The sequence below is a fragment of the Serinus canaria genome, chromosome Z, assembly GCF_022539315.1.
Source record: "Serinus canaria isolate serCan28SL12 chromosome Z, serCan2020, whole genome shotgun sequence".
NCBI classification, from domain to species: Eukaryota; Metazoa; Chordata; class Aves; order Passeriformes; family Fringillidae; genus Serinus; species Serinus canaria.
Genome location: NC_066343.1, coordinates 48,891,385 through 49,035,563, shown reverse-complemented (window position 1 = coordinate 49,035,563; position 144,179 = coordinate 48,891,385). Strand labels below are relative to the sequence as shown.

The 144,179-nt window shown below is 37.4% G+C and overlaps 1 protein-coding gene across 4 annotated transcripts; it reads right to left on the bottom strand.

Annotated features, from left to right (window-relative positions):
* Positions 1 to 34,586: 34,586 nt before the first annotated feature.
* On the bottom strand, positions 34,587 to 137,519 carry RFX3 (regulatory factor X3). 4 transcript variants are annotated; one of them, XM_050986481.1, is made up of 18 exons: positions 137,121 to 137,519; positions 88,380 to 88,567; positions 86,969 to 87,093; positions 78,733 to 78,830; positions 69,995 to 70,253; positions 58,456 to 58,530; positions 54,199 to 54,380; positions 53,521 to 53,640; positions 50,929 to 51,050; positions 49,594 to 49,706; positions 48,701 to 48,816; positions 47,955 to 48,109; positions 43,491 to 43,588; positions 43,073 to 43,222; positions 41,412 to 41,620; positions 40,269 to 40,422; positions 38,137 to 38,179; positions 34,587 to 37,200 (listed from the first exon to the last, which is right to left on the bottom strand). In XM_050986481.1, the coding sequence occupies exons 3-18, from the start codon at positions 87,083 to 87,085 to the stop codon at positions 36,962 to 36,964; spliced, it is 2,250 nt and encodes a 749-aa protein (XP_050842438.1). In that variant the 5' UTR covers positions 87,086 to 87,093; positions 88,380 to 88,567; positions 137,121 to 137,519; the 3' UTR covers positions 34,587 to 36,961. The 4 variants fall into 4 exon arrangements, with proteins under 4 accessions (XP_050842438.1, XP_030092858.2, XP_018773957.2 ...); XM_030236998.2 differs by lacking the exon at positions 88,380 to 88,567; XM_018918412.3 differs by lacking the exons at positions 88,380 to 88,567; positions 137,121 to 137,519 and adding an exon at positions 136,814 to 137,110.
* Between the last annotated feature and the right edge of the window lie 6,660 nt (positions 137,520 to 144,179).

Below are 144,179 nucleotides of genomic sequence, written 5' to 3'. Positions count from 1 at the left end.
TTGCCCTTCTCTGGACATGCTCCAGCACCTCAATGTCCTTCCTAAATTGAGGGGCCCAGAACTGGACACAGGATTTGAGGTGTGGCCTCACCAGTGCTGAGTACAGGAGGACAATCCCTGCCCTGCTCCTGCTGGCCACACTGTTGCTGGTACAGGCCAGAATGCCATTTGCCTTCTTGGCCACCTGGGCACTGCTGGCTCATGTTCAGCTGCTGTCAGTCAGTATCCCCAGGTTCCTTTCTGCCTGACCACTGTCCAGCCACTCTGTCCCCAGCTGGAGCTCTGCCTGAGGTTGTTGTGGCCAAAGTGCAAGACCTGGCACTTGGTCTTTTTGAACCTCATACTGCTGGATTGAGCCCATCAATCCAGACTGTCCAGGTCGTCCATCAGAGCCCCACTATACTCCAGGAGATCAACACTCCCCTCCAACTTGGTGTCATCTGAAAATTTGCCTGTGGTGGACCCTAACAACTCAGCAGCTATGATATTGCAGCCTTCCTTATTAGAGGAGATGTGACAGCTTGTAATGTTATCAAGGAGGGAACATCTTTAAACAAAAACGGGGTAGGTCTAGATGAGACATTAGGAAGAAATTCTTTACTGTGAGGTTGGTCAGACACTGGAACAGGTTGCCCAGAGAAGCTGTGGATGTCCCATCCCTGGAAATATTCAAGGCCAGGACAGATGAGCCTTTGAGCAATCTGACCTAGTGGAAGTGGGGGTGAACTAGATAGGTCCCTTCCAACCCAAGCCCTTTTATGATTCTATGAACGTGATTAAAACTTTTAACATTTCGCACTTCCTCCTATTCAAATAGTAATAATTATTAAAATGTTTTTAAAAAAATCTTTGTACACTTCTAGCAAAAGGGAATGACATTAGGGAAGCAGAATAGGTATTTGTTGTAATCTCACAATTTAAGCAAATTAATCTTTCCTATTTTTACTAATCGTGTTTCCAGGATGGAAATCTTGGCAAAAAGATAGAGCAGGATGTGGGCATTGGGGTTTAGGAGATGCAGGGAAAGGAGCAGGTAGGGAGTCAGGTGCTGCAGAATGATTTCAGCCAATGACAGCTCTTTGGGGACACAAATCAAAGTGCAAGCACTGAAAACCAGGCTACCATTCCCAGAGGGAATCGTACCCATACCCAGAGGGAATGGGTCTCTGTGGGGAAGCTGGACAAGCTGCCTCCAGAGAGTTCTGGAATGGTATTAACTCAGCAGGGAGCTGAGGGAGTAGTAGAGAGGACAGAAACACCAAGGATGACTGAAGCAATTGGCACTGGGAGGCCACTTGCCTGGGACAGAAGGGGGAACCCTCCTGCACCCCTTCAGGGACAGGGTGACCACATCTATTGAAGGGACAGGATTGGCAGGAGTGCTGGGATCCCATGGCCCTGAGGGTCCCACCAAACCCTATTCCCCCAAAAGTGGGGGTTGTGACAGCTTTGGGGCTCCTGAAAAGGTCAGGAACCTCCTCTCTGGTCCCAAAGAGGGGTATCCCAGAGAGAGGGATGATGTATCACAGACCTGAAGGACCTGATGAGCCCAGCCATCACCCTCAAAAGATGTGTCATTACCCTGGTTGTCCCATGGAGAGAGGGTGTCACTGCACCATGGTCTGAGGTAATGGGAGTGTTGTCATTGTCCCCGAAGTTCCACCAAACCTGGCATCCACAGGAAGACGGTTCTCATGGAGCGGGATGTCCAGGGCCATGCTGCTGCCATTCCACCACAGAAGGGCAGCAGTCAGTGGGCGAACACTTGTCCCTGCCCCAGCCACCATCTCCTGCACGTGTCTCCAGGTCTGCAGGGAAGTAATCACCCCAGCCCTCTCCAGGCCAACTGGTCTCCATTCTCCCAAGCCTGCACATCTTTCCAGCCCAGTCTGGCATCTACCTTACAGCCCTAGATCAGGGAGCACCCACCCCATGCAGCCAGCATTGGGCTGTAGTGCTGCACTGTGTTGTAGTACAGGTCAGGGTCCAGGCTTTTTCTCTCTCCAGAAGGAGTTATACTGACTGTGTAAAAAACCAATCATAATAAGATGAAACCAAGATGCATTCCCACGCTGAGGAAACACTTCCCACCCTCCACACTTCAGGGCTAGGATAAAGCCCCTCTCGTCCCCTGAGGTTCAGCCATAGTGGGAAGCAGAACACTTCTCCCCAAAACCTCTGAAGTCCTTGAGGTGGCTGTAAAAATCCCACCTTCTGAGCTTGCCCTCACAGGTGAAGCTCTTGAAGTAGAACTTGCACAGCCCCTCTTTGAAGTCCATGTAGTCCGTGGGCCCATAGTCTTGGGGTCTGCAGCGTCTAGGCAGGGGTGGCCCTGTCAGCATCTGCCGCACAGCCCTCAGCACCGAACCATTCGGGGCACCTGTTGCATTCTACTATGGAGAACTGCGAGGAGTTCTTTCCGTAATGGATTTTCGGGAATGAAATTAAGCCAAACGAGGCAAACATTGTATCTGTAAACGTTTAGTGGAACGAAAACGAAAACGCTGCCCAAATGAAAGACGAAAGAGAAGAGACAGAAAAGGAGGAAGGAAAACGGAGAAGGAACGGCGGGGCCGAGAGACGGAGAAGTCAGAGAGCAAAAGAGAGCGCTACTCCCAGCGAGTCAGGGAAGTGGTGTCTGTGCACGGGCCTGCCGGTGCACGGGCTGAGTCTGAACGAGCCCCCGCGGCTCTCGCAGAGGCGCAGCTCCGGCGGCACCGGCTGCATCAGGGCGGCAGCATTGCACGCACAGGCCTCAGGCAGCGACGCAGAGACGGAGCGGGCAGGACTCCGAGGCAGGAAGGCAGGGCAGACGAGCAAGAGCCGGCCAGAGCAAGAGCCCGCCAAGGGCAGGAACTAAAAGGCAGGCTTGGGGCCAGAGCAAAAAGCGTAAGACTCAAAAAGCCCCGACCTAAAAGCAAGTTTCGAAAAGAAAGCCAAGCCTCAAAAACAAAAGCACAGGCTCAAAAAAGCTCTAAGCTAAAACCACAAAGAGCAAGTTTCGAAAAGCCCCGGGCGCTTGTCACGCAGTTCCTTTTAATGCCCCTGGCCCCGCTAAAGCCTGCCTGCTGATAGGAGACTGTTGGCCCATTCCAACCTTTCGCCAGCCGATAGAACCAACCCGTCGGGGGAGTTCAGTGCCTCCTCTGCTTATCTCATGAGGTGTTGCCAGGCTGAGTCCTCCCAGAGACAAGGCTCTTCCTACTCGCCTCCTGCACGTGTACACGTGCAACTCCTCCCCCATCTGCCTCTGACATCCACTGCTGAAGCTAAACTAGCTCCTCACAGTACTCTTGATGTCTTATTCTGTCTTCTGTCTTTTGATTACAAAACAACGGCTCTCAATATGTGTATTTCCGTCTGTTCATTCAGAGCTTTTGTGACCTTTGTTCTGGGTTAGGACTCCACTAGTGTTACTGTGCAACTAACAGCTTCAGCAGTCAACATAGTAAATTTACACTATAGTTTGCACTGTAGGATTTAATTTTTAGTTGATTTAAAAATATTAAACTTTTTGTTCTGGAAAGTTCTTTGTTATGTGTTCTCGGTATGTGTACACAGACTGGGGATTCCAAATCCTCTCTATTCTTGTCAGAAATATCTTTAAACCCTACAGGTAGGATGTCCTTTCCCACTCAAATTCTGCTCCACCATGGTATGGCAATGGCCTACTACCCTCCAAATAGTATCCAGTTCTGGCAAAGGTGACCATGAGCTATTTTCCTTACTGTGATTTCTTTAGGCTAAGCAGTCAGATGGATTTTTCTTCCAGTGTTTTTCTTGGATGCAAACTTTCAGTGCAAAAATTTCAACATGCCTTCAAATTCTCAGAAGCTGACTTTGCAATTTGTAATTATACTGTTTAATGTAGGGGCTGGACATAATCAAATGTTTACAGTAAAACAGACAGAATATCCAAGAGAGCTTACATTATGGCTTGCTTCATATGTCACCCTTAAACTTTACTTGCTACACTGTTTTATCCCCTTACAGGGCCATTAAGAAATGTGGTTAAAAATGGTTTTCTGTTCCGACTCTGTCAGATGTAAATGAATATTTATCCATTATTTTTCTAATCATAATGCTGATGAATAAATGTAATAACAGATTTATAAATAAAGACAATAGTTAACTAAATTACAGTAAGACATCAGAGGTGCAATTACAGTAAATTCACATAACTGAAGCAAAAGCATAAACACAAGTAAGATGTAAGCAGTCCAGTGGCTAATACTAATGAATTAAAATAAAAAAAAAAAAGCCAACTATTTCAACAGAATTATTTGAAATATTGATCAAGATGCTAAACAGCATTGATTTACAGCTAATGAACATTTGGAATTCCAGTTTGGAATTCCAATTTGGCATTCCAAATGTGTTCTTCAGAAAAAAAAACCTGCTGGTATGGTTTTTACATTTCAGAAAAAAAGAAGTGCAGTTATGCTTCGTTTATAGTGGGATAGTCAAATCTTGGGGAAAGTCTATACTCCTTTTGTTATCAGGAACACTATAACATAGTTATATTCCTTCCACCAGCTGGATTCCATGGCAGTTTTATAAATGTCATGCACACATGGCAGTGAAAACACTAAGCAGTCCAACAATTTAAAGAGTTGTATTTAATAAATGATTTATAAATGGTTTACAGATTGAAGGTGAGAATTAACCTTTTTGCGCCTTGTAGCACTTTGGCCACTGATCTTAAGTAGAGCCAAAATGTCACTGAGACCATTCAAAAACACTGTTCTCTGCTGTAAGTCTGTCCATGATGAGTGGACCTGCAGCAGACAGGTCAGCAACAGACTGTTCAATTAGGGTACATACCAGCTTCTTCTCTGGCACTTAAAGATGTTTCTTCATGTTGCTCTTATCCCTGCTGGCAATTTGTCTAAACTAAGAAGCCTTGCCTGTTACAGATGTCCAGGCATGAGTTTTGCTTCTGCTCCTTCATAGTGTGGTGTGCAGGTATGTCCCTGCTTCTTCCTTTGCAAGCCTGATAAACTCCTCCTGACCTCCCTTGTCTTTCTGTCTTGTTGCTTATCCAACTTATGTCTCTCTTTTCCAGGGGGAACACATGACCACACATCAGCTCGGCCACTGGAAATGTCCTGCACAAAGATTACCAAAGAGTCAAGTCCTTTATCTACAAGCATTTACTGCCTACCTTTTGATTCTTGCTCCTAGGAGGTAGAAAACCTGGAACAGGATATATTGTATGCTAGCTAGTTTGGAGGTTGTATATGTCTTAATTCAAATACAGAATACACATTAAATGATGTTTCCAGGGCAACACTGTGACTGCTCCATCACAAAAAAAAAAAAAAAAAAAAAAAAAAAATAAAAAGAAGAAAAAAAAAATTACCTGGATGTTCTATGTTTTTAGATATTTGGATTTTCTAAACTTGGCAAGTTTGGCAACAGTTTTCTGGCCACACCAAATGTTTTTTTAAATATTTCACTAGTTTTTTCATTTTTAAACTAGCTTTCCAGCTTTTTGTAAAGAAATCAATGGAACTGCAACAGTTAATGGCACAAAAGAACACTCCCTTTCTTTTAAAATATAGACTAATGTCTCACAGTTTTTCTTCCTTCCCTCTGCATTTTGGCAGAAGTCTTTTCAGATGGTACAGTGTGCTTTTACAGGACTTCAGTGTACTGGAATGAGGCTGTTAGGGATGGAGAAAACATTCTATTCGTTCTCCTATCCATCCATGCCCATCCATCCATCCATCCATCCATCCATCCATCCATCCATCCATCCATCCATCCATCCATCCATCCCTTAGGTCATTCACCTATTAGCCTACTTTTAGATCTCCAGTTACAAGTCTGAGCACACTGTTACTCAGAAGTGGCTGACCTTTAAGAAGCTGAAAGAAAAGTAATTTAAATCAGCCAACAAAACTTGAATTTAGCACTGAATGAACCACTGTGCTTCTGCTTCTCAGTATCTTCATAGATCAGTGGCAAATAAAACTTGTTGGCCACAGAGATGCCATGCTGGTGGCTTAGCAGCAGTATAAAGGCATCACCACAATATGCAGTGAGCAGTACTATGTGGGATCTCACTAGGCAGAACAAGAGACAAGGACATTGCATCATCCCTCAGCTGGTCCCCCAGGGGGTCACAGGTCAAAATGAACTCAGATCACTCTGCTGTGTTACAGGGACTTGGATGAATGGAAGACAGCAATGTCACAGCATCAAGAGTGACATCAGCTTCAGAAGAGGCACACCATGCTTGGCAGGCAGTGAGACAGAGCAGAACTTTTGCTGGATGGCTGCAGTCCTAGACACAGTGTAGGGCTAGACCAGTGTCTCTTTATATTTACTTCCAGTTCAGATAAAAATTTCTTCTTGTGTGTGTCTGATCTGCCTCAATTTTTATAAGATGCTTTCCTTCCCAGGCTTTTGGGGTTTCTGGAGTCTGGCCATTGTTTTTTTCCCTTTTCTAGCACTGGCTGCACTCCCCTCTTGTGGCTTTTGTCCTGTCATGATACTTCTGCCCCCTGAGCAGAGAGAACTTCCTAGCTGTTGGATGTTCCCTGTGGCTGTAAGTGGTCCCCTGCACAGTGAGTTTCCAAGATTCTTTAATGATACTACACTTAAAATCTTCTAGTAGACTGGTGGTTTTTATTTTTAAACACACTTCAACTGTACTTGGCAGTTGCTGTTCCCACTTGCAGCACGAAGTAAGATGATATGTATTTGGTGAGATGACAGTATGCAGCATTTGTCTTTTTGCATTTTCCTTTAGACATCTCTCTTCTGTGTGCTTTTAAAAAGATTGAGAAACCTTCCCATTCCTTCCCTTTCTCTCTGCCTTAGAAAATATATTTGCATTAAGTACAATTAAGGTCTGACTGACTCCCCCAAAAGAGGAAAGTGTCTTCAGTAATGTAAAATGCTTCATATTTAGTAATGTTTAAATGCTTCACATGTCAGAGGCACAATAACTGTGAATTATGATAATTTCATTAATTTGTCTTCTTCATAAAGGGGTTTACCGTGGCCGCTTCAGGCAAAATGTAGAAAGAAAGTGTTGGTCAGAATTTACAGAATTCACAGAATGACTAGGTTGGAAGACACCTTTAAGATCATCAAGTCCAACCCATGCCCTAACACCTCAACTAAATCATGGCACCGAGTGCCACATCCAATCTTTTCTTAAACACATCCAGGGATGATGACTCCACCACCTCCCTGGGCAGACCATTCCAGTACTTTATCACTCTCTGTTAAAAAAAGGTCTTCCTAATATCCAACCTATATTTCCCTTGGTGCAGCTTGAGACTGTGTCCTCTGGTTCTGTCAATTGCTGCCTGGAGAAAGTGACCAACCCCACCTGACTACAGCCACCTTTCAGGGAGTTGTAGAGAGGGATAAGGTTATCTCTGAGTCTCCTTTTCTCCAAGCTAAACACCCCCAGCTCCCTCAGTCGTTCCTCACAGGGTTTGTGTTCCAAGCCCCACACCAGCCTTGTTGCCGTTCTCTGGAAAATTTTTTAATTTACGTCCACTATGAGGACATCAGAGGAAAAAACCCCAAAACAAGTCAGTAACTTGTAATTGATGAACTGTGTTTTGCAACAATTAGACTTCTAAATCTTTATTTAAAGGAGCTCATATGTGTGGGTTTGGGCTCTGATTCAGGGGAGCTGAGCTCAGAAAGCAGCATTATGACCATCTAATCAGAACCCCAGAATCACAAAGGCAATAGAACCTTCCTCTCATAGTATCTGCCCTGAACACAGTAAGTTTTACACAAATTGCTCCAGCTTTTCTTTCCATGCATACATGGAAAGAACAGTTGCACAGCAAATGTGAGATCTGGAGGACCCATGGTATCCTTAGGTAGTACCACGACTCAGTGACTTGACCACGACTCAGAAACTTGTGGAAGGACACCTAAGGCTGTGAATTAGCTGCCTGTTTGGGTACTGTACTTAAACCTCTGAAAAAGCCTTGCAAGTCTGAAGCTCTGAGTCTTACTTCACTTAAGTTTCATTTGCCCCTCACTATTATGAAACGGTCTTGAGAGAGAAGACAACACAGACTGAAGATTTGGGTAGGAGCTGTCCACTCACATGGTGCAGAGAGCAATGAGGCAATGCTGACCGTGTGAATCAGACACAGCCTCTTTGCACAAGCTTTACAAAACTCCAGGCTTTCAGAGCTCATTCGGACCCCAAAATTAGGAAGATCTTCTGGATTATCTCATCTGTTTCCTCTTGTTGTGCTAATGGAGGGCACAGAGGTCTCTGCTGGGCTGCACAATCACTATCCTATCCTCAGCCATCCCAGTAATGACCCAGGTAATTGTGTTACTGTTTGCCATGCCCTGGGCTGGAGAACTTTGGATGAAAGGTGAAAAAGGTCTTTCAGATATCTAAGGTAGGCCTCATGTTAGCACATCTTAGTGGTATCAGAAAAGCAATATGGCCAAGAGCTATGTAATGTGAATTATGTGAAATAAGATCAAAAGCTAATTTCAAACAAAATAAACTAAAAAGAGAGACAAAGCCAGATGAAATATTATTTGCAGGAAAAGGCAAGGTTTTGAAATTCATGAGGTATCCATGGATATATTTTCAGTTCATGTGAATGAATGTTACTTAGCAATTCATATTTTAGAAAACTTGTATGTGTTGAATTATAGCTCTCAGCATATTGCATCAAGCAACATTTTACTGAGATAATAACCGACTTTTCTATGAACTTTTTTCCTGAATTTGAGAACATGGAAAATTACTCAATTTGTGTGTGTTCCTAAAGTAGAACTCAAAGTCTTCCTTTCTCCTTTCCATTCTTCTCTGTGTTGTACATGGTTTCCCACAGCTGAAAATACAAGATGCAAAAAGCAGAACTGCTGCAGTATTTTCTTTTGATTTGCCTCTTCATTTTCAAAGCACACTGAACTTGTGTTTTAGGCAACTTGTTTTTTTTTTTTTTAATTACAAAGATTTTAAACATACAAAAGTATGCATGTTTCACCTTTTGTCTAAGGACAATTTTGTGTGTATATTAGTTTTAGGTTCTTGCTGGCAGTCTACAGGCACACTGAAACACTGCAAACCAAGTCATTCATTGTAGATAATACAAGCAGGACCTGTGAGTTACACAGTGAGAGGTATACAGATATTCAGATACATATATTGATATTTGTGTATTTATATATAGGCGGCACAGTTGTAGCAAATTGTAATTACATTCCCTTTGTTTACTGGCAGCAGATCTTTCTCCCTGAAGAACAACGCTTTTCTTACACCGCGCGTACAGAGCAGCCACCAGCAAGGGCAGGTGACTCGCTCCCCCCAGGGCAGGGCGAATTTTCTAAGTCCATGCCACCCCAGGCCGACCGCGGCCACCCATGACCCGCCCGTCTCACCGTTCCTTCCGACCTCGCCGAGGGACGTGGGCGACAGCAGCAAGTCCTCTTCCTGTAATGTACTGCAAGTCGTCGGGCAGGCGGCTGGTCACCTCCAGCCCAGCGTCCAGCTTCTCCTTGTTGGCCTTGGTCAGTCTCTTGATCTTTACCAGGAGATCGGGGCGGCCGTAGCGGAAATGCGGGCTCCAGAAGTGGTGCAGGGGCCCATCGGCGTAGCTGGTATCGCCCCCCGCCGTGGCCGGCCTCGGCCTGGACCCGACAGTGCTGCTGGCCGGACTCACCGTCAGCTTGTGGAAGCCGTATAAGTTGAGCTGGCGGACGATGCTGCCGAAGTTCTTGGTTTTGAAGAGCTCCTCCTCGCCGGCGGCGCTGGGCCCCACGCCCAGGAGCTCCTGCTCGAAGAGCCCCTGGTCGATGAACAGGCCTTCGCCGCGGGCGTCCCAGCGCACCGAGTGGACGCACGGGCTGTTGACCAGCAGCCACAGCTTCATGGGGAAGGTGCAGGGCCGGGGGATGACAGGGCGGGAGCGGGGCCAGAAGGCGACGGAGGAGGGGCGGAAACCAGCCGGCAGCGGCGGCTTCGCCATCGCGCCGGGCGGCAACTGTCACGACACGCGATAGCGCGCGCCCAACGCCCCGAGGCCGACAACGGCCGTCGCGCGAGGGCGGCGCCGCCCCCGTCGGGCGCCGGCACGCGCCCGCTGCCCGACGCGCGCTCGGGCCGGCGTCAGCCCGGCCCCGCGGGGACCCTGAGCCTCGCGACCCTCGGCCTCGCCTCGCTGCCCCCAGCAGCCCCGGGCCCTCCGAACCCTCCGGTCCCCTCAGTGCCCCCAGCCCAGACCCCACTGCCCTCAGCGTCACAGAAAGGTCGGGAAGAATACAACTCCCTAGCACTGTAATTTCAGTATTAGAAAGCAGGCCTTGTTTTATTTCAGCGCTGGGTGCACGGGGGCGAGGGGGGAATTACTCCTCCTAACACACGCCAGCGCAGTTCGAGAATTCTCATCCCCCTTATTAACATATACAAAGCTGTGTACCTTATAGTTTGGGCATGCATACACAATTTGGGGAACAATCTCAAGAGGGTCTCTGGTGGTTATTTGGGGAATGGCCCCCACCTTACTTTGTTCTTTCCGGGCCACAAGTTTACCTGAGGACATGACTTATGAATTGGCTCACAATCTGCTGTCTTGGTTGAGCAACTTCTTTCCTTGGTAAGAAAACTTTTTTTACAGTTTATGAAACTTTAAACAATGGGTCTCCGTTTCTCATCAAAACTAGATACTACAAACAATATGCTTTTTGAGTATTTACATCATCAGTTTCTTCATGTCCACTCAGTGTCCCCAGCCCACACTCTAATGTCCTCAGTCCTCTGCCCCTGCCATCCCTCAGCCCTCCAGCCTCTGCCATCCCCCTCAGCCACCCCAGACCCCTCATCCCCATCACCTCCCCTCAGCTGCCCCCAGACCCCCCAGCCTCCTGTCCCTTCAATGGCTTCCCAGTTCCTTCAGACCTGATATCCCTGAGGAGGACAGTGCTGGTGCCACCAGCCGCTCCCATTGTTCCTGTGAGTGACCCAGCTGAGGGGGTAACACAGGGTCGATGGGGGGCCAGGTGGGAAGGGGTGCAGGGGACATGGAAAACAACCCTGGTGCTGGTGAGAGGTCATCCCTGCCTGGCCATGGGCATGACAGACTGGCTGTGCTCACTCTGGGGAGGCGATTGGGCACTGCCTGGATCAGCGGCAGCACAGACCATCAACCACTCCTCAGACCCAAAAGTCACCTCTGCCATTGGCATCAAAGCATTGCCTCTATCTCGGGAACCCATAATGGGCAGTGTGGGTCAGTGACTGCAGATCTTCCGTAGCAGCAGTAAAAAAATAATGAGGAATGTTTCAAGGCAGAACAAAGAGAACAGGAGTGATGTAGTCACCCTAAAATGGGGTAAGAGACTTCCGCAAAAGCCTCAGAGACACTTTATGCTCTTGACTCAGAATGTGAATGGGAAGTAGTGAAACATAAACCCAGAAGCTGGTTGCAATGTCCTGGGCACAGTTACGTTAATAAAATGCAACACAACTGCTAGAATGTGATATGGATGACTAATTGCCCCTATTACCATGTGGTATGTACTTGCTAGACACTGTATATTTATCAAAAACTACTCATGACCCACAATTATGAAATGCTGAAGAAAGGCTCATAGACCCACATTTTAATGTAATTCTGCTGATAATCAGAATCTGGTTTTGATAATCAGAATCTGGTTTTATGCCTTGATCCTTTAGAAGGTCCTTAAATAGTTTTCTTTTGTAATTGTTTTTAGGGGGTTTTTGCATGCATGCATGCATGCAGACTAATGCATGCTTCTTCTATAATATGGGGTATGAAGGAGACTAATTTTTAGTCAGCAGTACATCAGGGAGAGACAGCTCAGCCATTATTTGTCAAAAGAGAAACAGTCTTTTGTAATATGGGGCAATCTCTGGCTGAAATTCAATAGAACCAGATTATCTAGCCAAGAAGCTATTGAAGAGTAAAGGGATTAATCCTTTGGAGCAGTATTGTATAGACTTGGGGATCACTGTCACTGCAAATTACTTTTCAAGCAAAAGAGGCCTATGTGCAAAATAGCAAGAGGGATGGAGATAGCACTCCCTCTGTCACTTGCAAATATTGTGGTTTTCTGCTCCATTTAACCTTAGCTATGGATACTTGTGCTGGCTGTGTGACTAAAGCTTATAGAAAAATACTTACCAAGCAGTCTGCCTGGGCCAGCACTTTTGCTCTTGCCCTGAAAAAATGAATTGTTCCTTGGATTCACAACAGGAAAATCAGACAAACCTAAAAAACATTACTGACTGCTGACTTCAGTCGAGGTTGCAGCCAGAGAGAGAGGGTGGAGGCTGAATAAACTCACAGACCAATGCTGGACCAACTCTGTGTGATGATTTTGCCTGTACATGTGGAGCAAGAAGTACAGTGGCTCTGCAGCTGGCAGGAGTGAAGTGGAGCAGCAGCCAAGACTAGCTCTGGCAATTAAATTTTACTAGAAATAGTTGCTCTTAGGTTACAAGCAGGTGGCCTGGCACTGGGCCAGCAGAACTGCAGCTTTGTTGTCCTCCCCTTAAGCCACATCACATAGCTGCTTGCAATTCACTGTCCAGCCAGTCATCTCTGTGAAGCTGATCAGAGAGAGGGGTTCCACCTGTTTTGTAAGAAATAGGCCCAATAAATTGTCAGAGGTCACAAAACACTATTTCATCACACTGGAGTTCTCATACATGAGGGGCTTTTTATCTTCAGCAGCAACTCAAAATAAGTGAACCAAGCAAACTCAGTCTGCTCAGGCACAAGCTCATATTTTCAAAGGCACTGAAGGATCCAATGCAATAGTCTGGAAGCAATGTCTGAGACTTTTTCTAATGGCAAACCAAAAATCCATGATTTGCAAACTGTCTCAAACAAATTGCTGTTTACTCAGGCAAAGGCTTGAAAACTGATTGCACATTCCTGTGGTATAGCTATATTCAGATTTAGTTGTAGGGGTCATTTATCACCTCAGCTAAAGCTGCAGAACCAGAACAGATGCCTGGAATTCTAAAGTCAGATTAACTTTACTTATACCGTATTTCACAGCCTGTCAACAGTTCTTTCTTCCCATGTGCCCTGCTACCCTTTCCTTGTCATTTCACAAGCAAAATCAGTCACTGGTCTAGTGGCAGAAGGGTCTCAAAACCAACCTTCTTATTATAATGAGTAGTAAGTCATAGCTCAGTGATATCCCTCAGTTTCTTCTGTGAGACAGGGGTGGTGGCATTTTCTTATTTATTAAGACAGCTGAGAATAGGAAGAGGTGGAAATACTCAGATGTTATGAGACTGCACAAGAATATTTTCTTGCTGCCATACCAGACAGAGTCTACATTTCAGGAGTCTGCAAAACTGAAAATCCCTTTCTTCCATAAAGAATTTCAACTCTGAAAATCTCTGTGGTTAGCCACATTTGCTCTAGATGAGATAAAACCTCATAATACGGTATTAACAAAATTTAAGAGGTCATATTAATGCCTGGAGGAATCTAGAGGTTCTGGATAAGGCTTTGATCTATCTAACTTTCATCAAGGATTGCAAGATGTGGTTACTCAAAAGCCTTGCAACGAGGTCATCCTTGGCACAGTTAGCCCAAGCCATGCTCAGAGCACATGTGAGAGTGGCATGCCCATCCTGCTGCTCTGCCTGTGCTGCTTCCACATCTCTTATGACCCCTGCTCAGCCTTATCCAAATTTCCCCAGACCACTGCTTTCTGGAGAGAAAGGGGCATCTGTACTGGAAATGTTGGTATAAAATTGATTATGACAATAGGGAAAGCAAGAGCGGAGTCCCTTATCTCTCCTATACCTTTGTCATTCTCTCTTTGTCCCACGTCACATCAGTGCCTGGAATAAGGACATCACAGAACAGTAACGAAGCCAAGGTGTTGCCAGAGGTGTTGTGCAGTGTGATGCTCCCAAAACACCTCTGCTGGACTTGCAGGCCTCTGCCAGGTAATGCAAGCTCTGGACGTCTAAGGACAAGTGACAGGGATCCCCAAAAGCAAAGGCACCCCCAAAACTTTCTGGTGGTCCTGAATTAAGAACTTAGATGAATACAGAACAGGTATTTGTGAGTCTAGACTGCTGTTTGCTGTGAAAATTAAACCCTCATGAAATGTCAGCACTGATCATTTTTGCATCCTTTAGAGACTTTCTTGTTTTAAGCAATTAAACACCAGTACTTTCAAACTGTTCTTACTATGCTTCTTTATGAGTATCCTCAATACTTCTAAATGCATGAGCTACTGAGATAGCACATTCACTATTGTTTCAGCACTGATATAGTTCTGCTGAATGTCCATGAATGAGAGGGCAAGAGCCCAGGCAAGTCCTGCCTTTGATGCAGATTTCTGAGTGGCTGTTTGAGGCGGCCTGTGCCAGACTGCTCTCACTCGCAATTTCTTAATAATGGTTGCTTAGGTCTATTACAAGATTAATTATTTATTGAATTAACAAAATTAACAGACATAAGAGTTTAAACAGACTACTTACTACCCAGGAATAAAACAAAAAGAACTACTAGTAGATAAAATAGTGCATGATAAAGGTACCTATATTTACAGCTAGCAAAGAAATAGTATAGATTAGGATTCAATGTAATTTACTACTGAATTGGTAATGGAGTACACTAGAATTCTTTCACTCAGTTCCCAGGAAAGTATTCGGCAAATTTGCGTCCAAACTCTGCTTGAGAAGTCCTACACACTTCCAGGGTGTGTGCAGGAGGTTTCTGCCTCCATGAAAGTTTGTATAGCTTTTATAGTTTGTAAAGTAGTGTCTCTCAGTCAGGAATTTCCAGCCTATCTCCCCACATCTGTTCTTACACTCAGGTGTTTATTGGGAGTTTTACCCCTGGAGCCACAGAGAGAAGTAACTCCCTAGCAAGTGATGACTTACAAGTCAGAGAGCTGGCCTGGGTCATCTTATTACGTCATGTCCAGAGCTATTGCACCAGCTGATTGACAGAGCATACCCCCTTCTGTGGTAGGGGGATGTCCTGCCACAGTGCCATCTCCTTGATTCCTTATAAATTCCCACTCAAATTGCACATCAGTGCATGCTCTATTCCTCATCAGTACTGCTTTTCTCCAAAACCTGTAGGTGTCCACATTTTTTCACAGGCATTTAAAAAAAATCACTAAATAACCAGACTGAAGTTTCATACTAAAGTGGTATCATCAGGCCCACTTTGAGAGCAAAGCAAGCGAACCCTGTATATATTCCCTGGTAGTTCACAAGGCAAATGTCCGTGATAAGGGGTAGTCATTAACCTGAAACACAGTTTTGGAAGAACTAGAAATAGCACAAACTACTCAAGCATCTGATGTTTGAATAGAAAAGAAGCAAGCAGAATTCCATCTAGCTGCTTTGGTGATCAGTATCTGTTTTTAAAAGCCTATTTTTTTCAAGCCCCAATAGATAAGAGACCAGTTAATGAGTTGATTCCTGGTACTTGTTCTATTGGGAGCATCTGATTCATTGTACAACTAGCAATGCTTCATTGAGCACCAGAAAATACATTTCTGAAGGTGAAGGAGGGCAGCATCTACTGTCAAAGATGTAATTTCAAGTACCACCTGTTCCAGCTACATGCCCTAGAAATGCTTCCTTGGGGTGATGCAAGAGGGCTTTTATCTTTCACTAATCATTCTAGTGTGATTTAGAGCAGGATTTTTCCCTTTCTTCTATTTTGAATAACTTGTTTGCCAAGCGGTAGTATACTTACTTGCCCTTGCTTCTTTCTTGGTAAAATTGGAAATGTAGCCCTTTCAGTGAATTTTTAATATTGAGAGACACCCAAAGTCCAATGTTACCTAAAACTGCTCTGACAACAACCAGAAGTTATACACCTCAGCCACTTTATTGTATCCAGTTATAACACCTGCAAAACCTCATACTGCTATTTGAAAATTGATTTTACTCTGTTCCTGTCTACTTGACATTTAATGATTCAGTGCACCTCCTTCTTTACACAAAAATATCTTGGAGGGCATGGGCCTGGTGTAAAGTTACTAGATTTGCAGAGAGAAGGCCACACTCCTTTTCTAATTACAGAGATATTTATTTTTACTTTATTTTTGCTAATTCCATGTCCACACCCTTCTGATAATATCATTATATTTCAACTATAATTTTATGTGAATAAGACTTAAAGATAATGAGCTACCATAAAAGAGTGAAGAAAGAGTTCTGATCCTTTAGATTTCAACCATAACAACAACAACAAGAAGACTGAAATTAACAAATCATCATAACCTCAGCACAGATGGCTTGCTTTCCAGATACCTATATTAAAGAGCTGCAATTTGCTTTTGACACAAAATAACGTAATTCTACAAACATGAGGAAGTGTAATGCCACCCATGCACCTTCCAGGTAATATGGCAACTGAAGTCCTTGGCAATAAATCACAGCAGAAAAATTATTACATTTTTATAGAATGAGGATTTGTGCCTGATTCAAGTTTTGTACCTCATTCAAAATTATAAAGCTCAGAGGAGCAACTACCAAGGAAGATGTGAAGGATCTTAAAGAAATACAAGTAATAATATAAATATGTGATAAGATACAGCAGACCTTCCCTGGGGCTTGCACTAATTTTACTAACTCTTACAAAATTCATGGCCTTCCATAAATGAAGACACCAACAATCTAAAAAAGATATCTTTCTTGCATGTGTAATGCACAAATTTTACTCCCTATCTTGACTTGACCTAACATATATAAGGACCAAACCACAAATTTATTACAGATTTCATAACCATTTTTCAACTGTAAATAGATAAACTAATCTGCCACCTTCCCAGTTTTTAGCTCTGTCATTTACAGCTAACAAGACTACTGCAGATACTGTTACATGGAAGGTAAGGCGAAAGAAAAAAAATCAGGATTTTAAAAAAACCTGTTTGCTCACTTTTCAAAACAAAAATAAGGACTACTTTTCTAGACCATCCTATCCATGTCCTTTAAATAAAAAAAACAGTTTGCAAAAGCAGCTTACCTAGGCATTGGTGAGTTTACTCTGTATTAACTAGAGAAAAAAATTGCATTATCTCTTAAGCTGCTGTTGAATTTTGTCAAAATATCTGCTGAATCAGAAAAATACTACTTTCTTCCCTCCATCCTCACTCACTGCAAAGTACAACTAACAGCTAATAACCCTTTCCTAATACCTTTCAAAGCTATCCGGGATTTTGTTTCCTAGTAACCTCAGTAATGAGTGAAAAGCTAGTGTAATAGGCTTTTGTCCAGAACTTGCCCTTTAATGCAGAAATACATGGGTTCTGCAGCTGTTGGCTGTTAGTTCTTCTTTTCAGCTTCAACAGATCTAAATTTTGTTTCATATTAATATTGCCATGACTGAGCACAATGTTATCTACTTCTGCTAGGTACAGCAAAGCTGGATATGTTTTTCTCTTTAGAAGCTTAAATCCTGTCTGTGTTTATATCCTTGATACTTGTAAGGGAAAAAAAAAAGTAATAAATTAACAGAAGAAACCAAAACCACTACAAGATTCCAAGGATTCTGTGCTATTCAAGAAAGCTTATGTTGTCAGATAAAGTGGAAAAAAATACTTCAGACAACTGCAGCTAATGGTCTTTCAGAGCAATTAAGCAAAAGTATAACTGAATTAGAGCTGTGCCATATGCCAGAGTCTGAACCTTTCAAAAACTTCACTGGTCTCAGTTTAAGATCACTGAGATCTGTTTACATGCCAATTTACACAGGATAGGGAATCCGAGAGGCCTGGCAGCTCTGGAAAAGCCACCACTGTATTTGCATCTTAGGACTCTCTTCTATCTGCTCTTAAGCTTCCTTAGATCCAGGTGGGTTGCAGCTCTGAATTTTCTCTTGGCCTTCTGGGAACACTCCCTGGACAAGAATTTTCTACTTTTTCTGAGAAGTTCTCACTATTTTTACCAGAACTTCTGCGATTCTGTTATGATCATTCCATAAACCAGCTATAAATTACATTTTAGTATTGCACCCCAAAGCAATGCACTGTGTCAGACAGCAGGATTTCTTCTGTTCAGCACCCATTAAAATATTTTGACTGAAGGTCTGAGTCCTCTCAGCAGCAGCTGCCTTCCTTTCAGGAGTTGTTTTGCAGATTACATTTTCATTTCCAAATCAGCTGTGATGAACTGTTCCAGATAGTAATTCAGGCCAAGTGATCATCTGTCTTATTGACAGTGCCTCTCCTCCACAAGAGGCCTCAAGAGGCACAAGAGTCTGCAGCTCTCCTTGCATTCACAGCTCACCAGAATCCAGTTTTCTTGATGGATGCTCCTCCCAAACCACTGCAGCTCCAGCTCAGAGCAGGTCCCTCTGCACCACATTCAGAAATATACTCACCTGCTGCCTGAGGCACCTGTACTTGAGAAGGTCAAGTGTTTCTTCTTTCTTCAGGTGTATGAATACTGCATTGTGGAGATTCTTGCTGTCTACTGTCCCACACCTGAAACAGATCCATTGTCTGATAAAGCATAATGACACCTTTTCCCATGTTTTGATATCTTGTATTTTTCAGTCTTTGCAGGAGCCAGTTATTCCTCTTAAGGAGAAATTCTATTGCTTCAGAGTTCCTTTCTGGGTGACAGAGTGGTTGTACTTACACCCCTTGACCTTAGACCCTGTATTGCCCCAGCATGCATCTACATGAAGGGTGAGTGTCTAAGGCCTGAGCTGGGGGAATTTTTACAAACAACGGCAAGCAAGGAGCAAAAGTCCAGCAGCCAATCACCCAGACTACAACTCAGTCACTTGTTAGACTTTAAAATCACTCTAAGTACCTGTAATAAACTGTATAGTGTGTATTGTGCTATGCAATGTAGTCTACATTCCTAGTTAGCTCTATACTTAATTACAATTATTAAATTACAGACAATAACAGAAAAGAATCAGACAAATCCAGTAGTGATATACGACGTATAGAAACTACAGATAAACTGAGTGCTGCAACAGCATCCAGTCCTGATGGATCTGAACTTGGATTAATTTTTGACCAGACAGTTTGACCAGGAGTATTTTATCACTTGAAAATACACATAAAAAGTGCATGCTTTATTCTCTACAAAAATATTTTCAAAAAAATATTTTACTTATTGGTAAAGAAAGAAGATAGTTTTGAAAACTAGAATTTTTTCATTTTGTTGTTTGTTTTTGCTACTTAAATGACAAAATCATTTGGGTTGGAAAAGAGTTCTAAGATCATAGAGTCCAACTCCTAATTTTTTTTCCAGACTCATCCAATACCTAGTTTGGGGACATATATTTAGGTAGGAAGTTTGAAAGTAAAGTAATTTTCATAATTTAAATTTGAAGCAGGAAGGCGAAAAAAAGTCAAGATTCCAAATTATGTCAATTCCTTTTATTGTTTAAATGACATATATCTAATGTGCGTAGTGTGTTTTTTCTAGTATTAGTATCTGCTTATTAGAATGATCTTACTAATGTTTGTATTTTCTCACCCCCTTCTACATCAGCAGTATTAATAACAGGCTGTACCATCTAGCTATTTGCAGACTTTTTCTCTTACCTAACACACAAAGTATTCAAGCATCAAGTTGTTGAATTACCAGATACTATTAAAAAGTTTTGTATTACCCATAGGGTCTGATAGGGCATAACTTGAACATCTTCTTACGAAAGGAAAAGGAAAAAAGAAGGTAGCCTCCACCTCAAAACGGGTTTGCAATATTCCTCTCTTTTACCAACAATGACATACCAAAGCACTCTCCCCCAAAATTTACAAATGGGTTTTATTAAACTAAAGCCCAGTGTTGCTGGACACAAGAAACTCAATATACCCACACTATAGCATCAAAGTTTTCAGTTGTGTCCTATGTGAGCCCTTACATTAATATTAAAAAAACAAAAAAAAAATCCCCAAAGCAAGAAATTGTTAACTCTGAGTTTCTCTCGGCTTCCAGCAGGTCTTTCACATGCAAGACTGTGTATAAAAGGAAACACCAAGAGAGCAGTAACTACAGATCAGTCCTGTAAGTAATACAATGCAAGACAGAAGCCTGTATCAGCAGTGATTAGTGGTCAGTTTATGTCTCTCGTGCCTTCTTAAATGACACATTAGATGACTGAAAACCCAAGTCCATATGCCAGTACTAATACAGATTCATTTACATTGCTGACCAAAAACAAAGCACAACTGTAAAACATCTATTCCACCAATGCTTTCAGAAGTTACTGAGATCCATTTCGAAAAACCAAAGCCACGACAAGCACTCCATGTCTAGAACAGCTCCGGATTGGTCTCATTCGTCCACCTCACTTACTGCTTTCTGTACATACACCAATTTCAGGTGGATTTTTTTTTCACCATCTTACCCCCACCTAGATTCAAGCAGTTGATTTTATTTTAAAGTTTCACCTGTGCTATTACCCTGCAAAGATATTAATTTGAAAGATTGCTTTCAAGAAAGCCACTTAAGATGTCCATGCAGACATCACTTCTGCACCTTAAGCCAGCCTACCTACAAATAGCAGAGCCAGGGAGAATTACTTCAGGGCTAAGCAGTACGCATCCGGTGGACCAATTCGGACTTTCCCAGCAGCACAGTGCATCCCAAGACACTGCTGTGCTCTGCTGCTCTCTCAGTACAGAAGTCCAACTAGCAGCAGCAGAAAAACAAACAGTTATGTTCATACAACTACAGACTGGCTTTCAATACTTCCTTCCCTTTCCAGCTGGTTATTTTCTCTCTCCCATTTGGCTTCATAGCAAGAAAAGACCCTGCCCTTCAGGTAAGGGGGAAAACTTTTTCTGACCATCCCTGCTTTAAGTTACAAACTCAAGAAGATGTAGAAGAAACGACCCTGACACACCAGTCTGTACCTTTCCCTGACGGAGCAGCTTACTACGGGCGAGAAGCGCTGCCCGGCTGCTGGGCCCGCCCGGAGCCGGGAGAGCTGTGTCGGGGCAGCGCTCCCAGCGGCGGCCGGCCCGACCCTTCGCCCGAGTGCCAGCTGGGTCTTCGCCAGCAGCACCAACGTCCGCACCCGAGGAAAGCCGCTCTCACAGACACGTGCTCCAAGGGCTAAAGTGACCCCGGCCCGGCCAGGGCCGCCGCTGCCGAGCCCGGCGTCCTCCGGCTCAGGGGCCGAGCCCCAAGCCACCGCACACCGCCAGAGACTCGGCCCCGGCGCCCCCGGCGCCCCCGGCCCCGCTTCGAGGCCATCGCCGGCACTTGGGGAAGGCGAGGGAAGACGGCAGGAGCCTCTCGCACCACACCGGGGCTGCGGGCAGTGCTGACAGCCCGTGAGCCACAGCACCTCTTCCCGCCGAGCCTGCAGCAAGAACTGCCCAGGGCGCTTAGGGACCAGCTGCTTCCCGGCCGAGCGGGATGCAGAGCCCGCCCTGGGTGGTGACGCGCAACAGGAGCAGTCGGGGGGCTTCGGTACCTACCGGAGTGTCACAGTCAAGTCCGCACACCCCTCTCTCCAGCTACAGGACGTTCTGGCCGGGGCTGGCGAACTGCAGTCCCGTCGGCAGCTCCTCCCTAGCGCAGAGCATCCTCACGCTTCAACGCTGCGGGTGCGGAGACAGCACTGCCGTGATCCCGCGACCCCCGCTCGTCCCCCCGCTTGTGTCGCTGCGGCCAGGGGAGGCAGCGGGGCACGTGAGGCGAGGAGGTGGTGACACCGTGACACCCTTCCTCCCTCCGTCCGTGTCTCCCCGCTGAATGACCACGGCCCTTGGGGGCAGCCCTGTGTTCAGACCGCAACCTGAGGTTCGTGGCAGCGATACAAGGGAGAAGATTCGCGAGCCCCTAGGGAGTTCAGCTTCCCCCTCCCTGGCGTTTTCACCTTCGCTTTATTTTCGAGGAGCATAAGGGTGCAATTGTGATGTCCAGCAGCGGGTGTCGCTGTTTTGCTATAAGGTTTTTCCTGGACTGTGGCGTTTTTGTTGGAGTTAGGTCGTTCCAGCCCCGCCCCGTCGTGGTAAAAGGGAAAAAAAACCAACAAACCCTTGTTAATTAATTCAGTATGTACACCTCTGTGCCAAAGATACACTATGAAGGTTAATTAATCAATATTTGAGAAGTGCTCTTGGGTTTGAGTACCGTGTAGATTCTGAGTTGGCCTCAAATCACTGTTTCCAGACATTTTGTAGCATGTATGTCAGTAATCTGTGGACCCAAATGGTTACTTGGGCTATCCTGTATGGAAAGGAAGCAGATGTGCCCACCCTAAATGGATTCAAACGATTGTGTGGTTGTACAAATTGACAATCACCCGCTACATATAGAATGGTTTATCAGAGAATTGTTGCTCTGAGCTTCTTTAGCCCCAAAATGTACAGATGTGGCGCACGTTGCTGCACCTCTGTTTGCTCTAATGACTGAGAGGGTTCATCTATAACAATAACCTCTTGACTGTTCTGTGAGGAAATTTGATGTTACCACTGTATGAAGGAGGAACAAGGCTGTCTGCATGTGCCATCAGGTGCATAGCACGCTGCACACAGTCAGTGCTTCAGCACTCAGCAGGATTACTTACACCCAAAGCCAATTCCACAGCTCTTAATTAACATCTAGTCCAAATAACAGAGATTTCTGGGCTGTCAAATTCATTCTTGAAGTGAAAGGTTGAATAAATACAGGTAAGGCAGCACTGCATTTGTTTAGCACAGAAGAAGATATCTACAGGTTGCTGAAATACAGGGCAAATGCCAGCTAAGAGTTGTAGAAATCTAGTGGTTAAGCAGGAAAGTGACATGCAGATAGATTTTACTCCTCCTAGATGTGAAAACCTGATGACACACCAGTAATAAAATGGAGCAACAGGCAGGATGTTGCTCACAATGCTCTGAAAAAGATGATGGCAAGGCTAGTTTGGAGGGGTAAGTTTTTTCACATGTACAAGGAGACAGAAGAGTATCTTTTTTTTACCAGGATCTTTACTGGATGACTACCTCACCTCAGTAGAAGTGTGACACTGAGCACCTAGTCCTTGGCAGCTTCTCATGAGCATAAAAGAAAAACAGTGTCCCACAGAAGAAGCCGACTTCAGGCAGTTGCTGCTGCTGCTGCTTTTACTGCCTCAGCTTCAACTTGCAGCCTTGGTTTCAGCTTCAGGCCCCACCACTAAACCACTAAATAGCTATATGCCTGTGGCTTCAGTGCACTAGTTTTTAGCTGCAAGTGTGAGTATAAGGTAGCAAGCTTGCTTCCTGAGGAAGGAAGAGAGGAACGGGGACATGGAGGGAAGAGTTCTGAGATAATTTCTGTGTTATAGCCCTTTATCAAACATACAAATATGTGTGCAAATATGTTTTCTGAAGGTATAAATTAGTTTTAATTATCAAACGAAATAAGAAGACAATGTCTTTGAAAAAACCCACCTGGGTTCCTGAAAGTTTAAACAATGGGTAGTATGAGGACAGGAAATTTTGATCCTTCCTTTTAGCCTTTAATGCACATGTTGAATTGTTAGGTGAATCAGCAAAAAAAAAAAACCTCTCAAAAAAGACCAAAACCCAAGTGATGATCAATTTGTATTCTGCCTTTGTAATTTCCAATGATTTTCCTGTCCATCAGTCTCTTTAAACTATGGTGTCATTCACAAATGTGAGGAAATAACTACAAGGGTTACTGCTCAAACAAGTCACTACCATATCACTCATGTGGTGAATTCCATCAAAATTTGACTGTCAACACTCTGGAAGATGTTGCTCCTGAGACTGCTACCTTGTTGTGAATACTTTCTTGTGTGTGCACTATTTTGGTTTCAAAGCTGATCTGTGGAAGTAATAGGAAAACAGTTTTTAATTCAGTTTTGTCTTTCATTGGCCATCAACAAAGTCAGCAGTATCTGTAGTATCGAGTTAATGCTACCAATGAGCTCCTCACTAATTCTATAAACACTAGATTTTCAGTATCTCTTGCTAAATCAAATATTTTATACCTAAAACAAATTTAAGTCTAGAGGTCCAACAATATGTTCTATTAAACATTATTGTTGAGCTGCTGCTTTGACATTGAAGGCTAAAACAGATCAACCAACTTTTTTTTCACAGGCATACCTGTGCCTGCAGCTCTCTTCACAGAAAGCAGCAGGCACAACATTCCCAGGATATTTCCTGGGGAAGGCAGTGAGAAAGCTCAGAGAAAGAAAACAATTCTTATCTCTATTTGCTGCTCCTGTTTTTTGGCACATGTAGAATGTGTTATGGAGATTGTTTACTGAAGAGAGTTTTCTTAATTGGACACTGGTGATGGTTGTTTGGATTGATTGACCAGTCAGGTCACAGCTGTGTCATGACTGTCTGTAAGGGGTGATGGGTTTTTCTTTAGTTTAGTACAGAGTAATAGAGCATAGTTTTAGGATAGTATAATATAATACAGTATAGCTTAATAAAGCAACTGTTCAGCCTTCTGAATAATGGATTTCTTGTTCTGTGGTTTGTCTGCTACTATACATACTGTGTGCTGTAACACAGAATTGGGCTTGAATGTCACAGTCATTCCCAGCTGGGCTGTTGTCTCTGCAGAGCCCCATTGCTTTGAAAGTCAAGAGCAACAGCAGGTACAGTCCTGCTTAATGGGTTTAAAGGTATCAGATCTGGTGGTGTTAAATGAGACCAGTTTTTTCCCCATCAAGTATCACAACAGGATTTGTCTAAAATTGATTACGTATTTGACTACTTTTTTATTTTTAACAAAAAGTCCACCCACACTTTAAGGAAAGTTAAATCAATTAAATTCTCTTTAATAGGAAAAAGACAAAAAAGCTTGATTGGGGTGCACTATTCAACATATATATTGTTAGCTATGCTGGCCGCAGTTTGTCAGTAGAAACATCCAAAACCAAGTTTTTTGTGTCTACTTGGTGTAGTAGAAAATGGATTTGGATTTGCCATAATAAGTGGGTGGAGGTAAAGTGTACAGGTAGAAGAATTATGCTTCCCAAAGACACAAAAAATAGTCCACCAAGAAGGTAAAGTGGTCACTTATGTGGTGATGATTAGGGCTGTCCCATTTTCTTGCAATTTTAATTATTGCAACTCTTGATTTTGGCTGTTTGACTTTCTTGAGTGAAATCTGAAGGAAGAGGGGAAGTCTAAATTTTTTTTGGGCATTGGAAACCATTGAAGACCAGGGAAATAAATTGATGAAGTGATTTCTACTGTTCTGAGTAACAGTTACCTTGTCACTCACATGAAGCAGTAAATTCAATGCCTGCATTGCAACAACACAATCTCTGATCCTCACTTCAACGTGTTGCTATTGCAGCTTTTTCAGCTCTTTCCGACTCACTTTGCCAGGACAACACTTATTGTGGGGAAAGGTGACATCCAGCTGCAGAGCGTTGAGACAGCAGTTTTTTAATATCTCTTCCATCTATAGCTCTGAAAATGTGTCTGTTTGACTAACAAGTAAGTTACTAGGTAAGTACTGACCGACTACATCTGAATTCTGATCATAAAAGCAGCAGCAGATCTTGTGTACTGTGTGCCCATGGCAAATGCTTATACACAGAGTTACTCTTTACTAGAACAGTTCTGCTTATAAAACATTTAGAATAAAATGTCAGCAGTAGCATATTTCAGACAATAAGGGGTTGTTTTGGTTTGTGAACAGTCTGACGTGTTAGGTTAGTTAATGTACTGGAGAAGTACATGACAATGGGATTTAGCAAAATTTTGAATGAGACCAGCAGAGCCAAGTCAGAATCAAAGCTCTCTCTAGCATACTGTTAACAGTGCCAAAAATAGATCAAGGTTTCTTCTTCTTACTTGCCTTGGTCAGATGCATTTGTGGAAAAATAACTGGCTTATATTTCATGTGGTTTTTGGCACAGACCTTGATACAGAATGAATCAGCTGATGTATACTGGATTGCTGCAGGCTCTATGTGATTTTACATAATTAAAGTGAATGCTTTAGGTAAGTCAAATTAATCACACATAAAATAACTCCATGTAGAATGTATCTTACTTATTTGACAAAAAACATTGCACAGAAAATTACCTTATAGGAGTAATAGAAATAATTTATTGTCTTTCTTACACTTCCTTTTTCTTACATTACCCAGTATTTTCAAGTTTCTCCTACATTTTACCTGTACTTCACGCTTAGAGGTCTGGATCTGTGGACCTGTGTTACTGTGGATAGAATTTCCATAATAAAATCAGTTCAGTTAATATGAACAGCAACAGAGGCTGAATTTTGCAGGGCCTTCCTGGTAGCACTGTCAGTAGAAAAGAGCTTAGCAATGTAGGCTGTTTTAAGAGTTGGTGTGTGATCCCTCTAGGGACAATGTCCCTCTACACATTGTTTTCCCATGTATGTGTCAGAGAAAAGCCTATTTAGTCTCAGCGAGGCACATGCTAGAAAATGAAGCCTTGACTCAATTAGCAAACCAATTAGGAGTATTCTGTAAACATAGAATAGCACTCTTAGGGAGTGATTTGACTGTATTGAAATTGATGATTATGATAAAGATGACAAGGTTGAGTGCCTGTGGTAAAACAGGGGAAGATCAGCAGGGCATATGTCATGGTGGGAGTCTGTTACAGACCAGGATGAATGGGCAGATGAGGTGTTCTTCAAGTGGCTGCCAGAAGTCTCATGTTGCCCTTTTATGTGTGCATGACTTCAGCTTGTCAAATGTCTGCTAGAAACAGAACACAGCAGAGACAAAGCAGATCAGGGAGTTTTTGGACTGTGTGGAAGGAACCGCTTGAGACAGCTGGTGAAAGAGCCTACCAGAGGACATGCCCTGCTAGACCTGTTTTTTTGGTTTATGTGCTCATTTTGGCAGGGATAGAGTTAACTTTCTTCATAATGGCTGCTGTGGGGCTGTGTTTTGGATTTGTGCTGAACACAGAGTTGATAACACAGAGATGTTTTTGTTATTGCTGAGCAGGGCTTGCACAGAGCCAAGGCCTTTTCTGGTTTTGGTACAGCCACACTGGGGAGGGGACTGGGGGTGCTCAGGAGGTCAGGAGGAGATGCATTCAGGACAGGTGACCCAAACTGACCAAAGGGGTATTCCAGACCATGTGGGATCATGCTTAGAATGGAAATGGTCCTGCTTGGATTGTGTGCATAGCTTTTGCTTTCCCTGTTAAACTGTCTTTATCTCAGCCCACAAGTTTCCTGGCATTTTTATTTCTGATTCTCTCCCTGATCCCTCTGGTGCAGGAGTGAACAAGTGGCTGCCTGAGGCTTGGCAGGTGGCTGGGCTTAAACCATGACAACGAGCAAAGAAGGACTAGTGGGTGATGTGGCGGTTGGTGGCTTGGGTGTCTTGGGCAGAGAGACCATGAAAAATTAAGAGTTTTCAGTGCTGGGTGGAGTAAGGAGGGGCACCAGCAGAACTTCCACCTTGGACTTCCACTAGCAGACTTTGGCCTGTTTAGGACATTGATTGACAGAGTCTCTTTGGAGTCAGTCCTGAAGGACAAAGGAGTCCCGGAAGGCTGGATGTGCTTTAGAAAGGAATTATTAAATATTCAGGATCAGGCTGTCCCCTTGTCTAGAAAGACAAGTCATCAGGAAAAAAAGACTGGTTAAAGAGAACTTGGGGGAAAAAAAAGAGAATCTATCATCTCTGGAAGGAGGGTGAAATGACTTGGGAGGACTGTAAGGATGTTGCAAGACCACATAGGGAGAAGATCAGAGGAGTCAAAGTCCTACTAGAACTTGATTTGGCCTCAGCAGTTAAAGACAGCAGAAAAGGCTTGTATAAATACGGTGATAGCAAAAGGAGGGTCACAGAGTGTTTTCATCATTTGTGGAATGCAGAGGGCAGTACAGTGAGTGACAGGGCGTGAGGAAAAGGCAGAGGTATTTAATGCCTTCTTTGCCTTGGTTTTAATATAATTCCCACTTGACCTTGGGATACTCAGCTTGAGAAATTACCAGAGCTGGAAACTGGTGATGGGCAGATGAGTGGAGCCCCCATAATGCAGGAGGAAATGGTTAGTGACCTGCTATGCCAATTAGACACCCACAAGTCTACGGGCGTCGGTGAGATCCCTTCAGAGTAATGAGGGAACTGGTAAACCACTTGCCAAACCACTCTCAATCATCTACTGACAGTCCTGGTTACTGTAGAAGTTCCAGCAGAATGGAAATCAGCAAATGTAGTGCTCATCTACAAGAACAGTTGGAAGGATGATCCTGGGAACTACAGGGCTGTAGTTACCTCAGTTCTGGGCAAGGCTATGGAAGAGATGCATGAAGCCCATTGCATGGCAGATGCAGGGCAACCAGGCAATCAAGCCCAGCAAACATGGATTTACAAAAGGCAGGTCCTGCTTGACCAACCTGATCTCCTATGACAAAGCAACCTGCTTAGTGGACAAGAGGAAGGCTGTGGGTGTTGTCTATCTGAACTTGAGTAAATGCCTTTGACCCCATCTCCCACAGGATCCTCCTAGAAGAACCACTTGTGGCCTGAAGGAGTGGACTCTTTGATGGGTAAAAAACCAGGATGGCCCAGAAAGCATTGGTGAATGGAACTAAATCAAGTTGGTGGCCAGTCATCAATGGTGCTCCCCAGGGCACTTTTTGTCATATTTTACATCTTTAACAATTATCTGGGTGCTGCAACTGAGTGTCCCCTCAGTCAGTTTGCAGATGACACTGCACTAGGTGAGAGTGCTGATCTGCTGGAGGGCAGGAGGGCTCTGCAGAGGGATCTGGACAGGCTGGATCATGGACCAAGGCCAGTGCTGTGAGGTCCAACAAGGCCCAGGGCTGGGTCCTGCCCTTGGGTCACAGCAGCCCCAGGCAGTGCCACAGGCTGGGGCAGAGTGGCTGCAAAGCTGCCCAAGGAAAAGGAGCTGGGGGTGCTGGTGACAGCAGCTGAACATGAGCCAGCAGTGCCCAGGTGGCCAAGAAGGCCAATGGCATCCTGGCCTGTGCCAGCAACAGTGTGGCCAGCAGGAGCAGGGCAGGGATTGTCCCCCTGTACTCAGCACTGGTGAGATGACACCTCAAATCCTGTGCTCAGTTTCAGGCTCCTCACTTTAAAAATGATGCTGAATTCCTGGAACGTGTCCAGAGAATGACAATTAGAACATGTCACAGAAGAACACTTGTGAGAGCTGGGTTTATTTAGTCTTGAGGAGGCTCAGGGTGGACCTCATTGCTCTCTGCAACTGCCTGAAGGGAGGCTGCAGTGAGATAAGGGTTGATCTCTTCTGCTGTGCTTGCACTGAGAAGACAAGAGGAAATGACCTCTAGCTGGAGGAGAGATTCAGGTAGAAATTTTTTTCACTGTTAGTATGGTCAGAGATTGGAACAGTTTGCCCACAGAGGTGGTAGAGCGACTATCCCTGGAGGTGTTCAAGAGACATCTGGGTCTGGTGATGTGGTTTGGTGGTTTATGGGTGACAAGGGTAGTGCTTGGACGGGTGGTTTATGGGTGACAAGTGGACGGTTGGACTGGGTGATCTTGAAGGTCTTTTCCAGCCTTGACAATTTCCCGACTCTTTAGTTGCAGCTGGTCACTGGTGTAGTTGTGGTCTTGTAGGGTACAATGCAATGCAGGCACCAATACTGTACTATACCAAGCTTTTGGTCTTCATTTGAAATTAAAGAATAGGCAATGAGTGGACCATAATTTATGGCCGAACATCCTGAGAAAAGTAAGTAAGTTTTAGGGTGCAACTCTTCTAGCTTTACCACAGTTCTGTGTGAAATACCTGTTTTAATCTTGGTGTGCGATAGTTATTTGATATGTTCTAGCATCTATTACTTGGTGGTCCTCCCCATTAAAATAAAATTCAGCATTTCTTTATATGAAATATAATATGAAATATATATGGTGCCTGCAACACATACTTGAGGCCCATAGAATATATGAACCGGTAAGATTAGGCTTTCAACTGTTTTGTGTAATTGTCAAAACATCTAGCACATTACAATACTGCAGAATTTTTACAGCAAAAATTGCTAAAGTAGGTTCTGCTGGTACCAAACTGACACCACTAATTCCTGGACACTGGCGTCTGCATGCCTTTCACTGTTAGCTGTTAACTACGTAAATCTGTAATGGGAAATTTCTGTTAACACTGAAATGAGTACATTACAGTCTCTGTTTTCTGGGAATATGACAGTAGCTCAGTTGAACCGACTTCCTAGGTGATCCTGCCTTGGCAGGGTGCACTGGATTAGATGATCTTCAGAGGTTCCTTCGAACCCTAGCAGTTCTGTGATTCTGTGATTCATAATACTTGGGGTTTTTGCCATCTGAGACACACTTGTTACTTAGTTCTGTGGTTGTTAAATTAAAAAAAAAAAGGTCTTATTTCAAAGGTGTAAGTACAGTAATTTTTCTCTCAAAATCAATAGTACAGCAGTCCAAAACAGCTATACAAGAACTGAAGCCATTCAGATATGTTTGTAACAAGAAAACAAATTTATTGATTTTAAAAGACAAGACACAATTTTGTTTTGAAAAACACAAGAAAGCTAGCCTGAGTTCAAGTCTGAAATATTCAGAAAAATCCTACTGTCTTTAGTATGTTCCAGTCATTTTTTTATACAACACACTAAAAGTTAATATATATTTTTATAATTATAAAAGGTCCCCAGTTATTGTACAGTACACAATACAAATTGCCAACAAACTATTATTTAGCTCCTGCCAGTTTTGAAAGGACATTATATACTAAAAGATTGAGCATTTGTCACAAAAATCACATCAGGAAATACGTATTTACAAAATCAAATACATTATACAAAAAAAACCATCACGTTATTCTGTAAAGATGTCTTCTTTAAATAATTAAAAGTATATTCAACTGTAGCCCAAAAACTGGAAAAGAACATTACATTATCTCACACATACAATCTACAAAAAGTTGCTTACCTCATTTACATAATATATTCAGTCAACTGGAAAATAAGAATTTGAATATGTCCTAGTGTTATGATGTTTCTGTGCTGTGGGACTGGATAATGTAATCTGCCACTTACTAAGTGAAATTTAAATGATGGCACTTAAAAAAAATACAGTATAAAATAAATGCAACAAGGGAAGTTTCCTAGAAGGTAAGAAAGCCCTGAGTGATGATAAAATTACTGATTGGTAGCTCTAGAATTAACCTAATTAAAGTTTACCACCTCAGGCACAATTTTCCAGGTTTTTGAAAGGCACTCGAAGTTTCTTTAACAGCCTCATTGGTTATTAACTGTAAATCCAAATTTTCAGTGGGTATGAGTGGAAATGGGCAACTTGCTTTGGTACAAAAGTGGTATTTTCCCAACATATTTTAAGTTGCTTAACTGGGTTACTTTAAGATGGGTATTTAATGTTTAAATACAAGGCAGTCACTTTAATATTATATGGAAGGAAACTTTACTTGGGGAACCCATTAAATATTCTTTGTGTAAAAAGCTTTTGCTGGTATCAGTGAGTCAAAAAGAATTGAACTGAGTTCCTGTTAAAACCCAATCCATTCAAGGTTGCTCCTCTGAAGTCTAAATTTCTCCTAAAAAGACATTTATTATTTCAGAGTAAAATTAATCTAGAACTGAAAATTCCTGTAAGATGTTTGCACCATAACCAAGAAAGTGCTTAAGAACGTACAAAGAACATCTTCCTGAATTAGTGTTAAGTGAGGCTCATTTGATGCCCATAGGCTTTTTCTGGACCTTGTTTTCTACAGTGAATTTCAGCCTTAATGAGCAATCTCCAAGAACAATTCTTACCAAGTATTTAGCTACTCAGGGCTTCCAATCCCAAAATGCCAATTTATTTTTTTCAGCAGGAAAAGGAGAAGAAAATCAGAATAAAACAAGAGTTAAAATGATAGTTTTCAAACTAAGGCATATTTTACTTCAAACAAACACTAGGCAGTCACTTTGTAAGTGGCTTTTACTATTTCTTAGTTAAACTGGTAAATTAAACTCAGGTCTACTGGCACATAAAATCACTAGCAGCAATGATCAAGGCATGCAAACTCAGAAGCATTTACAGTAAATTATGAATAAAAAAAGTTGTTAAATTAAAACCCTTTGAGTATTGCATTTATGTTTATTAATTATGCATTAATTTGCATTAACTGACTAAAACTGTTTACAACTTACTTGCACTATACTACTGACGTAATTCCCTTAAATAACTTCAAATGATACCCTTTTTCTTTGCCCTCAGCTAGACTTAAATAAGTACAGCTGCTTTAGTGTTTGCTGTTTGATATTGCAAGGAACCAGTAGAAAATGTACTGTATTCTCACTTAGTAAGGTGGCATCAGTATCTCTAAGTTAAAAGAACCTTTACTTGCTGCTACACTTGTTCCCTTGTTCCTGTAAGCAGTAATTTTAAGAACAAAGGGGCTTTTAAAATTATTTGCTCGTGCAATTTCTAGGTTGCTTTTAAAATTCTGACATTCAATAAGGGCCATCCAAACTGTACCCTTGTATGTGAAATTTAATAAAATACCTTCATCTTCTAGCTAGTCATTATTGCAGTGACTGAGTTTTAAAAGGAATATTAACATAATTGTGCACTTTTTGTTCCTGTTTCTCACAAATGCTGCCAAAAATTTGAATGCAAACACATCAAATATTTTGCAAAATTTATTATTACTAAACCTTCTTTTAATCCTAAAGATTTCTCTTTTACAGTACCGGAGTATTCCAATACTAATCTATCTCAGGAGATTTTAAAAATAGCTGAATATATTTTCTAAACCTTTATCTTCTAAAGGAATCTTAAAGTAGACAACTTCCTATCTGTAGAATCATGTTTGATTTTCTTTGTATATATATATATGCAGTTATGAAAACCAGGGAGCTGAAGTACTGTTTTATATTACACAGTACATATAAATGGCAATGAATATTCTGCCTACATCTACTGAGGCCCCTATTAATAAAAAACATCCCCATATTGTATGCAAGTATTTACTTTAGACATAAGTAAAAAAAGATTTACAACACTATAAGCTATTTCAAAGTATATGCTCAGTGAACTAGTTAAATTATCTAAAAATCTTTGTTCCCATTATGTTACTTACAATGCTCAAAGGGTTAATGCAAGGCATTATATCAACTTAATTTCCTAGTACTAGAACTAAGCACTGTGTGTTTATGCTTCTATTCCAGTTTTTATTGTCAGTATTAAATCACCAAACAAATTAGCAGAGATACTAGAATTCCATGTATCAATTTGCTTTAAACTGTATACAAAGAGTACGTCCTGTTAGTGTGACAAGGGCCCAATTTTCAGAAATTGATCTTGCTCTCTCAGATTTGTATTTTAAACTCTGAAATTATTGTTGTATACTTATATTACTAATAAATCTGGGGTTTTTGTCAGCACATTTATGGCTCTCAGGGGTTGCTTTTGTTTTGTAGAAACATTCTGAATTAAATTGGATTGCAGTGCATCTCTAACATGGATTTTTTCTAAACAGTGCAGATGTCAATTGGTGAGAATGATAAAGATATCAGATTATTTCTCCTAGGGAAACCAAGATAAAACAAAAAGTGTTTCCAATATGTTAAAATACCTTGCTGTAAATTAAATTTATACATAGACCTATGCATTCCTGAATGACAGACCTTCATTTTCCTATTTTTTTAAACTAAAGGCAGTAATGCCTTTAAAATCATCATTTTATAGGCAAATAATTTAACATCTATTTTCCAAATTTTTATGGAACTTTTAAAAAATGAAGGTGCTTTGAGCATACTACAGTACAAGCAAAAAAAAAAAAAAAAACTGGAAAAAAAAGTTTTAAAACTGATTTACCACAAGAAGAATGAAATGTAACAAAACACTTTAACATATAAAAAACTTTTGAAAATTGGGCCCTGTGCTTTGAAAAGGTAGTTCAACAAGACCTCTTCCCCCACACTGTTTACTGTGCTATTTTGTGCTAATGGGGGAAATGCCTCTAAAATAATTATTCTGGATTCCATTTCAAGATTAGATAAAACACATAAATCATGACAAGTCTCATAATGTCTACCCTGTGGACACACGCTACACCTCTCCATAGCACTGACAACAGACTTCAGAGCTGGTGTGGCAATGCAGCCGCACGCTACACATTACAGAATACACACTGAGGTATTCGTATCTCTCTACTTCAACAAGTACTAAAACCCAGCTATTAAACAGCAAGAGTGTGCAAAATGTTTTATCTAAGTGTTTGATTGAAATTTCAGTAAGAACAAAACAAAAGACCCCCAAATCTGTAAGTTTACAACACGGTAAGATAGTTGCTCTAAAAAACCTGGTAAAATCTTTACAATTTAAGAGTATGAATACAGACTCCAGTCAATTTTCTGAACCTGTGAAAGTTCCAATTTGTTTTGATAATTCATTGTTTTGGAACCTATGAAATACATTCCATTTTTTGTATTCAGATTTTTGTTCAGTTTTGTTTTTCACTTTATGACATTTAACAACTGAGTGGAGTGGAAAGCTAAACAATGAAAGATACTCAAGTCCCACCATATTTAGCAATCTAGATTTACCTTTTACAATTGTACTCTTTTCTCAGCAACAACAAATTCAACATTAAACCAAGAAAGAATAAGAAAATACAAACAAACACAAAAATTAAAACAACTACTACAGTATTAAAAAAAAGCTGAAAATGAAAAAAAAGTTGAATTATTTCACTTTATTTTACTTGTAAACATCTTATAATGCACAATGAAGGGGAGTAAATATTTATCACAGCTTAGTTTTAGCATTTTTGGTGAAGGGTACAGATGTGCTGATTTCTAAGGAAAAATCAGGACACACTGAGCGATATATGTGACAACAAAATCTATAATGAGATTCAGTGCATTTATGAGTTTAGAAATAATGAATATAAATGTCACTTTTACTTTTTACTGAGGCAAAAGCCATCTACTGACATTTGTAGGAATTATGCCTACACAGAATGAGCTGGATGGGTTCACAATTCTGCAAAGGAATTAAATTTTTTTTTTGTGCACCAATAATGTTAGGACATTTTAGTTTATGTGCAGCTGTATTTGGAGCATATGTAAACTCTAGCAACAAACTTGTTTGCTATAAATACACTTCCATTTTACATGCTCTTCTCCCATTTGGTATATATGATTTTAAAGTCATTTCCAGACACATTAGATAACCAGAATAAAAGAATCCTATTTTTTTTACACAGTCTTTCCTGTAAAGTTGATCTTTTTGTGTTCTCATTAATTTTGGATTTTTTTTTCTTATTTAATTCCACTACTTCAGTGTAGTAAACTCATGTGTCTGCATAATGAAATGTTTGTGAAGAAAAACTTTGAGTTCTTTAATGTCAATTAATATGGTCTCTATAAACTGATATTATTTAACCATTAAAATGTAATATCTGGCTGAAACACCACAAAATATAGAAATTGAAAACATGCACTGCATTATGTACCTGCTCATTTATTTCTTTTTAGTTTTTAAAATTAAAAGTAGGCAAGGGTTTAGAAAATATATAATCATGCTTGGGACTATGGTCAATCTATTTTGACATTTGAAGTTGGTATTAAAGCTAGTTTTGCTTTCTAAATTCCCAAGCAAATTTTATTTCTATTAAAGTGAAATCCAGCTAGAAACGAGAAAAAATAGGTCTATTGTCATTCTAAGAGGGATATTAAAATTATTTAATAATAAAAAAATCCTTTTATTCTTTTGAAGGCTGTGTAACCTGTCCTTACTTCTTAGGGAATTTGAAAATGACAGGCACACCTTGTTGAATTAATTTAAGAGTTAAGAATAACAAAAAGTACTAAGTCTTAGCTTCAGTTCTGTTTAAGGCACCATGTAATAGCCGAGGTACAATGATCCCTGATGTACATTCTTAAATGGCAATGGTCCATCTAGCCACCTATTCAAATTCTACACAATTGGGAATAGGTACAAGTGAGGTGTGCCAGTTACACTGCCTTGTCTTATTTTTGTAAAAATTTAAATCCACTTTAACAACAAGGAAATGTTTTTGAAAGAAAAATGATGCAGGTTGCTACATTCCTTGCATTCTATAAATCATCTTTTCTAAGAGCAGCAGATTGAACCACTAGTAGGAAAAGACCTGGAATAGAAGAAAGTCATCCAAATGGAATGTTTTCCTGTATGTCCAGTTCAGCATAAGTAGCACATACACTTAAAATTAACAATAATCAAGTCACTTCTTTTTTAGCTTCAGTTTCTAACAACTACAGTGCCACTGAACAATCAAAAGCAATCTGTTCAGTGGCCTCACATATAGAATCAGTAGTCTCAAAACAGAGGAACTGGTATGCAAATAATATCTGAAACTGTTGATTTTAAAAGAAGCTTGCATTGTTTACATCATGTTCAGATAATTAGGTACATTATGCCATACAGATTACCACATTCTGATACAATTCTGTCTTTTAAACAGCTTCTTCCTCACAGGAAGAAATGAGGAGATCTTCTCAACCCTCCAGCATTATTACAAAAAAATCCCCCTGAATACTCACAATTTTATCAAAATAGTGTCTTCTCGTAGTACGATGAAAAGCACCTTTTATAACAAATTTGATACATCTGCTGTCAAATAAGTATGCCTCCAGTGTAAATCAAAGAAAACAGTTCTTTTGATATTTCACAGAAGTGCATCTAATTAAAAACCTATCTATATGAAATCAGCATAATAACTAATAATTAACATTAAAATATTTTTAAAACTATGAAAAAAATTAAATTATTATAAGAGGACAAAACATTAAACTTTGAAAAAATCTTCCTTGCATTTGATACAAAGAAACCGCTTCATATTGAGTGGCCAAAGTAAAATGATTTCATTTACAAAAATTTGTTTCTAAACAGACCTGGCAAAATACGTACACCCATTCCATTTAACAACTCCAACAAAATAATGATCAGAACAGTTACATTTGACAACAGTCAACCTTCAGACTTTTTCTCCTTTTTTTTTTTTCTTTTTCATATTAAACCTAAACAGCTAATGCAATGGGGTGTGTGTCAGAGGCCAGGGGAAGTTTCACATTAGACTGCAGTATATGTATTTCCAGTAGCACTGCATTGTCTGATAGTCTGAGTAGTTGCAACAATGTGCTCATTATGAATTGGGTTCAGGAGGTTCTGCTGTACTCCACTCTCAAGCACTGGCTGCATGCAGCCCACCTGGAATGCCTGGTTTAGCTCAGTTTTCTCCCTCTTAGCTTGTGGCTCTCCACTTTCATCCAGCTCTTCATCTATTTCACTTTCAACTTCGCTGCCCTCATCTGCACAAACAAACCAGCAGGTAACTACCACAAAGCAAGAAGTTTCTAATAAAAGGCTCTTTATTTTGTAAGTAATAGTTGCAATACAGGGGAGCAATCTGATAAAGCATAAACTGAAAATTAAAATTTTAATGGAAAAAAAGTCAACTGTTATCTCAAATAGATAAATAGATTCAGGTTTCATCACTTGAGCTACACACTTTTGATGTGGAAAAAAAGCCTGCAATCTCAAAAGGTGTAACAAACATTGCTAACTTCAAAATGTCTCATTTCCTAAACATGAGGAACAAGAGTTGTTACTTTTAGGGACAGATAGGGAAATTGAGGTGAGGAGAGTTGTGGTCTTGACCCCAAATTGACCCCAAATTTTGACAAACATTCTTATATTCACTCGTTGAGTTCTGAGGTCAAACCACCCTAAATCACTCAAGTAGTCAATATAAGAATGCATGTCAAAATAGGGCAGGAAGAGAATTTAAGGAACTAATTGCTCCCTGACAACTTGCATACAATTCTGCTTCTTTACTTAGCAAAACATTCACTACAGTTAAATATCCATAAGCATAATCTTGTCTTTCTTTCCACAGCTGTTACTCTACTGCATCCTATTAGATATAACAAAATTTGCATAAAAATTGGAGTACTTCTCTGTGACAAAAATAACATCTTCAAAATATTCTTACTGTAAAACAAACCCTGCGATATTCCAGTCATTATTACATGTAGCATATTACATAGCTATAGACATAGCTATTGTATTATATCAGTGTATCCATTCAGCATATACATATACTTTATAGGATACTCTATAGGATACTTTATAGGATGATAGCTCTAAATTCTGTTTGACTGTTTTTTAAAACATAAGGATTTATTTTGCTCAGAGACACATTAGCTCTAAACAGAATTATACCCTGGAGATACTAAAATACTTACCTTTATCCATATTTCCAGGGGACACAGCATTTAAATCACCAAACTGCAAAATAAACAATTAAAAAATGGACACAGTCTTAAGCAAATGTGGACTTAGAATATCTATGATGTAGGAAATCTGTGCTCCACTGGTTTGATGCATTCATTCAAATGCATGATCTTAGCTGCAGCCATATACATAGCAAAACATTTTCTCATTCCATTTTAGTCTTGTGCTTATTAAGACAATTATCACTAAGTAAACCCTCAAAAATTAGAATGGAGAACTACAACTTTTTTAAAGATTGCCTTTTCAGGGCCTTTGTTGTTTGGAGTGAGCTATTTCTGTGTCTTATAAAGCCATAAATTATAATGGATATTCATTCTGAACTGCCAATATTATAACAAAAAACTCTTTAAAATTTCCCAGGCACTATTTTAATTGTGCTTGAGCAAAAATGAAGTATGTCACAGTGCTGTTAATCTACCTGGAAGGCAGATGAAAGGCACTGCTGAGAAAGCGTTTATAACCTGTTAACTGATTTACATCAAAATCCAGAGCTTTTAAAAGAAGCTGCATTTAAGTTAGAAACCTTCTTCCCTTTCCTTCCTCTGTTTCTCTTTTGTGAAATTTGGAAGAGTAAAATGTCACCAGTGGAGATCAAATGAAAAGCACATTGTTTAGATAGATACATTTATAGCCATGAATGATGATACCAGACTTTTCCAGAAAAATTTTGCCAATACCTGTGTCCAAGGGTGGAAGAAGAGGAAGGGAGAAGTATGAGAATACTTTTCTCAGCTGCAACCAGTTTATACTGTATTGCAGTGCTTGTTGGACTGTAATCTTCCTCATTTTATTTCAGCCATTGAATACACAGAAACATAAGAAGACATGCATTTCATGTATTACGTCTATTCTGCCCCTCACCTCCAAAAATTTTGCAATACTTACTCCCTCACAGTATTTCCATATTCAGCCTTGTAAACTTTTTAGAGACGCTATGCTACATTTATGACTTTATCATATAAAGTCTGCTGAGACAACAAGAATGTAGTAACTGCATATTTGTGTAGTACTTTCTGCAAATATAAGGCAAGAGATGTAAGAGCATCTATACTGGCGGTGGGTCTTTCTACTAAGCAGAAAAATTATTTTTCTAAAACATGTCATGACACATGATATAAAATAATTTGACAAAGCAATCTGAGACACTTTCCAACTTCTCCTGAAAATATATTATCTCTTTATAATATTTAATAAGCCTATCAATATATCTTGTGGGGAGAATGACAACTCAACTAGCAAAATTACCTGCAATTTATAGGTAACACAGAACATGATAGAGTGACTCGCAAGTGTAAAAATGTAACAAATCTGTCCTATTAACAACTTAGCATATTTTCAAATATATCCATTTTCCAGCACCTTTGAAGCATTGTTCTTTGGGGACAGTTCATGCTTTCCTAACTGTCTCACTCAAAATAAAAGGTCAGATAAACTACTGAAAAGAAGAGGGATAAGAGAAACTTTGCCTTGCAAATGCCAAAGCTGAGTTTAAAAAAATAGTTGTGTTTTGAGACTCTAGATCTTCTTTTATAAGCCAATAGTCTTTGAAACAACTGTATGAAAATCAAACGTGTTGCAAACCTCTATGTATGCCTGCACTGGTATGTTGTGAACAGGTCTGTACAAGCCAAAATTCTGCATGTAAACCAGCCTTCTTATGTCAAAAAGGGTATACATTTTGTGTGGGAATTATGTATAAATGTATGTAAACAGATCCATAGAAGTAACATTTTCCTATTACTATGCTGTTTCTTATTTTCACATAAAATAGTCAGGTCTCAAAAGTGGAAAATGGTTGCAGGTTGATCAACATTTTTCAAACTATGCATATGAATCTGTGTGCAGATTCATTAAAGAGTAAGTTCATTTAGAAATAACTGATTTTAACAATTCAATGTTATTTTAATCCTCTTACAATGAACCAGTGAAACAAGTTTGAAACCACTGTATATATTTGCAACTCGGTCTATTGTAATACTGCAGAACATCTGACCATTCTACATACACGCTTAAAAATGTGCAAAAACACTTTCTCTGATTCATCACTAAATCTATCAATCTAGTCTCTTACATATTATCTTACCTCTCCCATAACTGCAATAGGTGTCTCTCCTGTTGCCTGAGCAACACGATGTTCTACTAAGTAAAACATGTATTCATCGTAAAGCAAGCGGATCAGATGAAAAGAGCCAAAGCTAGCAGCACTGCGCAAGGTTAAATCCCGAATCACCATTGAGCTATTTGAAAATAAAAAATATATATATGTTTATGTATTGTATGTCACAGCCATTTTAACATTTATCCATCTAGACAGACATTTCACCTCAAAACCAATATTCTCAAAAGTAACATCCTCAAATGTCTGATTTAAAGGGATGACCAGGAAAGGGCAATCATTTGCTTTTCTCCTTTTTCAGAATGTACTGTTGAACACCACATAGGAAATAACCACACTGGTTTGGTTTTGGTTGACCTATTCATACCTACCACTGCATTGACCTATGCATAACTACCACTAATTGAACAAGTGTAAAACTTAACTTGGAAGAAACTTTGTTGAAAACATAAACAACTGAAATGGCAAGAAAACTATCTGTTTTTAAAGAAACTATTGCTTAAATAGTGTCTGTTGTGTCAATCTTTCCACAACAACACTTTTAATTGACAGAATTTAAAACGTTTTGAAACTTAAAATTCAAAAACAATAGAATTATTTTATGTTCATATTATGTCTTCGTATCTTCAGCAAGCAGTCGCTACAGTCAAGTTCAAAGAACAAGGTTTACTCTGATAACTGTTTCAATAAGCAGCTAACATGAAATGCTTGTCTTAATGTTCTTTTCATATATTAAAAACAGCTTTTGCCTTTCTTATCTAATAAACATTGATGCACAATGTTTTAGTAAGTAGTAATAACAACAGTGACTTATTAACTGCATAGTTTTTTAACCAAAACAATTCATAATATGTTTGTAATTCTGGACAAAATTACACATGCATTCATTTTCAGATGGCCTTTAAAACAATAAACTAGGGCCATTTAGATCCCTGTTCATTTGCTGATAGCCCTGAGTTCAAGGTTAATAACAGAAGTCCTCTGAAAAAACTACTTGTTTTTCATGTGTACCAAGCCCCTGTTTGATATTAGATTTGTCAACTTCATTACAATGCACAATTCTGCAATTAATAGAATAGTTAGAATATTTTAAAATCTATTAAATACTACCTGTAGAAAGACCATTTTAACAGAAATTGCCGTGCTGCTTTAGGAAAGCTGGGTCTTCCTTCATACGGTTTCAATGCTTGCATCATTACATTATCAAGCCAGGCAGCCCACTGCTCCAGAGTGCTCTGCTGTTGAAGAGTCATCTTGAAATCTGTTTCGAGTCTCTGAACCATGTTGTCATCACACTGGCACACCCAGGAAGCCTGCTCCTGTTATAGCACATGGCAGCTCTTGAATTGACAATGCATAAGCCAAAGCACACAATGTAATTGTATCTCAAAAGTTAAGCTGATCAATGGATGAAAGGATGGGACCCACTTACTAGACAGACTAAGAAGTGCTTTTTATTTTACATCTGTTGTAGTTTTGTTGAAAGCAAACAGGTGGGAAGAGCATAGCATGAAAGAACCAACATCAAATAAAGAAATTAGAACAAACAATGTAAACAAAAAAGTTTCCTGTTTCCCACATTCATTTGTGAAAAAAGGCTTCTACTTTTGTAATTTTTCTATTGAAATACTTATATCTTGTAATTTTTTTCTGGGGTTTCAGGCAGGACAGATAGGAAGAAGAGTCAAATGTAGGGGACTAAAGTAATAAAAGAAGTAGTGAGAAATCAAGCGCAACATTCCTTTTGGTCTGAAGAAGTTAAGCTTAAAGACAAATCCAGTTACATCATCTTAAGAAAGAAACTTTGTATCAAACAAGGATTGTTTGCTGACTCTGTGCAGTAATAGATTACACATCACTTAAAGACAACATAAACTGCATATACGTGGAGAAACACACTATAGAGCAATCAACAATTTAGTCAGTGTTACCAAGTTTAAATAAAGTTAACCGTTAAATTCAGAAAATAATAAAAAAAAAAAAGCTCACTAACTGCAGGCCATTTCCATTTAAACTTTAGTTGTCATGTGCCAAGTTAACATCTCATTCACAGACTCTGTATCCATGTCAACATATTACTGTGCTTAATATATTGTATCTTTGGTCAAGAACTCTTGACTAGATTTCTGTTAAATGTGTTAACAAGTACATTAAAACACTCTTTTACAACTAAGAGAAACAGAGATCTACCAGGAATCTGAAACCTTTCACTTCTCTGGCTAAAAGGACAAAGTATTTTTCTTCAGACAAGCAAAAACATGTAGAGAAATTAAGCTTAGTAAAAACATGAATTTATGATCTATAGGTTCTAACCATACTAATCTAATCCATTATTCAGGAGATCTTGTAATTGAGGCAGAGGTACATAGAAAAAAAATACTAATGTATGGGGTTTTAATAGTAATATATGGAGACAGTCTCTACTGAAAATGGTATGCATTTAATGACTTTAAGAGACATTCAGAAGATATGCTACTGAGTTCTAACCCTAAAATATCATTTTTGCTATTAGTAAGACACAATTCATGGTACCCATTCTAAGAAGGTATTTGCTCTACATTTGCATAGAAGTTGGAAGAATATGTGCATTTCAAGAGAGTAAATAGAAACAGGTAATGGTTCTGAGCTCTTACTTTCCTAAAGCATAAGCTGTCACATTTGGACTGAGTCAAGTCACAATGTATATGAATGAGTGATGCCTCACAATGATGTTCAAAATCATAGAAGAAATAAAACTTTAAAAACCCATGCTATTCAAAACTGAATTTTACCTGAACATTGGCAAAATCAACACGGTTGAGATCATTGAGCATCTGGTTGATTTGAGAAGTATTTTGAAGCACAGCACGAGCTGCTTGAGCCAGGTGATTAAGAGATGTGTATCTTCGCAGAGTCTGGGCAAAGGCACTTACAGCGGCAACCTATGAAAAAATTTATTATTTTTAAATATTTGCTCCACAGATTAATTCTACAGATTGAGTCTTGACTTTTATTTTAATAGTGTATATTAATGAGCCCTCATATTTGAATTATACCATGTAGCAGATCAAATAATATTATTTCCTCTGCATTATTTGATGCTTGATGCTAAACATGAAATTAAGCATTAATGTTAAAATACATCTGCTTTTAGATGCTATTACCCACTTGGTTTGCCACTACAAGAATAGCATTTCAAGTTTCATCTACCTTGGTTTGTATCATCCTCTGTGGAATATTGTTCATGGCATTTGAAAGCCAACCTTCAAGGCTTTTTGCAAAATTGCGAATGGCTTGGGTCAAGGCACCTGCGCATTGGAGAATAAAAACAGAATGAAAGGAAAGCAGCGCACCTGTCTTGAAATGTTTTGCATTCTCAGAACTCTTATACCCAACTTTCAGGTCCGCTGCATTTACTTACTAGACAAATCTAGTCTAGGTTCAAAATGCCTCACTGAGATAAAGATTACACAATAATGTCTTAATAATATAATGTAATAATTATTTTTACTTTTGGTTTAATAAGCAGTTCTGACTTCTTCACCAGACAAACTTCCAAAGAAGTTAGTAACTTAGCAGTATTGCTTGGGGCACTCCTATACAAGAACAGCACTAATTGCAGCAGTTGTGGTGGAATTTTCCATCACAAATTTTCAGCTTTCCATTTTACCTAGACACCTCATTCAAAAAGCAAAAGTCTGGAGAAACATCCACTTATAGGAATACTGCAGTTTCCTCATATAAGTCCAAATTAATCTTAAACTATGTCATAGTGCTGCTTAATTCAGTTTTAAAGAATAAATTCTGTTCACATGCAGTCCTTAACGATATCATCAATAAACAAAATATAGGAGTGTGTTTCACTGGCAGAAAGTGAAATTATTCAAATGACTGTGAAATCTGTGTGCATTTTATTTCTTTTCTATAGCATCCACAGAAATGCTGAATGGCTGACAGATTTAGAGAGACAGTGAAGAAGCCCCTATAGTACTTCGTATTACTCAAACCAGTAATTTTAATTTTTCAAAAGAGGAGGGCAGGAAGTATTGTCCCAGCAACAGTATCTGGAAAAAGTAAAATAGTATCTCCTGAGTGACAGAAATGCAGCTTTCCCCTGCCTAAACCTTACACATTGACATACCAGCACTACACTCAAACTGCTGCAAAAAGCAGGCAAAAGAAAAAGAAAAAAACTGAAGGCTTCTGAAGACTACTAGAGAATGAATGCAACTACAAAAGTGAAGAGGAAAAAACTTAAGGAAGTAATACCTTTTTTTAATAATACCTTTTTAAAATAAAGCTTCCTAACAGAAATGTAAATTTACTAGAAGAGAAACTGTATTTTTTGTGTTATCTTTTTCACGTCTTCAAACTTGCAGTCATAAGCAGTAAAATCCATATTGGTATTTCTTATAACTCATGACACCTTTGGGTGCTTAGCTGACCACAATTTGATCTTATAAAGTATCTGTTAGGTGAGCCCTCTTATGGTGTCGGGGGTTTTTCTCCTTTAAGGTTTACAAGTGAAGAACAGGCTTTTTCTTCAACCCTGTCAATCCCCTAGCTCACTTGTGTTGTTTTATGAATTGTTTCTGTGCACTTACTAATTGACAATGTATTCACTCACAGTTTCTTACCTACCAGACAGGATGGAAGTAATAATGTAAATACTGTATGAATAGCACTTAGACATTTATGAAAAATATCACCACTTTTTCACTTTGAGGGTATTCTCATGACTCCTTTTTATTTACTTATATATATGTTACAAAATTATTTGCATCACTGTAATGCTGATCACCTTTAAAAATAAATATGGAAAAGCAGCTCAGGCCTGAAGAAAGGCCTTTAACTAGAAAGAAAAAGGATCAAATAAAAGGAATTCTAAGTTCTGAAGAAATAAAGTAGCTAAAGTAGCTAATCAGGCATCACAATTGTATTGAACCATTATGAATTTCTAATGACCTTTGGAGATATATTAAATACAGAATTATTCTCATATCCCTAATTATACAGGTAGCCATTACCAAAACCATAAGTACCTACATCCTTGAACTTTTAAGTTCATCTGAACCCTTCCTAAGAATCTTTGTATGATAAGCAGGGTGCAAAGTAAATGGCCTAAATCATTAAGTGTTGCTAGTCACACACTAAAGGATGTGTAAATGGCAGTTACAGAAAGTTTGATTTGCATAAGCACCTAAAAAGCTTGACTTCTGAACTAAAACCCCTCTGACTTGTACAAAACTGAGCTTTACAGTCTTTCCAGTACTTCAATTTTTTGGAATTGTGTAATATGGCGTGGAAGTTTATTTTGCATAAATTCTCCACCTATCATGGAAACTAACTCACAAGCAAATTGTTACTGTCCATTCTGCCATATGTGAAGATGCAAGATGTCCACTCTAAAACATAATGGGACACTAGATAATTATGGTCTTTATTCCTTACTCTAATGGACAGCATTTCACTTTCTTGGGAAACTGAATTTGTTGTTTTATACCCAGAAATTCTTCACTCATTCTGTGGGTGTGAAATATTTCAGCTGATATATTTAATACAGAGGTTAGAAATAAAACCATTTTTTCCTCAACAGTCTTTTTTTTTCCTTGTCCAGTAATATGTATCAACAATAGGACTTGTCTAAAAGAAAAAAACACTAAAGATCTAAACAAAAAAAAAAAAAACCAAAACTTGAAAACATTATGCTTTCTTAAAGCCCCTTTCAAATTAATATTTTTCCCTATTTTGAGCAGCAGCTGCTGCTATCTTGCCATTTATTAAAAAAAAAATCATAAACATGTCTTTAATGAAGCATTGATAGTCCCAGCACCTCTACAGAGTCCAAACTTTCCTACAAACTGCTATTTTCCCACAGAGGATGATAAATTTGTCTGCTTTATCCAGCTGCATTTTTGTTATATTCAACTTTAACCCATTATTTTAGTCTCTTGTAATGACTGGAGATGCTTTTATTCAAAAATAAGAGTTTAAAAAAATCATAAGATTTTAATAATTTAACAGTGAAGAAGAAACTTGAATGGCCCACCAAGTAAAGGAAAGGTGCTATAAGAAGCCATTTAGTTAGATAGTCCTAAAGTGAGTGCAATTCTGAGCAGAAAACCACTGGACTGGTCACAAAGAGTCTCTTGGGAAAAGTCCTGGGATTAGATGATGTGTTTGAATCCAACAGTTTGATGACCATCCCCAAAACAGGAATGTCAAACACAGTAGGTAGCAATTATTCAAATATGACTGGTAATTCTAGAAAGTAAGAAATAGCATGAAAAGAGCACAATGCATCTAGTTATTGATATTAATTGATTTTGCCCATTTTCTTGAAATGCTGTACTGGCAATGCCCAATGCATCTTACAAAGCAAGGCAGGAAGACAGCATGCTGTCATTTAAACATCTCTCTAGAGACTGCCAGGCTTTACAGGAAAAGCAACTGAAAAGGAAAGGATCAAGTTTAATGAAAACCTGTCTGCACCACCTTTTAATTCAAAAATTAACTTGCTTTTGAAAGTGAGAGTTCAACCTCTTAAATGTTAAATTAAATTTTTGGAAGTTTTTATTATTAACTAATTGTTTGTAATACACTATATTACTCTAAAATCCTACCTAATGGTATTGTCATTAGGGAAGTAAAACCTTAAATATAAACCAATGCAAAATAATTTACACAAGTAATAGCTGTCAATAATTGCACATATTTGCAAAACCATTTTTCCTTTATTCTGCTATAAAGATGCACAAATGATGTCAATTGCTACCAAGAACTTACTTGTTCCTTAAACAAAAGGTAAAATGTGCATTGTAAATGGCAAACCTTTGTATTTTATACATTTCCAGTTTCAATTTTTTTTGTATTATACATATTTTGCTAAAACTTGATTTTATTCCACTGGCAAGCAAGAAGTCAATAAAACTTTTTTGCAAGGCACTGCCACGAAACACTTGTACTGATTGCTTATTACTGCTGGACTTACTATAGCAGAGGAGGTGTTCACAGTGTGACAATACAAAAATACTTACAGCTCTAATTTAAAAAAAAAAAAAAAAATCAATCCAACCTTTTAAAGTAAATACCGGGTTTTTTTCATTGGAAGAAGATAATACATAAGAATTATGAGGGTTTTAATGGCTAACATGATTTCAGTATAACATTTAGGACAGTATTTGTGAGACAATAAATACTTCATGAAGGATTTCAACTTTCTTCACATAAATTTGTTTTCTACCATAGACAGCCATAAAAATACATTGCTAGAGCAATGACAGATTCTAGTAAAATTAAATTTGAAAAGAAAGCTTTACTCCTGGTAATGGTGATTTGACTGGACAATCACTCAATATTTCATGCAGGATGTATGACAGGAAAACAGCAGATTAGAATAATAAATTGGAGTAGGAATTTTTCATTGCCTTAACAGTTATTAGAATTGATGGAATCACAAAGACCACAGTTCTCTTCCAGACTAATCAAAGATTAATATGTGACATAGTCATTTCCCAGTACAACTCCTTGCACAACAAAACTAAGGATAAATTATACAGTATTTTGTAACTTTCTAACTTTTTTCTTAAGCTGCCCTGTGAGGCACAAGTACACTTCCATCATATACATGCTTGCAGAAAAATCTTTACAAAATGTCTCAGATGTTGAACTTACTAGGAATAGGTCTAAGGACGTCAGGAATGAGAATCTCCACCAAAGCCTGGTACATCACATGGTCACAGTTACACATCCATTTCAGAATAGACTCATTCTTGCACAGAGTAATCAGCTTTGTTTTAGGAAGTCGACTTTCTATTTCACTCAGATTGCTGGTGTTAAAAAAAATGTAGCAAATTAATAAATGATAATGCATTTATGGCACCTAGGGGCTTGGCTTAGCAGCTAACATGGCAGTGCTAGGTTAACAGTTGAAATTGACTTTTCTGACCTAAAGTTTCTATGATTCCATGATTTACAGCGGGTAAAAACCTGGGTGATAAAATGTCCTTTTTTATACAGACGTCATAGATGTCTCAGCTGCACTCATATAACTTATTTACATGTTGTCTCACATGGAAATGTATTTAAAAATGGATTTAAAAATGTCTCCATACTTCTCCTACAGCTCATAAATAGTGCAGACATATGAGTGATCTTTTTGGCTTAGAAGAAGTGGATTGACTATTGGGAAGAGACAACTTCACTCTAGTTGTCCATGCAAAATGGACATGGATGACACAACTGTTTCAAAACTGACCTTTGGCATACACCCAGGCTATACAAAACTGCCAGACAGCAAAAATTTAATTTGGAAAATAACCATAGGACAAAAAATTACTAAGTTAAAACTAATAGGACTTTTAAAATTCCACACTTACATTATCATGAGACACATTAAACAAAGAGAAACATTTCCTGACCTTGGTTCATTAACAGGAGTGCCATCAGGTGGAGCAGAAGGAGAATAGCGCCAGAAAGTTTGCCATAATTTTTCTATCAGGCTGAATTGAAGATTAACAACCACATCCAGTATTGCCTGAAGAAATGAAACATTAGATATTGTCTTTTACCCAGAATCCCTCCACTCCCAACTCCAACTAGATCTACAGCTCTTTTCCTTCATCACAGAGTGTAATCAAGGCAAACTGTATATTTGTCAAGATATAAATGGTATCTGTTTTATTATCTTTGATACCCATAAATTATCCAGCACTATAAACTGTTGTGCACAGAGATTTGCATAAGGCTTGCATGGAAGCCTCTGGAAACTAGTATGGCCTATTAAACATATTAGAGGAGTTTAGGCACAGAAAATATTTACTGCTACTGCAAACAGAAAAGTAAACCTGACATGTCACTCCTTTTCATAATGCCTTAAAAGTTGGAAGCACCTTCAAAAATAATTTAGAAAAACATATTTTTCAGTATCAAATGTGGTTTAAATGTCTTAATGTTTCTTTGATATAAGAAAAATGTTACTGCTTTTGATGTAAAAGAAAATAAAATTATAACCTAACCTGACTTACATTTGCTATTGACTAAACCAAATATCTCCATACACAATCAAAAGTCTAACATTCTGAAAAACATACATGGAACAACATCTCATTTGCAGTATTTATGACATATTACTCTTTCCCCTGTAAAGGTGATCATCCACCCTTTTTGCTCTCCTTTTCATTGAGATAAGTAAAATATTGTGGGGAAAGTCACATGCCACTATAATGGCTTCAATATATTTGGCACTATTCTCCTGTACCGGCCTTAAGTGAAAGTCATGAACTTTTGAAAATAAATGGTTTATAGAAAATACCTCACAGTGCTCTCGATAAAGACTCTGTAGTGATTTGATGTCCTCAAAGGTAGTACCATCTGGCAGAGAAGATATTTCAACTTCTCCAAACTCTGGCAGTACTCGAGATGCATCTGTTGTCATGACAACATAATGAAAGAGGTGCCAGTTACAGTATAGTTAAAAAAAAATTTAAGGATTATACAAAGAAATAAATTCCAAAAGTTCATAATAGTCAAAGGGGAAATTATTTAATACCTGTTGTATGCCAAAATACTAAATACAATAATATTTTTTAGTAAAAAATAAACACAAAATTATACTAGAATAGATTAAAATGCTATTGTTTACATAGTATACCTATATGGAGAACCTAACACATGCTTTTTCAGACTATTACAAAGGAAATCTGTCGAGTCAGTGCAGGAGAGACTAATCCTTGAATAATTATTTTGTTGCTCAACTGAAGAGCTTCCATGCAGCCAGGTGTGATGAGGCTTAATAAACTCAATATACATTTTTACTTGACATTTACTAGAATTTTAAGAGCCAATGTGTGCTTTTACTATTTGCCACAAATGTTTCTGAGAGACAAGCTGGTAAGATATAAATACTGAACTGAAAGGTACCTGGAAAAGAAGATTAAAAACATTTTAGTGTTACCCTTATGCTCCAAATGGTTTTAGTAATAGCAAAATCAAGCCAAAGGATTTTGGCAATCCAAGCCAAATAAGCCTACACTAATAGCACACTCTATCAGCACAGCCAAGGATTCTTTTTACATAAACAATTAACTAAATTATGATTTGCTTGTATGACTGGAATACATGCTTAACTGGTCAACAAATCCACAATTTGGGTATTTTTAAACTTGACCTTTAGGTTTTCAGTTGAAACTATTTGTCTATTTCCACTCACAACACTAAAACACCCTTTCAAAACAGCCAGGAGTGGCTAACCTGCATTGTAGTGCAATGCCATCCCCCTATGCCAACTCTTATGAAATAAAATGCACTGTAATGCACATGAAGGAAACAACTTTCATAGCAGGAATTTCAATCTGCACATTTAATATAATTATGCAACACAACTTCATATTTATGTAATATGAAGAATATATCACACTGTTTTTCCTAATTTTCCTTTTATACTAACATTATGCATATTAAATATTACATAAAACTTAAATTACATAACGTGTAATTTAAGTGCCTTTCAGTTCTGTTGAGAATAAGGATTTTAGAGAGGGCATGATAACTTCAGATGCAACTATGTTACTTGTCTGGCTTGATACTCACTGGGAAAAAAAAGTCCATCTTACTTATTTATATAGCAGTATAAAACCTCTTTTTGTACCTAGAAACTGTTGATGATGTTGACTTTGGGCAATTACAGTTTGTTCAACAGATGTGCCTGTCTGTTGACCACTTCCTGTGAAGCCATCTGCAACTCCATCCACTTTCTGCATAGGCTTATACCTGCAAAAATATAAAGTACAAATTATCCTTTCTGTTTACTTCTTCATAAATGAAACACTGAGTTAGATTATTCCATCTCAAAATAAAATTTTCAGGACAAGTGTCAAAAGAATTTAGAGATTCTTACTTAGTTTGTAAAAAACAGAAGAAAAAACCACTAAGGGAAGCCAGAGTGTTAACAATGCATTACAGAATTCACAAAGGTGATATTCCAGCAGTACTCCCATTTCTGGTAGAATTTAGCTTAGTAACAGTATATTGTAACACCGGCAAATTTACACCAAAAAGAATCAAATCCTTCCCTTTCCACAGAGATTGACATAATTTTGTAATACAAAGGTAAAGTTTCGTTACTTTTAAGAAGAAACAACAATACTGTCTGATGATAACGAAGACTTAAAAACTAGCACTTTGGGATACTGAAGTTATGCAAATCCAAAAGGTTCATGGTTCCCAAAATAAGAAAAGGAATGAAGAAAAAAGAGGCATACATTCAGTCTACAGCCTTCGCTGAAGAGAACTAGAAGTATTTATTCAACTAGATGTGTCTGATAGAGATTGTAGAATTGGTATAACTACCCAGAAACAAAGTACATTGTCTGCAATTTGCCACTAATTTAAAAGACAAAAGAACCATTAAAAACCACTAGAAATATTAACAAGCTGACAAAAGAGAAATATTACCATAATAGTGAAAATTACAATATTCAGTTTTTTAGTTCTCTCTTAATAAATCCTGCTAGAATTTTTCAATACACTTGGATAACAATGATAAAAACACATACCATCATATATGAAACACTGAAGTTAAATACTAAGCCTTCTATAGCACAGTAGTTTTTATGCAACAGCTACCTATTGTGCACAATGGTACCTTGCAGTTCCCACCCATCATCAACACCTCTACAGATTCTTGCAGCAGAGCTTAGGCTTGGTGTGAATTGAGCCTCAATTGGGTGCATGTTGGTGCAGGTACATGTGTGCAAGTGCAAAACATGGGGCACAGAAGTGTGCACTAACTGCACACAGTGCCATATGTGTGATTTTGTTCAGATATAATCAAGGAACATACTAACCTAAAGTTAAGAAAATGATGCCAAACATACTTAGGTGAGGAAAATAAAGGAACTATGTAAGACATACAGTGGTGTTAAATAAAATACAAATAATACAAATAACATAAATAATACAAAAAGAAATATCCTGTCCTAGCAGCTATATAATTAAATTCCAAAGTCACTTTTTCTTTGTGAATTACAAAGAAGACAAGAGATGTGACAATGCTTAGCTGACTGGCATCATTTTCCCAGAAATAATTCTAGTTAGACCATATGTTTTGGTGCACATATGTAATTTTGAATGCAAGTGAATGAAATGTCTAAATGAATGAGATTGAGTGGGTAAAATAAGCTTGCTGGGAGATTTTGTAAATACCTGTCATCATTCCTTACTATATAATCCTGCCATGGTTTTTGTAACAAGCATTTTCTACATGATGTTATTATGAGACATCTCATGCTCCTGTATTATGCTCAGCAAAAGATAGTTAAGAACATATATCTTACCATGACCTCCCATTTAGTGTTGTAAAAAATCTGTACTGTCTGGAAATGACAGTAAAATAATTTCAGATCAAAATGATCTTTGTGTTTGAAGTTAAAGTTTGAAGTTGTGTTTTCCATACCTCAGTTGTGTACAAGGACACAAAACATGTTTGGGACACTATACCAAACTGTTCATTCAACTGAATGTTTTTGGAGGAGTAGGTGTTCTAAAGGTGACTTGCTTGATGCAGTGCACTTCTACCTGAGTGTCATGAAATTATGCATCTAACATATTTTACTTTAGGGTAATATGACTGGCTAGTAACATAAGTCAAATCAAAATTAGTTTCAAAGAAATTTACTAATTTCCAATTTTTCCCCTAAAATTTTCTCTTTAACATAGTTTTTAATACACATATTCACATATTCTTTCACCACCAGTACAGCCCAGTTTTCAATTACTTCTGAGTCTTCACAGGCTCCTCAGGAACAACAGATACTAAGGGAATATACTTACATGTACTTGCAGTCAAACCATTGCGGTCATATTAATTCTTCACCGGGACATGAAATAAATTCCAAGCAACTTAATAGTAAGTTCTCTGATAAAAAGTGTGAACATAAAATGATACAGCAATGAAAAGAAACAGGAATGTTTGAAATTAAAGCTCTTACTGCTAGAATTCAATATAGTTAAGAAGAATCTGTTCATATTATAGGTAATTTTATTATTTTTTATTTTCTGCAAATTTATGAAAATTTCTAGGCATTCTTTGACTGGTGCCTGACATCATTGACATCAACTGGGTATTCAGCACACTTTTCTTTTCACAGCAAAAAATCTGAACAGGAATTCAAACTTGTCCATGTAAGGAAAAGACTTGATGAAAAAGAAATAGTGTGAATAGTTGTGTTTCATGCTTTACCTCTGTTTCTGCTGCATGGGCTGCTGTCTCATGGCCATATATTGCATGTCCTCTTGTAGTCGATTAAGAGGAGAGTCTGGCTTGACACGAATCCCATAGTAATGATATTTGGAGTTCCCCCTTTATGGAAGAGCAAGAATTAAAAGAGCGGTAATACTAGTTTTACATATTTATATTACATTTACTTTACAATTTACATTGACTGCAAAACAACATACACAAATCAGGTCTGGCTCTCTTGTCATACTGGTTTTACATGAGCATAATTTTACTACCTTTGGGAGATTAATTCACTCTCTTAAACAAATATTATCAGTATACTAACTTGCACTCCACTTGAATAAGAAAAAAAAGCAAACAAATACAATTTACCTAGTTATGGGCAAACAGTATTCATAGTGATTTCCAAAAGGAAAGTTATGTTTTATTTGTAATGATAAAAATCTGAAGTGTAGTTACCAAAATATAAACACATAAACTGTCCAGAAGAGAAGAAACAAAACTATAATAGCATCTTGAAAAAACATAGAATTGTTCAACATGAAGAAACAGAACTGACAAAAAACTACTAATATTTTAATGCAGGTCTTATGTATTCTTTTTCCTAGCAGACTAGCTTCTTATTCATAATTATTACCTTTATTTTTTATTATAATTCAGCATTTCAATTGCACAAACCTAGTTCCAAGTCTTCTGGTCCGTAGTCCCATGAAGATTGACCGTATGAGTTTTCCAAAGGAGGCAGCATTGACTGGATCCAGCTTGTGCTCCTGACAGTGTCGTAAGTAATGGTTATAAAGGGTACTTCTTGGAAGGCTCACTCCTTCTGCAGTTTCATAGTTGTCTAAAAGCCATTGAAGCTATATCACATACAAAACAGAAAAAAAAAACCAAACTATTATATACTTTATTAAAAATATTATAGCCATACGGCATTAATGTCTGACAGTTGGAACCACTCTTCAGATCTATTAAAAATTACTTTCCTACTCAGAGTGTCTTTAAATGTTAGTTAAACAATAATGCTTTAATATCCTCAGAATTACCAGGGAATAGCAGAATTCATTGCACTTGTGACCCCAGGAAAGTGTCCTTTTTTAAAAATATTTTGATTCAGTATTACACACATCAGTATGTAATAAAGGTATCTATATGCTTTGGAGACAAATTGTTAGTACCACAAAGAAATAAAGGAATCATGAATGTAATACACATAAATTGCAGAAAACAAACTCCTTGGACACAATAGGTAATTAATGTATTTGTAAATCTGCAATACAATACTGTTTCTCTTTGTCTGTTATTAAAAACATTAAGATACAGATAAGAATAAAGCTACTGCATAAAATCAGAAAGCTACCTAGGTAACATTGAAAATAATTGGTACGTCTGTGAATCATTAGGGATACAAACCCTTTCAGCTGTAGCCTGCTTGCCTTTGACTTCCAAAAGAAACAGAATGAGTTTCTTGGAAAAACAGTAATCTTTTCATATAATTGTGGTCGATAATTAGAAACATGAAAGAATATTATGTAACATCACTGCATGTTCTAAGTACAGCACACTCATGAAACACCTCTAGCTGTTGCTAATATACAAAAAAAGTTAAGAGGACAATTTAATACTCCTAGATTTAATATTGAAGGAAAATGACAAAATATAGCAAAACCAATATAGTCTGAGAATACATTAAATTTCACAGTTTTAGTTTTTTGATAAGTCAACATTTTCCTTATTTTTCCCAGTACTTGTCATGGATCCCTAGAATTTTCTAACCTCTAAAAATACAGAAAGAAGATGCAAATGCTTCCAAGACATAAAATTTTTAGCTTGGTTTGTAGGCAATTCTGCATTTCAAATAAGAAAATGAAGAAGTACATTTAGTCACCACTTATCATTGTTTTATACGTACTAACATTCACAAGTGCTTCCAAACTGAGCATCTGTAATTTTGAAATATAGCTGAAGAAAAGGTATAATTGTTAATATTTGAGTTTGGTGTGAATGTATGAAACTTATTTCACTAGTGATCTGACGTAAGTCTGTCTTGGCTTACAAACAAGGATAATTCCGACTTTCAGTGGTTGCAACCTATCCAGATTGAAAATCTGTTATTACATCTCTATTTTTATTAATACATGTATACAAAATTTGTCATATATTATTACATCTAGAATTGAGTCAGAACAATACAGAACATGAAGTACTTTTGCTTTCCCTGGGGGAAAATTCTGTCAATCCCAAAAGACTAACAAACAAAAATTAATTATTTTGTAATTAAGTTCTGTATGTAGCATTAAAGATATTTTCCTCCAGACAGTTTCTAATCTATTATTAATCACTTTGAGTGCACTTCATTAACTATATGAATTTCTAACAGATGTTATTTCAAACATAATTTGCATTATTCAACACACAAAAAGCCGAATCAAAAAATAAGTGCAATACAAGAATTTTTGCTCTTGGAAGGAGTTACTTAGTAGCAAATCCTTGGAATCCTTACTTGATAGATTATAGCCTGGAAGAAAAAGTGCAGTTAATTCATGCTTTTAAGAGAAAATTGAATCCCAACATTATTGTAAACAACTTTTTAAAGAACCTAAACATTTTCCTATCAAGGTGAAATACAATTCTAAAGGTGTTCAGGTTTGAGTCGTGGCTTATAAATTTGTAGTACTGACCATAATGTACTGGTAAGATGGGGAAAGGTATGAAATATTTGCAGATCCAGACCTGTTAAACTGAGTGTTATTTCAATTAATCTGCAATGCTTATAAAACACTCAACTATCAATTAGCTGAATAAGTTGATCTCAAGCAGAAATACATCAAGAAACAAAAGAAAATAGAGGAGAAATGACAAACTCCTTAAAATGAGAACTCATGTATTTAGGAAAAAAATTCTACAAAACCTCATTGAGGTATCAAAGCGTGAAAATTAAAATCCCAAATGAAAATCTTTCCACAAATTAATTTATCACCTGCTAAGTGTATAAGTTAATTAAAAACACAATTTAAAATTCTATTTTAAAATCTGTTAGGTCAATTATTTTAATAAGTGCCAAACCAAACCATTAGAAGGTAAATTCAAGAAAAGTTTAAAGAGACAAAGTGTACATCTACACTTTAACTTCCTTTACACTGTCCTTGAGTTTAAAGAAAATAAGCACTGCTTTAAAAACAGACAAAACATCCTGTAGGCTTGATCTAGATTTTAAATTTCTTTCAAAATGACCAAAAGCAGGAAATACTTTTTGCCATAAAAATGTGTACAAGGGTTGTTTTAATTTTTTCTTTCCCCACAGAGTCAAAGATACATCCCTATCACAGTATTTCTCACGAAGCATTCCCAGTCAAGAAATACCATGGTAAGTCTTCACAGATGGAAAGCCTGTGATCTTCTGTGCAAATCTTGTCATTGGGAAGACACTGTGAACAGTGCCTAGAACTAGGAATGAGTGAAACACAGCTTACAGAGGCACTTCAGCTTATCTTGTAATCTTCCTTGGTTTTATGCAAAGACTATGCACTTCCTAACAGGTTTAAACACAAACTTAGAATAGTTCTGGTGTTTTAAGTCTTTGTAGACAGTTCTAGAACATTCCTGGAAAAGTTACAGTCTGTTAAAAATTACTTTTAAACAATGATTTTGATATTATTACTCCAAAAATATCTATTATTATTTAAATAATAATTTTGATACTACCTTATCTTCAGAATAATTATTTTGTAAGCACACAAGGTGGAATTTAAGTTTTCTTTCTGTATATAGATTTCCTGTAACTTTTTATAATACAGTTTTCCTCTTTAAATTTTAGATTTAAGAAAAAAGTTTGCCTAAATTCTCCAGAAAGCATTTTTGATTTTAACTTCAAGAAAACCAGACCCCTACAGGAAAAAAATTCCAAATTCAAACTCAAACCTTTAAAGCATACATTTTTAATTTGATTACCAAAGGACAATCTCTACCATCATATTCTACATTCAGACTGCAAACTAAATTTCAATTTCTTCTGGAAAGCAATAACAGTATTTGAATTTATATAATAAGCAAAGCTGAGGAGGAAAAAAAAGTAATATGAATACAAACCAATCAACATGACAAAAATACAAAATTCAAAATCATAAGAACCAACAGAAAAAAAATTTCAGAAAGACTAAAATCTTACAAAGTAATAATATTATTTATATATAGGTTTAAAATTAACTTGGTCTTTTTCCTTTATTTTAAAGTTATATATAATGAGTTATATATAATGAGCTATTCACTATACTTGGAGATCATGTTTTCCCCAAATATCTTTTAGCTTTGTCTTTGAAAACTTCTTAACAGTAAGACTTGCAGGGTGAGAACAAAGTAAAAGACAGATGAATAAGACATTTCTGTATACTTCAAATTAAGGCACTGCTTTCAATTTTTACCAGGTCATCAGATGGATCCTTAGGATTCTTAAATGAGTAATTTCAAAATAAACTCACTAGTCAGAATAAATGAAGAAACACCTAGGAACAACCTAAATATATTATTTAGGTGTGCTGTTTGTTTCTTCTCTTCCTCTTCACATGCCACAGAATTAGTATATGGTACACAGTTCTTATGATGCAGACAATTGTATTTAAAATGCCAAAAGCCAGCTAATTTAGAATTAATTGAACCTTAGCGTGACATTTACACTGTAACCCGCAAAACAGTCAAATGTGTTTACTCATCCTAACACATGTGTACAGCATAGGAAACAGGTAACACTCTGCAATATACCAAAAAGACATTTAATCTGACAAAATAAAGCCATGGGAGGTGTAGTAGAAGATTACAAGCAACTAAGATGGGAAGATTAAGAGCAAAAAGTAATAATAAAATAAAACAAACATTTAGAGGCAGGCTAAGCATGCAGAACAAGCAAGAGAGAGTGTATGTGAAGAAGAGACAACTTACATGGCTGTTGAGAAGAGAGCTTCTGTGAGTGGACAGACCATCAGACTTTTGCAGTGTCTCAATCGCCATTTCAATCTGATAATAGATGTCATTAAAAAAAGGACTCAAGATGGGATAGTAAAAAAGCCTGATCAGAGAAGTTTTGACAGATTCCTTACAGATCAACAGAAATGCCTGCTTTATTCCTGGCTAGGGCAAATATTTTATTAAAAGGCCTCATTCTAGAGTCCCAGTGAACACAAGCCTCCTCAATGAGGTCAGAAAGTCCTTGAACATATCCAATTTTGCTAGCATGTATACTGCAGGATCACAGCCTCAAAGTTCATTTTACCTTCCAAGCTGCTCAGAATGAGCTCAAAGAGCTCATACTGGTGAGCTGCATTGAAATAAAAATAACCCAGACTGAACAAAAACATAATCACTAAAGAAAAAAAATAAAAATTCCTAAACGATTTTCTGGAAGGCCTCCATATGTTTTCCCTTCAACTATACAAGGAAGAAACATGCAGAGCTTGCAATAAGAATTGTATTAGAAACAAAACTTTAACTATCTGAAATCACAGAATCAAATCCCAAACCAAAGTAATTCAATAAGCTTTACACCATTAGCTTCACTGGGACAGGACATCAACCCTTACTCCCTTTGAAGATCCCCAGCTGCCAAAGTAAATGGAAAGTCAGGAGTTACACAGACTGCAGGATCCAGCCTTTGGAAAAGCAGATTTGTTCACAATAATTTTGCTTTTAAAAAGGAAAAGAAAACACAGTATAACTAAAATACAAAGTAGATTTTTTTTAAAATGCAAATGTATGGTTATTCTCACATCCATTTTCTTTCTTTTCCTTTTAAATAACAATGGATATTTTGATTTTGATTGGTTTGGCAACAACATTAAAGAAAAAAACCTAAGTGTAATTTATCTAGGGGGCCAGAAGAGCAAAAACCAACAATGAAAATGACAGAGACAATGGAATGCACAGTAAGAAAAGGCACACAATTATTAGCTACAATAAATGGCCAAAATGAAAGCAATGGAACCACCACTTAAACTTTTTAAAAAATACTTATAATTATCTCTGTAAACATTTTTAATGAGCCCTGTCTATCATACTTCAAATACCACAGTACTAATTATAATTGTAATTACGTAATTTATCAATATGGGCTGAATTGACTCTCTGTAGAAATGGAAAACTGCTATAGCTGAAATTTGAATTTACCTGTAAAACTAGATTCTCCTTTTTTTCCAGGGCAATTGACAAGTATTTTAATATATTAGCTGTGAGGAGTAATTTCTTTTAATCGTGTAATACTAGCTTTGCAAGTCTTTAAAAAAGGTACATTATTAAATATATACAAATTACTATGTAAGAAAACATTCTTTCTTGGCAATAATATTCCTTCTTTAACAATCTGACTTGCTTCAGTGGAAAATACCATGAGGTCAAAGTATTCAATCACACAGGAAAGATCAACTTTTAAAAGCATGCTTCAAGAAGAAAACTACAAGCTCAAAAGATTATCATAAGGTCAGTTCACTATATATTGTAGCCAGAGAGTTTCCCTTCCTAAAAAAATACAACAATCAATTGAGAGTGTACAGACATTTAAGTCCTAAATTTGAATGTTAGGTCACATGTTACACAGTGTTTAATCCACAGCAGTACTGAACACCAGGGTTACACTTCCTGCTGCTCATTCCCACAACTGCCCTACTCTCATTTTGTTACTGCAACTTGTGGTCCTTGTTCAAGGAACCAATCTGCTAAAAAAATTAGCATCTCTAGTAATTTTACTTGAAAAGTGGCATTACAGATGACACTGACTCCTCACTGCCATATTGATTCCATGGCTTTTGGGGGTAACTGTTGGGCTTTTCATCATTTGGGAGATTTTGTTGCTGGAGTTTCTTTTAGTAGATTTCATGATTATGGCTACTGAAGGCACAGAATTTGTGCTCACCTTTAGTGCATCGTATAAGCCAAGCAACGCTGGTTACCACTAAAACATGTTAATTACTTTATCAAGCTCAGAAATGGGATCTATATTAAATTGAGTCTCCACATATTCTACTAGGACAAGCTTAAAGAGAAATTGTTTTCACTACTATTTTGTTCACCATTTTTAGATGATATTTTGATAAAATGAACTTTCACCTTTATCTGACCGATGTCTCTACAATCCCAGAAACCCTCTTTGCATATAGGTTGCAAAATTATTTCTTTAAGTATTTTTGAGCATAAAATATGACTGATTTGAAGACAGATTTTTAGACACCAAGTGATTCACTTGCCCTTTCTGAAAACTTATGGCTGATTCTTGTTTTACTCTATTGGTGCCCTACAGGACTCATTTCTAGGGCCAGTTCTGTTCATTTTTAACAATGATCTGGACAAGGAGTTGAATGCCATTAGTAAGTTTGCTGATGTTATCAAACTGGGAGGTGCTGTTGACTCTCCTGAGGGACAAAAGCCCTTGCAGAGAGACGGGAGAGATCTGGATAGAGTGGAGTACTGGGCAATCACCAGTGACAGGAAAATGACAAGTCAAAATGCCAGATTCTGCACCTGGGCTAGAGAAATGTCAGACACAAGTCTAAACTGGGAGAGGAGCAGCTCTGGGGTTGCAGAGAGGCCTCTGGGGGAGCTGGTTGGCAGCAGGCTCTTTGGCAGCCAGCAGTGTGCCCTGGACGCCAGGAGGGCAGCAAACCCCATCTGGGTGCAGCATGCCCCAGCCTGGGTGCAGCAACCTTGGCACCTAAAGAGGTGACCATCCCTCTGTGTCCAGTGTTAGGGCAGAGCCTCCCTTCGAGTGCTGGGTGCAGCTCTGGGCTCCACCATTTCAGAACCATGGGAAGGTCCTTGAAGGTGTATGGAGAATGGCAAGAAGGTGTCTGGTGAAAGGACTGGACACCATGGCCTGTGAGGAGCTCCTAAGGGTGTAGGGCTTGTCTAGTCTGGAGAAAAGCAGGCTGAGAGGCAACCTCCTTGATGTCTACAGCTTCCTGAGGAGGGGAAGTGGAGAGGGAGGTGCTGATCTCTTCTCCCTGGGATCCAGTGACAGGATGTGTGGGAATGGTTCAAAGCTGCACCAGGAGAGGTTCAGACTCACCGTTAGGAAGCATTTTTTTATAGAGACAATGTCCTGAGCCTATCACTGTGTAAGGGGCATTTGGACAGAGCCCTTAAGAGCCTGCTTTACCTTTGGGTCAGCCCTGAAGTGAAGCAGTTGGGCTAAATTATTCTTATAGGTCCCTCACAGCTGAAATACTTTATTTTCTTCTCCTCTGCTATTCCAAGGGTTTGGGTTTTCAGGAGGCTCCGTGTGACACCCACGTACAGGAAAGAAAAGCTACTCAAGTAAAAAATTCCTTAAGCAAAGGGCATGTTCCTTAAGTGAAGGAGCTGTTCCTTCAAGCTTTTAGGTTCTAAGTTCTGGCCAGGGACTTTTATTTAGGCTGTAAAAAACTGAACATTATGTCTCTATTCAAATAGCACTTAAGCACTAACACAGAACACAGAGGTAATACAGTGTGTATTATTATAATATTTTGTGTACAGATGAAAGTAATTTTAACATTTAAAATTATATTCTGTGTAAATGCAAAAGGAAGACTGATACCCTTCCATTTTAAATAAGCTGTGAGAGATTCCAGGCACAGCTTCCTAGATATTTATCTGATATTTTAAATAAGAAGAATTTCACTTATTTGAATATGTGATCAGTCATATACCCTTGTCTTAATAAACTAAAAACATTTATTTTAAAGTTCTGATACCTGAAATGTACACTATCACTCCCACTGCAATTCCAACTAAACCATGTTAAATGTTACACTACATGTAGGAACACTAATCAGTTTGTACAGCTACAAACATAGGCAGTCACTAAATTAAGAGCATTACAGATGAGGAAACTATGATTGTGAATTTCTTCAATTTACTTTGTTAGTGAGCTAAAACACTGCCTTATATTCAGACACCATCATTAAGGAATAAGGCTATTCTCCTGGGGTTAAAAACCTCAGCAGCTTGCTCCCAGTATGTGCGTGTACAATGTAATCCTTAAATGATCTATTGATTTGGAAGTTATTGACTGTTTTTGCTAGGTTATGGCTCAGTATTCATTAACACATTACTAGATAAACAAATGACACTTAATAGCCTAAGATGCATATAGCACAGACATAGCAAATAACTATACCAAACCCACTTAGCAAAAAACTCCCTTCCTCTTAGGAAGAAGAAAGAAATAGTGCTTTTCCATATGACTCAACTAACAATTTCCATGATCAACGAACAATTTAACAATTAGTACAAAATGATATTGTAAGTTGCTCTGAGGAATTTAAAAAAAAAAACAACAACAATGTGCAGAAACTGAACTCCTGTGGTTTCGTAAATAATCTAGCCAGCCTACAATTTTTTTTTCATTTCTGTTTGCATTTGCAAACTACCCTCCACCAGCAGCAGGGCGGGCAGGTGGCATCTTAGTATTCAATATATTGTTGCAACGTATTGAAAAGAGATAGCTACTGTGTCTTTTTCCACAGGCACCTCTCATTCACAATGCCCTTTTATCCACTTCCAAAGGTTCACCCTTTCAGGCTTTAAAGGAAGTGAAATCCTAAAGCAGCTATCATCACAATGCTCCATTATGAAGGAATTACTAATTCATCATACGTGTACAAGAAAGACTGATATGGTGGTACAGTTAGCTAAGTCCTGGGTACTTGTGGCAATTGTGCGTACTTAAATAAGGCAGAAGGAATTTGAAAATACAGGATAAATGACACTGGCCTTTTCAAAATATGACAATTTCAGCCTTTTAGGATGCCACAAACATGCATGGTTCATGTTGGCTTTCATTACTATTTCAGGACAGAGTATTCATGTATGTCATATTGTTTTCTGAAACCTGTGCCAGAGGGTTGTGTTAGGCAGACAAGCTTGCTCACAAGAAACAAGCTCAAAAAATTAAATTATATTGACCATGTGAGAAGATCCCCAATCTAGCCCGTACAGCTGGGAGACTTAAATCTAAAAGATTTGCACTCCTGTCAATAGGAAAAGCTGTAGCAACACCTGCAAACAGATTCTGTGAAATTTTGCTCAAAATATTGAAACAGTACTATGAAAACAGACAGAAAGATACTTCTTTAAGAGTGTGGAATGAAAGTAATATAAATATGCAGAAAGAGAAGAAGAAAAAGAAAAGGTGTAAAATTAGTACAGTATTTTACATAAAGCTGACCTTAAAAGAATGCTGATAAACCATAAAAACTTAGAAGGGCTTTTTTTATTCCTAAAAACTCCCCAGATTAAATTGTAAATATGAAAGTTTAATATACACAACAGATACAGGCCAAAACACGTGGTGCAAATGCACACTACCGTAGTCTACAGGTACATAAGGCATGCATCCTGACTAATGAATACAGCATGTTGTCTAGTGACTATAAAAGAACATATGGAGTCATTTGGGAGAAAAAGCATACTTCACAGTCACAGACTGGAAAAAAAAATGCTTGGAGTTAAATCCAATAACCTTTTCCTTCACAAATTTTCAAATGTAATGTTACTGCCCAGGTCCCAAGGGACTTTGACACAATTCAAGTGGGCTGATGCAAATCTCATGAAATTCAAAAATGTGAAGTGCAAGGTCCTACACTTGGGTCATGGCAATCTCAGGCTACAGGCTGGGTGGAAAAGTGTGAGAGCAGCCCTGAAGAGAAAGATTTGGGGGTCATGGTTGAGGAAAACCTCAACAACAGCTGGCAATGTGCATTCACAGTCCAGAAGGCCAAACTTGACCTGGGCTGCATTCAAAGCAGTACTGCCAGCAGGGGCAGGGAGGGAATTTTGCCCATCTCCTCTGGTGAGACTTCACCTGCAGTGCTGCATCAGCTCTGGGGTCACAGCACAGGAGGAACATGGACCTGTTGAAGTAAGTCCAGAGAAGGGCATGAGGTTGATAAGAGGACTGGAGCATTTCCTTATGAGGACAGACTGAGAGAAGTTGTGCCTGCTCCACCTGGAGAAGAGAAAGCTGCGTGGAGACCTCACAGCAACTTCCAGGATCTGAAGAGGGCCTGCAGGGAAGGTGGAGAGGGGGAGAGGGACTCTTAGTCAGGAACTGCAGGGATAGGAGAAGGAGTAATGGGTACAAACTAAAAGGGGAGAAACAAAAGTTGGATATTAGGAAGAAATTCTTTACTGTGAGGGTGGTGAGACACTGGAACAGACTGCTCAGAGAGGCTGTGGAATTGCCATCCCTGGGGCTGTTCAAGGCAAGGTTGGATAAGGTCTTGAGCAACCTCGTCTAGAGGGAGGTGTCTCTGTCCACAGCAGAGGACATCAGACATGATCTTTAATATCCAACCCTTAACAATCTATGATTCTATGTTTATCTTCTTAACAAGAAGTTCTCCAATATAGGGTCAAACTGACTAATATACCATCTTTCCCCCAGATCATCCAGTTATTTGTATACCTAATGTCTCTTACATACATCTTTAAACATATTCTAAACCTTTTTCTCTGTGGTCATTTTCCCCACATTTGGGAAACAAACCAAAAAATCTCATATAAAAATCTGTTGTGAAGCTTGTCATAAAGACTTTTAAAATATACACATTTTACCTAACACTGAAAAACACATGTAAATACATCAGAGTTATTCATATCAGAGAACCAAAACAGAGAAACTAAAAAGAAAATTCAACTCAGATTACTATTAAAATCAAATCTGAAAACATTTATGGCATGATGGCCTTAGACAGAGAGGGTGGCCATACTAGGACAAATGTTTATTTAATCAAAACCACAGAAAACCTGTAGTCCTTCAGAAAGGTGATACATCTATGCCACTGATAACCAGACTGCTTTGAGAACATCATCATGGCAAGTCTCCTGGCATCTAGTTTATCATGCATTTTAAAACAAAAAGAATTAACACAAATTTTTCCTATGGATTGAAAGATACCTATTTTTGATATCTTATGATGAAAAAAATTGTGTTTATTACAATCTTTTAAAATGAGAAACTGGAATACTGTATTGGAATAAACCACGTTCCCAACAACTCGGTTTTTTGATAATTTCTTGAATACCAGAAATAAACATTAAACTGCCAAAATTGGAAGCCCTATAATTGCTACAGGGCTTTTATGGAGAAGACACACTAAAAGCCAATGAGGCCAGCCTGTATCAGAGGAGAAGCAAGGAGCATAGACAGATGAAGCCAGCATCTAGTTGGAGTAGATGGCTGATCTTAGTAGCAATCGTTCTCCCTTTCCCCCCACATTCCTCATCTTGTGAAGATCTCATAGTCTCAATGAGAGACTTTACAGTGTAGCAGCAAGGTCCTCAAAGGGATATAGAAAAACATAAATTATTTTGGTGACATTGCTATGCTGAAACCTCTGGAAGAGAGGGGGAGAAGCCATGATGCTCCATAGCCTGAAGCGGAAACCAAAGCAAGAGATTTAAGGGCATAAGATCCACTTGATACCCTTTTTTTTTTTCACAAAAGAAGCCACTGTACTCTGTTGCAGAAATGATAAGTAAATATCTTGCCTGTATATGATGTCAGTCAAAATGATCTAATAATCCTTTTTGCATAAAAGTCTGTGGATCTTTGATTTGATCAGAAATGTTTTATTTTATGCTAAAATGGATTTAGCTACATCAAAATTACCAGAAAAGTTAAGAAATGGAGGAGGAAAAAGCTCCTGTACCAAGAAGGAAAGTAATACATAAAATCTCAACTCAAACTTAAAACCAAATTATAAAACTTTATGCCCTTATGTAAGAGGTGCTAGTTTTTCTGAAATAGTTACAATACATCCACTAGAACTGTATTATCAGGATATGGTATTTTTATGGGTCCTTCTTACTTCTTGTTGTTTTCTCTCCAATAACTAAAATATATTTTCAGCAGGTATTATCCTTCCTTTAAAGTTATTCCTTTGCATGCTGTGTTTACTAGCAGAACTAATAGTCTGTGGGGATACATTACATACATATACATTTTGATTTTATTTTCATGCAGATTTAGATTTGCACTGAAATAGGATGAATTTCTATAACAGCATGAGTGGAGACCTCCTATGGTTGGTGATGACTGTTGAATGACAACTGTAAATTGAGGATCAGTCATAAAACTTGTTAGAAAACAAGACTAATAGATGGGAACCTCTCACTGACTGACAAGCATAATAACATATTTATTACTAGAAACTGTATGACTTTTTTACCCTTATGATATTATGAAATATGGTGAATAGATTACCTTTTTTCATCACAAGAACAATCCTTAGGTGTTTACATATCAGGAAAAAATGGAAGGTGATTTATATTTCATTAACATTGCAATCAATCCAATTTTTTGGAGAGTCCCTTAAATGTAGTGGTTCCTTATTTAATGAGAGCTGTCAGTAAACCAAACACATGACCCTTTCATACAAGTTTCAACATGCAAATTCGTTTCAAAGAGACATCCAGCTAGGCTAAATCAGTTCTTCTTCAATGCAATCACACATGTTCTTGACCAATCCACAGACATACTCACATGGAAATGGTAATTTTGGAAATCTGCTTATCTACTGAGCATCTTATATAGAAGTTCTTAAATTCTGAATGCCTTTCTGGTTTTGTCAAAAAAACCCAACCTTTCCAGCATGTAGAGATAGTAGTTTAATAGGCCAGCAAAGGATATAATGGAAAGAAGCAGTGAAATCAATGGAAAAGAAAAAAGTAAAGAAAAAGCTAATAAAAGTAATTAATGCATACCAACATAAATCTTTACTGTATATATGTTGGAATAGTTTTGAGAGAGCATAAGTTTTGATATTTTGGCTATAAAAGCAGTGCTACTGCATGCTGGTGCTTAATAAGGACTGCTTTCTTGTATGAATATTTGACAGAAAATTAAAACAAATTAAATATTACAACCAAAATATTAGCTCTTTATTGAAATTCTGAAGCAGAACTCAGAATTAAACCATAAATAATAAAGTGAAAATAAAATTAAGTTTAAAAGTCTATCTTTTATTGAATTCTGCATAAAAAAATTGCTTACCTGCTGAAGAGTAATTTAAAATTTAATTTATCTAAAAGATAGTTAATAAAAGTTGTCTATTTTATATATTTGACTTTTAACCAGAAACTCTTGTTTCTTTATTTCTTTTAATTTAAACTAAATGTATCAGAAAGAGTTAACATCATTCATACAATAATTTGCTTATTACATAATGTAATGATTTAATCAGTGAGGGTGATAAATGAAAAAACATGTGAAGTTATCAGCTGAAAAGAGTAAACAGAACTAGTACCTCTATGGCAAAATAAAGAGAACTTGAGATGACCACATATATTAATAAATAAATTTTTACTAACTTTGATATCTTTTTTTCTCTATATGAAAATTCTCCAAACTAATTCAAAACTGGAAAAAAATTTCTGCATATTATTCTAGCAAAACAGTCTGGATACAGGCTATTTAGATCACTCCAATATATTCTCTGCACAAAAATGAAATAAGTTATGATGGTAAAGATCAAATGAGGATCACAACTGAAACAAACTCTACCTATTAAAGGTGAAATCCAAATCAAGTATTATATTGCTCTATTTAACTCAGTTTAGTTATGCCACCTAGTAAAATTAAAACAGATTTGGTGCTTTCAAGCTTAAACTGAGCTTAAACTGAGCTTAAACAGAACCTTAAGTGTTTCAATTAATTCTTCTATGTTTCAGCTGAAACACACCAAGCCTAAAATTATTATCTAAAATCATGTTATGCACCCCTTCCTTAGCAAAAACAGTACTTCTGAGGTACTCTAATGTATCATTCTTAAGAACTATAGTATAAAGAAAAAATAACACACTAAAAAATAGGGGAAATTATTTTAAGTGCAAAAATGCAATTTAGTAATTGTTGTTTAATTAGCAGTATTTTTTCCTATTCTTAACAGTGAGTTGATATAGCAGTATAGAATTTATTCTGAGCAATTAAAACAGGCTATTTTACTGACAAATTGGGAAAGAGAAAGTTGCTGCTGAAGCTATGAATTTTAGTTTCCATTCAATGTTGGCAAATTCTACTTTTAATTTTTGAAAAAAAATGAAACCAGTTTTTAATTTGCAAAATATAGTACAGAGTTCTGACATTCAAATAATTCTAGGATTTTCAACTTCAAAGTAACTCTACTACTCTTCATTTGTGTTTACTGGATACATTTAAGCCTCAATTGTTTTCACAGTCAGTTAAGCATCTGAAATCTGAAAGAGGAATGACACTTTTGTAAGAAACACTGTTCTTCTATTAAGTCATGCAAATACAGGCAAATGTTAAAATATACTCTTTTTTATAACTCAAGTATAAGATTCTCCATTACTATGAAAGATCCCCCTATGTTCAGGTGGGATAGTTATACTATTCATGAATTATGACTCTTCACAGTTTTTGTTTTCCGGAAATAATACTGCATGGGTTTTTTGGATAAAGTAATAATTTCCTGCTTGGTACCAAAAATTGTATTTATTCATACCAATCACCTTAAGATTCAAACTGGAGAGAATTTTCAGATCATCTAAATTATCCAATGCTTTTACATTAGTTCCTAAAAATTAAATCCTCTAACTTTATTGCCTTTTTGAATACTGGTGAATCTGTATTATTACTGATGCTTTATCTCCCTTCTATATTTTTAAACTGCAGCTACCCTATGTTTCACAATTCACTTCCCCATTATTTCCAAAACTCTGTGTGCAGACCAGAATACTCAGAAGCATGAGGTAAAAGTACTCCTTAGGGCAGCAAAGGTAAGAGTAGTATAAACCCATTCTCCTAACTGAAATATAGGCTGATTGAGTAAGTTCTTAGTTTAAGTTCTCCATGCTCATGTTTATGTAGCCACAATATTCTATACCATAGTTGTAGCATCTTCCCACAGCACTGTCAGACATTCTCAAAAGAGCTTTTAATCTGAACACAATTTAGAGACTGACCATAGTTAAGTAAGAATGAAGTGTTAAAACACATTACCTTGGTATTCTGAACAACTGGAAATTTTTTTAAATAAGCTACCAAAACTATACTAATATCAGGCAAACAAACTGATCAAATTCAGAGAAGTCAGAGATATTGATCTATAACTTACATTATTTAACTTTTCCATCTAACAGTTACACTCTACATTATTTAACTTTTCCATCTAACAGTTACACTCAACAACACTGTATTCTTCTCATGTTTTCAGAAAAATTACAAAATGTTTAAATTTAACGTACAAAATGTAATTATTCACCAGCTGTCAAGGGAAAGGTATGCCTTCATGATTAAGTTTTCACAGTACTCTTACTCCTGTATCTCATACATATATAGTGCTTCTTTTACAAAAAGCACTATATAGTCCTTATTCTGACAACATAATACCGCAATGTATTCTGTCACAAAAACTGTGTCAGTCTGCAACAACATCTGAGTGACTAAGAGACTAGTCTCAAAGGTTTTGCATCAGTCTGAAATACTTACTGTCGCTGGGGAGGCCCGCGTTGTGTGAGTCACTGAATGACCAGAATTTTCCATTGAATTGCCAATCAGATAGGTCCCTCCTGAGCTGCTAATGAGTTGTCCTCCTGTTACGCCCATCTGAATCCCTCCAGTGCCCACCATGCTATGAGACGAGACCACTGTTGTCACCTGTGCAGAACTTCCTTGAGTATCAAAATAATTTCCCCCAGCGTTTTGACTGTACATCTGGGTTTCTGTGTAAGGATAAGTTGTTGATCGGCTTCAAGAAAAGAAAATAAAAGAAAAGGAAAATACATTATTTGTATTTCATTTAGCTGAGGGTAATGTTATAACTCTAGAAATTGATTTACAAAAACTAAAATCAAATAAAATAAGATTGGCAAACAATTCCTGTCTCCTCAGAGAATAACAGTTAATCAAGTCAAATATTTAAATAACTAACTCAGTGACAATGGTAAGCCAAGTATCCACTGAACTTTATAGAAAAACTGTCAGTCTTACACAAAGAAGAAGAGAGAAGGAAACAACAAAAATTGAAGGCAGGCACATAGAACTAATCCAATTATTAATATATTGCAAAGAAATCTACAAAGCTTCATCTGCATCACATTTTTTTTTTAATTTGACAATGGAATTTCAATTTCAAGTTGGATGCCATACTTTTTGCATAATGTGTAGTTTGCAAAGTTACAAACAATTCCTACAAATATCAGCTAGCAGGGTCCAATGTTCAAGAATCCTCTGTTGTCTATTGTTTTTAAATTCACAGAAGCTCTTCACTGAAGCTTGAAAATCTGAGTCTGCTGGTATTTTGGAAATGCAGTTATTTTACAGGGCAAATTCAAAATTAGACATGAATTAATGTAATAACAAAAAAAAGCATTTAAGAAATAAAACCAAACAGAACTACAACTTGAAAAAGCATCACAAATATTAGAGAAGTTAAAGGAATGCAACAGTAACATTTTAAAATAATTATCAAGTATGAAACATTTACATGTCATTAACATTTCACCCTAATAAACTACTCAGCTACTGAAACCTTCTATCATGTCTTTCATGTTCTTATTTACTTATTTTGAATAATTATTTTTCATGTGTTGTAATCTGTTTATAATTTTTGAATTTGTATTTGTTCCCACAAACAAAATTTGATATTTAACTCTATATATTTCAAAATTATAAAGTAAATATAATTAATTATTTCAAAGACTAGATCTTTGTATGTTGACAAGCATGATAACAGGTAAAGATAGGTCAGCTTACCCAATCATAAATTTTCTTATTTAAGCATAAAAATCTGTAACATTTCTTGTAATCCATAGGGATTATCAATTTTTATGGCTTGTAACTGAAAACCACAACAAGCAAATAACAAAACTCCAGACACTTTTGAACAGAAACACAAGAGGTGGATGCAGCAGTCATGTTTTATGGAATAAACTGATGATCAAGACACATATGCAAGAACATTAATTCAGGCTTTTCTTCCCCTTTATCTATATAATATTTAATTTAATATTAATATAGAGAAAAAGTCAAGGCAATTTACTGGTTTTATATTAATGAAAACTTATGTAAGATTACTTAATAAGTAAACAACAGACACGGAAATTATAATTTCTTGTTTACCTTCAGAAAAGCACTACTTCTAAATGATTGAGGAACATAATAGTACTTCATTAACAAGCAGTGTCATAAATTTTGCTTTGTTAACTATGACTGCAACAGTTTCTCCCTTCCCCTGATGAGACTTCCAGAATCTCCAAACTTAAGTTTCAAAATCTGAAATGTTTCATAAGCCTCATACTACCTTATTCCCTCTTACCCCTCTTTAAGCTACTTAAACACTTTCCATTTTGAGTATTTCAAAAGCCTCAAGATCAGCAGCAAAAAACCTTGAAGCTAATCCAAAAGAAATGCCCTGCAGCCTGCTGAAAACAAAGCAAAATAGTTCTTTTAGGGACTAATGCTCAAACAGACATTTAATCTATTAAACTTTCTTTTGAAAGTTAAAATCAGTTGATATTTGCATTGCAATTACCTATGTACGTATTGAGGTACTGTGCAGGTCTGCTTAATCTGTTCTCCCAAGCCAAGGTATCATAGTAGTACCTTGTGATATCTTAGAAATACTGTTTATCTTAGAACCATAGGAAAGCTCTATCAAGTTCATAAGGAGGAAAAAAAAAAACCAGAAAATCAGGGAACCCTCCCATCTTCATCCCTAAATCACCTCCCCACGTGCCACATGGGGCGATGTTTTGTGAACAATTCCAGGGATGGGGGCTCCATCACTTCCCCACTCTGCCTGTTCCACTTCTTGATCACCCTTTGCAGCAAAGGAATTTTTTCTTAATGTTTAACTGAAGTGTTCCTTGGTGCACCCTGAGGTCATTCATCGTGTGATGAGCACAATAACCACTAGCAGACTGGATTTTGTCTCTATCTTTACATCTGTGAACAGTGCTATGCAGCAGAGGACAAATGTAGGGAAATGTTGTGATGTTGGTTCAGGGGAAACAGTTCACGGAAATGATCACCAAGTGACTGACATTGTAATTTCTCTCACAAGAGGAAAGAAAAATCTTGGTATCAGCTGTCAGTAAGGAAAGTAATGAAAGGATAAATCTTTGTTTACAGCAAAAATAGACATGGCTAGAGGAAAACACTGTACAAAAGATGCAAGGAGAACAACTCTCACTTGCAAAAGTGGAATTGAATATTGGAAGCAATGCAAATTCTAGAGAAAGCTTCAAATTTGAAGAGAATCAGTCACAGACTTGCTGTGGAATAGGAGATGAAATATCTGTTTGCTTTTACTTTGTAAAGGTTTATCTGTATATCATATGTACCATCTATAGACCTCTATATCACACACAGTCCCTAAATAAGTACTGATTGCAACAGAGCACCTATTTCTGCTTATAATAACAATCTGTATCAGTGTATCAATAGGACACACATCAATAGGTCTGACTCCAAAATAAACACACTCTTACGTTTGGTCCAACAACCAACCAGTTTTTTTAGAACACCCAATCATTGGAAATGATTTAGCAAGCCTTTCACAACAGAGCTCAACAGTGTGTTTAAAAGTGAGATGAACATCCAATAATAATTGTAACTTCACAAAGAGACATTTAATTTAATCAAAATTATTCAATCTGGAAATTAAAAATGCAGCTGAATAAGATGATGTTTTAGAAAGCAGTTTTGAGAAATCATGTTTTTAGAAAGCAGACTTAAATGTTTTAAGGTCATTGCACATGTTAACGTGACCCTTTAAAATAAAGTTGCAGCAAAGAGGAAAATAAATACAAATGAGGAAGTGATCTTCTATTTCTCCACAGCACTTGCAGCATAAATATGTTATACTTTCTTAAACACCCTGACACTTATCATAGGCAGTTCCTTCCCACTGCAAAAGTTTCAAAAGCATTCCCAGCTCTTCCCTCCTTTAACAACTGCATATAAAATCGCACAGGGAGTAATCTCAAAGTTTTCTTGCTCTTTATGAGAACACATTGATGATTAACTCTTGCTTTTGCTAGCAGGAAGGCAACAGAACCTGATAGCTCCTACTACTGAAACACTGTGAAATTCAGTGCTTACTAGAATGTGGCATTAGAATAAAGCTTACCAGTTACAAGTGAATTTAAAGTCTAAGTAGTTAGGCTGCAGTATCCTAGTTACCAGAAGGCTGTGCAAACTAGATCATGTTTACCCTGAGAGCAAGCAACAAAAAGTCAGGCACTGTGAGAATTCAATTCAGATTAAGCAAGCCCAGAGCAGGTGCCTGATGTTAAGATCCCACACTAGAAATTAACAATACCAGCAAGAATCAAATAAGCATTGCAAGGTACAATAATCCAAGGCATTTCCTGTTATGCCTCATTGCTTGCTTACACACATTTTATAATGATTTACAAAAATATAATGCTAGAAATAAAAGAGATGAAGTTGTGGTATAAAGTTATTTAAAACACTATTTTTTTTTCCACAGGAAACCAGAAAATAATTAATTCCAGTAAGCCCCGGCATTAACACACAAATCAATTGCAATGTCTTACCCTACATTACAGACTCTAATATAAAGTTACTGAGCCCAACTTTTACAGACACTTCTGTCTCTTCAAAGATACTGATATTCTGAAAAAAAAAATAAAAACAATGGCACAGAAAGAGTAAACTTGCTCTTGTCCTCCCTTAGTTTTCAGCATGCACATGCACACACTGGGAATAATTTATTCCCATCTGCACCTATGATCAGATTCTATGTAAATATCCAATCCATTTGACCACTATGTATGAGTGTTCAACCTTAGAAAACCTCCAAACCAAATTCTTTCACATCAGAATATTCTCAAACTCCTTTAAGTTTTTAGGATAATTCTATGATCCTTAAGCTAATAGACAGCTTCACAGAAACTAGAGAGAACAGAATCTTTTGTCTAATACTGAGGGAAGGCCTTAACATAGCCAGATTCTGGAGGTGATGTATCCTAAGCAAACGGAAGAAAAGGAAGTGCCATACACCCTGAGACTGTCACAACAGAATATGATACAGACTTTTAATAATAATAGAGAGGCATTTATTAGCCATAAAAAAGAACTCAGATCTTCAACACTTAGTCCAAGACAATTTTTCACATGAAAACAAAGCAATAAAAGCACATACAATGCACAGCTACAGAAAACCCTACAAGCCAGGGAATATAGTAAATGAAAACAAAGGTGGAATTCTATAAATTTCATTCTCAGGACCTGTAATTTAGACAGTTAAGGAAACATTAATTACAAATTTCTAAAATTCTGATTAAGTACAGCAGACCTATAGTCCAAGAAATACAGTATTGCCACTATTAGGAATATGTCAAAGGGTACATACTAAATCTGCAAGAGTTGGGCTTGTCAGGCTCTCTTTGTCTAGGCTTCTCTGTCTTAGTCTAGAGTTTTGTTCTAGTAGTGATTACTAGATAACAATTAGATAAATGTTACTTAATCTGTTTCCATTTTATCTAAGCTTTCTGTGATTGTGTGGTATGAAACCTATGATTAAAATGCTGAAGCATTGCTCTAACAGATGTTTATATCAAATAGCTATTCTGTACAGAATAAACAATCAGTGACTCTAGATCAAAACTGTAGCAAAGAGAACCACGAGCTGGCATAACAGTATTGAAGAAGTATCCATTCTGGCAAAAATAGACCACATTAAACAAATTGAGATAAACTATTGAAATGGAAACCAGTGAATACACTGATACGGACAAGGTATAGACTGTGCTAGAACACAAAAATAGCTGCAAGTGGACACACTGTGCCATCCTCATCACCCATCATACACTGTCCACACAAAACACCAGTGTTAGTGGTAAAATGCTGTAATTCTCTCCAACTCAGACAGGAGCCATTCACCTTAGTATGCATTAGGGTAGTAAAGGAAAAAGATAATGTCAGAGAAAAACAGATAGATACTAGTAACTAGTAGGAAGATAACAATTTTGACTATATTGATAATAATTTCTTTATTTAACCATTGAGATTTCAATTAAGGCAACAGTAAATTCTTGGCTTTGCATAAATGGTGCATTTTGCCAACATAAAGACCACAAATCGTTGTAAAACAAGTTGGTGAAGAACATGGTTTGGATCCAACAGCAATATCAACCCTTGCACAATCCTAGCAACTAAACCCCTGTTTGCTCTACCAGAACTATCAGGTAAATGGCTACATTTTATTCACCTTTTACAATCTGAAGATTGAAAGAAGAAAGTTCACATTTACGATGTGGAACTAATTGACTTCTTAACATAGGTGTAGCAATAATAGTCTTAATATATTCTGAACAGCCATGTAAGCCTGTCAATGCCATTGCAACAACAATGCACTTTTGTTTCAGAATAAAGTGACATGTCTGACAAGCAAACTGCTGTTAACTAGAGACAAATGTAGATAACATAATTCAAATATTCTCATATCATACAATGTATGCGACACCCCTTGTATAATTATATTGCCTCCAATTATAATAAAACCAAATAACTATTAAGTGTAGATAAATCATGATATAAAATGTATGGGAAGAATTGTATTATAGGAATACAACAATTACACTTGACAAAGAATGTGAAACCTGACAAAATTCTTAATTTTACAATGCAAAGAATTAGGTAACTTTTTCCTGATATATATTGCAACTACATGCTTTGTTGCTATTCTATATGGATTTAAATCAGTGCTAGTTTGCAAGTGCTGTATTTTAAAATAAAGGATAATTCTTTCACAGAATTGTAGAATGGCTTTGTGTCAGAAGGGACCTTAAGGATCTTCTAGTCCAACTCCACCTGCCATGGGCAGTGAAATCTTCCATTAGTCCAGGTTACTCAAAGCTCCATCCAACCTGGTCTTGAACACTGCCAGGGATGTGGCATCCACAACTTCTCTGGACAACCTTCTTCACCACCCTCTGAGCCAAGAATTTCTTCATAATATCTGTCTCATCTAATCTAAATCTCTCCTCTTTTAGTTTAAAACCACTGCCTCTTTAGCCTATCATTATCTCCTGCCTTTTCTGTAAGCCTTCTTTAAGCAATGGAAAGTTACAATAAAGCCTCTCAATCTGTCCTCATCTGTCCTCATAAGAGAGGCGCCACAGCCCTCTGGTCATCTTCGTGGCCCTCTTCTGGACCTGCTCTAACAGGTCCATATCCTTCTAATTGCTGAGGACCCCAGAACTGGACACAGACTCCATACCAGGTCTCATGACAGCAGAGTGGAAGGCAATGACTTTCATCAGGCATGCTGTGACAATTTATTACAGAGATTCCTATATGAATTAATGTCTTCACCCTAACTATGGTTTGCAGACTTCTTATTCCATTGCCAGAGCAGTACTGTTCCTTGATACATTACAGAACAATCCTATATCTGATTTTGAGTTATAATTAAGATTCTGATTTATCATAAAATATATCAAACATATAATCGTAGGAAGACTACCCAAAATCTGGTGTACAAAAGTATATGGGAAATGGGCTAGATAGAATCTTTGAAAAGTCTGAGTAGAAACACAGACTGGGTACATTCTCTATCAATGAAATGACAATATTTAGAAAGGCTAATCTTCCTGCAAGGATTGAACAACAAATTGCTTGTCCACTATATTGCTGTTCACAACAACACAGCTAAGATCTTCTCTGTAGGAGAGAAAAACAATCTAGATTTAGCTAACATGCTAAGAAGAGCTTTCTTCTTCTATAGCCTATTGACTGATTTTGCAGCAACTGACAGAGGGATTCAGACACAGAAATACAATAAAATAATGGAAACCTGAAGGTTCATACCAAGCAGTCAGTCACATCTACTTCTGTTTTTCCCTTTTCCTAAGTAGTGTAGTACACTTTTTATACACTGCCAAAAGTCCCAACAGCACACATAAGAACTTAGAAGTAATGAAAAGAGAAACTCAAAAAATAGCATATTTAAGAATGACATCTTTTGGAGGCTAATAGGTTCTCTCATGTCACAATGAGGTTATGCCGCTGTACCTGTGGGCTGTCTTTGGCTGGGGTAGAGTTACTTTCTTCACAGTAGATATTATCAATACTATTTGCAGCACAAATCTGAAACATAGCTGCTACTATCTAATAGGAAGAAAATTAATCTATCCCAGACAAAATCAGTAAAACTGAGAAGTCAAATGCATATTTAAAATACATTGTTTAGGATTTACAAGTGAGAAAAAAACCAGAAAAGACAGTACATGAAAAATTAATAAATCAAAATGTGCTAGTAGAAATGACCAAAGAACACTGTCAGTGTCAGCATCCTAAGTCTCTGAATCCAAATAATATTACTCTTTTGAACTGCTTTTGGATTACCTTCAATAAATATCTTCAGACAATCAATAAGCTTTCTAAATTGTACTTCTTCAAAAAGCCAGTTAGAAAGCAAAAATGGTAAATGAAAAAATTACACTGAGAGGCTCCTTTTCAAGCAACACACTCTACTTTGAAGTTTGAGCCAATTTCAAAGGTGGTTTTGCTCCAAGCCTGTTATTAGACTAGGTAATGTCCAGAGGTCAAATAAAATCTAGATTTTTTTTTTTTTTAGACTTTCTTAGCTTGCATATTGAAGAAAGAAACTTGATGATAAAAAAGCTTATTCAGGAAAGCAGGAAATGCACAATCATGTGAAAATAGGATGTTAAAGAAGCAGCAAATGAGACTGTTAATTTCGTTCCTCTGCTTTTCCTCATTCCTTTGGAAATAAAAACTGATCTCATTTTATCAAACACACAAATGAAATTAAATTACTAGAAAGTAATTACAGCTGCTGCACCTTTCTATCATTTGCCACTAGGATTGCAGCCAGGAAGACAGAAAGCCCTGCCTTTTGTCCTGAGGACAGAAGTTATAAAACATGTCTATCAGACAGAACGTACCCATGAAATAGAAAATGCTTTTTCAAACAACACTATGCCATACAGAGGGCAACTAAAACAATCACAACAATTCTACTTACACAAAACTTATGCCTTAATAAAAACAAATAGTGTGAATTCACATTTTAATCCAAAAAGCTACTATGACACTGGAAGAAATGTCATTGAATAATTTTTTTTTCTAATTTAATATACAATAGTTGATAGAATCAACTGAAAATATTTAACTGAAAGTATTTAACTTCACACTTTAATGAACATTAAAATTCTAACCATTTTCCAACTTACATAGCTCCATTAGTGTAGACTGTGTCACTTCCCTCCACATACTGAACCTGGGCTGGGTAGACATGCTGTACCTGTTGCACAGTCTGTACTTGCTGTACCTGAAAACAAGAAAACCAGAAGTTTGGGATATCATAAAGAAGCATCAATGCTCCAGTGCACCTAGTGGCTTCTAAACAATTTGGGATATCTCTGTTCTCAAAATTACTAAAGGTATATCACAGCACTAGCAAAGAAAATTACTGTTTTTACACAATATTTGCGCTCTAAGTTTGGCGGACAGAGCCCTAACACTGAAGATGCACACTCATACATATCTTCAGTGCCAACCGGAGAACACAAAGATGAGATGAAGTGTAACTTTGTTTTGCACCAAGCTGAAGTATTACATTTACTACAGAAGAAAGTATAATTTCATTACATTTATTCTTTTTCTTATTTTGTTTAAGTAGTAAATAGCACAAGCCTTAAAATCATAGCTAAAATATGTTGCAGTAAATTTAGAAATAAATGTTCTCATTAAGATGCTCTAGCTTTTGTTTAACTGGAGTTAAATTAAAGTGATACAAGATTTTTTTTTTGCGGTGTACAGTTATGGGCCAAAACCTCCAGTTTGAGTAACCCCTTTCCCAGAATATTATCAGCTACTAAAAACTCCAACACAACCTGGTTTTACTCAATGAACTAAACAACAAGAGGCAGTAAGGCATGGATTATCTTCACATGTATCGCTAAGGACAGTTACTTATCAACTCCTTTGATCCATATACTATTGTAGGAATGTTTCAGGTCATGCAAATTTTCTCTCCAATCCTAATTTTTTGTCTTCTTCCACAGTAAAGATGAAGAAATTCAACTTTTACACCTTCCAGTTTTCAGAGAAGCAATATTTTTGTCCAAGAGCAGTCCAGAATCTAAAATATTCTAAGGAATTTACAGACTTCACAGATTGATACAACTTTACCCAAAAAAATGAATCAAGATAGTATCAATGCACTTTTTTAGCAAATAGATTTAACATTAGGTGACATTAACTTTTCTTATATTTATTGTTATAAGGCTACTTCAATCTAAACCATTTGGTTCTAACAAATGCAACCACCATAATCCCAGATCAGACTGGGTTTCATGCACTTGATGAACTCCCTCCAAGAGCTCTTTAAAAATATCCTAATCTAATACTTTCATCTGTGCTGTGTTTTAAAAAGTTCTGCAAATAAGCACATTTCCTACTTTTCCATAATATTGACTCTGACTTTGAAACAAAAATCTAGATTTTTACAGAAAACTTCCCTTAGGCTGACAGTAAAACCCGAAGTCCGAAGAAGAGAGAAAACAGCCAAATTTTAGAATGCAGTTATATTATGATGAAAAATCAGATTATTCTGTCCAATAACAGAAATAAGACAGAACATGATGGCTAAGGTATCTATTAAAATCTAAACTTTCATGACTTCCCACATGAATCATTACATAAATTGAGAAATACACCTGAAATACAATTCTCAACCTCAAAAAGTATACTTTGAAGATGTCTGCTTAATTATTAAGGCAAGGTAACTGTGTACATTTCTTCTTCTACAATATTTAGTTATTTAACAGAAATGTTCAGTTCTCAAAGTAATTACAAAAACTCAAATCAAAATTGTGCATTAGTAAGACCTTAGAAAATTCTCTGAATTAAAAACCTGAAAAAGCTGTATTGTGCAAACATCTTCCAAAATTAAATTATTTCTATTTCCATTACTTTTGACTTCATAACTTAAATTAATTCAAATCATCATTTCATGGAATGGGCTTGATCCAAATCCATTGTAAGAAAGACCTGTAACCTTGTTATTAATCTGTACCTCTCAAAATTCAGATCTGCCAAACTCTGACAAAACTACCCACTGGCAATAATTGGTCAAAACACATATGTGCTTTATTGTGAAACATATATGCAACTTACTGATGTGATATTTTTAAAGCTTAAATCTAGGCATATTTATTCCTTTTGGGTGAGTCAATTCTATTACCTTCAATCAATGGGAGAAGGGGAGTCATTGTTGACCAATCTATTATGGAACACCACACTGATCTACTTGACCTATGCTGTGAGAAAACATCTTGAAAACAGGCTTTGTTCTTAAAACCAGTAGCTTGTCACCTGGCATGTAATGGAGATGCCCCATTTTCTCTCTCAGTAGCACAGCTGGGGAACACTGTGGAAGTGATGCTGTTGTCAGTATCAATTCCATGTTCTCACCCAACTACTCCCAAAATGCACTTTGTTCCCTATTCACACACACTGAATATGGCTTAGTTCCTATTAAAAATAACCCACACTATTCTGCTGTTAATAAAGGAGACATGGTTTTCTCCCTATAACCTGCATACACTGGTAAAATGGAACTCTACATTGTGTACAAACACAGCATTAAAACAGAGAGGTCATGTTCCCTTTCTATATAAGGCATTATTTTATCGTCACATTATTCTTGAATACAAGCTGCTACCCATTTCAAAAGCATCAGATTCAGCACAGTGCAAGACCTTTCTGTCTGAACTGAGACAAAACTGCAGGGACAAAATGTGTACAACAGTGCATCAATGTTTGCTGTCTATTGGACAGGAAATTGAAAAATTCCAAAATGTGTTTCTCTTCTAATGTGGAAAGAACAACAAAAATTAATTTACTATGAAACAAAGTACCAAAATCTGTTAAAATTAAAATTTTCATTGCTTAATTTCAATTTTCCATCGGTTTTTAAGTTCTTTAATAGCCTAACATGTAGTACTACTAGAAACATCAGGACCTCTTATGCATTGAAAGTAACTTGTTTTTTAAACCAACATTTAAGAATGGATACGCTACAGTGTTATTAAAACATTTTACCTACGTTTGAAAATCAAAATGCTTTTCCTTCAACACTGAAGTTCAATACAAAGAAGGCCACTGATTTTTTTTTTCAGTACAGTAATTTTAAAAGTTTACAAAAAAACTTACTTTTCTTCAGCTTCTCTGAAACTCAGTACTGCTACAGTTAAATTCATTATCCTGCCAAAGGAAGCTGTAGTCACTACATGGTATTGCAATGTACTAAGAACTTTTCGGTGGGGAAGGTTGGAGGCAAATATTTTTCCTGTTAAGCGATGACAAAAAAAAATAAGTAAGGAGACTTTAGGATGGCCTTGTATATGAAACCTCTGCCATCATGGAAGTCTTTGTTGTATATTTCCAACACTAACTTTATTTCCTACTTAATTTCATTTTAATTTTTTTAATGAGAATTAAATCTAGTGCCTCTGAATCTTCTTTTTAATATTCAAGAGAAAGAAATTAGATGTGTATATGTACTCTCTATGAGCACAAAATTATTTGAGAGAAGCTGGTTATGAGGTAACAAAACGCCACGAAAAATTGTGGAAAATATGAAAAAAGGTGGGTTTTTTCTTCACATCTGTTTAATTTATCATTACCTTTTCAACTTTTATTAAGCTGTTAAAGAAGTGGTATCAACTAAATCACACAGGTTTTGGGGCAGAGCAGAAATTGTTGACTATTCTCACAGTGTTTTCTACAGGCCTAGAACTAAATGGCCTTCTTGTATTAAAAAATTCTCCAATAATTATTTGAAATGGCCTCAAAACAGAAAACACAATAAAATATTTATGAAACAGCAACAGTATGCAAGTTCAAAAATTATGTTCTAGGGTGGACTAGTGAACTAGCCATGGTAATTTTCATTCTTTTCTGGCTGGAAAACAGAAAATTAATAAATTTGTATAGCAATTTTTTTACTTAAATAAGGACAGATAGTAGATCTTTCACTCCTCTTGTTTCAGTGACTCTATCCTGAAAAAAAAGCTGGAATAGGATTAGAAGAAGGGGCTGAAATGTTGCAGGACAACAAGAGAAGAATGAAAACTTATTCCAAAATGCATGTGTAATTATATTTACTAGCTGAAGAAGAAAAAAAAAGGCAAAAATAAATTGCATTCTTAATTATACTACCTTGGAGGAACAAATGAAGGACTAAGTTACATTTTGCCAATGAAAATTTGACAACAAAATAAAACATATAAAAGCGTAGTGAAAGGCTGAAATTACACTAAAGCATGAATCAAAATATAAGAGTCAACTTTGATTTCCAATAAAAAGTGCTCCTGTTCAAAGTACTACTAAGCAAAGACTAGAGCAACAGAGCAATATCTATATATAAGGGTTTTTAAATTACATTTTAAAAAGAACATATAATTATCCACTGTGTCTTTGCAAACAGCTTGGATGTGCAACATTTTCTGTCCTTGGAGATAAAAATAATTTTTTTCCTTCATTAGTATGGATTACTTTGGCAAGTAACATATAAATAGCACATGCTGTAATATTCTAAGCACATTCATATTTATATAATGGCTAATGTCAGCTCATGATTATGTGTTTCATATGCTAAACATGATTTTGCGTTAGGAGCAATTTTGATTAGCAGAAGTCTGCATCTCCAGTTAATGAATGATAGAATGCTTTGTGAATGCAACGGCCACCAAACTCAGTGACTGTGAGGAAATGCTTTCCCAGCTTCAGATGCATGGACATATTTTTACGAAGTAGCTTAATTTTAGTTTTATTTCCCCAATTCTTCCATATCACATGGCATAAACTCAAAAGTGAGTTAAATTTTGAATCCTTAGAAGCTTACTGCACTGAGCTGAAGACTGCCTGTTGAAAAAGCAATCATATATTAATGAAAAATCCCAGTATTCAAGGAAACTGAAGACTAAGAGAACATCTTAGGCTATGTAAACAGAATTTAATTACACTCCCACATTTTTGGTCTTATTGTTGTTGCTTTTTGCTTCTTATTCCCCTCTATCCCATCTCAACAGTGACTTTTGCTGTGTTGCATGTAACCAGTCGCCACTAGAGCCACTTCTGCAAGAGGAAAAATCCAGGTTTTCATAGATGGTACCTTTATTGTTCCTATTCTCGGAGCATTACAGAAGACTTTTATGAGCTGCATAGTAACACCAGCTGTATGGAAATTAGGGATTTGTTTTAGCTGGAAATATTAAAAGTTACTAATTTGTTGATTATTTTTTCAAAAGACATGATGCCTGAGTACTAATACAGCTGAAGTGAAAAGGCTCTTTGTCCTTCCACTTATTCAGCTTGCTCTTCTTCAGGGCAAATATATTTCATTTTGAAAAAAATGTAAAGTTTTTGTGCATATAAGAAACATGATGTCATAAAATCAACCCCAAATTAACGCATTCAGGCAATGTCATTTAAATATGGTATACATACAGGAATAGAAACTTCAGAAATAGGAACCACCCTAGAAAAATGAAATACTATACATTTAATATTAATTAAAAACAAATTAATCTAAAATTGCATTATTCACTAGAAAGTACTAATAAATTACTGCAAATCATGATATGGAAGTTTCAGCTTACACCAAATTGTTCTACATACAGGGAAACTCATGTTACAGTATCTTTGAATTTAACAAAATCCCAGAAGTGTCCCATTGTTTTTAGCAACGTATATTCACAAGAAATTATAATCAAAATTTGAATATTCACACATAATTTGGATACAGCTAAAATCACTAAGCATTTCCATTATGAATCATAGAAAAAAAGAAACCATATTTTATATACTCTTGTCTAAAACCTCTCCAGCTTAACATTGGTAACTTTGAATAAGCAAAAATAGTAAGTCCTCCCTCTGCAATCAAAAGAATGTCTTTATTAAAATAGCCATTACAATGGCTCTTTCTCCTAATTTTCTTTAGGCAAATTGACTTATTCCTACTAAAGGTACATAGAGGCTATATTAACTTTATGCAAATGAAATTTATACACAGGTAATTCCTCAGGACAGATCATAACCGCAATTTCCTCAACACAGTGATTGTTTTTATATTTGCTATTCTTTTTTTTTTTTTTCAATGCTGCAATTGAAATCACCTAACCACCTACATTGTTAATCACATTTCCTGCTGGCATACCACAATCACATCTTCACTCTTCCCTTCCTCCTCATTACTTCCATAATCTAATTATCTCTCTCTACATATATCTCCCATACATATGTGTTTCAATCACTGCAGTACTTTCTGCATTGGACTTCTGGACGTTCTTGTTGGATTTTCAATCCCTGTTCCTTTATACTTCTTTTCCCAAACATTATGCTGATTATACAGTCAGTGTAAAGAGTCAGTCAGAAAAGTATAATTTACTATGTCCACAGGGAAAAACAATCCAGTATTATGATGGTGCATTCAATACAAGGTGATACTCAGAAGTAGCAGTACTAAAGATGTACGTAAAGGTGATCAGGAACAGTTTTACACACTCAGATAGGGCAACAAAAATACTGCTTGCTGTTCTTATTAAGGTATAATCAAAGAAGGAAAAACCCAATCTCATCCTTGGCTTTTATGTTTTGACACACATGTAACATTATTAATGGCAACTAGCATTACTTTAGAAAAGATATAGACAGTTGGTGACAAAGATTAACACATTATTTATGTGAGAAAATATGTTAAGGAAAATTCCCAGTCTTTCCATTCATGAGGCTCTCTGGCAGTCACACTCCCACTGCAGAGACTGCAACTGCTGGGCTTGAGGTCCCTTCAGTAGGCGGCTCCACTGAACAAACAAGGAGCCAATTCTATCCCAGAAGTTTTCAAAAAGGTAGAAACTTTGCACAAACAAAGTTTACAAATACCAAAGTCGTGTTCATTCTCCATTTTTCTGTAAGAGTAGAACACAAATGCATAGAACCTGACCTTCCAGATCAATCAACGCAAATAGTAGAACCCCTAAAAAGTATCCTATTTGGCACTAACGTTATTTTACCAGTTTTTTACTGGTAAAACCTTTTTTTTTACCAGTTTACCAGTTTCCAGTCCTTCCCACTGACCAGTACTTCACAAATTCAGTATGTAATATTAGACCATTATACATACATCTGATATGCTGAAAACTAGCAACCATCTAGCACTACCAAACTGCCATCTTGTATCTGAAAAAGTGAAATACAGAAATAGAAAGGAACAAGTCATATAAATGACATGTATTAACATCTGTCATCATGGAAGATATAAATCAAACAATTATCCAGACTGTATTTCACAAAAGAAAATAGACTTTCACTCAGAAATCTTACCAAAGAGTTATAGACAAATCTCCTACAAAGTGTAGCTAAGTTCAAACATTGTACTACAGCTAAGTTCAAACATTGTACTACCACAAGGCACTACAAACTGAGTCTATACAACAGGAAAAAATGTAAGTGAAATGTATGAGATTGCGAAACACATATATGAAAATGCACTGGAATTTGACAACTTAACAAATGCTGAAGAGTTTAATTTAGAAAGAAGCACTCTGCCAGCACAGAAACAAATGGCACTGTTTAATAAAATATATCTAATTCTCATATTACTGATTTGGAAAATGGGAAGTCAGATTTTTAAGAAAAACATCAAATGTCATCCAGAATACCCATCATATGGACAGCTAATTTCTGTGTTTTCTGGAAAAATCCTAGACAGTCATCATGGCTTTCACACTGAATCCGCATTTTCTACCTCCATACTTTGCGGTTTTAGCTCCCCTTTTTCTTCTGCCTCCATTTCTTCTAAAGCTCATGGGTTCTGCATAAGAGTAACCACCTCATGTAACAGAACAGTGTGTTGTGCTGGCTGCTACACAAATCTTCTTCCTTCCCTGGCAAATTTATATTATGAGTTATTGATTGTCATATCACAAAAACTTTCACGACATTGTGCATATATCCTCATGCATTCAAGCCTAGAGATGCAAAGAACAGTGCTTTTCATATTTACATTAGTATCGTACTTACTTGGACATCCAAGAAGAAATTGATGAAGAAATTGTATAGTCAGTAATTACAGAAACATATGCATTATTTAAAGGAAAAAACGTAAATATTCAGTAACATAAAGCAGACTTCTGTGAGCTACTGCATGAATTATATAATAAATAACAGCTAGAATCATGTGTGAGTACTACCAGAGCTTGTCAGATGCTCTAGTTAAGGAAGAGATCCTGAAAATAACTTGCTTTTCTCTAGTTATTTTAATTCCAGCATACTAAAATTGATAAAAGCAGAGCATAAGTTCCTTTAGCAGTATTGCACAAAACCAATTTCTTAATTATACTGTAAAGAATTCTTATTAGGATTTTTTTTTCAGTCTTCTCAAAATTAACATCCACATACCTGTTGCTGAACTGGTACTTGCTGTACTACCTGTGTGGGAACTGCTGCCTGGCCAGCCACAGATGTCTGTAAAGTCACAGTTGAACCTGTATCCGCCCCAGTCTCTGATGTCTGCATTGTGATCTCTGAATAAAATTGAAATATAAAATCCAAAAGTTAGTGCATAAATGTTTTTATTTTGCCACTTACATTAGCACATTAATTTGTCCCTTATTTCTATTAAATTTAAAATTAGCTAATACCAATCTTGAGCCCAAAGATTTTTTCCCCCTACTAGCACAAGAGCTTGTATAAATAGAATTTTCTGTTATTTTTATCTTATATTTGAAATATCTTTTATTTAAATATGAAGAAATGCATCACTTATCTGAGCTTTGTCCCTTTAGGAATAACTCAGAAAAATCAGCAGCAGATCTTCTCTCAGCTTGTAAATAACTGGTCAGCATTCAAAACCATTTTTTCTCTGTCTTACTGAATTACACTAAAATCTCTATACATTCAAATTCAAAGCTGAACTTGAATCAGGCCACAGAATGAAGGCCTCTACTCTGGAAAGTAACCTCTGAAAAGCATTTAATGAGTTGCAGTGAAAAAGTCACTCAAATAACCACTTTCAGTAGAAAGGTTTAAAGCAAACATTAAGAACTTTTTTTACTCTAAAACCATTCAGAAATACATAAATGGTATAAGTGCCTATGATCATGACCGTGGTTTAAAGGGAACAACAAAATCTTGGTAGAATAAAGAAATGGTTCAAGAATCAAGGAAAATGCCTGACAAAGAAAACTTATCAGAAAGACAACCAAGAATGTCATGCCTTCATATGAAACAGATTGTGAGTTGCACATTCCTCATATTTGCACAGCCAAAATGACAATACAATTGAATGGTGGCAAACCAAAATGAATTCAAAATTGTTAATCAGCCTTTTATTTCCCTTTCTTTGTAAATTTTTTAAAGCAGTGGATGATTAACCAATGAAAATAATAAACAGATGAGGCAGGTTGTTCTTCACCCGATACCTTCAAAACAGAAGACTGTATGTGTCTGTGAACAATCACATTGAACAAACACAAATTACTACTCTGTAATCCAAATGTTCTGCAAAAACTTTTACTGCTCTCAGTCTCTATTAATCTACATTAGCTACAAAATACTTTGGCAATCTGAGAACCGCTGTTACTAAAAATTAGTAGCTTTATCATGCATAATAAAAGAGATTTATATGAAAAAAAATTATAGATACTTAGAATGACCTATGCAAGTGATTTTTTTTCAGTTTAACTCATGAGACCTAGATGACTGACACTGAAGAAACTTAAATCCCTACCACCACCACCAAATAACAAGCTCCCCCAAAAACTCAACAATTTTTTGAGACAAAAACAAAATAAAACATTGAGGGACATACCACTAGATAACAGGAGGGATTAATTACTATATGAAAAAATTTCAGTGTTCTCCTTGCAGAACCAGCTGTCAACATCAAACTTTCCTCTCAAGGCTGGGTTCCACAGCAGTTTAAGCTGATTTAAGACTGGGTTTCTGCAGTTCCTCCCTCCAATTGTCTCTAGTTCACTTTGAATTCAAATGTAGCCACTGCAAAGCAGGAAACAGGTATATAAATTTGGTATGAGGTCAGGTGATAGGGCAAGGACCTTGCCAGTTCGGACCATTCTTGGTTTAAACTCCAGGAAACCATGCCTATGGAACACCGGATTGATTTAAATAGCTCTTCTGAAATATTCAGAAAGACTGATAAATTCTTGATCAAACTAATTTCAGATTAATCAACAGACTCTCAGAGTCTCAGGTTAACTGAACCCTCTACTTTTAAGCAGCGGATGCAGTTCAGGACCCAGCACACCTGACAAAAACCAGCATAAAAAAGAATAAAGAGGCAGAACTTCAGATTACATTTATATGTTAAAATTTTAACAATTAGGATGGATGTCCACACAATAAATATGAAGGAGTTGGAAGCCTCCATGCTGCTAGAAAGTTACCACCTAGTTGTGATTACTCAAAGTTGGTGAGATGAACCCCATGGCTGTAGTGCAGGCTGTTCATAAAGAAGAGGCGAGGAAGGAGAGATGGATATATTGGGTTTGTCTGGCAAGGCTTGGGTAGCAAGCAAGGGGAACTACGTGGGTGGCTTCTCTGAGAAGCTGCCAGAAGCTTCCCCTGTGTCTGATGAAGACAGTGCCAGCTGGATCCAGGATGGAAGTATTGCTGACCAAAGCTGAGTCCTGAGCCCATCAGTGACAGTGGCAGTGCCTCTGAGATAACATATCGAAGAAAGGAGAAAAAACCTTACTGGAAAGAAGCAAATTGCAGTCACAGAAGAAAGGAATGAGAGTATGTGAGTGAACCTGCAGACATGTCAGTGGAAGAGCAGACTTCAGAAGGTGCCTGGGCTGAGATGGGAGCAGGTTTGCTGGCAGGACGTGTGAGCCCAGGGGAAAGTCATTCTGGGGCAACCTGGTCCTGAAGGGCTACACCCCATGTGAGGGACTCATGCTGGAGCAGTTTGCGAAGAACTGTAGCCCACGGGAATGACTTACAGAGAAATGCATGGAGGACTATCTCCTGTGGAAGGGTCCCTATACAGAAGCTGAGGAAGTGTATGAGGAGTTCACCCCCTGAGAAGGAAACAGCCACAGAAACAGTGTGTGAAAAACTGATAGTAATCCCCATTCTGAATTCTCCTGCTCTGCTGGAAGGGAGGAGGTAGAGAATCAAAAATAAATTTAAGCCTGGGAGGAAGTGGAGAGTGAGGGGAAGGTTTTTGAAGATTTAGGCTTATTTCTCACTATTCTAGGCTGATCTGACTGGCAATAAATTCAAATAATTTTCCTCAAGTCTGTTTTCCCTGTTGTGGTAATTGGTGAGTGATCCTTCCCTGTTGTTATTTTACTCAATGAGCTTTTAGTTACATTTTCTCACTTGTCCAGCTCAGGACCAGAGGAGTTACAGAATGGTTTTGGTGAGCACCTGGCATTCAGCCAGGACTGCTTCCATTGTTCTGGTTCAAATCTCTATCCTAAATGCAAAGTTTTATTATAGTTCAGTACACTGTACAAATTTTTCCCTCTAGGTGCCATGCAATATGGTCTGACAGTCAACCTTAGTATCTTCCTATTTACTGGAAGTTTTTCTAGCATCACATCAATGATGCAATCAGTGTAATTCCTTTACATTGCTTCAATATTGAGAACACACTGATGGTTTTGCCTAGGGTAAAATTAACCTTCTTCACAGAAGTTTGGCATTGGGCTGTGCTGAACACAGGGTTGATAATACAGAGATGTTTTTGTTATTGCTGAGCAGGGCTTGTACAGAGCCAAGGCCTTTTCTGGTTTTGGTACAGCCACACTGGGGAGGGGACTGGGGGTGCTCAGGAGGTCAGGAGGAGATGCAGCTAGGACAGGTGACCCAAACTGACCAAAGGGATAATCCAGATCATGTGACATCATGCTCAGTGTATAAAGTGAGAGGAAGAAGGAGAAGGGGGGGAGGGGATGTGTGTGTGTGTGTGTGTGTGTGTGTGTGTGTGTGCATTTGGAACAATAGTGGTTTTCTTCCCAAGTCACTGTTATGTGTGATGGGGCCCTGCTCTCCTGGAGCCTGCCTGCCCATGGGAAGCACTGAATTTATCTCATGTTTTACTTTCCTTGTGTGTGTGGTTCTGCTCTCCCTTTAAACTGTTTTTATCTCAACCCCTGAGCTCTTCAGCTTTTACCCTTCTGATTCTCTCCCCAGCAGTGGGAGAGTAAGTGAGCGCTGTAGGGGCTTGGCTGTTGGCTAGGATTAAAGCCAAAACAATAATCTAAATACAGACTCTCCCATTTTTTCACTGATATTCCATGCAAGTAAAGGAAGTGAATATTATAGCAGAAAAGATGTCAGTCATCCTTGCCTAATTGGACCGTCAGGTGTATGACAAACAACAGATGAATGTTTGGCAAGGTCCTTTTTATTCTGCCTAATTAAGCAGTTGGACACACCTATCGGTTAATGGTATTGCTTTGTATAGCCAGTGCTTGTTGCATGATGTGAATGTAAGCTAAACAGGCCGTATTCTGAAAGAACACTAATTAACCCCTCCAAGCGGGAAAAGATACTGTCGGGACCCAGCTGCTGAATGCAACAAGGTTAGTATTTCCTCAGTATAATTGGCAGAACTTAGGCAAAGCTGAAAATTATTCCTTCAGGGCAGTTTCATGTTGTCTGTTAAAGTCCTTAAAGATTTTTTAACATACCCAAATTCTCAGTTGGAATCCTTCTGTTTTTGAGACTTGAAATATGAAGACAGAATGATTTAAGAGTATAACTTGTTCTAATACTTTTCAAAAGGGATTGTTAAAATGTGTCAGATTACGGTTTATTTTGTTCTTGGATTACTTCATGCTGAACTAATCTACTTTTTTAAGTGATCAGAGTTTGCAAAGTTTTGTTTAGCTACATATGCTTTATTGTCTAGATCAAATAATGTAACAGGCTTTAATTCAATGCAGAAAATGAAAGCCTGTAATTTACTTTCAAGTGCAGCAGGAAATTTCTTTTTTCTCCTCTAGAAGCCTAAACAAAACATCACAGAGGATAAACCAAACTAGATCTCATAATCACATGCAGTAATGACAGATTTTTAATAGTTGGAATAAAAGGCTAATCTTAAAATGTTATCTATTTATAATGATGAATAGCCAATACACTAATTAAGAATTTGCAGCAACATAATGTGTTTCACAATAAAGGAAAACTCAAAATATTGTTTCAACAATTAATACAGAATGCTTGGCTCCTGAAAAAGAGTATAAATTGAAACAGTTTTCAGAAATATACTAGTTTCACGTAAGCATTCCTTTTCAATTTTTATACAAACAAAAATTTTATCAATAATTGACTTCGTAACTGTGTTGTGATATCCCAGAGCAGAAGACAGATTACACAAGCTATTCACAGAGGAAGAACAAAATATTACAATAGTTTCAGATACTAATATATTTTCATGTTAGAACCCCAGCGTCCTACTAAACAGAATTTGTTTGTCTTCTCCCAAGGTTCTTGTGGATACCAAAGTAGGCAGCCGGACTCTGCCTAATTGCCGCCTCTCTGGACTTGAATATATACTTCTGAGTAGTAAAACCCTGTCAAAGAGTAACAAACAAAAGGGTGAGATACAGAGTTGCACACGGGAAGGGACCTGTCCAAGTAGAAACTCCTGGTATCTCCTTCAAAGAAAGTTTGTAATACAAAAAAGCATTGTCTTGATGATCAGTTTACTAAGTCCCTAAGAATGGTACTGTATTAGTCAACAACAGTCATAATGAAATCCTGTATTGCCAGGAGATCACAGCACATGGGTGCTTAGACTACTTCATGACACTCTCACTTTGATCTACTTACTAATTTTACCTTCAAAACCATCAAAATTGTTTCTTCTCTTGCTGGAAAATTAATCAGTATTACACAGCAGCCTTACCCATTAGTACACTCCAGCACCAAGATTACATTCACTTACAGGGTAAAGCTTCCCAAAATTTTTGTTTTGAGAAAACTAGCAAACCATCAAACAATTAGATTTATGCTATTCTAAAACATTAATTTGCCCACTAGAGAGTCTGTGAGTAGTAAAGTCCAAGAGGCATTTTCCTTCATCCTGGGTGAAGGGGTCTGAGGAAGAGGGCACTGATATTGCATGTCAACACTTGATTGTAGAACCAGCATTGGCAACAAGGCTTTGGTTTTTATGACCATAGGGCCTTCTCTGAGGTTAACAACTTAGGAGAGCTGGGTTGCGCCTCATTAATTGGGGCAGAGATATTTCTGCCAGCATGACCTGGTAGGAAGGGACTGGAGGAAGGAGTGGTACAGGGAGGGAAGTATTTTCCAGCAGCCCAGTGAAGAAGTGATTGACAGGTTTGAGATGCAAAGGCCTGGAGAGACATGAATGAAAGGCAACACATAGTCAAAAAATGAGGCTTAAGCAGGGTCACCTCAAGCATGTGCATATGAGCAAGGAAGTGTCTAGAAGGCATGTTTATGAGGAAGCCACACAGATCTTCTTCCAGAAATCAGCATGCTGAAGTGCGTGTCTGAAGAGCTCAAATGTGAAGGCGTATAGAATGGCCTCACACTCAGCATGGTGAATAAACATGAGGAATAGAGACCTCTACGCGCTTGCAGGACTATTGCCTTGTTGAGATGACAGTGATGTGCTGGGACAGCAAACACGACTAAATGGCAGCAATGGAGGGACATTAGATATCTAACCTTACATTTTGTTTTTTTCAGAAGCAAAAATGTTTTCAGGAAACAATCTAGGATGAAGTTCATGGGAACTTCCTTGTTGGGATGGTATTTTGCAGTGTTTAACCAGAAACAAGTTTTGATAAAGAATTTTATTACAGAACATTTCTACAAGTTTAGTGTGCTTTCTAAGATGCTGTTTACACTGCTAAGTCTAGTACATTATGGCTCTTAATTCACACTTAGTCAAGCATTATACATCTTTAATAGTACTCAGATATTTTTCAGATATTGAGGCATCTGTAATTATTATATTAGCATAAATGTCATGGGCTGGAATAAGCATGTTCACAATCTCCCAAAAATATCTCTACACAGAATGATAGTTGCAATATCAAATGAAATTTCTAGCCTGAGCCAAGACCTTATTCTAGGGCACTAATGACAACAGCAGAATTAATTATAAAGTCTAACATGTATAATGCTACTTCTTCACATCTTTCAAAGTTATTGACAATAAAATGTATTTTGATTACTTTCTGAGGAAGAACATGAAAGCAGGAGAACCACCTGTACAAAACAGGTTTTTTTTTGCTTCTGCATAATTTATACAATTATGAAAGGAGATCTCTAGGTTATTTAAGAAGTAAGTTATGGATGTCTGGGTGGGTTTTTTTCTTCTAGTATGATACTGTGCTGCAGTCCTTTCATCAAAAGACTGAGCGTGTACCTGATAATAATGAAATAAAGGGAGAAAAAGTGATGTCAAAACTGAGACTATATTTATTTTGACCACTCAGTAGATCAAAACATAAAATGAAAAAGTAAAAATATTATAGCTGGAAAAATATACTTGATTAACAGAATGAGCAGTATTAGAAGAAATAGCTTATTTTCTCCACATGTCACCTCTGTGTAACAAATTTTCTGTTTGTGATTCTTACTACTGGACTTTGACCAAATGACAGTACAATCCCAGAGACTGGAAGGGACCTGCTCAAGCAGTGTTACCCTAAGTACCTCCTACCCAGGACCATGTCCAGGTGACTTTTGAATACAGCCAAGAACAGGAACTCCACAGCCTCTGTGGACAACCTGTGCCCATCCTTGGTCAGCCTCACAGAAAAAGCTTTGGTTCAGGTTGAGGGAGGATCATCTCTTGTACCTACACTGGGCACCACTGAAAAGAGTTAGATCTGCCTTAGCCCATGTCATAATCTAACACTTAAAAGTTATGGTATTATTAATACACTGGCAACTTTCAAATGCTTCAGAGTTAGCCATTTCCTCAACAGGCACAAGAAGAAGGAAAAAATTCATGCCAGAATTATTGCCCCAATGGCTGTATTGATAATTTTTTTCCTTCACCCATCACCTCAGCGGTAGTTCAACAGATGGTGAGACAGGTGACAACCCACAGATCCCCTATGAATGGAGACAGGGAAAGCCAATTAAGAACAAAAAGAAAGGGGAAAAAAAAGAGAGGAAAAAAAAAAAAAGGAGAATGTAGAGGGAGAGACACAATACCAGCCTACCACTTCATATTCAGGTTATCACCAATATCATTTGCCAAACTAGAATTTACAGTCACTGGATAGGAAAGAAGATTTAGGATAAAAACTTATGAAAGCTCTTAAAGAGCTATTTAAAGCAGTCTAGAAATTAAAAGTGGTTCGATCTTAAAATATCTTTAAATTTTGGAAAATGTACAGAATAAAAGGTTCAACAGCATGCTCCTGTCTTGCTACATCATATTAGAGAACAACAGTTCTAATGCAAGATTGCACATCTACGGGAAAAGAAAATGAAGAGAAACATCTTTTCACTTATTCTGAACTACAGCAAAGTTTTTCTCAAAATCCATACATCAAAAAATTATCAGATTCCAAACAGCTAAAGTTTTTGTTGCTTTAGTTAGGATGCATAAATCTTAATATTTCAGCTTTTGAGAAGCTGAAGCAGTTCAAAACATTGGAAACAGTGTTACAGGCTCACACATGCTTAACATGATTTTCACACAGACAGCACTGATACCAATATATAATCCTTATCCCCATAATATTTAACTTAAGTGCCTAGTATACCTACTACAGTAAGCAGATAACTAAGTGATGGCACCCTGTGTATAAAACACCTTTGAGTTAGGTGAAATTCTGTATTTTTGCTGGAAGTATTGCATTACAGTGCAATTAAAATTCTATGTTATTTTACCAGAAAGTGTCTTGATAGTAGCACACAGCAAAACTAAGCTTATGCTAGAAAAATTTACTAATATGTGCATGTTAAGTAGATGTTTAAATTAAAAAAGGTATCACATTGTCTGGCAGTATTATACCCAGTTTTGGACATACACTCTCCGCAGTTCCTATTTCTACTACGTGATACTCTTCTCTTGACTAAGATATAGAATGCTGCTCTGAGATTTGAGAATCCTAGTGAAAAATACTGCTGACACACTGAAAGTTATTTGGATACATATATTCTAAACATTTCAGGTTTAGGCTCCAATGACGAATTATCACAGAATTGTAGAATCATTAATACTGGAAAATATCTCCAAAATCAAACCTGACCTTTGATCAAACACCACCACGGCCACTGGTTTGTGCTAAACCATAGCACAAAGTGCCAAGTCTGCTCATTGTTTGAACACTCCCAAGGGTAGTGACTCTACCAGTTCCCTGGGCAGCCCATTCCAGTGCTTAACCACAGTCAAAAATGTTTCCTAATATCAAACCTGAACCTCTCTAGGCAATTTGAGGCCATTTCCTCTTGTCCAGTCACTTGTTGCCGGGGAGAAGATGCTGCTCCCATATTGCATTGTCTCCTTTCAGACAGTTATAGACAGTGGTAAGGTTCCTCTGAGCCTCCTTTTCTCCCGGCTGAACATCTCCACCTCCCTCAGCCGCTCTTCACAGGACTTGTACCCCAGACCCTTCCCCAGGCTCCACTGCCCTTCTCTGGACATGCTCCAGCACCTCAATGTTCCTGTATTGAGGGGCCCAAAACTGAACACAGGATTTGAGTTGTGGCCTCATCAGTTCCAAGTATGGGGGGGACAATCTCTGCCCTGGTCCTGCTGACCACTGTTGCTGATTCAAGTCAGGATGGCTTTCTCGGCCAGATGTGAAATCCATTTGGTTACTAAATACAGAAGCCACTGCTGTCCTTTATCTATGAAAGTACAAGGAACAAGACTTCAACAAGAATATTATAACTCTGCCACCAGTAAGGACTAGATTGCCTTAAAACAAGAAGAAAGTTAAGACAAATCCTTTCCATGTTGACCAGGGAAACATGCAAATAGCCTCAGAGCTGGGATATCTGCAGGATTACTTCAGGGATAACTATATGTAATCTACTTAAACAATGAATGGAATGGATAAAATCTCACCAGTTTCTCCCATTTCTGTCTTCCTCAACCTGCAATTTTATTTTGTAAGAGAAGGATATATATCATGCCTGTCAAGAGACAAGTTTGTGACTATTCCACTTTGCTAATGACTGAGACATCATCTGAGGCATATCTTTCCTTGGAGTTTTCCTTCCTTGTAGCAAGAAGGTCTATTTGTTAAACATACCATTTTATTCTTGCTCTGAGACATTACACTGCTTGCTTAAAACAGAAAAGTGAAATTCTTATTCACCTTACACTCAGACACCTAAAAAATGAATTAAAAGTGAATGAATTAGAATGAATTAGAAATCAGACGTACAGTATTTTTTCATATTGGCTTGTGTGCGACAGTCTGCAACTATTTGCAAGAAACAGATGAATGGAAAGATGTTTGAGAATAGATATCAACCCTCAGAAGAAATCCAAAGACCAGCATATTTGACTAGTGCTTGATTCTTAGCTTTTAACAGACTAGAAGTAGAGCATAAAAAAAATGTGTGCCTGAAATTTGGAGATTTGATCAGTGTCTCTAAGAATATTACTACAGTCCCAATTATCCAGTAATAATAGCTGCAATAATTCACACCTTAGCTGCAACTGGGACTCTGCTTGGTATGGTGTCAACTCACATAAAATGGAGAAGAAAGTGCTGAGAATGCAAAATAATTCTGAAATACAATGCAATTAGAAAAGAATTAAGACGTCAACAGGCAGGGAATGTAGAATATGATAAGGACATAGAGGGTCCAGATGAACTTCACAGTTCTCATTTACATCTGTCATTTTACACCTAGTAGCGGTGTAGCCAAACAAGCCTTGCTTATCCTTATACCTTTCTCCCAAATTATCCTCCCATCCTAAATTATTCTTATTCATGCTTATGTTCCTACTGAAAGAGAAATAATTAAAGAAAAAAGAAAAGAAAAAAAAAGTCTATAGTCATCATGTAATTTTGTCTGGAACAGAGTTAATTTTCTTCCCAGATGTTGCAGTGAGACTATGTGTTGGATTTGTGCTGAAAACACAGAGTTGATAAAATACAGCTGCTTTTGTTATTGCTGAGCAGGGCTGCTTACAAAAAGAGCCAAGGCCTTTATTGCTTTTGACACTACCATGCCAGTGAGGAGACTGGGGGTGCACAGGAAGTTGGGAGGAGACATGACTGCAACATCAGCATATAAAGTGGGGGGGAAGAAGGAAGAAAAGAGGGACATTTGTAACAATGGCATTTGCCTTCCCACAACACCATTATGTGTGATGAGGTCCTGTTCTCCTGGAGATGGCTGAACACCTGCCTGCCCATGGGATGCACTGAATTAATTCCTTGGTTTTTATTCTGCTTATGCGTGTGCCTTTTGCTTTCCCTATTAAACTGTTTTTATCTCAACCTATGAGTCTTCTCACTTTTCAAATTTACTTCCCAATCCCAGAGGCAGGGAAGTGAGTGAATAGCTGTACGGGGTTTAGCTGGCAGCTGGGGTTAATTCATAGGAGTCCTTTTGGTGGCCAATGTGAAGCACAAAGACTTCAAGATAACAACAGATTTGACTCAAATGTACTAGATCAAATTTATAGCTAATGCCATTTAGCTCATAAAGAGCAGGCTCCTGTGCTTGCCATAGAGCTTGCTTGCTTGACTGAATTATTAGAGTCTAGTGCTCATTAGTGGCCATTTGTTGCCTTTGCTCCTCGCTGCAGTGCTGTGCTGCTGATCACCTCACTGCGTTGTGCCTGAAAGCATTTTGAAAACAGCCATGGCAATGTGCCTGGGCTGGCAAGTGGCCAGGGCATTGTGGCGGGTTTCTGTGCTGCTGTACTGGACAGGCTGCAACACCAGCGTGAACTTGAGTAGAAGGACAAGTCCATGCAGGAGCATGTATCCACTTTCAGTCCATGGAGGACCCCAGGGTGGAATAGCTGGATAACTGAAAGCAGCTGGGACCCCACAATAGGCTCATGCTGGAGCAAGTTCCTGGCAGGACCTGTGAATGCATGGAGACAGGAGCCCACCCAGGAGCAGGTTTGCTGGCAGAACTTGTGACCCTGTGAGGGACCCATGCTGGAGTACGCTGTTTCTGAAGAACTGCACCTTCTAGAAGGGACTCAGGCTGGAGCAGGTCATGAAGAGCTGCAACCTGTGTCAAAGACCCATGCTAAAAAAGTTTGTAGAGAACTGTATCCTGTGGGTGGTACCCCATGATGGAAGAGGGGAAGTAAGATATCCCCCGGCAGCCTGTTTTGCTGAAGACCATGATGAGACATGCTGTCGCTCTGCAGCCCACGGAGGTTAATGGCGGACCACAGCAGGAAATTCTTGCTGGTAGGCAGGGTAGAAACAAGTGAAGGAGTTCACTGCAATGTTAAAAAATAAAACCTGGCCCAAAAGGATGAGGGACAGAGGTCATAATGGATATACCTTTAAACTGCTGCTGTAAGCTGTGATTTGAGTTGCATCTTACAGGAATTACCATGACACTAACGACCCAAACTGAAGGAGGAGAAGACTTACAAAAAACAGCTCCAGTGCAGCAATTGACCTGAGCTGGCTTTAGTGCCCAGTTACTCCAGACACACCACCTCCCCTGTCCCAAACAACCATCAGACCAGAACAGAACAGCCCAAAGTCATGGACTAAATAAATTGAATGGACCTTTTGTAGACATTTTTTGAACATTTTGCTGAGGTAGCTCCCAGACCAAGGGAATGCTATCTGAGTATTATATCAAACAGAAAATTATTACATCAAATGGAAAGTGGATTGTGGTTAATGAGGTCATACCAAGTAATATGGCACCTGAGCATGATGTAAATGCCAGAAAATAAGGGCTGCAATGTGCTGGGTTTAGCTGGGGTAGAGTTAATTTCCTTCATACTGACTGGTATCGGGTTGGGTTTTGAATTTGTGCTTACCACAGGATTAATGATAGATATTTTTCTTATTGCTAAACAGCACTTGCACAAAACCAAGACATTCTATGCTTCTTGTACTACTACATCTCTCCAGTAGTTTTTCTAAGACTACCCCACCAGTGAGTAGGCTGGGGTGTGCAAGAAGCTGAGAGGGGACACACTCAGGACAGTTGACCCCAACTGGCCACAGGGATAACCCCTCTAAATCTCTTCCAGATCCTTCTGGTGAGGAAGTGACTGGGCACCTGCATGGGATTTAGGCGCCAGATGGACTTAAACCATATTTAAACCTAAAAATATTACAAAGAATAAAATGCAGTGTTTCTGCATTCTGTCAGAAGCACTGTCAATGAAGCCATGAAGAAAGAGCCAAGTTTTGTGAACGATTCAGTGCAAAGCTTCTTTACTGATTACATTCATGAATTATGCAGAATGCTCTCAGCAGGGCATGCAAACTCTTCCTTAGCATCAGAGTAATTAACTCTACCTTGAAGCCTCAGTCAGCCCTGAACATTGGTATAGCTTGCTCATCATGGTCTGCACAACACGAGGCAGATTTATCCTCTGAACTCCGTAAACTGAAAAAAATTTTCAAAGTTATTTCTAGGACATTAAACTTTCAGACCTAGGAACTGATCAAATAATTTACATGAAAGTGTGGAAAGTGAAAATATGGAACTTACAATGGAAACATTTTTAAAAATGCAATATTTTTAATAACTTCAGGTCCTAGATCAATCACAAATTAGTGGCTTAGTATTTCTGACTTACCAGAAGACTTGTAGGCTCTTAAACCATAATCTGATATCTTCTGTGTATCAATGGACAACATTCCTCTCTCTTCCTAAGACTACTTAAGAGTGTTCTTGTCTTGACAGCATTTGCTATAGTAGAACATTCATCTTTCAAGATACTTTGACAACTTTATTTTATATTGCAAAAAGAATCTGCAAGGAAAAATTGTTTAAAGAACAGACAGTGGAATGTATTTTAATTGATATCTGTAATTTTTAAAAGGTAAAAATCCCAGCATATTATGTGCTCTTTATTTAATAATAGTAGTAGAAAAAAATTTTCTCATATATTTTACTTGTGCTGATGCCTTTAATTATGTATAATTTTAACTTGTTTCAGATGAGTCTTTCTGATCTCCCTAAAAAACAATACATTGTAACACATACTAAGTGTTGACATGTTAAAAATTACTAAGTATTTAGACACAACTGGAGTAAAGAAAATGGGAACTGTAGCTTGATATATCCTTGCAGTAAAGACAACCAACAGCAGATTTGACTATAACACCAAGTGCCTCAGTTCCAGACTTTAGACAGGAAGTAATGAAATGCTTTATCCATCTGAAATGCTCTATCCATCTATCGATCTTTGGATTCCAGAGAAAGGGGTAAAAAGAAAAAAGGAAACAGAAATAAGAAAAAGGAAAAAATAAAGAAGAAAATAGAAATAGGAAAAAAGAAAAAAAAGAAAATAGCTATTATATTTGATGTGGCAGGAAAGTCAGACCAGAAGGTCAGAAGGGACTTGTTCAGCCTTAATAAAAGAAGCCTATTAAATTCAGATACATATAATTTCCTGACAAAGGACCCACAGGTAAACTGCCTCTTTAATTTCATGACATACCTTTGTAACATCAGAAACATCCAAACACTTTTAGTGGCAAATATGATGACCAGTGTTTCTCTGAGATAGCCTCTCCACACACTCAATCTTAGCAGTGGCAAATTTCCAGATAACTTGTGTCCTAAATGTTAAAGATGATGCTTATGCTATAGCACAAATAAATCAGTAATCCAGTAGTTTTTCTAAGACAACCTAAACCTTCATTAAAAAAAAAAACAAACCCAAAAAAAAACCCCAAAACCCAACAAAACAGAGACTTAAGCAGAGTGCTTAGATTTCTTAATTCAACCTAAAGAAAAACCAACAACCTTCTTCCCATAACTCATTTATCTCTTCTTAGAGAGATAACATCTAACATCTTGGGAAAAAAAATCAAGTAAATCAGTAGTTACTAAATTATTAACCTATATTCAGCTTAACCAGACATTCTTGCTTACCTTAGTAAGCAAGAATTGGTGGTATCTTCCAGGCATCAAAAAAGTAAAGATTTTTATAGGAAAACTTTAATGTTTTAGTTTCTCAGATAGATTCAGTTACATTTAAGAAGTCTGTATGTAGAAAAGTGAAAAAAACATACAGACTGTCTGCAGCAACTGACAAACTGACTACAAGAAAGAATGGACTAAAATCAAACTAAGGTATGGACAGTATGGTTCCAGGTTCAATAGTCTGCATCTGATCCACTGTGGCTGTACACAAAAGAATAGTGCAACCCAAAACCAATGCAACCAGACTGGAAGATGAAGCTTAAAACACTATACATAAGAAAAAAGATGTAGGTTTTTGAGGTAAGAAAATTTCCTATTAAGAATGAGCTTGGATCTGTACATCATCTTCACAAGTAAGAGATTAAAAGACAGCTCTCAGATAAGAACAGAAATAAGAAACAAATTTCTCCACCATTTCACAAGTGGAAATAGTAAGATTTAATTCAAATGGTTACACAGGTGTAAGAAATAACTTAGCATACTTCCTACTTCACATAACTTTGCCTTACTAAGAATGAACTTCACCATACACAACATTATTATTTGCCTGGCTTGGATTACAGCATGATACCTCCCTGTCTCCAGTGAAGAGACACAAAAATTATTTGTTCTTTCACTGCTCACATCCTTGTAGCATTACAGCAGTAGGCTTGTTATCCTTACTGAAAAAAAAAAAAACCTGTTTAATTCCTACTGCAGCTTTTCTTACAGCTTTTGTTCCTTAAGGCTTCATCCTATACTATGAGTCTTTCTCACCTTGCATAAACTACACAGGTGCTACTATGCTGGCTTCTTTTCACATGGAAAGAGAGGACCCTGATGCCAACATTTGGAACTTGCACTGTGTAAACAAACATGTACTGCCTTTAAGTATAAAATAGTTTTACTGTTACAGAGCTATTATTCCAATTCTATCTACAATTTCACAGCAAATAGTTCTTATGCGCAAAACAAATCAGTACTGATTTTTATTTTTTTTTGTAACTTTAGGAGAACAACTGTAGCATGAAGAGCTGAAAGCCTGAGCTACCCTCAACTATTCACACATTTAGCATATGGAGAGACAAATATTACCGGCAGTTCTACTACAGTTCAACAAAGCAAGCAAAAACTATCAGTCATTGTAAGGCAAGTTCCTTGACTGCAAAAGAAAACTTGCCTGTCAGACCCCACAAAATTGGCTTTGTGTTTTAAACAAGTTTGCTGAAGTGTTACTGTTCACAGCACATATGCCAATGCAGCTATTATATTTACATTTAATATCTGAGATGAATTGACAGGTATCCCACTGAGTACATCATACTTAAACAAGTGCTGATTTTTTACTTCTGGTAAAGAGCAGCTTTCCTCCAACTCTGTACATTGTAGTTCAAGTTTCTGGTACCAAGCAGAAAAAATGTGCCTACTCACTGCAAGACTTATTTTCTCTATAACTGAGTCAACATTGATTTGCTATGCTATATTTTGTTATTTCTATGTCAATAACACTGCCCACTTAAACAAATACTATTTTGCCTCCATTCTAAGGAAAAAACCCAGAAAGCCACAGAACCCTACAACCATAATTAAAACACTTACTCAGTTAAAATGTCCAAATCTGGTATGCCATCAGCTGATTCTCCATTTCTGGTGAATTAAGATAATGACACAACTACCTCAATCACTCTGAGAAGGCAGGATAAAAATGTAGTTCAACTCACACCAAATACAAAATAAGATCGATGGCAATACTTACGGGAGTTGAAAAACAGATTTTGTTCCGGTTCCTGCTGTATCCACTATACTTTCACAATATATTTGCAAATTAGCACAATTTAAATGGTCTGCTCACATTTGAAATGTCAAGGCTGCTCACTAATCAATGAAGTAGCCAGTCATACTGGCTACTTTTTTCAACTACAGTTGGCTTTTTTCAGCCAAGACGGAAATTTCCTTATGAAGTACAAATTACAAAATCTAGAACACCAGGGCAAGTTGCACAGTTATGACATACTGCACCTAACAAAATACTAATGAAATATTCTTCCCTTCTTTTAATTTGTTTACTAGAAGAGAGATGGTGTATCTCCTAGAATAAGAGGAAGTGACAACAGTATCCTTAACTGAGTTTTGTGATATTTACAAGAATTGATATTTTTCTCTTCTTTCCCTTCCTATCTCTCCTCACACCTTTTCACGATCCTCAAGCTCCTGGACAAAACTTCTTTACACTGCCTTAGACTACCTGCATGTTACTCCTACCTAACACAAACCTTTAAAAATCCATTAGTTTTGCACTTTGAAATGTGCCATATTTTATATCAACAGAAACAATTCAGCATTTGCATGGTTTTCACCTAGAGACAGTGCACACAAAAAACTATGATACAACTACCACCTAACAAGACACAGCACAATAAAAGGAAAGGTGTCTTAAGTTCTCAGTGCAAGGTGCGTATGACAAAGTTAAAATCTTTCTGTTAAGACTTTGCTCTAGGACCAGAAATTTGCTTTAAAATAGAAACAAATTTCATATGTTTTACATGCCATGAATATAACGAGCTGTTACAAAGAATGCTAAAATATTAAAAAGTAAAACCCAGGTAGTTCTGTGCAGACCTAACAGAAGTAAGTTCTTGACCTACAGGACAGAAGAAATAACTAGCTACATTTACATACATGTATACACGTATACTTGACTAACCTAAAGACAACACAAAAAGATTTATAAAGTTATTTTTAAAGTTGCTGTCTCTAACTCTAAGATAGTCCAGATATGCTCAACAGAACCATCTTCAAAACAGCAAATATTTAAACTTTACCTTGGTACAACTGGATGCCATGTAACCTGAGCAATTCATGTGCCAAGGAAACACTCTCATGTTTAAACTATTGATATGCACATATATATGCACAACAGGCTCCATTCTGAATTTTCCTCCTTGAAAGAAGCTAGATTGTATTTTGCTACAAAAATCCCCAGCTGCATTACACATAGTATTGAAAACAAGAAAAGGGAAGTCATCACTGGCCTCTGCTCAGCACTGGTGAGGCCACACTTGGAGTGCTGTGTCCAGTTATGGGCTCCTATATGAGTTGGGTAGCCAGGGGACTACTGGGTTGGCTTTGGTAAGCTTTCAGAAACTCCCCCCATGTCAGAGAGAGCCACTTTCACTTGGTTCCAAGACAGACTTACTGCGGACCAAAGCAGAGCAGTGGTGGCAATGCCCCTGTGATAACATAATCAAGAGAGGGTAAAAAAAGCCATTCAACAGCACCTGAAAAAGACAAGCAGCCCTGCAGACATCAAGGTTAGAAGAAGGAGGAGGAAAAGGTAATTCAGGCACTGGAAGAGAGATTCTTGGACCCTGTGGAAAAAAATATGGTGGCACAGTTTGCGCTCCTGGAACCCAGTCAGGTCCACAATGGAGCAGATATCCATTCTGCAGCCTGTGACTGAAATACAGGAGGAAACTTATTAAATATAAGGAAAAACTCTTTTCTTTCTGTGAGGCTGAAAAACCACTAGAATGGCTTGTGTTACCTCCATCCTAAAGATTCTCAAAAGCCATCCGCATATGGTCCTGTGCTACTCTCTCTTAAGTGGCCCTGTTTGAGCAGGGGTTTAGAAGAGACAGCCTCCAGAGTTTACCTTCCACTTCTGAAGTTTTCTTACCACAAGCAAGGGGTTCTTCTCCCCTGACAGATCTTTGAAGTGCCAAGACAGAGTGCTTCACAGGCACCAACAGTTCCCTGCATTGCTGCATTGCCTGTTGCCAAGTCCTCACACTAAGGGGAAAGTTACTCATTGCAGGATCTGAGAAGACTGAGGCTTATCTCAACTCAAAAAGCTATCACAACATAATAAACATCCTGTGATTCAAGGGTTTTCACCCTTCAGGGGTGTTTGCTGTCCTCCTCAGGTGCTGGTTGTGGTGCAGGCCCAGAGACTTATGTGTTATTACTGAGGGGCAAAGAGCCATAAACTCACAGCACTTCAGTAGCCAGTGCATTTGGTTCTGGTTCCTGAGAGTGCTCTGGGGCCTTCGGCATCACTGAGGGCTCCCAGCCACTTCCTCCTTGCCGGACCTCCTCCCCCAGGTACCCTGTGCCAGCTGAGTCCCACAGGCTGGGCGGGAGCAGTGTGGGAGGGAGATTTCTCCTGGAATGGGGGGCAGTGTGCCTGGGGGTACCGAGGGGGACGCAGGTGTCGAAGGCAGCTGAGGGGCTGCTCGGTCACTTTCCAGGAAAGTCTCCTTTTCCTGCAAGGAGACACTTCGGGAGGCCCCTGTCTCCCCTCTGCCCCACACGGAGACCCTTCGGGAGGCCCCTGTCTGCCCTCTCTGCCCCACACGGAGACCCTTCGGGAGGCCCCTGTCTCCCCTCTCTGCCCACGCTCTGGGCCTTCTCTGCCGCCCGGCTCCCGGCGCCAGAGCAGCTCCAGCACTCGGCCCGTCTCTCGGCAGCCCATGGAGCGCGGTGCAGCCGAGGCTCTGCAGGAGAGCGGCTCCGCCGCGCCGGCCGCCACGAGCGGGGGACAGCGGGAGGCAGAGGCAGCCGGGCTCTGCCCCATCTGCCTGGGCGACGTGGACAACGCGGCGCACGTGGACACCTGCCTGCACACCTTCTGCTTCGCCTGCATCCGCCAGTGGGCTGCCGTGCGCGCCGCCTGCCCGCTCTGCAGGCAGCGCTTCGGCCGCATCCTGCACACCGTCAGGGCGGACGACGACTACCAGGAGTACGTGCTCGGCCCGCCCGGCTGCCGGCAGAGCGCGCTCGGCCCATCCCCGCACTGGCGCTACCAGCTGCGCCCGCGGCCCCGGCGCCCTCCCGCTGCCAGGAGAAGGGGGCGGCCGCCAGGGGACGGAGGGAGAGCTCCAAGAACCTCTGACACCTCTGCCCGATAGGCTGCAGGAGAGCGCCCGACCCGCCCTGCCGCTGGACCTGCCATCCTCTTGCGCATGCTGGGGCGCGGCTTACGGCCCTCGTGCATTTGGAATGACCGTCCAGAGGCTCCCTGGAGCACGCGTCTCTCACAACCCCTGGGTGTACTACACGCTCTTTTTTGTTACTACTAGTCGTAAATTTTATTTTGTTTAAATTAATAAAGTGTTTTTTCCCTAACCGATGAAGTTTTACTTTTCTCCCCCGCAGTGGATGGGTGCAGGGAGGCAGTAGTTGGGAGAGGGGAGTGAGTGAGAGGCTTCATAGTGCTAAGTTCCCAGCTGGGGTCTAACCATTATATTCTGCACCTTTTAAAATGAGTCATGGTGGCTCACAGGGGCAAAAAGGAGGAGTGAGCTAAAACTGTAATCGTTTTTAGGGGGCATATTAATATTTTGAAGAATTTCAGTCTGTCTGCTCAAGAGAACTTCTATGTGCTGCAGACACTGGAATGAATTGCATTCCAAAAGTACAGTCCTTTTTTTTTTTTTTTTTTAATCAATGTTCTTGACGTGTATTAGATTATTTTATATAGAGAAGCTGCATAGGTTAACAAGAAGATGGATTTTGTTGTTTGCTGATTTTATGAAGTTTCCAACAAATGCAAGTAAGTTTCTAGATATATCTAAGCAAGTAAAATGAAAAAAAAAAAACCCAAACAAACAAACAACAAGAAAATCCCAAGAGATATATATCACCAAAGAAAAGGATGATTTTATCAGAATGTACACAAGCAGTATATAAAGTGCAAAAGCTGAATATGACCTCAAGCAAATACGAGCATACTTCCTTTATCAAGCTGTCATAAATTAAACTGTTACTGTTAGCATACTCTGCAATAAATGTCAGATAAGAATACATTCAGGAGTTAATATATTACATAAAAGTTACAATATATGAGCACTTCATCATTTCAGTCTTAAAAGTTATTGTCTAACTTTTACATGAAGATTGATGTATCTTCATGATAAGCAAATTATTAGAAAAATCTGCTGTGTCTTATTTTAGGATAAGCAGCACATTATTTGAAGCCCTATTAGAGCCAGAAACCAGTCTGCCAAAATGGAAGAAGGAAATAACCAGTAGCAAACACAGACTAAAACAAGACAAATAGCAACTGTACCATCTGCAACATGTCTCATGGACTAGAGAACATGAAGTGGTCTTCACAAAAGCACAATAAAACCCCAATAAAATATAATAGCTTAAGAGCTGATTCTATCATCAAGTTTATACAATATTTGGTCACTACCCAATTTATTGAGACTAATTGTTTTCAAAGTTAAAACCCATGCAGGTTTGCAATTTATTGCCACATGCTGTAGAGAGAGCTTTAAACTATGAAATAAGGGATGTTGAGCAGGATTTATATAATTTTACTCATTATTTTAAGTAAATTAGAAAATTAATAATACAATATAAAAGCAAAGGTAAGAATATTACTAGTGATGAAAGCACACGACAAGGAAAGTGAAAGTTAATGAAAGGATGCTGTCTAATCTGTTTAAAATATGGATTTGGATCATTACAATCTCACATGACAAAAACCCCCAAAGATTTAGTAACCTCCCCTCCTTTCCTGCTCAAAGCCACAATACAATTACTTTGGGATACACCTGAAACGTGGTACTATAGTGTCATCTGGAGCATAACCATCATTACAGGAAAATAAAAAAATAGTGCTGAAATATGACATTTGCAAAAAAACAGGAATTAAGATTATAATCAGCCTAACACATGCAGTAAGAATTTCACAGTAATGTCTGTAAAGCAATCCTTACGAACCAGTCAGTGAACCAGGGCCCACACAATTTGAGTATGTCCTGTGAGACTTTTTATATAAGCATACAAGTGCAACATTGAGGCCCAAGAGAGACCCTGCCCCACTTGTGACTTCTTAGAACTAGAAAGCATGCATACTAAATCTTCGAAGTTCTGAAACATGTATTTGCTGATACCCACATTTCAAAAGACTTCTGAACGGAATTTAACAAGAGAGGGCTGTGACCAGCAGCACTAAGTTCAGCAGGTGGCCAGTCCAGTTGCAAGGATCAATACTGGATACAGTACTGTTTAATGTCTTCATTAATGACCTACAGGATAGAACACAGTGCACCTCAGCAATCTTGTGGGTGATACACAACTGCAAGGACAGGTTTGTATATACTGGTTGGTAGTAAGTAAAAGTCATCAGGAAATCAATCTGCTTTTAAATTACTTTAGCAATTTATATTCTTGCATTGACAAATGATAAGGATCAGTCTTTGTGAAATAAATGGGTAAGATAAAGAAAAAAACCACTTGAGTTCCAAAAATTTTTCTGGAGACTAATAGATGCTAAACAATTTTAGCACTCAATTTAGCCTCATTTCTTCTTCTTAGGATATTGTAAATTTTATACCAATATATTCTTTTCCTCAGATAAAAGTTCTTCGATCCGATTGAAAAATACTCCATATAAAAAGTACTAAAAAATTTAAAAAGGTAAGTCAAGACTGGTATCTCTTAAATCCTAGACATTTCCTTTTAAATTCCACAACAAATTCAAGCTGCTAAACCTCAGTATGTTAAAAAATCTCACACTTTTGAGAAAAAAAAGAAGAAATATTACAACCAAATAAACCCCTAATACTTAGAAACTCTGACTAAGGATCAGCTAAGAAGAATTAGATTCGTTTAGGCCTTCAGGTATGTAGGCCTAAACAATTAATTCTGGACCACACACAGAGAATTTGCAAAACAGGGAACAGACTGCAGAGTTTCCAGATTAACACCCTTATTTCTGGATCTTCTTTCTTCTTCAACAGACATGACAGATTCTAGAGGTAAGCTTTCAATTTAGAAAAGCGCATTTTTGTTGTTCATAACCATCTCTCACAAAGTATAACCACAAGTCCTACATTATTTCAAATTAAAACAGTATGTTTTTAGCATATTAGTTTCTTTTCTTGTGTCTTCCACTTTACCTATTTGGATTTGACAGTTTTGAAATTGGTTTATTTCAAATGGGGTAAAATGTTATTTCAGAGTATAAGATAAATTTTCTTTTCTCTGTAATTTCTATTACTGATACTGCTGACAAAAATTAAAAAAAAACCCAAACCAAAATCCATAAAACATAATACTGTTTTCAAAGTAATATTTAAACAATTGTTTCCATACTAAAAGCAATCCAAAGTAGCAATCGTTTTTCAAAGCTAACTGCTAAAACCTGAAGTATTAAGTTTTATACATTTAAGGACATTCTTTAGGCTCCAACACACGCTTGCTTTTTTTTTTCTGTAGAGAGGAATGTAGCTGTCAATCATGCTTTCTTTTGCAACACATACGTTTTATAACTTTTACTTATCTCTTCCATTATATGTAATGTAGGAAGGTTAGCACTAAAAACAACTAAAGAACCTGCATAAGTTAAATACATAAATTATTATCAGAGTGACAGAAAAGGTAACAAGTGTCTTGTGACTCCATTTGCTTTGTTTGTTAAGGAAGAGAAAGCTAATTGACTGCAAACGCCAGCCATAAAGACCTAGACCTCTTTATGTCAACATAAGCTTTGGAGAAGCTAAAATATATTTTACATTCAAACTTCATTCCCCCTGCCTTTTCTCCTTTCTGGAAACCAGAATGTTAATACAAAACAATAAGTATCTACAAAAGAGTGAACATATCAGGATGTTATTACAAAATAATAAGTATCTACAGAAGAGTAAACATATCAGGGATAAAAACTAGAATAATTTATTTTTAATAAACAATTCCCTGTATTATTTTAAATCTGCATATCCTACATAAAATACATATACTCATTTTTCCATTATCATATCTAGTATTTTGTTGTAAAGAAACACTGTATAAAAAATTTATACACTGTATAAAAAATTTAATCTAAAAATCACAGCAAGAATAGTGGTTGCAAATTTAAATTTTATGTGGCATTATTCAGCCTTTAGACTAGAAAGGCTGGATAGTTCACAAAAAATGGAATATACTGCCATTGTTATTTAATTTCATATTTCAAAGAGAAACCTAAGGTCTTTTAAAGTATGTATTTTAAGGACACACAAAGTGAAGCTTTAAAACTCTCTTCTTTCACTGTGTTCTTCTATCACAGTTTCTTGTCTGGCAAAGTATAAGTAAGGGAAAAAAAAGCAGAAAAAGGGAGAAAGCAAGGGCAAAGGAAGAGGCGGTGGACAGATAGGAAGAAAATAAAGAAAAGTGTACTTTCTGTCCTTATTTTTCTAACTGTTTAAGGTACAGAAGTCACTACCTCTAGAGGTTTCATGAAATCTTACTTAGTTTTTACTAAGTATTTTTCAAAAACTAATAATTACTATCTTTTATAGAAACCTATCTGTGCTGCAATAGTTCTCAAACTTTTCCTTCCCTATTCTTGTAGTGAATGTCTTGATCCTTTTCCATCTCTATTTACAGCACATTCTTATTACAACATGCTCTCTCAATCCTCCACGCTATAAGTCAAGGTCTCACCAGTTGGCTTCAACTTTCTTTGTGCCTGCTATCACAAACACATTGATTCCCCTGAACAAAATTTGATTTTCCAAAAACATCTTTCATTTAGAAACTGCTGTAACAGTCAACTGTCCATAAAGAATGGTGTCCAAGTAGAGGAAGAGACCACATTGTCAATCTGAAAATTGAAACTCCTGCCCATTTTTAGCATCTTTGTTCTTAAATTGGCACCATGTGCTATGAAGTGAGCGGAGGGAAAAACATGTTGCTAGAATCTTGAGAAATTCTAGTCATTGATAGTAGAAGATGAAGTGATCAGGTTCCTAGGAGAGTTAATGCTGAATTTAAAATATCAGGAGGAATTTTGTTCAACTTCAGCTCAGAAAACAAAAATTAGTAAAAAACAACTGCATAAAAATCCATGTAAGAAAAAAATATAACTGTTCCTCTCCAGGAAACTAAGGAAGAACTCATTCTAGAAAAAAATAAATTGGCCCACAGGTTGACAGAAAACACACACACACACACACACACACACACACACACACACACAAACACTAACACACACAAGAGGTGCAACAATGAGGTAAGGTACCAATTTATTCACATGGCTTTCCTACACATTCTTTATAATGTGGAAAGCTAGGTAGATAGTATATTATAATGTTGTAACTGCACAATTTTAAGAATACTTCCTATACATTTTCTACAAGAATATGTATCTAGAGATGCAGTTTAGTAAGCATAGCTCTTTCCCAAAGTGTGTTCTGTGTTACCCTTAAGTTAAAAAAACTTGTTCATGTACTCCAGGGTTTCTGATAAATCTTTTTTACAATGAATGCTGTCTAATTTTTGTTCCAGTATATTAGTGGTATAGTGGTATTCCAGTTCAGCCTAAAAAAATAATCAGGACAGGGGTCCCCATGTTTTCAAGCAAAGTCAAAGAAAACCCCTGACAGAAGAAATTAACCTTTCCTAACTAAAATGCCCATCACCGCTACTGCCATAGCATCTAAATTATATAACTACAGAAGCAGTACAAAGAAAGCAAAACAGTTCTATCCATAATCATTCTTAAACAGTTAATGGCATGGAAGTTGAAGTCTTTAAACTCCCTGAAACCTTAAACACCAAGTGCACAAAAATAGAATTAGCTACTGTAGAGATATTTGAAAACAGGCTGAGACACCAATCCTTTTTTTTATGACAAGCACCTACTAGAAATACTGCACACACCTGGTAGTTTTGAACTCCAAATGCATGCCTGAGAGAAATCCATTAGCTAATTTTTTTCCAACTTCTCATGATTACTGATAGAGACTGACTGATACCTATAGAGAACTTGAAGCCATATGACAAGTATTTATATAATTTTGCTTTTTAAAAAATCTTTCTTGTTGTAGTATGTAGAAATTTCTTTAAAACATGAAACATCTGAAATTAATGAAATGTAATGGACGATTAAAATATAATCACTAGCATGATCTTTCTTACCCACATCGCATTTTAAATGCTTTGAGTAGTTATCTCTCTCATACTATTGGCCAGATCTGACTTGATGGTCAGATCATATTTTTGACCATCAAGTTAACGTACTACATTAAGAATTCCCCTATAGTGACTGAGCATATGCAACTTACTTTTTAAAATTCAGTTAATGATGATGTTATTTGGTAAAATCCAACAGTATAATTGAAGATAAACTGATAAACCAATGTAGCTCTATTATGTTACAGTGATGAATGAACATAAACTTCAAAAATTACCTTAATTACATTAGCTTCTGAAATATCATTATGAACATGTGAATTACACAGACCTTAATACACTAAGAATGTTGCTAATCTGCAGCTAATCCTAGAAGTTCTAGTCCATGGAAATTCTTCTTTGGCTGCTTACTAACTTCATTTTAGTACAAATTGTGGTGGCTTATTATGCTGCTTGAGTAGATTTACTCATTGGGAAAAGTGCAAAATCGTTAGAGAACGCATGTGCTGTACAATGTGATAAATAAATCTCAGGTGATGTTAACCAGTTTCTTCAAAATGCAACTAATGTACTAATCCTCTTGCTTTTCTCACCCCTTTTTAGAATGTTAAAATTCAACCATATAATAGGTGATATATGAGTGATTATATTGACCTTATTAGAAGGCTGAATTCGGAGCTAGCAGCAGAACTGAGACTTTTCAGCTCTAGACTCTTAATAATATACACAAAATGAACATCTATCTCCATATAGCCATTTACTGTTTTGCATGTCCTAAGTATTTCACAGACTTAAGCGTAGAAAAAAAATTCTCAATATATCCAGTAGATGTTTTATTCTCTACATAATCTCTAGGTTAGAAAAACCAAAACAACTCTCAAGCATCCTGGCCCATGCAGTGAAGATCCTTGTCTCACCTAAGAGCTGAGAATCTTTAAATTCAGTACTGTTTTCCCACACTATTTTTCATGATCTTTGATATGTCTCTTTGCCTTTTTAACCATTCAACCCTCTTCATCAACTTTCCTATCTCTGAAGCAGTAATTTCCAGTAGTAAAGACATGGCAAAATACAGCACAAAATGAATTATTCACACATTTGTAGGACTGGAACTGTTGACTGTCACAATTGAGTCCTGAGATATCTCCTACAGAAGTAAGATCTGGCTAATGTTTATGACCAGTAAATCAATTCCCAAACACCTAATCATTTTAATTCAAATATTCCCAGATGAACAATAGACACTGACAGCAACTTTATAATTTGCAAAAATTAGATTTCCTGTTTAAAGCAAATAATGAGGAATAAGCTCATTGCTTAACAGCAGGTCACATAGTAAGTTATGCAGTGACAAAGCCACGGGAATGTTGACATGGAATCTTTATAATCACACCAGCATTAATGAAAAGCAAGGAATAGTTCTATGCAACTTACTTTAGCATCTAGATTATCACTATGCTCTGTCATTTAGTTCAGATTTAGCTCAATAGTTCTTTTAATTAATTATGGTATTTAACTGACTAAATTAATGAAATCTAACTCACCATGAACAATTCTATTTTTTAATTACATCCTTACATTAGTCTTTTACTAGTAGAGGCTATACTATCCTAAAGCATCTTTAATAAACCAAATAGCAAAACAGCATTGAAAGCATTTTAACTAAATCATATCATGTTGCATTTAGAATAAATTTTCTGAAAGTGGTAGCTGAATAGCTTAATTATCTAGTGCTAGTATCTGTTTTTAGTCAGTATTCTACCAAAAAAAGAAAATACAATCCTAAGCAAAAGTGAACACTACATAGATATCTATTAATTTTAAGAAAAAAAAGTTTAATAAAATGGAGTAATACAAGTGGAAGAATGTGTAGTTATTTTTTAATAAGAATATGTATAAAACAACTGCATTTTTGTGATAATTGTCTACAGACAGAAGCATGGATCAGAAATGTAGCAAAAACACATATCCACAGCCCCACATCTGAACATCCCCTGACCACCATGACCTTTCAAACAATCAAGACTGATGTCCTGGTGACATTGGTCAGCTCCCTGTGCATTTTCCCTGAACCAACAGAAATTTGTACGTAATGTTTGTTTAAATCATCATAACCTGACACTCCTACACTAAAAACCTTGCATGATACCCAAGTTTTCCACTGGTACCTGCAACACCTGAAGGCAGATCTTACCAATAAAGACCAAGGTGAAGACTGTACCTTGGGTACCTTGCCTTCTATGATTGTCCTTTTCTACCAAATCTGCCCCAAATTGCATCTAGAGAAATAATTTTCAATTACTATCTGGACATTTCAATTCCCTTTTCTCCTTTCCACACATTTCTATTTTTAAATAATCCCCAGAGAAAGCATTGATAGCAACTTATTTTTCAAAGTAATCAGCTGCTTCCTTGTGATCAAACTCACTGCAGGGTATGCAAGACTGTGACATCACAATGGTTTTAGTCATACAGAAACAGTTTGATATTTTGTTCATTCATCTCAAAATTAAACTACTTGCTTTTCTCATTAGTCATCTGTCTCACGTACCGAAGAAGAAATACAGAATGGAAAGTGTAGGTAAGAACTGCAGTGCACAGCCAGAAGTGACTAACAGTACAAGCCAGGAGTCAAACTCTCTACATTTAAGGCATCATTACCCGGTAAAAGATATTTTTTCAACACTACAATGGTTTTGTTTCAGATATTAAAAACACTATCAAAGAAAGCCGAATAGTACTAGAATTCATTTGAGAATATCCCCTTCCCCCAAATTCAAATACATGACACAATTGAGATGTTAGTGAATTTTGATAAAATTACCTAGTCAAACACATTAAGGAACTGAAACTTCTTAAAATAACTAATGTATGTCTGAACCTATAACACTGTGTTTTTACAGTGAGCATTACTGCAGTTATAAAATAATACTATTTAGAAATAACAACACCAGATACATCCTCTGTTTGCCACTTTTTAAAGAGCACCGGCATGCCAATTAATTATTCAAAGGAATTACACTGATCTTAATGTCACATTTGTTATGTCAAAACACCTTCAAGTTCAAAAGATACTGTCTTCTACAGTACAGAAAAGGAAAAAACAGGCCTAGCTACTGAGATTTCAAGTAATTGCAGTATTATTTATCTAATGATTAGAGGCTTAACATATTTTATTTCAATGAGGTAAATGATTGTAAGGTGGTATAACCACTATTCTCACATTCATTTAAAAACTCAATGGCGTATTATCTCAAGACATGAATAACTCAATGTTACTGACTGATTTTGGCTTGGTAGATATATTCCACGATCAAGTAAGAGAAAATTTTTTAAAAAATTGCTTTATAGATCAGCACCTTCAATGACTGTAATAGAAAATTTTTCTGCTTCTAGAAAGACCTAAAAATTACCCAAGTTCCAAACACTGGGCTTTTTGTTCTAGTATGCTTCAAAAATTAAATCATGAGAGACAGCAATTCACACACTATATCAATAAATTTCTTAAAAGAGAAGCCCTTAATGACAGCTTTCTCATCAATAACTAATATGAAATAGGTAGCCCCAAGGGCTGCATTTAAGATTGTATGATCATAATCAGCACTTTCAGAATAGTCAAAAATTCTATTAAAAATATGAGACAAATGAAACACAAAGAACTGGTACATTAAAGTATAAATGTAAAGCTGTATGTAATATTTAGCTATACTATTTAGATGCTCTCCTATTTATTACAACATAAAATGCCTTTGGAAGAAAAATGGCAAAAGAGTATTTTTTCTCAGAATACCACAGAAATCTTAGTTCTTAATTGTCAGAAACATAGGAAAATACCTAAGAAAATCTGTAAATCTTAGGCAGTTTGGAAGTTTCCAATAATTAAACACTTGAAAAAAAAAAGAAAAAAAAAAAAAAAAAAAGAAGTGAGCATTCTGAAGAATTACTTTCCAGAAATATAAAAATTCATAAATCTCATATATACAGGCATAAATCTCATAACCCGAAAATTCCATCTCTCTCTTCAAAAGGTCACCATCAAAGATTATTTTTGTCCATCTCTGTCCTCTCTAGATAAAAGCAGCTCTGATTCCTAGGAATTCTGCACAGTAGCTCCCTACACCTACCTTTCCAAAACAAGTAACTTTAAAATCTTTAGGAGTGTATCAAAAAGAGAGATACTGAACACACAAGTTCGGGTCCAATGCACAAGCAGCATTCTGTACTTATATCTGATGACCAGCTATGTTTACATCATGATGTAGACCTATTAAGTTGGGTGTTAAGTATTTAATTAGGCAGAAAAGCATCTAATTGACATTCTTCACTCTTCTTCGCAGATAAATGTGGCATAAATAACAGTATACCATCAAAGAGTGAATATTGTACATGGGTAAATTTATGAAAGAATATAATACATGCTCTAGTAGCATATAAATGTCAGTTAACTCCAGAAAGTTAGTTAGATCTTATAGTCCACAAAAGAATTACATTCAATGCTAATATAGCTTTTTGCTTGGAAGCATTCACTACTTCAGCCTATTTCTTTACCCATTAAAAAAACTCTGCATTTTTAAACATCTTATAATTTTACACAACATTTCATTAACACTACATAAACCAATATTATTGCTTGCATTTGTTATTTTAGTCATAGTCAGTGTATTGAGAAAAGAAAAACATCACTACAAAAAATAGAAAAAAGAAAGCATACGAGATGTTTGCTTCAGAATTAGTATCAGGTCAATTATTCCAAACTACAGTTTTCGACTTATAGACGTTAAACAAAAAATAATCGTTTTGACTTCTTACACTAAATTGTAGTGTAATTGTTCTTACAATAAATCAATAGGAGAATAGAATATGTTTACATGAAATTGAAAATCCTGAAAATAAATTTGCATATCAACAGCACTAATTAAAACAAAACAGGATTAAACACTCAATGCCATGCCACGCCATAACTCATTACATTTCATGGTAATTTAGTAGGAGGATAAATGTACAGCCCAATGGACTACACAGATTTTTTGCCAAACTTCTTGTTCTCTATTGTCCTTTTCTTCAATATTGTACAGCCCCAGAGTTGCCCCTGTTATCAGTAACTAAAAATGAGTGGTTTATACTCTTAGAGCAGTTTTCATCTATTCAGAAAACAAAGAGTGCCATATTAATGGAATATAGCGGATTACAAATAACTATTTTGTCCTTTTTGTTAAGGTAACTGGCCTATACTACAGTGACATTTCAACATCATTCCAAAACCAGATATTAGAACTGAAAAGTGGTGTTAATCTAGTGTCAATCTACATCTTTATTTAACAACCAGTGTTACAATTTTCAACTGTTAGCCAGGTCAAAATGTTAAAGCTGAAATGCAATCATCCAGAATTACAACTATTACTATCTAATGAGATGACTTTTGTCTCATTCCAAGTCACTTGCTTATCCATATATTTCTACCTTTCGAACATAAGAGGTCCTGAAGTACTGACAGATTAGTGCCATGAAACAAATCTGTTACTCAGTTTTATTCATCACCTTTTTACAGTATACTGACAATTCTAACTTTTCTGAACAATATGTATATCAGTACAGCTAGGGGTTTTTATGAATATCCGGTACAGATCAATTTATAAAAGAAGCTGGGATTTAAAAGCAATGTAAAGTGGTTACTAAATACTCTTTTTGTTAACAACTAATCCAATGTTTCTTTGTTTTCCCCAATGTTCTGAACTACTAGACATCAAAGTCACTCATTTTAAGCACCTTGTCAGGGTTTTGGTACCTCAGTTTTCAAAATTACTTTCATTTTCCAAAGAGGTTCACGACTTTGAGAAACAGAATCTCCCTAAATTCAACACTAGTTTACTGTGAAAAGAGAACCATGACAACTATTTGTACTCTTGCTTTATTATTACATCCGGCCTGGTCACTATTGGAAATTCAATCTATTATTGTTGCTAGGAGCCTGTTGCTATGCAACCTAAAAGGGTTATGCGGCACTTTCAGGCTGGGAAGCCTTGAAAACACCACAGGCCCTCTCCTATGGCTCTAACCAGTTTATTTAAATAGATTAACATTCTCCTTAGTCAACTCCAATTCCAGACATACCCTTAAAAAAAGTTACAATGACAGATTTGAATACGGTACACAAACACAAACTCCAAAAAAAACCACAGAAGCAATATATCTGACCTACACAGCACACTACAACAAAGCAGACAGCAGTATTTCCTCTAATCCATCATTTAAATTAGCAAAGCTAAAATCTCCAAAACCCCAAACCCTGTCAAAGTCTAACCTTCACATACTAACCAGTTAGTATAATGGAGTTGCTAAACATACTCTGCAAAGATATTTTATAATAAACTTTTGATAGAACAATACATTTTTATACAATTTTCATACTCTAGATCATAAAAGTGAAACTTTGAGGAAAAAGACCAAAACTTAATTAACTCCAAAATGGCAGAATATTTCTTATTTATAATCTATATCAAAGATGTCCAACAAACCTCTAAGCACATTCCAGGTGAGTTCTAGCTTTGTGTGTCTTTGTCACATTTACACATTCTACATATTAGAGATCTATGTAAATCTCTCCAGATTAATTTCTTTCAGCAATATCTCTGTAAATCTGCTGAAGAATGGCAAAGAAATTACATGAAAAACAGCTGATTATTATGGCTTTTCTTTCTAATAATCTGAGGCAGTTCCAGTCTGCATCAAAGAACAAGTTTTTCCATGGCACCAGAATTAAGAAAGCAGCATTTCCTCCATCTTGGTCCTTTAAATGGATCCATACAACACTGTAGGATGGATTGTGAGTATTTGCTGCCTGACTGTCCAGAATGCTGGGAGTGAAATTAAGTTGCAAATGCCTTTTCTTCAATGGCAGCACCTATTGTTTCTTACCTTTTCAAGCTAATTATTTTGTTAGTACGTTTTTCTGAAACTTTTAAACATCTTTTGAATAAAACAGGTATATTAGAAAAAAATCCCAAAAAACAACAAAACAAACTCATACTCTTTTCTAAAGAGTACACATTTAAGAAATTAATGCACTGTCCTAGTAGTTATTGGAAATGTTAAGATCAGTTATCTAGACAACAGATGTAAAGGCAGTGCCACAAAATTAATTCCAGTATTGATATAAGGAAATGCTAGGGTTTATCCTTTCCAAAATGCTTTGTATGACTTAGTGACTGATGTTTTTTAGGGGAACCATGAAAACAATAACAAATATGAAGCATGTTCTGAAGACAAAAATCTCAGATGATTGGGGGTAAAACACCAACTATCAGCAGAATGCATTCATGAATTCAAACTCTTCCAACTACAACATTTTACTTTTCCAGAATTTTTAAGTTTGCAATATATTTTTCAAAGGCAAAACTGAACTTTTCATCTGTGTCAGGGTAACACTCAAACAGCAAAAAGCCTGCATTAGCTGCTGTATTTCAGGGATTTAGCCTGGAACAGCTGACGCTCACAAATCTAGTAGAGTCTAAAACAAAATGTCAGAATGAAACACATTCTAACCAAATCCATAAATCCAAAGAATTGCTGTGTATAACCACCATCGCTAGTTAACTTTTTATGATTTTATAAAAAAAGGATCACTGTAGTATGTTACCCTAGACATCATGACCTCAAAGATGACAGGTTGCTTGGACAACACCAACAACTAGATACAGCTAGAGGAGTAATAGAAGCATGTCATGCTGTAAAACTACCTAAGGTTTATAATTATAAAGTAGGTACTGATTATATGAATTGAGTTCTGCAGACAGCATTTTGTTAGAGCTTGTAACATACTTCTGTGTTGCCCAAGAATTTATTAGAGAAAAGGAGGACTTTGAAAAAGAGAACAGATCCAAAGCTACGTCCATCCACCATTTTTCCTTCAATGTTCTTCTGTAAGTATATTTACTTTGATGCTACTGAAGGAAATTAAATTTGTAGACATCAGTGGTTTTTTTACAAAAAACATGCCTTGATGCCTTCACTCTGGTGAGACACTTCACTGACACTTTAGTAAAAGAAAGTTGACCAGAATCTCGCTATAATTAGCCAAAGAAGGAGCCTAAGATTCCTTCATCCTTTATTACAGAAGATGACCTACTTGTAAACTGGCCATTCAAATAAATTGTACAAGCTGAACATTCCCTTGGCTTTAGGAGACAATTCCACATTAGTAAGATTACCTATGAAGGTAATGTTTCTCCCATAATTCTAGAATTCTACTCTTAGGATAGAATTCACACCCACCACAATTAGGCCAGATCAAATGCATGGTCCATACAACTGCTCCCCTGAGTTTCCTGAAACAACAACAACAAATATATGCCCTTCCACCAAAACTTCCAAACTACTCAAGATCTTATTTTAATATATTCTTCAAGCATTCCACTCCTCAACAACTGGGGTTATTTTCTACAGAGTCTGGAGATTTACCTGTTCTTATGTAGCTGTTAAAATAAACAGATTCAGAATTTCTCAATTCAAGTTATTTATAATTACATCAAACTGACCAAACGAATGTTTTTCCAAATATATTTTTAATTATCAATTCTGCATACATTGCCATGAAGCAGGCTAAAGCACCCTGAGAGAAAGCTAGAGATTAGCAAATATGAAAGCAAAGTGGCTGTTGGCAAATAAAAAAATCAAGCAGTCCCTGAAAGCCAATCTCAGCAGCTGTAGGCAATTCCTACAACCATGTCAGCACTGTGTGATGCTCAGCAGACAAAGCATCCACCCCACTATCTCAGGTAAATTGTTAAATATTAAACCACATCCAAGCCAAGCATCCAACAACAACAGGGGAAAAAAAATAGAGCCAAACTGTGGATACTGAACCGCAGTGATTAATAACTAAAGGTAAGTGCCACAAAAGTACTGAAAAAATAATTGTAATTGCAAAATATAAGTAAGCAGATATCACTGTCACCACTGATGACATGATAAAGCAGCAAAAAAAGAACTACATTATAAACCCAAAGGAAGGAAAAACTGCTGACATAAAAAAAACTCAAGACTGGCATATACTTTAATTTGAAAGAGAGAAAAAGGAACATTTACAAACTTAGAAATTTAGAAACCCATTTAAAGAAGTCTGTCTCATTACAAAATACTACTTTATGTCCTAAAGATATCCTTTACCCTGCCCTACCATCTGAATTTTACGTATCTCTTTAGAAATCTACTTAGCTTTGTAACCATGTTTTTGAAGTACTGTAACTGTAACAAGGCAACTAATATTTCAATATGTTGACCATGTTCTTTTTTTTTTTAATTTAAGAAATTTATACTCAATTTAAGAGCAAATTCAGCAGCAGCAATTCTGCAGGAAATACACAAGAAAAGCATTATGTTGAAAGAAATGACAAAAAACCTCTCACTTCAAAAATACTATTTTACTAAACATGCTTGAAATTCACTCTCACACTTGACAACATTATGTAAGATATTAATTATAACTTTGTTTGCCTTCCTGTGTGACCTTTCCCAACATGTTAGCTTTCACAAGCAGATATTTATTCACAAGACACTGTTACTCCCGGTGTTGCTTTTGTGTCACATGAAATTAAATCTATTTTATCATTTAAAATACGTACAAATCATTAAAAAAAACCAAAAAACCTGCAAGTCAAACATACAAAAAACCCTCCCACATGGCTTTTTGTTGACCTCACTGTAAAAGACACTCAGTTTCACAGCACATTCTGTTCTGCTTTTCCAATCTAACAGCACTGAGCACCTGAAAAGATAGTGATTTAACAACCACAGCTTGTATTTCCTGGACAGATACCAATATTTTATTTTTATTCCATGTGTGACTTAGAACAAACCATTTCAACTTATATTTTCAGCCTACAGGCATTTATTTATAAACAATATCCAAAAATTATTAAATCCTCTTTACACACCACTACCTTTCTCTCAAAGAAACAGTTCTCTAAGCTCTTAGCCAAGTTTGACTGTAGAAAGCATTTGATAAAATAAAATTGTAAAATGAAAACATGCGTAAGGATTCTTATTAGCTAGGTCTATCTAGCATGGCTTTTTTGCCTTTAATTTAAAAACACTAAGTTTAAAAAAAAATTAAGTACAATGTAAAACCCAACTGAACTAAAGAATAATGAAAAGCACACCAGCACACAGAAATAAAAATAAAAAATAATAAAAAAGTAAAAATTTAAGGGAAATTAATTAATTATAAAAATGAAGAAGAAAGAATATAATTAATCAATGACAATGACAATGACTGGAACTGTACAACAGTGTGTACTTAACTAATCTCAATGTTTATAGTAATTGTTCTTATACAAATTGAATATTGAGAAATTGAATATTGAGAATTGCACAGTTGGATCCAAAAGATATTTGTTTGCTTATTTGTTTACTGGCTTCTAATGTTACAAAACATTCCTAATGGAAATTTTCATATATTCTGACAAAAAGCTTTATGCTCAGAAAGTTTAAGTAATATTACTTCCAAAAGATGGTTTGACAAAACAAAATGGTAGCTGATTTTTATAATTCTTTGGTAACTTTTTTTAATTTGGCTCCAGCCTACTGCACCTATAGAGAGTAAAAACACAATTCAACTATAAAGAACATTCAGCCACAATATTTATACAAGATTTATGTCATGAACAGCAGAAACTGAATTTGATTTCTAAGTCTTAAGATAAAGACATATGAATATGTAACATACTATTTCATTGTTCTTCCATAATTGCCAAGTAACAGTAAAAATAATATCAAACAGATATTATTGGGTATCTCATTTATAATAAGGAAAATAGAAATATAAACTATGACACATATAACATGTATTAAAATAGAGGTATTTGACAAAGGTGTTATGTCATTGTGTTAGATCACTTATGGCTCTTTGAGTTTCACAGAGCATTCACATCCTTTATTCAATCAGAAAAATTATTTTTCCTTGGGAAAAAAAAATCACTGGAAACACTTTATGGAAATCCTACACCCCTCTTTAACTTAAATTCTCAAATTTGACAGAGGTAAGTTTAATATATTATGAATAAAATACAAACACATCCTAAATAATGTATTTGCTTATCCAGGCCTTAATGATTCCATTCAACTCACCTTATTAGCTGATATGAAACATCTCCATTTAAATAAAGGGATTACTTTCTAATACCGCCGTGATTTTAAAGACTACATTTATCATTATTAGTAATGTATACATATGTTTTTGCTTATCCTTCAAGCAGTGCTAAATAGAGTAAGAGAAATCAAAATACATTAATTTTGCTATGGATCTGAATGTCCCATCATAATAAACTCCAGCCAAAACAACCAAAAGCCCCCGAAAGAGAACCACTTTAGTCAACAGAAGCATTGATTATCAATCTGTTTTTTCTGATTTCACCAATACTAGTTACTGCAATACATACTTCCTTAGATCCTTGATCTTGATCTCTATCATTGCTATTAATTTTATATCTATAGCTATATGATAAAGCAAATACATTTTTAAAACAAACATCTTTTTACACACACTCAAAATTATCGTGCTTGCTTCTGAAATAGTTTTTTTTTTTTTTGGTCACAGTCCAGTTCTTATCAAAGTGAACAGAGATATAGTCAAGTTACAGGAAAATTTTAGATACCCTCATTACAAAAAAGATTGATACCCTCTTCGGATTGCTGGCTGTTATGTACATTGAACACCACTTACAAATCACCAGGCAGGAAGCCAAATAATCAACACCCTAAACTTATTTCAACAAAGAAGGGAAATTATCCAGTTTATTTTAAAATTCTGAATAATTTCCAATAAAATTGTCATTTGCAGTTCTTCCACTTCTGGTTTATTCTTCTCTTTTGCTACAACAAAATAATTAAAAATTGCAAATTAAGACTTTGATATATACTCACAAATAAATGTCCACAGAAATTAGCAACTGGGGTTTGGTTTTGCCAGGTATCCAACCAAGGTCCCTCCTTCTTTCATATAACCCTTTGTTCATCATTGTCTTTTCCTCGAGAGACCTAAAATATTTTGGTTTCTTGCTATTGCTTTTATTTTTTTTCCTCTGCAGGAATCCAGCGAAAAGTCTCAAGGTTTCATTCTAAAATACTGTATAAATAAATGTGACGAATCCAATCTATGTCCAGACCTAAGTCTGCAGAATCCATAGAATGAATCCATATGAAGACCAAAATAACAGAATGTAATACACTGAAGAAAAAAAGGAACCCATGAGTTGTGTTGTTAGGGAGACCATCTCCTGGGCACCCAATCCAGGTCTTTGTGATATATGTCAAGAGGACAACTTTGTAACTCCAGCTCTATCCCTCCACTTTTACTTCCAGTTGTGAGGATTTAAGTACAGTCCTAGGAAAGTGAACAAGCCAGCAAGACTAGAAGGCAAACTAGATCACATCTAGGAACTTCTGCTGTAGAGCAAGAATCCCAAGTAAAATTGTAGTATAGCTTGGGCTGCCATGGATATCAGGAGCTGCCAAGCCAAACTTCCCTCCCAAAACAGGTTCAGATTTGGCATTAGACCACCTCCCTATGGCTTTATCCAGTCAGAGAGTGAAAATCTCCTAAGATGGAAATGGCAAAACCTCACTTGGTCCAAGGTGCAATAATTCGGCCTCCTGCTGGGTTCAGGGTATCTCCAGCAGGCCGCACAGGTCCAGATAGCTCAGTCCTCTCCAGAACCGACTGCCCGAGTCCCCAAGCAGCCCTCAGCTGCTGGCAGCCTTAGCAAGCTTAAGTGATTTCAGCTCTTGATTATCAGCTCACTGTGTTTTCAGCTCTTAGCTTGCTAGGTGCCACAGGCAGGCAGACACAGGGAGAGAGAGAAGGCCATTTAGAGTTCCACAGCAATGTCTTTACTGAGTCTTCTGAGAAGGGTTCCAGTGATGGTTCTTCTACCAGAACCAGGCTAAAACTACCCTTTATATAGGATACAGGGGGATCAGAAATTGCCCAATAGCAAGGGTTAAAGGAAAGTGACCTATAGGATTACAGAAAGATAACCAGGGGTCCAAAGGCAGAAAAAGGTCTTTTCTAGCCCAATCACCATGACTTGGCATTTCCTATCTTTAGGCTTCTGCTCGCCACAGGGCCCTTGCAGGCCCTATGCCTGCTACAGTGCATTGTTGGGCGGTCCTCATGGGGAAAAAGGGTCTCCTTGTGTCCAATCTGAACCTCTTGTGATTGTCTCTCATCCTTTCACCACACTGTGCACTTCCACGGAAGACTGCTGTTGAGACCTCTGCAACTCTCTTCTCTAGACTGAACAAGTCCATGTCCTTCAGTGCCTATTCATAGACGTGCACTCTAGTTCATAACCATCTTAGTGGCCCTTTGCTGAACTTACTCCAACCAACATCTTTCCCACAACTGCAGAAGAGTGACAGTAAAAGCAGAAATGCATGCGAATATTGTATAATAAATACAGAAGAGACGTGGATAAACATTTTTCTCAATTTCCTGCCTATACCTGTGTCCATACAGCCCAAGAGACATTTTTGATCTTTCCTACAGCATAGGCACACTGCTTGCTCATGTTCAGCTACCTGACAACCATGGACCTTGGGGTGTCATCCAGCCTGTAGTCTCAGCCTCTATGTCCCCAGCCCACAATCTGCAGCTAAAGGTCCGTGAAGCCCTAGAGAGCTTCACAGGACTGGCATTTCTGTCCCTTTCAGCCAGAAGATTCTTGCAGAAGCAGGTTAAAAGAGTATTTTTTTCAGTTACTGCTTTTGTTCTAGATTTCACTACGACAAATGTGTTTATAATAGGTAATCTGTATGTTTGCTGTAAGAAAAGACAAGCTTTCTAACACCCAGGATGAAGGATGGCCACCAGATTATTTGAGACAATATGCTCAATAAAGAAATGACATACCAATCAGTGATGTAAAAACCACCAGTTTTACCCTTTTTTCTAACACAAGTAACTCCATTTGACAAGCTGAACCATCTAGATTAAAATAAAATGTCTTGTTAGATGATTCTTATTCCTATGAAAGTATCTTCCACATTTCTTTCACTCTTCAAGGAAAAAAACCCCAAAGAAACAACCAAATACAAAACCCCAAACAATCCAGCAAACCAGCCTCAAACTGCACACCATACTGCACTGAGTACCTTAACCATCCTTTGGTTTTATTGATGCCTTAAAAATCTAGACATGAGCAATACACTTTGGAGACAATATTAGTAGAGGGGGTAGTATAAAGGCTGGTCTTTATTGGAGGCCTGCAAGGGGCAGGTATGTAAAAATGCTCATCCTGCACAGGGTGAATAGAGTTTTATAAGTTTAGCAAATTAGCATAATTGAAAAGAATCCCTAATTAGAAGCACAACTGATGAGGTAACTCCCCCTGGTTCTACCCTTTCCTGAATTCCCCCCCAGCTTGGATAGGAACTAAACTCTATTTATGAAAATGTGTCTCCAACAGCTGGTTTGAATGTTGGCTCCCAAAGAGAACGAAGACAAGATAAGGGCCTTGGACTCCTGGGGCTTGGAGCTTCTGGAATGTGTTTTGTCTTTCTATCTATCAGGGTGGAGAAAAGTACTGGAGCTAGCTAGGAACTATATAACTAAATAGCAATAGTCTAAATATAGTCAAAAATATATATAAGGAGGAAACAAGAAAGCAAAAATCATTGTGGCAATCTTTAACATTTCCATACTAGCAAGTTAAATCTTGTAACTAGAGCACATAAAATGCTTTTGAATCAGTCTATGGAAGACAGAAGTACTTCATCTGGAATGAATGGATTTTTGAAAATAATGTCTAAATATTAGTCCAAGAGAACAGATCAATGGGAGGTCAAAAGCATAGCAATAAAACAAATTTATACTTGTGACTGTGCAGTTTGCTTTATGGAGATGACACACGTAATTTTATTAGAGGAGGTAATGCATTATGAATCACATCTAAAGTCCCACTATGAACACACAATTACATCTTTAAGCTGTTTTTAATGGCCAAAACCTGTTACTTTCTGATTCTAATGCTAAAAACTCTGGGACAAGTACTAAAGCATTTCTGACCAAAACTTACACACACACACCCAGCTTTCTTTATCACAGATGACAAAAACATAACTCCTATTTTCCTATTAGCCAGATCCACCTGTTTTTCTGAATTGGACATTATATCTTCTCCCATTTTATAAAATATGGGAAGAAAATGCTTGTAGTTTTTCAAAATATTCATTATTTTTAAGTACAGGGGGAAAAAATTAACTACTGGCTCCAGTTTAACCCTTTTTTGAGTAGGCTACAGATGGTCAGTCTGCTGATGTTGAGCTTTCAAGAAATTCAGCTGTGTCTGAAGAGTTACTATCTTTGGATCATAGCATATAACAGAAAATACGACTATGCTGACACAAGAACTTCTGAACATCTCAAACTTATATCTGAGTTGAAAACATAAGAACTAAATGCTTCTGAGATTTACAGCACTGAATTGTTACAAGTCTTAGTCAAATAATCTAGTATTTCATCCTGAAATCAAGCAGTGGGTGCCCTTATATGGCAATCTTTCATATGGAAAGTAATCCTAAAACTTCTCTTCATCTCAGTTGCCTTAAATATGTTTGTGACAAACAAACTTGTAACGGATGAATTGAGACTGCATGAAGAATCCATTTTCATCAGGTCATGAAAGTTGGCCACTGCTCTGAAATCATGATCCTGTGTCCAGCTCTTCTCAGAATTCAAGAAATGTCAGTTTCTTCAGAATTCAATAAGGAGAAACAAATAATAAAGTAGGCCAAGGAGTGAAGGTACTGAAGACCTTCAAGCCCTGTTAAGGACAGGAAATTTGACTCAGTGGCCTGAATCAAGATCATGGCAGGAAATTTTAATATCTGAATTTAAATCTGCCTGTGAAGTATGGATATAAAACAGTAACATAAAATCTGGATAGTCCAGACCACACAAGTTCATAAGGTTACAGTATTTGACAAATGACTATCTGAATAACCTGAAACAACAGCAGTAAAAAAAAACACCACACCAAACCGATACAACTGAATCAGTGTCAACCCACAACTTTGAAAACACTGGAAGGTCTTTTTCTTAAGACAAAATCATTACTTACATGATAAATTATGCTATTGCTTTGTAGGACTATCTCTGATTCTGAGTTTACTGTAAATAAACCTTTCCTCAGTGTGGCTTAAGTTCGCTAGCAAAGGGTACTTTGGACACAAAACCTAAATTCTGTGAACTAGAATGAAGTCTGCAAAACCCTACACCTTTGTCATCTCCACACCACTACAGACCCCTCATACTGATATCTCTATACATTTACTTGCTCACTACTGTTCCATGCAATACCTCTCAGGACTGTGCTCCTTACCCGAGAAAGGAGTTTCAAAGTTAGAGAAAGCTAGAGCAACTCAGGACAACCTTCCATCAGAAAGCACTTAGAAAGAGACAATCAAGAGTTGCGTTTTCATCTTAATTGCCTCATTTCATTCTTGTCTCACTTCAGAATCCAGACTTGCAGCTCAAAAATATTTCCACAAAATAAGGGAATGAAGCTATATTTCTGTCCTACTTACCTCCATTTATTATTAAATAATAATTATATTAAATTACATTAAATCCATGGTTTAACACTAAGCACGTTCTACTTTCTAAAACAACTGTAAGGATGATACAGATCACAGAAGAGTTTCCATGCTTTTCAGAAAGTCTAAAGAATAAACTTCCTAGAAGTTACATGAATTGTTATTAATATTACCCAGTTTCAACTATGAGGAATTAGAAACACCCTGGATTCTACACTTTTCCATTTACTAAATCTGACAGGAAAACAATACAATGAATATAGAAGAGTCAACTCCTCTGCAAATTGCAACTCAGTTGAAATGATTTAACACAGAGTGGACAAAACAAAATAGGAGTGAACTAAACAATAAAGACAAATACAAATGTTCACGTGATCTTAGCTACCACAGCGTGTCAACTCACTTCATGGCTAACAGTCAATTTGATAAATCAGCTTCTAGGGAGGTAACTCAACTGCTCCTTACTATTCAAGGCTAATGCAATTTTGAAAACAGCTGGACTTTCCTACAGAAGTAAACTAAATAGTTTTCATAAGCCATGTATTTTATAAATTACTGTAATAGTCTCTCGAACTATAAATATTTAAACAACACCTACAGTCTACTGAACTATATATATTTAAACAACACCTTTCTATAACTTAACTGTAAAATGCATATCAGATGATCATTAAATTATTCCCTATTTCTCAATCAGAAATTTTGAGACAATTTAGTTTTTAAATGGCAATTATACAACAACCATTTTTCTTAAAAACACTGAAAAGGAAGAATGGGACTTTAATTAAAGAAAGTAGTTATAAAGAAAGATTAAATCTTTATTGTACCTTCTAAATTCTCTGGGATACAAAGTTATTAACACTGACTTCCAATAATAAACACAATATATAAAATATTAACTAGAAAGACAAATTAACAATCCTTTGTGTATAGCGACACGTCCTTCCTAATGGAAGAACTACAATGTGCATCTCATCAGCAAAAATGGGAGGTAGGAAACATTCTTCCTTCATTAAATCCATAACTCTATTGTATCTACTCTCAAGTCTCAGAACAATAAAGAGGTAAGAATACAGTGGTATCTTACTGGGGAAAAAACCCCAGAACTTTAAATGGAGAATTCTGAATACATTTTGCAGCAGTTAAATAGAAAATAAGTCTTCAGATTTATGAGACATTTAATGTAAGACAAAAATCCTGACATTGACCATTGCTTCCAATGGCATGAGAACTACAGCTATTTTGGTTTGGTTGTTTTTTTGTTTTTTTTTTTGCTTTCCCCCTACCAATAATAAATAGATTAAGTCCTCTTTAGATAATACTAGTTACTTTTTACCATTCAACTCTGTTAGTTTCACTGCTAATTTCACTCCCAGCTCTTTGCAGTGCAGAATGCTACCACAATGCATGGAAGAAAAAGCTCAGGTGATAAGACTAATTTTCTTAAGATGATGCCACACAGTACAACAGCAACATTTCAAAATGCTTTGTGGATAATCTGCAAGAGATCACACCAAAAGAAAACAGTACAAATTGACAGTCCTAGTAATCTAATCCCCTAGAAAGGAAACTTCAGAAATTCAGTAAACATCCAATAACATTGTCAGATTAAGAGAGATACATAAGCAAGACTGCTCTGCCTTCTTCCTACCCCAGATTTAGGAACTTTTGGGGAGGGGGGAAGAAAATCAGACCAAAGGTATTAGAGAATCACCTGAAAATCCAGCAGACATAAACTGGTTCACTGGAGCAAAAAATGTATTTTAAAAAAAATAAATAGCTATGTATAACCTTAATAACGGTCTTGTAAATAGTTCTGTCGCAGAATCCTATTATGCTTTTAAAGTTGCTTGCAAAGGATGTATAGTTAACAACACATAAAAAAGAAATCAGACAAAAAAAACCCCAAAACCCCAGAACACCTTAACTGAGGTAGAATAATCTGAGTCAATGCCACCTGCAAACTGACATACTTCACCTTTTAACAGACATGCCCCTTTCTATTTCTATTTTGCTATGTTTCATGACTTAACTACACTGAGTTTCAGAGTTTCGAAAAAATCCCTAAGGTGGTATGTAAGAGAAGGCATAGTTAGACTAAATATAATGAGGAAATAAAACAGAAGAGAGAATCCATTTACTTGGTACATAAACAGCAAACATGGCTTTGAGTCATTCGTTGTAGTAGTAGCACCAAAAACCTGAACAAAATTTAAACAGAAGGTTCTTGCCTTAAAGGCCTTATAAACTTGAAATCAGTCTTCAAAAAGAAGAAATGAAAGAAGTAATTATATTTTTTACTCAGTGATGGTCTAAGAAGCTGAGATGGACTTAACATAGTTGGTCTATGGGTGAATGAAATGACCTTTAAAAATAGTGCTAAATTGCTCTTTCCTCTCTTTGATGAATGAATAAAGTTATAAATGCTACAAGTACACTCCAGTTCAGTTATTCATATACAATATTTGGCATTCTCATAGCATTGCTATCAATGTCATGCAAGAATTTAAAGACAACAGATTAGAAACACATTAGATGTTCAGTGAGGAAGTCTAAATTGCTAGAAATTAAACTACCAAGTCTCAGTAAAATTTACATTGTAAAATGGGAAATTTCTTTATAAAATAAAATTTACAATATATTCCATCCGCTATCTCTTGGTTTTAGGACACCAGAACTGAAGTTCCTAACTAATCAAACTACTTACAATAGTGGAACAGGTAGAACAACTAAATTGTTTGCAACAGTGTCCAAAATGAAGCAATTTAAGGTGTACCACCCTAGATATACTCTGTGTCTTTTCTCTTGTTTCCAAAGGGAAATTACACTAAACTCAACACCATTAACCACCTACTCAACACCTATTTCCTACCTAAATAGGAAAAAAAATATTGCCTTATTAATTTTATGGGGTATGATTAAAAATAGATATTACAAAACTACAGAAGTTATTAGTAAATAATTATTATTAGTAAATAATTTCTAATCTGACAAGTTCATATATCCATAGAGAATTTTTTAAAATGAAACCTAGCTGAACTTATAAATATGCAGAGGAAGGGGCTGGTCTGGGCTTTTTTTGGTTGGTGCTTTTTTTTTTGGGGGGGTGGGGTTGTTGTTGGGTTTTTGGGGCGGGGGGGGCAAGGTGTGAGGGGGAGGTGGGTTGGTGCTTTCCTTCTCAGAACTACTGATTGATGGAGAAAAATATCCAGTCCTTTTTGCAGTTCATAAGTACATACTCCCCATGCCAACCTCAGTTTCATCTAGGAAGAGCTTCAGTGAGAAAGGAAAAAAATTGTATATACAGCAATACATTTTTTAAAAAGGATTTACATATGAGCAAATTAGCTACATAAAATGTGAACATAGACTTATAAATGAAAAATATAACATACAATAAAGGTCACTCCAAAATGCATGTGTGTCTCACATAAGTTCATGTAGTAAACTTCAATAAGTATACAGTTTATATAGTTTTAGCTACATGTGAAACAGACACAATTTCCATATAAATATTTGTTTTCTTTTGATGAACAGAAATTGCATTTTAAGTGTGTGAATCTACATACACAGACATAATCCAATCCAGAACAGCCAATTTTCTCTATGATTTTTAACATAATATTGTCAAAACAGTAAGTTTGCTATATTGCACTGCACAGAAAAGTGTGAAAATTTCAGTAATGTTTATTTAAGTCTCACTGCATTACCAATGCATTTCAGTGAACAAACTTTTAGGATTTTCTCTCCTTTTTGTATTTCAAATAGCACAGCACCCTCTGGTGCATCTGCTAGAAAAAGAAAACAACTAACAATAAATACTAGTCATTGCGATAAAAAAGTCAACATAAAAACAAAAAAAGGAGTCCTTAGAAACAAAAACATCAAAAAATTATTTTAAAACTAACTTCAATTTCTTTCTTCCCTATTAAAATCCTTTGTAACTGAGGAAATTATAACTACTGCATAAAAAAATTTAAAATAAAAGAAAGCAGCAGATATGCTAATACAGCAAGGTGCCAGAAAAAAAAGAAATAGACATACATTTGTTTGACACTAATCCTGTGTTCTTAATAGTAATTAATTTTTATTAAAAAATATTTCAAAAAGAAATAATCTTCATGTAGAAAAGGTAGTGAAACAAAATGTTACACCAAGCAATATATCTGCTCTTGGTCTTGCAGGAATAACAATTATTAGGTCTACAGCTATCTACACACTCAAACTGCTGAATTTCACACCAAAATATTCATATCTCCTTTGAAAGTCCAATGAGAAAAGAAATTTTAAAATTATTGTATTATATGAAACATTTCAAACTCTGCTGACATTTTAACTATTAAAGGATGAACTCTAATATGACACTAACTATTAAAATACACCTAGTCACTAGGAAAATAATTTCCTACAAAAGTACATTTTTCTAATCACAGAAGTGGAGATCACCATCTGCTTTAGGAAGCTCTTTTGTAAACCTCTGGAAGTTTCAGCACAAGGCACAAGAAATGAAAGTGACACCTGTTTAAATCAGCCATCTGTCCCTAACAAACTAGATTTAGCCAAATCTAAAAATCAAAATCTTAGCTGAGAGAAAATAGAAGTATTGTTCTGATTGACAACCAACTGTAGGCAAAATGCATAGACAATAAACTTGTGGCTAATTGAAATAAAAGGTCTTAAACTTCAGTTATTCATATTAAAAGCATCATTAAGTTTTCAGTCCTAATTCTTGTTTAAAAAAACCAAAACCAAAACATTTTCATTGATAATTTCAAAACATTCTTCTTTTTGTACTCTAGTACAAAAATTTAACAAGAAGCTTGATTTTGAAATGGAACTCCAACTACAAGGACACTATATTGCTACTGAAAGACTATTTTTTATTCTGTATTGTAGAGCACTCATATGTCTTTTTAACTGACAATAATTTTAAAAAAACATTTTAATAATCATATATATATTTTTAAAGCCTATTCATTTTTTAAGCACTCTGCATGACACATACCTGCATATGTTAAGCTGTTGACGACTGCAGGTAAAAAATACAACTAATCTAGAATATTTTCAGAGGGAAGAAAGCCTTTCAAAGTAGAGCATGAAAATGAGAAACACTAGCTACAACACTAAAAGGATCTACAGTGATAAAGTACTATTGCATTTTAGACACTGGCTAACATTTCAAGTAAGAGAAGAAAACAAAAGCAGCCGGACTTCTCAAAAGTTTAGTAAATGGAAATAAAGTGCAACATTTATTTCTCTAGGCAGTTTTTGATTAACAATACCCTGTCAGGAAGGAACAAGAAATGGGATAATGCTAACAAAGCTGAACCTAATTATCTAATAAAGCACCATGACTTTAAAATCTTTAACAGCTTTTAACAGTTTCTTTGATGCCGATTTCATTTACCTACACTACCTTACTGAAAGGATTTCACCAAAGTAGCATAATGTAGGTTAGCTTACTAGTAGCACAATAGAGTAGCTGATTCTTACTGTTTTGTTTGGATACGTATGGTCACACTCTGTAAGCCATGAAAACCTATGCATTTTAAATAAATACATATCACAAGCCGTGTAATTTTTAAACACTACTTAGCATCACAAACACCAACTATTTTGCTAGCTGTGGGCATTAGGGAATCAGAATGCATAATGCAGATCTCATCTGTGGTCACTGCAGTATGTCAGAAAGAAGAAAGAGTCAGTGAAGTCCATAATATTAAAAGCAGTCATTACACCTGCTTTATTATTTTCCAAATTGCAGTAACTGGCTAAGGAAAATGCAGCCAAATAGTACTACAAAGGTCTTTGGTTTTTGACAAAAACATGTACTTTTAATATGATTTTTCAGAAACACCTGTATACATCACCCAGCAGAATTGGAACAGAAACTTTGTCTCACACACAGACATACACTTTCCTTTGCTACCCTAGAGGCCTAGATACATATTGACAGATTTCAATCCCCAGGAATGATCCCATCCTGACCAGTATTCTGTCCTGCTCTAAGAGACCTACTCAAGCAAGGTATGGTGCAGAACTGACATCTTTTCAACAACAGTAGATGCCAGGAATTATTTCAAAACCAATGAATCACAGAAACTAACAAGAAATTCATAAGAACTGAGATGTGCCAGATAACTGATACCCTACCAGAACTCACACTGAAAATTGTTGATGTATTTAGAATTTATTTACACCAGGCCTACAAAATTAGCACACAGTGGTTTCATCTTGGAGCAAAAAAATTAAAAGATGATTATGTAGAGGCTTTTGGTCATCATCTAAAATAATTTCTTTTCTAAGTTCTTGTGAACTATGAAATATTAAAACACATTTTAAAAAAATCCAATATGCCTTGCCTCAAAGAATATCAGTATCAAGCACTAATCACTTAGCAGATTTTGTAGTTAATACCTGCTTGAAAAAATTGCCCCAGTCACACTCATTGGTAGTTCCAATGTGAGAAAAATCCCATATCTTACACTGGATATCTAAGGATATCAAAACGGAAAAGGGGTATGCACAATTAAATGTAGGGTTTAGATTAAAAACAAGAGCATTATTTTTTCCTAATTATATTACTAAATAAATAAGGAAATAAATAAGTCACCACTTCAGAAAGAATAAAGTCTACCAAAAAAACACCTGATTTGACAAGTCAAAGGGGAGAGTGCAAGTGTGTATGGAAATGTTAAGATGTTAAATGTTTCACTGCCATAAAAGATGCCAAAAATTCACTTCATCCAAAGAATTCAAAAAGTATACGAAGTATGACTTGACATCAATGACAACACAAATCTTTAGTTCTTAATAAGCAATCACAAAATGGTTGAAGAAAGCAAGCATTTTGGATTAAAAATAAGAAGGAAACCATACTCATTAATAACATGAGTCCTCCTACATCTCTTTGAGGGGTAAATAGCTGCCCCTTCCCTCTTTCACAAAAGTACTCTTGAAAAGTAGTACCACTAACAAAATCACACAGACTTCTTTTTCATACTGATTTTTTCTCCTTTCTTTGCTGCTTAGCGCTAAAACCCACAGTCAGTATCTTGAATTTCCTTCATCGTGGAGAGTTTAAGGAAACAAATGGATTCTTTCAACATGACCGTAACTCACTGTGCAATAAACTAGACCTACACATACACTGTTCCATGCTACACTGTCACTATGAAGCATAATTTAAAAGCAATTCCCTGCAGAAGGAGTGCAACAAGAAAAAAAAACCAACCTGCTACTCTATGTATATATTGGTGGGGGTATTGAATAAACAAAACCCCAACTCACAATACAAAGAAAATATAGCTCGCACGAAAACAAACTGCAACGTTAATTATGAATATAATAAAAAATTACACACAGAAAGCACAAAAAAAAAGGGGGGGGGGGGGTTGATATAATCGATAGCACGAGAGTATCATTAACAGATACAGCAAGTTCACGAAAAACCTAGTCATTTAGTAGTCAAATCAAATCAGAACATGGCCCCTGTAAGTGAAACGGGGAAATAAACCCCTACTCTTGCTGTCCTACAGGATCCATCTCCGGCTGCATCTTTCCTCCCAACCCTACGGCTTTTTTCAGGTTTAAAGCCATTAACCTTTGACTGCGGCCGCAGCGCGTTCCCCCATTTCTCCACCTCCCGACCCATACAAACGAGACCCAACTCGGACGCACACCCACCGCATCCCAGCGATTGTCCTGGAGATCCCGCAGCGTGCCTGCGTGCCCGGCATCGCCCAGCCTTTCCTCCTCCTCGGCCCGCACGGCGGCCGGCCCCGCTCCCCGCCCGACACCCCCGTCTATGCCCGCCGCCCCTCTCCCCCCGACCGCACAGCGCTCCCGGGAGGGCCGCGGGGGGTCGGCGGGGAGCCCCGCGTGCCCTCGCCGCCCCGCGAGCACGGGCGCAGCCCGAGGGCGCAGCCCGGGCCCGGATGCCTCACGGAGAAGGAGGAGGAAGGGCCGGGGTGCGCCCGCCGAGCGCATTCACCTGTGCCGGGGCGGGCTGCGGCGGCGCTCCCGCTGTCGCTGCTGCTGCTGGCGGCGGCTGCGGTTGTTGTTGTTGTTGTTGTGGTGGGTGACGGTGAGGCAGGGGGTGCGGAGCAGCGGCAGGAGGAGGAGGAGCAGGAGCGGGAGCGGAGCGGCTGTTGTTGATGGGTAACAGTCGCCAGGACTACGGTGACTATGGCGCTCGATTCACAAGGCAACGGTTGCTATAACTCACAAAAGGAGAGCGGGAGCGGGAGGGAGGGACCGACGGGCGGACGGAGGTAGGCGGGGGCGGCGGCGCGGCCGAGCGCCCCGGAAGGGGCGGGGCCTGCGGTAACGGCTGCCGCGCGGCGGCTTCCCCAGCCCTCCCGGCCTGGGGCGCGCGCCCGCCCGGTTCTCCGCCCGCGCGGGGGGGCGCACACGGCGGGCCCGGCCCGGCGCGGGGCGCGCGGCGACAGCGCGAGGCCCGGCGGGGGGGTGTGGCCGCGCGGGGGCCGCCTGACGCCACTTCCGGCAGGAGGCCGGGCAGGAGGGGCTCAGCAGCCGTCGTCCCTCCTGCCTCAAGATGGCGGAGGGTGGGCCGGTCCCCCACCATTTTCGAGGGGGGGAGTAAGAAGAGCAATGGGTCGCCGGCGACAAGTGGCGATGGAAGGGGAAGCGCAGCCGCCACCATGCCTGTCGTCTTTCCTGTCCCGCCGACTCGCCGGTGGCCTCGCGTTAGCCCCGCCGACCCTGGACTTCTGCAGGGGGCCGAGCCAAGGCCTCGGAGTGTCCTGTGGCTGCTCTCAGCCCACGTGGCCTTCAGGCCTGACTGCCTGCGTTGGGCCGTTGTTCCACCTGGCACACCGACTCACAGAATCAATTGGGTTGGAAAAGACCTCTGAAATCGCCGGTTGTAATCTGTGACCAAACACCATTATGTCATCTAGACGCGGCACTGAGTGCCACGTCCAGTCTTTCCTTAAACACTTCAAGGGAGGTTACTACTAAGTGTGGTAACCGGATGCTCCCCTCATAGGCTGTGTCTGCTCCTTCCAGGTGTTTACAGAGTCACAGGGTTGGAAGGGACTTAGGAGATCATCTAGTCTAGCCTCCCATGCCAAGGCAGGGTCACCCAGAGCAGGTTACACACGAACATGTCCAGGTGGGTTTTGAATGTCTTCAGAGAGGGGATATTAAGGACCTCGGTGGGCAGCCTGTTCCAGGGCTTGCCAAACTCAAGAAGTTCCTCCAGTGGGTGTGGATATGTTGAGGCTATGTATAGTGCCCCTGCCTCTGCTGGCTGCTACTGTGTCTCCCGGTAGTCGCCGTGCATCCCATCTGCAGCCCGTTACTAACCGGAAAAGTATCTCTGAAACTTTATACACAGCTGCAGTAGTCTGTGTTGCCAGTAATGCTATAATCCGTGTAAATCGTGGAGTTCCTTCTTGACCTATGTACTAGTCTGTGTCCTCACATGTTCTACCAGCCTGTGGTTTACCAGTCACATCTTTCTAATATCTCCTGCTAAAAGCACCTGACATTTGTGTGGAATGGTCTACAACCAATTCTACCCCACCTCTCCCTACAGAAAAAAATTGAAATTGCTCTTACATTAGAAGATTTATTCTGATTTTCAGGATCCTGTGTAACTATCTTAAGTTGTGGCAACTATTTACCAAAAAATACTGGGAAATAGGGTTAAGTATATACAAACAAGATCTTGATTGACAGAGATTTAAGTCTATAACAGAACAATCTTGAATTAATAAAACTATTTAAAGCCCTTCTACAGCTGAGGCTATGTCTTCATGTTCCTGCTGTGGAATCTGATTTTTGTGAGATGCTAAACTAGTAATTTCAGCTGAGATCTTCAACCTCATTGGATATCTGGTTGTTTTAAGAGCTAACACTCACATGACTAATGTTTTCAAAAACACAAAAATGAGACACAACTATAAGCAATCTAATTTAATAAAAATATATAGCAATGCATTCAGTCAAAGGTAAAAGATTTTTATAGGTATCTCTCATTCTATCTAGCAAATACGGGTACTTTAATTTAGCTTCTACTTGGAAATGGTTTGTGTTTCATACAATTTTAAATTTCATATGAACAAGGTTCATACTATTTGGTTTGGTAGAAAACCAAATAGAGGTGCCAGATACTGAGTAGTTTTACCAGAAAATTGTTGCCAGAGTGATGTGGCCTAATTCCATGGTAAAGCTTTAGCAACATTTGTGTCATCTATGTTGCTAAAGAAAGCATTGGTCTTAAGTATTTTAATTCTGGATATCTTCTGTTGTGTCAATTGTCACTTGCATTGTTATGTGCTTGGCAACCTTAGTAGAGTCAGCTGTGGTGAATGTGGTAAAGTTGGAGGATAAAAGCAGTGGGCTGTTGATTTTCTTCCTGAAATCATGGAACTTTATGTGTCTATCTGTGTGGAAAGAACAAATCAAGGCCTTGGCAGAAATTTGAAATATACTTATAAATATCACTATACATCGTCCCTGAACCAGTATATTTGTGAATATTTGAATCTATAGCAACATTTCAGCCTATAGGAAAATTTCTTTGTAAAAGGGAAGTGGCTACTTTTGTTACACAGTGGCTATTTCTGTTACTTTTGTTACAGGAGGATTGTTTAATCACTTCAGTATTTTAATGCTTCTGTCTATGAAGGTAATTTTCAGAGGTGCCTACTTCTATCAGTCAGGACCTAATGGAATCTGTTTCAAATAATTTCAAATAAATTTCTGCAAATTTGTATCCCAGCATTTCATCAATTTGATCTTTATTAAAGAATGCATGTTTCATCTTTATTTTTGATGAAGTCTTTTTTTTAATTTATTCAAGTTATTCACTGTAAGACAATCACTAAAACATTCAGTCCCTTCATATAATTTTTGTAACTAATGACATTAAACAACCTGCCAAATTTAAATATGAAAGCAGTGTTGATTAAAAATGGCTGTGTTGCTAAAAGCCTTGTGTTTTGTGTTTAGATGCAGAATATGCTGCATAGCTCAAGTAATTTTATACTTACTATGTGGATAAGGAATAATCAGAATGTAGTCAATGTTTTTTACTAAAAGATGGTTGGACAGAAGTTACTTGTGTACCTTGAAAATTATCACATTGTTGCCATATTCAAAACTTCAACACCTCTGAAAAAATAACTGTTGTCATGTGTAGGAATTTCTACTGCAATTTTGTATGTTGGGAATGGTAATGGAAGACTATTCCTATTTATTACTTTTTTTTCATACTAGATTATAATCCTTTAATTTTTTTTTCCAGTGGAGCTACATTGCTATCCTTCAGAACTTTTCCAAAATACAAAATCTTACACAGTTTGTATATTTCCTATAAAGTCGTAATTAGCCTGTCTAGTGATTTCATATAACATTGCCCATTTTTTATTTAAGTCCATTTCAGAGGTTGTTTGCATTTCCAAATGGTTTTCAGATACATTCTGCCATTTGTTGCATATTTGAAACATACCATTCCTGTTAGCCATATTGTTCAGAACACCGTAGCTATCTATCTTGTGAAGCAGTACGAAGACAATCCAAAATACTAAAATAAAGTGTGTAAGAGCAATCAAACTGATTCAGACCATGGATATACTTACTGGTCCAGATAGTGTAAGTTAATGCCTTGACAAGTGCAATAAGAAGCATATTTTCCTTTTTTAACTTTGCCAGGCTAAGGCCATTTTCAGTGATTTTCTGAACTCTGCATGATCAATCTTTTTATCTACATCAGAGAATCATTTCCAAAAACTTTGCTAGTCACCCCTTAAACTCATGTATAAACTTTGCATTTGCAAAATCTTTCATCAAGAAAAGCCAACTGTCTGGAAGCTGTTATATGAAACAAGCCCTTTTGCTTTCTTGGAAGTCTAGTCCCATTGATTTTTGTAATTTTAGTTCTCAAGGGTGCTCATGATGAGGGGGAAAAGGGCAAAGGAGATATGTATAGATGCTGATGTTAAAGGATAGGCAACTTAGGCAGATCCAGACACTGCAGTGTCCAATAGCTTGCCAGGCATGATTCTTTTGGATACTGTTGTAAATATACAGAAGACTAAACAATTCTACCTAAGTTACTTAGTTATTATTACCTTTCAGGTAAACAGTAGGACATATAACAGTCTTTCTCTGCTGTTATTCAATAGCCATAATAAGTCATTCACTTGTCTCTTAAGTATTTTCTGCTTATCCCCTTTATGGAGTGAATATTCCCTCTTACTTGGTGATCTGCATACCTTTACTCCAGTTATATGTGGTACATGTGCTCCAAATGCCTACTCATATTTTGGGATTTGTGTAGGGTTAGGTGAAGTTGTCTTGGTCCATAAGGTCAGTCCCTTGGAGTTTGCAGGAGCAGTATATGGGTTTTTTTATGTTGACTTTTCTTCTTCAGTTAGCATCCTGGAATGTCACAGAATCACAGTCCTAAAATATTTTGGGTTGGAATGGACTTTTATAAAGGTCATACAGTCCAATGTCCCTGCAGTGAGCAGGGACGTCTCCTGTTAGATCAGGTTGCTTGGATCCATATCCAATATGACCTTGAATGGTTCCAGGGCCATCCACCAGCTCTCTGGGAAATCATTGGCAGTGTTTACCACCCTCATTGTAAAATATTTCTTCCAAATATCTAAGCTGTATACCCTTCTTAAGCTTAAAACCATGTCCTATCACTGCCGTCCCTACTAAAATGTCTGTGTTAATCTTTTTTGCAAGTCCCCTTTATAAGTACCAAAAGGGCGCAATAAGATTTCCCAAGAGCCTTCTCTTCTCCAGGCTGTTCAATCCCAAATCTCTTAGCCTTTCATAATAGCAGAGGTGTTCCAGCCCTAAGTCATGTGGCCATCCTCTGAACCTGCTCCCATAGGTTCATGTCTTTCCTGTACCAAGGATTCCAGAGCTGGATGCAGTACTTCAGGTGGAGTCTCACTAAAGCAGAGTAAAAGGGACAGTCACCTCCCTTGTTAATCATTCAGAAACATCAGGATCTCTCTATCAGTCTGTACCAGATAGTTGAGGAACTGAGACTCCTTTTTCTTTGCTGACTCAAACGCCTGTGCAGTCTGCATGTTTGACCTTGGGGATGGGAACAGATGGCCTCACTGCTTTGGTGGGCAGGAGACTCAGTACACTTTAGGGTTGCCTAGGCACTCTGTTATACTGCTATGCTGCTCTGCAAGTCCTGGGTTTTGATGAGGATAAGTTGATACCTTTTCCACATAGAAAATACTTGATTTTCCTAAATTGTATTTTGTCCTTGCTGCTGGTGCTCTCATCAGTGGCTGATAAAACATCACTGCTAGACCATCAGTTTGGTGTCTTACTTTTACTATGAACTCTCTGTCCACACAGTTTTACAAGATGTGCACTTTCCTGGATTCCCTGTAGGTTACTGTGTGGCCCACTGTTGATAATTCTGAGACATAAGTCATGGGCAATACAATAATTTGCAGGAATGAGGAAGGTTCAAGATTGCAAGAACTGATCATAAAGAGCGTGTGTAAAACTGGTGACACCTAGACTTTTATATGCATGAAAAACATTGCAGGGTATGCATAAGTTGTGCATACTGAGAGCTTTCTGCTCCTAGCTCTGTGCTTGCTATACACTGGTGGACTTCAGTGGGTGCAGCCTAATCACTGAGTTGAGGCTCTTGCATTTGTATTAGCAAATAAAACATGTTATGTGAACTCATGGAATGCACCTTCCATGGGTTACATTGGTTTTGAAAAGCAGTATGAAGTTCATATATATGAAAATGGCATCATTAAGCAAATCAAAGCATGATAACTGAGAGTAATAGATTTGCCTTGACAGTGTATGAGCTTTAGTATGAACTAAAATGTTGTAGTACCACATCCATGGATAATTGAGAAGCTTGACATGTTAATCAGTATTTTCAGTATAATTAGTAACTTAGAGACAAAAAGGGAGGGTTCATGACCTTTGGAAGAAGAAGTAGGTAACTCAGGAAAAGTACAAAGATGTCATTAGCACATGTAGAGAGAAAATTAGAAAGGCAAAAGCTCAACTAGAACTCAATCTGGCCACTGCTGTGAAAGATAATAAAAAGTGGTTATATAAATACCTCAACAAAAGGAAGGCTAAGGAAAATCTCCATCCTTTGTTGGGCATGAAAGACATTATCACCAAGGAAGAGGAAAAGGCTGAGATCCTCAATGTCTTCTTTGCCTCAGTCTTTAACAGTAAGACTCATCCTCAGGGCAACCAGCCCTCTAGCTGGGGTACAGAGAGCAGAATAGATTTTCTGCAATACATGATGAAGTACTGAGCCATTTAGACATTCAGAATTCTATGGGATTGGATGGAATTCATTCAAAGGTACTGAGGGAGCTGGCAGAAAAAAGAAAATCTCCACTATCAGTCCTGGCTGACTGGGAAGGTCTCAGACCTGGAGGCTGGCCAAGGTGATGCTCAGCCACAAGAAAGGTTTTAAGGAGGATCTGGGGAACTACAGGCTGGTAAGTCTGACCTCACTGCTGCGGAGGGTTATGGAACAGATTTTCTTGATTGTAATCACTCAGCACATACAGGACAACCAGGGGATCAGGCCCAGCCAGCAGGGATTTAGGAAAGGTGGGTCCTATTTGGTCAACACAATCCCCTTTGAAGACCAGGTGACCTGCCTAATGGATGACGGAAGAGCTGTGGATATTGTCTACCTGAAAAAATGTTCATGGCATTTTTCTGTAAAAGCTGGCAGCCCATGCCTTGGACTGGTACACTGTTTTACTGGGTTAAAATCTGGCCAGGTGGCCAGGCCCAGAGAATGGTGGTGCAAGGAGTTACATCCAGCTGGTGGCTGATCACCAGTGGTGTTCCCCAGGGCTCAGTACTAGAGTCAGTTCTGTCAAGTATCTTTATCAGTGACCTTTACAAGGGTGTCAAGTGTACCCTTGCTAAACTTGTGGACAGCACCAAGTTGGGTGGGAGTGTTGATCTGCTGGAGAGTGGGAAGATTTTTCAGAAGGATCTGGACAGGCTGGATCATGGGCCAAGATTTCCAGGTCCTGCTCTCTCT

What these genes read in the sequence shown, in the direction of transcription:
- RFX3 (XM_050986481.1), bottom strand. Translation starts at nt 87,085, where the DNA reads ATGCAGACATCAGAGACTGGGGCGGATACAGGTTCAACTGTGACTTTA. An exon ending in TTTATCGAGAGCACTGTGAG is followed by an intron (nt 48,817 to 49,593) that starts GTATTTTCTATA and finishes TCATTTCTTCAG; the next exon opens with GCAATACTGGATGTGGTTGT. An exon ending in CGTCCTTAGACCTATTCCTA is followed by an intron (nt 43,589 to 47,954) that starts GTAAGTTCAACA and finishes TCCAATGCGCAG; the next exon opens with GTGCCTTGACCCAAGCCATT.